Raw genomic sequence first — 144179 nt, 5'->3', positions numbered from 1 at the left:
TAACTGGTCGAGGATCATTTACATGTGATGGAAAAAATCTCCTGTTTGGATGAAAACTGCCTCCCACCCTCATAGAAGTTTTTCTTGTTGAGGCTCCAAAAATGTCAATATCACATTCTACAAAATCTCATAAGAAAACCTATAACGCCACGTAATGAGTCCAAGAGTGTGACGACGACTCATCCAGGAGGTCACCAAAGAACCCAGAAGGACGTCTGAAGATCTGCAGCTTCACTGGGCTCAGTCCAAGTCGATAACTATAAGATAGACACTGAGCAAAAATGACATCCACGGAGAGTTCTGAGGCTGCCGACAAACAAGAACGCAACATCTCGTCTCTAATTTGCCAAAAAAACATCTGGATGATTCCCAAGACTTTTAGACAACGGATCTGTGGACTAACGAGAACAAAGGTGAACTTTTGTGATGCGAGGTGGAGCATGGAGGTGTGACGGTCTGGGGCTTCGCTGCTTCGGGACCTGGACAACCTGCTGTCATTGATGGAATAATGAATTCTATCAGGAACGTCCGGCCATCAGTTCAAGCCAGGTCAAAGTCCGGACTTAAACCCATGTGAGATGCTGTGGTGTGACCTCAAAAGGGCAGTTCATGCACAAACCCTCCAACATGGCTGAGTTAGACTCATTCTGCAAAGAACAGTGGGCTAAACCCCCTCCTCAGTGGTGCGACAAACTCACCAGTTTGACTTGACTTGACTTGAGTTACTGCTGCAAAGGGCGGCCCAACCAGGAGGCATTTACTTTTTCACACAGGGCCAGAGAGGTTTGGATTTTAGATGCAAAAAAATCATTAGCAAACTGCATTTTGTTTGGGATGTAATATACAAATGTGTCTTGATGAAAATTAACATTTAAGTGTGATAAATATCAGGGGTGGGAGTAAGTCACAAAATACAAGTCTCGAGTCAAGTCCAAGTTGTGGTCCAAGTTGCTGTAGCCGGCCCTCAAATCACAAACGTCTACTTGTCAAAATGTGTTTAATCTTGAAAATTACAAGTGCTTTCTCAAGCTTCTCAAAAATGAAAATTTAGGCTAAAATCAAACTTTTTAAAATCTTATGGATTTGGATTTAAAGGATCTGTATCCTGCTATTTTAGCCATTCGAAAGTAAAGTATAGGCATTTATATGATATATTGTACCTCTACCACTATGGAGCACTATTTTTTGTGAGAAATATAAGTATTTTCTGGGGGTATTTTCCAAACGCAGAAGACAAGACGCTTCTATTCAGTTAACTCCGCCCCCTCTTTCCGAGCTAATCCGCCCATGCATTATTAGCTGTAAAATAAATAGAAATATCACAGCAATAAGTGAAGTTACTTCACGATGCAGTTATAAGAAGTTGACATCTACAACACAGCTTCATAAATGGCTCACACACATGCTAACACACACGCTAACACACACGCTAACACACAAGCTAACACACAAGCTAACACACAAGCTAACACACACGCTAACACACACGCTAACCCACACGCTAACACACAAGCTAACACACAAGCTAACACACAAGCTAACACACACGCTAACACACACGCTCACACACATGCTAACACACACGCTAACACACAAGCTAACACACAAGCTAACACACACGCTCACACACATGCTAACACACACGCTAACACACACATGCTAACACACATGCTAACACACACGCTAACACACACGCTCACACACAAGCTAACACACACGCTAACACACAAGCTAACATGTGTTTTGATGGCACCACCGCTCTGTCCTGGCCTCTCCATCACATTGGGGACTCGCGTTGGTTGTAAAAGTTAATCCACTTTGAGAAGATTCACCAAGTGTCCATCAAGAGACACTATTTTGGTGATAGTCACTGAATCCCGGAAAGAAATTCCAACTTCTGGCGAGTGTCCTCTTCTTTAGAAGGTTGAAAACGCGCTTTTCTCCGTGATATTATTGTTAGGTAAGAAAAAAGAACAGGCGTGTCCAGAATAGTTTAGAAAGAGCTCCATCTTCTCATCCTTCAGTGTAAACATGACACCTGTTCAGACGCTCAGGGGTGCGTTTGTTTTGTGTTTGTTTTCAGCCCTGACCTGGAAGCGCTTATATATATATAATATATATATATATATATATATATATATATATATAATATATATATATATATATATATATATATATTTTTTTTTTTTTTTTTTTTAAGCTGTTTTACAAATTAAAATCAGGCTTCAGGAGGATTGTAGAGAACTGTGTGAATGAAGAAGGAAATAGAATAACAACATGGCTAAAAGCTCCACAAAGAGCTTTTAGCCATGCCTGGATTGATTACAAGAAAGCCTACGACTCAATGCAAACTCGATGAGGTTGTGGAAAACCACCCTTGAAGCCAATGGCAAGCCACTTGCACAAGTCTCCATCAAATGTGGCATATTCCAAGGAGACGCCCTGACCCCACTGCTGTTCTGCATAGGTCTGAACCCCCTCAGCCAAATAATCAACAAGACTGGCTATGGACACCGACTCAGGAACGGGGCCACCATCAGTCACCTCCTCTACATGGATGACATCAAGCTGTACGCCAAGAATGAGCGAGACATCGACTCACTGATCCATACCACCCGGATATACAGTGCAGACATTGGGATGTCATTCGGACAAGAGAAGTGTGGTCGGATGGTGACTCAGAGAGGGAAGGTAGTCCACACAGAAGGGGTCTCACTCCCAGAAGGAACAATAGCAGACATTGAGGACAGTTACAAGTACCTCGGAATCCCACAAGCAAATGGCAACCTCAAAGAGGCGACAAGGAAAGCGGCTACGGCCAAATACCTCCAACGAGTAAGGCAGGTCCTAAGAAGCAGCTCAATGGCAAGAACAAGTCCCAGGCAATAAACAGCTACGCCCTGCCAGTAATCAGATACCCTGCAGGAATAATAAGCTGGCCAAAGGATGAGATACAGACCACAGATGTTAAGACGCGAAAGCTCCTAAACATGCACGGAGGGTTCCACCCCAAATCCAGCACCCTGAGACTGTACGCTAGCCGTAAGGAAGGAGGCCGAGGACTAGTGAGTGTTAGAGCCACTGTCCAGGATGAAACATCCAAGATCCATAAGTACATCAAGGACAAGGCTCCGACAGATGACGTGCTCAGTGAATGTCTCAGACAATGGGGAACAGAAGATGAGGTGCTGGAGGTCCCGTCATGGGAGGACAAGCCCCTACACGGCATGTACCAGCGAAACATAACGAAAGTGGCGGATATCAAGAAATCCTACCAATGGCTAGACAGAGCCGGACTAAAGGACAGCACAGAGGCTCATCATGGCTGCACAGGAGCAGGCCTTGAGCACCAGAGCAATAGAGGCCCAGATCTATCACACCAGACAAGACCCAGGTGTAGACTGTGCAAAGAGGCCAATGAGACAATCCAGCTTTACAGACCTGCAGGGTGTAAGATGCTGCAGGGAAAGCTTACATGGAGCGCCATAACCAAGTGGCTGGTATAGTGTACAGGAACATCTGTGCAGAGTCTGGGCTGGAAACCCCAAGGTCAAAGTGGGAAACACCTCCAAAGGTGGTCGAGAATGACCAAGCCAAGATCCTGTGGGACTTCCAGATACAGACGGACAGAATGGTAATGAACCAACCGGACATTGTGGTGGTGATAAAGAGCAGAGGAGCCGCTGTGGTCGACATAGCAATACCAAGACTTCAACATCAGGAAAAAGGAACACGAGAAACTAGAGAAATACCAGGGGCTCAGAGAAGAGCTGGAGAAAACCTGGAGGGTGAAGCATCAGTGGTGCCCGTGGTCGTTGGGGCACTCGGGGCAGTGACCCCCAAACTGGAGGAGTGGCTCCAGCAGATCCCAGGAAATACATCTGACATCTCGGTCCAGAAAAGTGCAGTTCTAGGAACAGCAAAGATACTGCGCAGAACCCTGAAGCTCCCAGGCCTCTGGTAGAGAACCCGAGCAGGAGGAAAAAAAAAAAGAGAGACCGCCCGCGGAGGGTGAGGAAGATATTTTTATATATATATATATATATATATATATATATATATATATATATATATATATATATATATATATAGTATATGGGTAATGTAATGTTTTCTGAAACAGCTGTTAGTGATGTCACTTCCCCTGTGTTTTCTGCCCTGGAAAAGACGGTCGAATTGGGCAAATGCTGCTGACGCTCTAGTTCACTAACTGCATAGTGAACAGAGCAAGGATCAGGAAATAGAAGCAAAGTATTTGAGCTTTCGGATGGAGCCCTTGTATCCAAGAGTCTGTGCCAGACACCGACGCACAGGAGGCTTTAAACATCAATCAGAGAGTGATTGTGAGTTACACTCTCTTCCTGTCTCAAATGGCCCGCTCTAATCATTCCTTCAATGTTTTGCGTGATGTGCGTTCTGTCTGCAAAAGCACGAGTGACATCCACGCGTCTTGTTTTGCGTCTTCCTTGCGCATGTACAATCTCAAAACAGAAGACGGATCGACCCGGACTCACCATGGCGTGCAGCGTAAAGCGTCGCTTCCAACAGCGGAGACTTTAGTACAAAAGGAGAGAGAAAGTAAGTACTGTATATCTGCGGGCATGAATCTGCAGCGGCTCCAGTCTGCAGGCTTAAACACTGACGTGGTGGGTCCAACTAGAAAACTTATCAAAGTTATCTTTAATATATTAAGTATAAACAGTTAACTATTGCCTAAATATTCCCTTAAGTCCTATAAGCAGTCAGCTGTAAGAAAAAAAAAATGAAAATAAAAAATCACGGCTCATCCCTACTGGCTGATCCTTCTTTTGCAGCAGTAACTTCTTTTCTGTAGTTACAGATCCGACGCTCACAACCATCAGGATGAATCTTGGATCATTCCTCTTTACAGTTCAGTGAGATTCAGGGGGTGTACTTACTTATTCCACACTCTCCTGTGAATGTTTACATGTTATGGCCAATAAAATGATGATAAAATTTAAATGTTTGGGTGGTGTTAGTTATTAGTTTAGGCAGACACCGTTTAATCATTCAATCAGACCACAGCAATGTGACAAATTCCAAACTTTTTTCTTTCCACTATACATGAAAATTGCAGGGAGGGGCAGAGCAGGGTTCACTACTGACAAAAACATTCAAAAAGACATTAACACCAAAAACACCATTAATAACTATAGGGACAACCAACCCCACTCCCCATGACAGTGGATTTTCCTGCCTTTGTCACTAACAACTATTAAATGTAATAGGATGTGAACAAGGGAAAGAGGCCGACTTTCAAATGAATGTATGTGGCTCTGTGTGATGTTGTGTCTCTCCAATATGTTCCTTTAAATATCTGACATTATTTTAAGGCAGGATTCAAAGGGCCCTCACCTGGTTGCTCTGCACTGACGGCCTCTGTGGGAGTTGTAGATCTCCTGAGTGCAGTTGTGGTCCTTTGTGGATGCTCGCTCGGCGTGTGGGCGGCGCCGGTGGATGGTTGTCTCTGTGTGCTGCCCTCTGCTGGTGGAGTGCGTGTGGTTAAAACCATCAGGACGTGTGTGGGTGAGGCAGTGGGACTCTTCGGGGACACTCGGGGGGCCAGAGAGGCCGGTCTGGATGCTGGCGCAGTAGCAGAGATGGGTTGGGGGAAGTGGTCTGCAGTATTGGTAGTACTGGAGTACTTGGCCGGTGTAGCTGGTATTGGAGTACCCGGGTGTGAGGTTATGGGGGGAATCGCTGCCCCACCTTCGCTGGACAGTTCAGCCAGGGACGAGGGAGAAGCTGTGGGCAGATGGAACTTTTCGTTGTTATTGTAAACTCTGTCTTCTTGTCCTACTTCCACAGCACACATCCCAGTCAAGTCCTGATTAGTGCCAGTGCAGCCTCCAGTCATTAAAGCTTTAACTTTAATGTTTATACACGGTTAAATAATGTTACTCCATATACTGTAAAAACATCATTTTAAAAATCTGCTTTAGGTTATGATTTACTGGTGTTGTCATCCTAAAGGAGACAGATTATGACACTTGTTTGTTCAGTCGGTGCTGCTGCTGTGGAGACGGGCCAGGACATTCTGAGGCGCACATACACGGCGTTAAGTGCTAGAATCAATGGCCGCCGCTTTATGACCGCGCCGCTAGGGGCCGACATTGCTCCATATGCACATTCTAAACAACTATAAAGCCTGGTGTCTAGTAAAACTTTCTACAGCCGGATATTCCTCCTGAGATGACGCTGGGTTAGTTACAATTCCAGGGACCAGGCAGGTTTTCATAAGAAACATTTTAGACATCTCGTATACTAATGAGGGCCGGGGTTTGATTGACAGGCTGCTAGCTCTAATGCTAACGACGCAGCCGCGGCTATGACTACAGTGACACTTATGTCCTTATTAGGAACATGCGTCTGTAAATGTCTATTAATTCTACAGTCTATGGTTAGAACTCTTGCCTCATCGGAAGACGGTCCCTCTAGGTTGCGTTCATCTTATAGAATACTATTTCATTTGGAGCAGGTGTCAAAACAACTCTATGGGAAAGTAAACAGTTGTTTAAATACATTTCAATAAAGGAAATGTCCAAATGTTTTCCCTGATCATTATCTGACAGTCATTGGATTCACAAACCTGACACATTGTTCTTTTTCTACTGACCAACATCACGCTCATGTTTTTGAATATTGTCACCACTTCTGGACGCCTTTCAGAGGGAATAATTAGACCATAGTTCATATTTTTTTTATTTTGTTTTATGTGAATTGGCTCAGGAATTTCAGAAATATTCACAATAAACTAAACTAGAAATCTGCAGTTACCATAGTTACCGCCATGGAAGTTTCAGCTGCCCTCCAGGTTCTTTTCAATGTTAGGATGTCACGTGACCGAAACCTATTCCCAGTCCATGTGGGCCTGCCTGTGAGGGGTTCTGTGTCTAAATCTGTTAGACTCGCTGGTTTCCGCCACAAACGTAAAACATGCACAGTAGGCTCACTTCAAGCTTCAGACCAAACCTGACTCAAGATCTTTAAGCCAGCTGGTTCCACTGGACTTACTTACCAGTCTCATACATTCCAGACGCACTTAATGGCTGGTTATGAGTTATTCAGATACTTTAAGGTGAGTTTGGCCATTTATACCTGGCAACCCTGGCCCTGGACGGCACCGAAGAATGGAACAAATGCAAAGAACAAACATCCATTTGGGCAGAAAAAAAAAAAAAAAGTTTTTAGAGAAACCACCTAATATGAGCTTTATCTTTGTAATGGACAGTGGTGCAGATGGTAGAACTCATGAGCTCATGATCGGAAGGTCGTGGGTTCGAATCCCGGCTTGTGCAGGTGCACATTGCCATTGTGTCCTTGGGCAAGACACTTCACTCTCCTTGCCTCCAGTGTCTGCATACATTGGTGTGTGAATGGCTGACTGGTTCATTGATGCCAAAGTGCTCTTTAGGTTGAGAACCTTAAGTTAGCGGGCTCTTGCGGACATGTGACTGCGATTGAGGTAGAAGTATTCTATGTGAGTATGTGGGTGGGCACTGACCGTGAGCGGTGGAGTGGACGCGGCTCACTGGAGGGGACATGATGAGACTGCGGTTGACTGATCCTGAGGTCCACTCTGTCGGTCACAAACACACACTGCTCTGTGTTAAAGACTACGGCACAAACAGCACGTGCCATGAGGAGCAGACACCTCACCTACAGCCACCGGAGCTCTGCTGGCAGACGTGTTCTTCCCTGGAGAGAGGAGAGAAGGGCTAAGAAAACATCACAGCAGCAGCATTAACAGGCCTGAGACTTTCTCCAGGCTTAAACCCACAGCCAGGGATTCAAAGTTGAAAACATTATCACCACCAGGGAGCAGGAAGCAGTTTAAAATTGAAACCAGTGCAACAGAGCAAGATGGACGTCAAAAACAAGAGCTCTTACTCAAGGAGGAGGGAACCACCTGATGACATCAGCAGGTGCACGAGAAGGAGGATTCTTAAAGGTACGTGCACGCCAAACGCGGTTCACACGGCAGAGGCGGTTGATTCCTGTGTATTGTCAGTGTAAGTGCACACGCGTGTGCGGGTGATGAGTGTGTGTCAGAGCGGTGTCAATCAGCGGCAACAGCCAGAAGTTCAGAGGCTTGAACACACGGGGAGGAGGCAGGAGGAGGTCAGTGTCTGGGTGATGTGAGTGAGGAGAGGTCAGTGTCCGGGTGGTGTGAGTGAGGAGAGGTCAGTGTCCGGGTGGTGTGAGTGAGGAGAGGTCAGTGTCCGGGTGGTGTTAGTGAGGTCAGTGTCCGGGTGATGTGAGTGAGGTCTGTGTCCGTGTTGTGTGAGTGAGGTTAGTGTCCGGGTGTTGTGTGTGTGTGTGTGTGTGTGTGTGTGTGTGTGTCCCTCCATTGTTGAGCTTTTCCTCTGCTTTTTTTTTGTGACGTTCTAATACACACACAGGGAAATAGATTTCCCGTGTGCGTGTGTTCATTCACGTGTTCGTGTTCATGTGTTCTTGTACTTTGACATTGTGAGGACCAGTTTGAGTGTTTAACTAACAGAGTGAGGACATTTTGGGTGGTCCTCACTTATTTGAAGGGCTCTTTGAGGGTCAAGATGTGGTTTGAGGGTTAGGGTTAGAATTGGGTTAAGACTAGGCGTTAAGGTTTGGGGTTAGGGTTTGGGTAATACATTATGTCTATGAGAGTCCTCACTAAGATAGCAGTACAAGATTGTGTGTGTGTGTTCTCACCAGTGTGCGGCCCCTCCACGATGGTCTGGTTGAACAAAGGGGTGATGGAGTCTACGGCCCATAGCTCCGGGCGCTCTCTGCCTGGAAACACACACGATCTTCACACGCCTGTGCTTGAGGCGGAGAGCCCTGGTTATGGGCCAAAGGGATCCTATTGTACATGTTTTCCCCATTGATTTTACTCCCACTTAAGGTGAGACATTGCAAGAGGAATCATCAATGTTTGATGCTGTTATTTATTGATTTTTGGCTCATTTTGTCACTTTACATTGTAAGTAAATTAGACCAAATCCATTTTATTATTTGCAAAATTACAGCTGTGGATTTGGTCCATTCACGAATTCGTGACTGGCCTGGCCACGCCCTCCTTCACAACGCTCTGAAATCCAAATATGGTTATTTCCTTTGTGGAAGACGCCAACCGTGAACATGTTGATTGATATTGATTATATGAGTTTGTGTGTGGGACAGAGTGGGTCTTGGTGATGGTTGTGCAACATCACGGTGAATTTCAGAAGTGGAGAATCCCTCCTCTAACAGAACTGCTGTGCATCTTCTGACAAAACAATAAAATAAATAATCCATCCATCCATCCATTTTCTTCCGCTTTATCCGGGGTCGGGTCGCGGGGGCAGCAGTCTCAGCAGAGATGCCCAAACTTCCCGATCCACACACACCTCCTCCAGCTGTTCTGGGGGGACCCCGAGGCGACACCAGGCCAGCTCGGAGACATAGTCCCACCACCGTGTCCTGGGCCTTCCATATATTTTAATATATCAATACAATCCTATACAATAAAACTAGGCTTTTACATAGAAACAACCAATCAATGAAAAATATAGCCTTCAATGTTGTAGTATTGGTCACGGGGGTGGATGTTTGGGGGCCAATCTTGCCTATGGCCCTAAATTGGCTTGGGCCAGCCCTGTATTGAACTTTATTTGGACGTTATATTCATGACAGATTTTTCAATGTCTAACTCCTCAATTACTGAGCATTGAGCCTTTGAATTTTCACCGGTTATTTCACATACAAAATAAATCATTAATGAAAGATATAATAGCATTACATTATTGTTAGGTATAGGCTGTTCTGTCTGACCCTGAGAGCATTCCTATAAAGTGAACTTATTTTTGGGGGTTGCCTGTCGCCTGGCCCGTGCACTCACCCAGCTGTCCGGCCATCACACAGATGTAGATGCAGTCCGAGTTGTTCCGCTGTGAAACTAGAATATAAAAACACACCCAATGTACAAGTTAGAAACAAAAACCTCGGACTCTGACCCACACAGCTAAACACTAAAGCTCCCAGTACAGGATGATTGGAATGGATGAAAAGTGTGAGCTGACCGGAGAGGATGGAGGCCGACTTGAAGAGCTCGTGGAGGTAACTGCTGGAGTTCCCCATGACGTCCAGCAGAATGGCTGTGAAGTCTGAAAACATACAGTGACTGTGAGTTATCACCCATAAACTAGTGCCGTCCTGTGCAGCCCTCTGGGAATGATGGAAACCAATACATTTTGATATGTGAAGAATGGAACCTGCCTCTGTGTTCAACATCACTGACCTGTTTGCTTTTGGGTGATTCATATAAATAGCTAAAGTTGCCTTTGTTAGAACCTCATTACTTTTCCATTTTGCAGCAAAAGCCTGTGTGACCTCCACCAAACACAGGCCTGATGGTGTGGATGTGCTCACCCGTGAGGTCGTTGGTCTGGTTGGTGACGCAGTAACAGAAGCGTCTCCTGAACATGCTGCTCTCGATGTTTTTGACACTGGAAACTGAAACACAGATAAAAGGCTGATCACGCTTCTCACCCGGGGGTCGCAGGACCATCACAGTCGATACATGTCAGCCTGGTTAATGTTATCTTGATGCACACATGAAGCAGAACTCTGTAAAGACACTGCATTTTGACTTAATGTTTTTATCTCAAGTTAAAAGGGATCTGGCCGTTAAAAAAAATCAATCAATCAATCAATCAATCCTTTCCGTAGTCCCTCTGGGGTTAATACTTTCATCTCCCCCTGGGGTCTCTGGCCAGAAAATCACAATTGCAACTTTCCCTGCACTGGGTCAGAGGTGCAATACACACTAATAGAATCACGAAGAAGCTAACGGGCAAAGCTAACTGTGGGCTAGTGCCACTTTAGCAGTGTTTACAGCCAAATTTGGGTGGAAAAAATGATCTGCGCACAGTATATAGTATGTATATATGTATATATGGTCTCTTTTTACTCCAAGCTCAGGTCCTCTCCTGTCGGCCTGGGAGCTTGAGTGTTCTGCAGTATCTTTGCTGTTGCTAGAACTGCACTTTTCTAGACTGAGATGTCGGATGTGTTTCCTGGGATCTGCTGTAACCTGTCCTCCAGTTTGGGGGTCACAGCCCCGAGTGACTAGTGTACAATAGATGTATTTTGTGTTTTGCTACTTAATTCTCCAAAATGATTCCTTTTTATGTTTTTATGGTATTTGATTTTCACATAATGTCATATTTTGTCTCTCACTACTGGATCATAAATCAGACTTTACGCTCAGTTACTCACACTACTCAAGCAGTTTTCTCTCCAAGTACTTTTTTACTCTTACTTGAGTAAATATTTGGCTACTCGTCTCACCTCTGTTTATAATATGATAAAACAGGGTTAGGCAAGTTTCCTTGGTCATGAGCCATGAGCAGCCAAAGCTTCTAAAATTCTGTTATTGAAAATCAATAGACGTGAATGTGGAAGAAAGGCACCATGTCACTGTTTTTCAGTGTTTTAACAAGTGGGTGTACTTATTGTTCTCAAGATCATCTTATGAAGATATATGCTTGAGCATAATATACTACAATATTAAGTGTGAGACTTGTGAGTGTATACAGTGGCAAGAAAAAGTGAGGACACCATCTGCACGAACTAACACCACCCACACATTTACATTTGATCATATTTTTATTGGCCATAACATGTAAACCTTCACAGGACAGGGAGGAATAAGTAAGTACACCCCCTGAATCTCACTGAACTGCAGTTTTGTAAAGAGGAACGATCCAAGATTCATCCTGATCGTTGTGAGCGTCTGATCTGCAACTACAGAAAAGCAGTTACTGCTGCAAAAGAAGGATCAGCAGATATTTAATACAGGGGTTCACTTACTTATTCACATGCTGTTGTGAATGTGAATCCACAGCACTACTGGAAAAATATTCAGTGGACTGTTGGACCCAATAAGTAAGTGAACCCCTGTATTAAATATCTGCTGATCCTTCTTTTGCAGCAGTAACTACTGCAACGATCAGGATGAATCTTGGATCATTCCTCTTTACAAAACTGCTGCAGTTCAGTGAGATTCAGGGGGTGTACTTACTTATTCCATGCTCTCCTGTGAATGTTTACATGTTATGGCCAATAAAAATATGATGAAATGTAAATGTTTGGGTGGTATTAGTTTAAGCAGGCAGTGTTTACTCAATCCTATTATTTTGATGAAGATCAGACCACATTTAGTGACCAGTTTAGGCAGAAATGTGAGAAATTCCAAACGGTGAACTTACTTTTTCTCGCCACTGTACATTAATATGAGGACATGCTAATCTTCCTGAGCTGCTTTTGATTTAAAGGACCACACCATAGATCCTCACGCTTTCATTTGATCAAACAGTTCATGTTTTTCTAATGTTTTGATGTTTGGTCTGGTCATTTTGACTGAAAACCAAAAAATAAATTACAGGAAAGTGTTGGTCTGTGAGTTTAAATGTCTTACAAATGTAAAAGTTTGACGTAATATTAAAGGTATAATGGTATTTGTTTTAAAAGTCCCTTTCCTGATCTCATGAACTAGTCTTTATATTAGTGTGGTTTGACCAGGATTAGTTGATATCTGCTTCCTCGCGCTCCTGTAGTGTGGAAAGCCTTTTGTGGAGACACTTTTAAACGTGGTCTTTGCGTCTGTTGAGAATGTGATTAATCCACGCGCAGTTCCTGATTCACAGCAGGAGATGGCGCTGTGGCACTGCGGTGTGGCGACTGGTGTCAGTGTGTAGTGTGGACAGTAGGGGGCGTACTGTTGTAGACCAGCAGCGTGAGCTTGTGCAGAGCCATGGAGCTGTAGGAGGTGACGCTGAGCAGAGAGAAGAGCTGAGGAGAACCTGAGGAGACACGCACACACACACACGCACACACACACACACACACACACACACACACATGAGCGGTCAGACGGGCCTGACTCTGGGCTTTCCGCTCATTACTTTAAGAAGAGGAACATGACTAGGAGCAGGTTTCTAAACAAGACAGCAGTTTCAATATACACATGTCCAGTAAAAAACAAACAAACACAAAACACACATTTAATATGCATCTGACACTATATAAAACACAATATTTGTATTTGCTGTATTATCAAGTATTAGGTATAGAGCTCAACAGTCCCGCCCTCTTTCGGTCACGTGCCAGAATCCTTGGCGTAAAATACACCGTCGATTGTTTGAAAAATTCGAATATTAAGAGTTTGAAAGAAAGACTCCAGCGAATCAGCTCGGTGCTAACTACAGACCATTGCACGGATATTTCAAAAGAAAGAAAACAATTCTTGAAATGGGAAAATGATTTAGTAACTTCAGTTTATAACGTTTTGGACAAATCGTCAATTTAACCTTGTGTTGTTGTTTCCACGAGTTAGCACAGAGTAGCTGGCGTCGTGCTTTTAAACTCTTAACATTTATATTTTTTGAAGAATCAAGGCTAAACATAAATGGGATATTTTACGTCCGGACACTGACACGTGACCTGAATCAATTCTCTTTTATTTAAATTGTGCTACAGTCAGTCGTTTCCTCAGAGCTGCTCAGCCTCCACCTCTAAATTCTTCAAAAAGTCTATGAGGAAAACAAATAGGTGGGCAATGAGCTGACTACTCTGAGACCTGTTGTTTCCCTAATTGACAGATACTGCAGATTCATTAGGGAAACACTAAGTAAACATGGTTTGTGTGAGGGTGAACAGAGCTGACAGGGTTAGAACTGCAGCCTCACAGTCCGGCCTCAGGGAGACAGCTGCAGCCCGGTCCAGTACTCACTTACATTTACTCTAGTGCATGTACTCAAGTCACTTTTGGAAGAAACTGTACTTTTATCTTTTGCATACAGTACTTTTTATTTCTACTTGAGTAATATTATAATCAAGTATCCATACTCTTAAGATAGTAACTCGGGCCTCCGTGAGTAGATCTTTCAGTGACAAACATATGTTTATGGTATTTTCACATTATTTTATGTTTTTCAATGAAGATTGAAATCATCCAGGTCGATACAACACTTAAAGTGAATCATTTCCTCTGGACAGTATTCATGTATAGCTGCCTGACATCCAGGTTAGGCCTGGTGACCATGCAGTCTACAACACCTGTGCACTTGGAGTATGTTGTATTGACCTTTATTTAACCAGGATAGTCCCACTGAGATTAAGAATCTCTTTTTCAAGGGAGTTCTGGCCCCAGAGGGGAACCTATTGTATGTGTTTTTAGTGTTAGGGGAAACCGGAGTACGTGGCGGAAACCTACGCAGACGCGGGGAGAACATGCAAACTCCACCTGGGACCTTCCACCCAATCTACCATCGGATGAGACTTTACATGTTTGGTCCTTTGAAGAAGAGAATTATGTGCACAAGAATGTCCAGTTGAAATGATTTAACTTTTAAGTATGTTTTGTTTTTCATAATTTATGTCGCGACTGAAACATGAATCAGACTTTAATGCTCAAACTGTTACTCCATTACTCACTCTCTCAGTACTTTAAGTACAACTTTCTCCAAATAGTTTTTTTTTACTGTTACTTGAGTAAATATCTGGGCCTCTACTTTTTACTTCTACTTCAGTAAAATTATCTTAGCGTAACGTTACTCTTTTACAAGCCATAAAGTTCTTGAAGCATATTTCTTTTTTCGAGGAACAGTTTGCGGTAAAAGTGGGTCCTTTGATTTGAAAGGTTTGTAGACAGATAATTTAGTAGACCTGACTTGTGTCTTTGAGCAGCAGACTGTACCTTCTGACCTGCCCTCCAGCTCAGTTTGAAGCTGTAGGCTGAGCGTGTAGCACGTCTATGTCATCACGAGAACACGGACCGTAGAAAATACAAATGTTGATGGAGGTTAGCACCTGATTGGCTGGAGTTGATGAGAGTATTGACAAGTGAAGTCAGGTCGATGGCTGCAGGGTCAAAGTGCTCCCCCGGGAATTCTGGGAAACACAGTGCAGAGCTAGCTTCAATCTTCCACACATTCACAATGATGAGGTGATTGTGATAACAAGAACTGCGAGACATGCAGCTCAGGAGGAGGAGCTGAGACTGAACCAGGACTAAACCAGGACTGAAAGAGGTCTAAACCAGGGAGTAACAGGACTTAAAGAGGTCTAAACCAAGGTGGAACAGGACTTAAAGAGGTCTAAACCAAGGAGTAACAGGACTTAAGAGGTCTAAACCAAGGTGGAACAGGACTTAAGAGGTCTAAACCAAGGAGTAACAGGACTTAAGAGGTCTAAACCAAGGAGTAACAGGACTTAAGAGGTCTAAACCAAGGAGTAACAGGACTTAAAGAGGTCTAAACCAAGGAGTAACAGGACTTAAAGAGGTCTAAACCAAGGAGTAACAGAACTTAAAGAGGTCTAAACCAAGGAGTAACAGGACTGAAAGAGGTCTAAACCAAGGAGTAACAGAACTTAAGATGTCTAAACCAAGGAGTAACAGAACTTAAGAGGTCTAAACCAAGGAGTAACAGGACTTAAAGAGGTCTAAACCGAGGTGTAACAGGACTTAAGAGGTCTAAACCAAGGAGTAACAGGACTTAAAGAGGTCTAAACCAAGGAGTAACAGGACTGAAAGAGGTCTAAATCAAGGAGTAACAGGACTTAAAGAGGTCTAAACCAAGGAGTAACAGAACTTAAAGAGGTCTAAACCAAGGAGTAACAGGACTGAAAGAGGTCTAAACCAAGGAGTAACAGAACTTAAGATGTCTAAACCAAGGAGTAACAGAACTTAAGAGGTCTAAACCAAGGAGTAACAGGACTTAAAGAGGTCTAAACCGAGGTGTAACAGGACTTAAGAGGTCTAAACCAAGGAGTAACAGGACTTAAAGAGGTCTAAACCAAGGAGTAACAGGACTGAAAGAGGTCTAAATCAAGGAGTAACAGGACTTAAAGAGGTCTGAATTAGGACCAAACCATGAACCGTTTCTCTCTAAACACAGTAAATGGTCTCCAGGAGGGTGGGTTATGGGTCCCTGCAGAGGAAACTCATATTGGGCCAATATCATCTCCGTGATCAATAATGTAAAGCTGTCTGTTCAGGTTTATTAGGACACTCGCTCCCAGGAGGGGTTTAAACGGCGGTTCATGAGTCCAGAGAGAGGACGTGGTTAACGCACTGCACTGTGATTAAAACATTGTGAAAAATTCAGTGCTACATCCAGGACTAAAGCAGAACTAAATCATGAGTGGACCAGAACTAAAAGGCGGCTGAACCAGGACTGAAGCAGCATTAGACCAAACATTATTGTGAACTGTCTTAAGGCCAAATCAAACCCCAACAGTCATGTCTCTTGCAGTGGTGCACACTGGTCAGTACAGCAGACCTCCTTCTGTTGTCCACACTCGTCAGCACTGCAGACCTCCTGCAGTGGTGCACACTGGTCAGTGCGGCAGACCTCCTATTGTAGACCACACTGGTCACTGGTCAGTACTATGGACCTCCTATAGTAATACATATTGGTCATTTCTTTGGACCTCCTGCAGTGGTGCTCACTGATCAGTTTAGTGGACTTCCTGTAGTTATCCACACTGGTCACTGGTCAGTACTATGGACCTCCTACATTAGCCCATACTGGTCATTTCTGTGGACCTCCTGCAGTGGGGCACACTGGTCATTTCTGTGGCCCTCCTGCAGTGGGGCACACTGGTCAGTACCTGCGGACTCCTGCTCCTCGGTCGGTCTCTGAAGCTCCTCGCTCCTCAGTCCTGCTCAAAACAAAACATTGCAATTACCACGCTTAATTATGGTTCCCTGAGTGAAGAAACTGTTTCTAATTTCTTATTCTATATTTTTGTGGTCTACAATTCTCTTGTTGTTAACCTTGTGAGCCACAAGAAAAAATAGAAAAAGGAAAAACGCACAGAGCTTTTTATACAGTTCTGTGATACTTTCGTAACTAACAATGCTTTTAGCTTTTTTTTTATGCACCTAGTATGTTTTCAGATTGTGTCATTTCCATAACTCGATCATTTGGTCACATTTATGGATCAAGCTTCTGTAGAAAGGAATGCTTCGTGACTGTAGGAGCTCCCAAGCTGCAGTTTGGAGACGCCTGTTCGATTTGTATGGATGGACCAACGGGACCCACCTGTGAGTAGCTGATAAGACTGTGCAGGCTGTCAATCTGATGTTATCACAATGATCAGGAGTGAAAGGCACACAGGCCCATGACAGGTGGTGAGTCAAAGAATGATCTGTTGGTCTGCATTTTGGAACATTCAAGACCAGAATCTTGTATCAAATAATCATAGCTGGACTTCCTTCAGGGGGGAAACTGTATCTGGCTAAGATGTAGGAAAAATATGCCGACATCCTACAGGAAGGGCATTCAGCTCATATTCAGACAAGTTAAGAACACATGTGTCTACGTCAGCTCTCTGTACCTGCTGTGTGCTCCTGTTCGTCCCGCCGCTGCCTCCACAACTGCACAGGTCCTGGTCCTAGGGAGCAGCAGAGGATGGGAGGATGAGACCATGCAGGAGACAGACCCATATTCAGGTGATCGGTGTGAAAGCCCCAGCACTGGCTGAGGTGTTAGCCTTTGCATACTTCTTTACTGCGGAGCTGATTTGAAAGTAACTGTGTTTGTGGCAATTTCACAACAATGCAGGGTGAATAATTAACATCTGTGAAATATAAGGCAATGTGGATACATCTGGTATTGCATCAGGCCCCGCCCTCAGCCTCTGACCCACCAGAGGAGAACCACTGCATTTGAGTGACTTCATGGTTTTGTGCCAACACGCTCTCTCTCTCTCTTACATTTATTTTGAATGTACTGTGTGTAAACTGCGGAAATTGTCATTTTTAAAGTGAGAGTGAGAGTGAAATTTGAAAGTAAACATTCAAGTTCTTCTCCTCCTGATTGGACCAGAATGCCACTCTTTGTTTGCAAAATAAATATAGTCAAGCTCCTCCCCCTTGTCTCCTGATTGGACCTGACAGGCCAGTTCACAGGAACACTTGTCTCATTGGTCAAAGTGACAGCCTGGTGATTCTGATTAGTTTCTGAAATCAGCAAAGGGAGGGACTTTCGAAAAACATATTATCATTTAATATGACTTATGTTCTTATGTAATAAATGTATAAAACAGTGAAACTTACAGATTAACCTTTAGGTACATCTCCAGACACAGTTTCACATGTTATGTTTCTTAACTATTACATTCCCTTCAACCGCAAGTGACCAGTGGGAGTAAGTTCACTGATAATCAATGGCCCTGTTCGTCACGTTCACTTTCCCTGTTTTCATGCTTTCATCTCAGCACCTACAGTATGTGACCCCCTGACCAGGGTCACAGTGTTAAAGTTCACTTTTGTTTCGTACCGTATGTGGAAGTGGACGTACCTGTTGGCGACCACAGCAGCAGGAACCCGGCTGATCCACAGAGCAGTAAACAGAGAGGGAGAGACTTCTGACAGCGAGCCATCCTCCTTCAGAGCCTGCCACACACACCCACACACACACTAGTACTTTATAGATAAACTGGGTTCAAACCTGTACCAAAACTAAGTAGTGGTGAAAGACATTTTGGGCCTGATTTGCTAAGCGTTTTGGACTGAAGTGGTGGAAAAAGCAGGTGTAGACAGCTCGAAGGGAATCTTGTTTCATTTTTGAAGAAGCTAGTTATTAGAGGAACCACTCAGATTGTGCTGGGCCACCCCAAGGGCCAGGGCTGCATGAGGAGGTGTGTTTGTGGCAGTGTTTCCTGCCCCACCATCGGCACATTTGTCAGAATTTGTGAGTGTACACGCGTGGGAAAAACTCTATCTGTCTACTCTATCTCTATTTGATTGCCCAAATACTATATTTGTAATGCCACAAACACAAAGACTACATTTTTATTTATTTATTAGCAAACATTCCATCAAAACAGGGGAATGAGGGAAATTTCAGCATTCAAAAGCAACAGACAATTTCTATTATTATCTATTATCTAATCTTATTATTTTGCAAGAAATTTATATTTAATGCCAGTTGGAATTCAATTTAATCCTTTTTAATGACATTCAAGGCCTTCATTTAGGCACAATCGATTGAATGACTTTTAATGCCCCACGGAAACCCTGTAATAATAAGAAATCAATTACCTGCGTCCTGTTTCCATGAAATTGCCATTTTATTGGACTACTACTACTACTACTACTACTACTACTACTACTACTACTACTACTACTACTTTCACTTCAAATACACAGAGAATAACAAATAATCCTCCAGTGTTTCCCAGTTTGATGAGTTCTTAAAGGAGTCTCTGAAAAGCCTTGAAGTTGTTTCCAGTCGGCATTAAATCTACATTTCTTTATTTTTAATGCCATGAATTCATAAAAAAACACCAAAAGTCTGGTCAGATTCAGCATGTTTTGATGCTGCATGTTCCTCGGCTACAAAAATGCATTAAATGTACAATCATACTGTACAATCATACTTTTCGGATTAGAATTTTTGTGACCCTTTGATGTTCTGATGTTGGGCCGAAACAGCAAAGGAAACGCTCCAGTGCAGATCTTGACTTTTTATTTCTTATGTCAGGGGCGGAGCAGAGAAACTCCACCAACTCCAACTAATAAAGTGTTATTTCGAAAACAAGGAAAACTCAGTTCATTTAATACCATTTTTTTGGTGTAGTTTTTGAGAGTGTGTTTAATGTTAATGAGCCATCCTCCCCATATTTTTTTTTTTAAAAGATGGCCCTGGTCTCACATGCATGCAGAGATTTTCTCACATCTGTCTTACTGCGTCACATCTCGGTCACAAACCTCCCCTTCCACACTGGAGCCGGCAGTTAAAGCTTATGAGATGGCTTCATGCACTTCATCCTTTGAAAACAGTCATGTGTCGCCTCTGTTTTCCACTCGCATCGTTAGACGCCAGGGCTCCCTCAGACCCTCCACCAGAGCCTCGCTCAGTGACGACTGTTCTCCCAAAATGTACTAAATCCAGTTTCTCTTTGAACGGATCCAGACAGTGGAACTCTGCCCACGGACCTCAGACTTTCAGACTGTCATGAACAGCTTTAAAGGAACAGGCCACCATTTTCCATACTGAGATATGTTCTTACCTGAGCTTAGACGAGGTCATTTGTACCTGTCTGGTCTTTGTGTGTGCCCCCAGTCACGCAAAACGACCAAAGATGTTGTTAACATTTGGCCTCTCCCAGTGTATTCCTATAGCTCCAAACAGGGGTGAAGTTAGAAGTGACCGAGCTCTTCCACGGACACAAAGACCAGACAGGTACGGATCAACTCGTCTAAGCTCAGGTAAGAACATATCTCAGTGTGGAGAAACGGTGGCCTGTTCCTTTAAAAGAGGTTTGACTCAGAGCTGTGTTGCAAAAATACTGCTACTACTACCATTACTACTTCTATTGATCATTTGGAACATTGTTGACTCAAGTCCTGACATCACAACATTCTAAAGAGCCTATAGTTTAAAGTTGAGGCGGTGGCCAACTGAAAATTCCATGGTGGTAACTATGGTAACTGTCGAACTGCGAACGTTTTTGTCTTGCTTTTTGGCTCGTATCTCTGCTGTTTCTGGGAGAATCTACATGAAACAAAAACTGTCTCAAAGTCCAACGTCTTCTCGGTCAGCACATATAAACTAAGGTCCAATTGTTTTTTTCTGAAAGTTGTCCAGAAGTGGTAACAATATTCAAAAACACGAGTGTGAAGTTGGTCAGTAGAAAGGACTCTCTGCTATGAAGAACAATACAGCGGGTTTGTGACCATATTTGTCAACTTCCTTCTTAGAGATTTCTTGCTAAAACTGTCGTTCTTCCATAGGGTTGTATTGGCCCCTGCCCTCCACCTGACATCATGACATCATCGCCTTCTAGAACGTAAACGTGACCTATTGCTGTCAGACTAAAGCTCTAATGCTGTCAAACTATTGGAATAGCTTGACCGTTCCCCCGGCCTCAGACCGAGCAGAGTGGACTCACCTGGTGTTGAGTTCGTGGCTGTTGCTGGACGCGCTCTGAGAGGCTGTAATCCTGTCGATCTGCCTGTCAGGGGGGGATTGTCCACCCCAGCCCCTGCTCGGCGCGCTGTGTGCCAGGCCCCTCGCTGTGCCAGGAGGGTCCCCGAGAGGCCGTGAGCGAGGGGGGACTCCGGTTACCGCTCCTCCTCCTCCACAGCCCGACCTCGCCCGCCTTTCATTCACTCCACACTCAGGGCAGCAGATTAACATCGCTTTCTGGGCCAAGCTGGACACTTTGTGAGGCAACATTTCAGAGACTAAAGTTGGCGTAAACGTTGCCTGCAGGACTTTCAGAAAAGACCCACCAAAGAGTCTAGTACTTTGTAGAACTTTTACAAACATACAGTATCGGTCAAAAGTTTGGAAACACCTTTTTTTTTCATTGAAGACACCACGCTCTGAAACACCGTGGCTCAGGACTAACACCTGAACGTTGTAGCGTGTCTGGCCCTTCTAACCCAGTGCAATCAAAGTGTAATCAAATGGAAACACTTCTGATTCCCTTGATACCGGTTTGATCTACTTTTAGTTATTTCATGACTCTTTGTGACTGACCTTCTGTCATAGAATTTTTTTGTGTGCAGTTTTTCAAATGTTATTCCAGTTTTATAGGAGGCACAGACTTTTGAAGTGTTTGACAGAGGAAAATCCATGACCAACAGTGATACAGTGAATACTAACCCTGGGAATGAATGGAGAAAACAAAGCTAATACAGCTCAACCAAACAACGTTTCAAAGAAATGAGCTGATCCTGACTGAGGTTCGAGACTTAGAGTGTGAAACAATGAGTGTGTCTCACATTCAGCTGTTGGATCAATGGAAATGTTGCTCCTGGTTTGCCATTGGTTGCTATAGGGGTCATGTGCTCTGATAACAATGATCCTCCTTCCAATTAAAGATGGTTCTTTTTGTGAGACAGAAGGTTTGTTTACCTGCTTTACTACTTTTGATCACTTCCTGTGATCTTCCTGGTAATGAAAGTGATGTGTGGAAGGCTGCTTACAAGTCACGCTTAGTTTTTTACATGACAGTCAGTGGAAAAAGAGACAATATTAAAATTGAGAAGCTAAAAAGCTAAATGCATAGTGTTGGTTTCAAATCAGTGTTGAAAGGTCAAAGGTTATCTAATTTCGGAAACTCGGGGATCAAAACAATGGCCGCTGGCTGCTCTGCTTTGTGACGACGACACTGGGGGCCGCCATTGCTGTAGTACCTCCATATAGCCGCTAGTCCCCCATTGGAATGGTTGCACTTTAGACACATTAAAAACAACTTTAAAGCCTGGTTTCTAATTGTCTTACTTCTACAGCTAGATATTCCTCCGGTGATAACGCTGGGTTAGATACAATTAAAGCAGTACTAAGTAACTTATTTACCTTAATAAATCCTTTCCGTAGTCCGTGTGGGGGTAATACAAGTGTTTATGGGATGATTGGAGGGTCTTTCATCTCCCCCTGGTGTCTCTGGCCAGAAAACCATGTTTGCAACTTGACTGCCACCGGTGCGGAGAAAGCAATACACACTAATGAATCACGAAGAAGAAGCTAACATGCTAACGGGCAATGCTAACTGCGGGCTAACGTCACTTTAAACAGTATTTACAGCCAAGTTTGAGTGAAAAAAAATATTTCTATTGTATAATTGGTTGCACAGTAACCCTCTCTCCCTTCGCCTTTCCTGTCAGCCTCGTATTTAGTCTCCAAGACAATTAATAAGTTATAAAATCGTAACTTGCTACTACACCTGCAGTTGCGCTTATGGCCTCTAGGGGGAAGAGTTGCTTAGTACTGCTTTAAAGAAACCAGGCTGTTTTTTGTAAATAAATAAAAAAGTAGAAATCTCGTACTAATTGGTTGGACTGTTCGTATTGGAGCTGCGTGAGCTACACGTCACACAAGGGTGGCCCCTACAGTGAAGATCCCGCCCTTATGCCCTTTTTAGGAGCATGCTTCATCAGAGCTGGGGAGGAGGAGTCTGTAAATCCACCATGATTTCCCCCTCGAGCGTAGTCATTTAGGCAAACGTCAATGAGTCATTGAGGAGGAGACGTCTATTATTTTTTAGGCTCACAATGATCTCCCAGTTTCCCAGAGGAAAATCCGCAATGAGGTGGAACTCTTGTGCAATTTTCTACTCGGCAAGTGGTATTTACGATAATGGCCTGAGTTTTTTTCATGCTGTTTTATCAGCTCTGAGCAGACAGAGCAGACCAGAGGAAACCTGAGCAGACAAATAGTCGCCCGGCCCCCAAACAGCGACAGTGGATCGGGTTGGTGTGAGTCCGGCTTTTGTAGGAGCTACTTCAGTGGGGATTCTTGTCGCTGCGTGAGAAAAATGCATTTAAAGTTACAATTTCCCATCTGAGACAAGGGAGAAACATTGTAGTCGTGCAACATTTCAACAGCTCTCTGTGACGATTCATTTGTTTCCCTTCCAGGTTTCAGGCAGTAACGGAGCAGACACAGAGTCAACCGTTCCGTACTTTATTATAACAGGTGCAATTGAAAAGATGTCAAATTATAAAATCAAGTAGGAATACATTTGCATATCAAATCATCCAAACAAATGTGACCCGGTGTGAGGAGTATAGAAACGCGTTGGATGAGATGACCACAGCTCAGAAGGCCACTAGTGTAAGGTTCTCCATGATCGACAAGCTGCCTGTGAGCACATACTACGCTTTAGTCCCAATGTGGGCGACGGGTCCCATACTAAACGTCTTAATGTGCCTGCTCCAGCGCTCTGTTCTGGGGTTTATTTCACATCACGGTCTTACATCTTATTGGACTGATAACCCTGTGTTGATTTCTTTTGGCCTTAATTTGGTTGACTATGCTCTGCACCATCTTTAAGACCCTCCTCCTCTGAAGCCTGTCCAGCTCCACAGATGAAGCCACTGTCGAAGGTCTCACAGGTCCAGGAAGATCGTTCCTGTCACTTCCATGGGGCTCCTTGAAGAGTTGCTACAGACTTTTTACCATGTTGCAATGTTGCTGCTGTTGTTGTTGTTGTCGAGTCTACTTGAGTATGTCTGAGTAATTGAATCTTGAAGGAACTATGGAGTTCAAAGCTATGTCCAGGTCCAAACTGTTGACAGATCCATAGACTAACACAGAAACAGCAACTTGATCTCAATCTCCTGCTGAAGTATCAACAAATACATAAAAGTCCAAAAACTGAATAATACATGGTATTATTTCCCAGACAAAATTAAATGACTTATATAGTTGAAATAATGATTGTGTATGAATAGAATCCAGAGTGAATGTATTATTTCTGTGGGATCTGAGGCTGAAGGTAAAAATCAGAGCAATCCCATTAAAGTGAACATGCTGTGTTCCATTTCCTGTATGTTGGAGGTCTGTGCTGTGTTCCAGTTACTGTATGTTGGAAGTCAGACACCAGGATCGAATGTTTTGTAGTGGAACAGACGTCCAGGTCGGAAACATCAGAGATGCTCATGTTTGAGCGCAGAAATCCGTTTTTCGTGATGTTTCATGAAGCTTATCTGTTTCGTAATGACATTTAACTTAACTTGAGACAACAACTACCAAATAATGTGATTTAATGACTTTTTTTTTGTTTTATTTACCTAGCCATCTTTAAAGGTGCACTCTGTAACTTTTTTGTGTGAAAAAAACCCACATGTTTGTGCATATTTGACCTTAGACTCAGTGCCATTTTGGGTGCAGCATGGCACCTTTGCTTTCCCTCACAGTGGCCTCTATGATGCTCCAGAAACAATTGTTTTTGGATTTCTGGCCAGTTTCTGGTACGAACCCAAAAAACAATTGATCCTGTAGCATCATAAAGGGAAAGCAAAGACGCCATGTTGCACCCATAACGCCACTGAGTCACTAAAAGGTCAAATATGCACAAATGTCAAGTTTTTGTTTTTTTTCCACATAAAAAGTTGCATAGTGCACCTTTAAATGATGATTCTGTCTCTGAGTTTCCGAGATGGAATTACGGGCTTGGTGCACATTCCAGTTGAAGTTTCCTGGTCGGAGCTCGGAAATTCTGACCTCTGAGATCAAGTGAAACACAGCAATAGTTCACTTGGACCCGGAAGTAGGGTGATGACATCGCACATTGTCCAGAACAGTTTTTACGTATTTATGGGCTGTTGAACCACTTTGCTCCTCGCCAAGTCTCCGTACTTTTATTTGGTAGAAAAATATATATATAATTCAGCCTTTATTAAAGTGCTTTTGGAGTAATGGGATAGTTATTTCCTCTCTGTTTCCCCCTCTGACTGCTTCGAAACATGCATGTGTGATTCCAGAAATGTAGTGAGTTCTATTGTCCTAAACAGAACCTTTCCACATCACGTACTGAGTTCAGGTCTTTTGTTAACATTGCCACTCCTCACCCCTCCTCCACAGAGCGTGAGAGGCAAAAACATCTGCAGAAGCTTCGCTGCTACAAAACAAGTCGACGCAGCGCCCCCCGACAGCGGCGATGTCCGACAGTTGCTACATCCGCAGAGCGATGACGAGGAGCGAGGGGAGGCGGGTCTTAAAGGCCATTTTGCAGCACAAGTCGCACCGGAAGACGGGACATGGGACTCTTCGGGATAACAGCTCTTTGTTTTGTGTAATACAGTATGGGACCTCTGGGGGGAGCCTCCGATTCACACTATGTCTTTTCTATTCTGTCAGACAATATGAAACAGTCACAAAAGACACAAACAACAGCGACATCCGTGTGAACTGACGACACGAGCACGACATGGCAAACTCAACAGGTACAGAAAGCATTGGTGTAAAAGGCCAAGGCACAAAGAATGATCCAAAGCCAGGCCATGTCTCTGACCGTCAGGCGATCCTGCGAGAGAGTCCTTTCTATAGCAACGCAACGACATCCGCGACACCAACATCAGAAGGATCATCATGTCAGCGTGGCTTTAACAGAGGGTATTGCACTTTGATTCCCCTGAATAGGTGTTTAGGACCGTCTGTTAAAGTCAGTCAAGATGGAAAAAAACCAACCTGTTATTAAAGAGGACGTATTGTACATCATTGAAAGCTGCTTTAGGGCGCCTTTCTGTTCATATGTTTTACATTTGATTCACTTAAAGTAATGCATGGATAGAAAAGATACTTCAAGCATGTGCTCGCCCTCTGCCGGATAGAGGGGGGAATGATCCATGTTAAGGAAACAGCTTTTATTTGTAGCTAATGGCGCCTGTCGTTATCCGATCTGGAAGGACACTCAATTTGAATACATTTTCAAACTGCACATGCCCAGAACATGGGGATTAATCTGTGAGTTACATTTGACGGACTTAGTAAGATCATCATCATACAGTCTTTCTATTGGGCTTTACAACTGGGATTATTATTACTCCCTTTAGGTTCATTTGTGTCATTTTCATTTATGTAGATGCCATTTTGACATTGTACTTGGAACAGAATGTGCATACAATCTTATTTCTTATGGTGTACCTTGTGTTGAAATGTAAAAGTTTATTGTATTGACTACAGGGTAGGGCGGACATAAACTTTCTTCATCTGTAAGTGTATAAAGTGACATGTATCAATAGAAGAACGTGTAAACTTAACACTGCTTCTGTGTGAGGACTACAGAGGGAAATGCAACACATTAATCTAAAGTGAAATATTGTTCTTTTTTATTGTTGTCTTTTAATAGTAATGGTCTGAAATTAATTTATGTCTTTGTTTTTGTAAAATCATCCCAGAGTGGCATAATTACATTCAAATGTCTGACTACTTGAGGTTACAGCGGACAAAGAGTTTGAAATTTGATCCAAATCAGGCAGTTTTCAGGGGCCGTGCTCAGAATGGGTTGAGTGGTCTATGGACGTGTTTATCTGGTATGTAAAGCTAAATATCAGACAGAGCTGCTGCTGTGGAAGAAACCACCGGTTTGAAGATGACAAAAGTTTAATGTAAGTACAAACAAGTACAACAGATGATAACACTAAGCTCTTGTCAGTGCATTTTGGAGAAAACGGTCACTGACGTTACTCACGAGGGACTGGGATATCCTTACATCACTATTTTGTTTTCGAAAAGTAAAACACCCTAGTTTTATCGTCATTATTCTAAATGGACATTGGTCCCAGGAGTTTTGGCAGCTGATTTTCTCCAATGTAACCATGTGTCTTGGAAGACAGTTGTGGTAGAGATAGAAGATAACCATGTGGATAAAACCAGGTCCCATATCACGCTTTACTCAGACTTTTCAAATGGCTTTTATGGCCCTTTTCAAATGGCCCTTATCCTTGATGTGTTTGGAACTTCAAATGATGATAATGTCTCAAAAATACATGATAATACAGATGTTGTAAAAAAACAAAATGTCAGCAGAGGGTGCACTAACTCCTACTGTAATAATATTAATGATGGAAGGAAGAGAGGTGGACCTTGGACAGATCAGTCTGGATCAGTGTTTCTCAACTGGTGGGTCAGGACCTAAATTAAAGCTGCATTTTCAGTATCACGGGCCTTTGAAAGTGGCCTGATGTGACTGTGAAGACTCCCTCCACTCATTCTACACATTAGGACATGGCTGGAACATGTAGGAGGAGGAAAAGACATCATTGAAACATTTTTAAACTCCTTATAGTCCCTGTAAATCTAAATTTAAAAGTTCATTGAAAATGCAGCTGCAGTTTTGGCTGAAATTGCAAAAAAGTTGCCCTGAAACTGCTTTTATTTTGAAAATGAAATGACAGCTTTGTATCTGTATTTGGATCCTATATCACTGGTCTAAACGTTAAAAGTCATAGAAGCGTCATGGATTCCTCTGCATGATGTTAACCGGAGTGTGGGCTGGTGTTCCAATTGTTAAAGCAATGTTATCGCTGACTAAAATTAGACTGTATTACTTTTTGCCCAAACTTAGTAAAACGTCAAAGCAGGGAATAAGAACATGTGATGTGAAGTGTTTGACTAAATCTAAAAGAACATTATTAGAGATGGAAAAAAAAAATATGCAAAAGAATGCCACTTCAGGTCAGAGCTACAAAAAAAAAGTCGCTTTTGCGTGATATAGGCCCTTCGAAGGACAGAAGAACAAAAAGGCTTGTGCAGTCACTCCATGTGTTGTATAAACAGTCAAACACAGGGGTGTCTGTGAGCGCTGAGTGAGACGGTCATCCCTCCTCGTGCAGCAGATCGATGCAGGGACAGAAGACAATATAAGCCTGCAGTAGATAATACTTCGGAATAATAGACTCATGAACAGAGTAAAGAGAATATAGGAGGTTAAATAGCTCCGGGGGTGCACCGTCTGAGGAGGCCTCGGCACGGGCCTTGTGACCAGCTGCTGAGGTCACCAACGCAAGGTTGTCATTAGTTACACATTGAGGTAATGAGTGTAAAATTGTTTTGATTTTCTGTTAAGTTTTGGACCTGTTTAGCAAGGACACAATGTGCTTCAGGGCTCCATTGTTAGAGTTTCGTATAAAAAAGATGCAGTGAAGTGGTTCTCAAACTGTGGTCCATGCCCCATTAGCGGCACGTGAGCTACTTCAAACATTCAGGCTGTATTCATTTTAATGAGAGATAGGTTCAATGATGCATTTAAGTCAGGGGTGTCAAACATACGGCCCCTGCCCTGTAGAGCATAAACTCCAGAGTATGTAGGGAAAAAAGTAAGTCTCTAGCCCATTCCTGTAAGAACTTATGTTTTTTTTTAAAGAATAACCAGAATGCTCCTTCTAGCCACTAGGGGGCATTAAATAAAAAAAGAAAAAAAAAGAAAGAGTTCCACACATGTCCAGCAGAGGGCACTGACATAATAAGAGCTCAGGATATGAACAATGCATTATATAGCCACATGGTAAATGGTCAGTCTGCCCCAGGGCAGCTGTGGCTTCAATAAGAGCATACCACCACCGAGTGTGGAGTGAATGAATAATGACTACTATGTAGTACTTTGAGGAACTTGTGACACAGGCTTGTAAAGTGCAATACAAGTGTGAGGCGTTGTTTTTAATGGAGCTACAGTTAAGTTGGGGCTTTGACCAAATCACAGATTATTATTCATTTATAATAATATTTATATTTTTCATTTATATGAAAAAAAATCTCTATTATATGCGGCCCGTGACCCGCCCTTGGAGCTGAATTTTGTCCCGCGACCCAAAATGAGTTTGACACCCCTGATTTAAGTGTTACGCTAGACATCATATATTGATTTCAGGTCCATCTTAAACCCCTGTTAGGCCCTGTTTAGACCTTATTTGATCTCATACAGTGTGTGCGTTCCACCCCCAACACGTTCTGTGGCACAATGGAGTTTGGTCACAGGGCAGCAGTGTTTGGGCGGTTCCTTGAACAGTGGGTGATTTCAGCAGCTCGTCCTAAAGCCGGCGAGGCTCCTGCGGCGCTCATGCTTGAATATAAATAAGATCATATATCAAATAGGTCAGGTGTAACTAAAGCCGCGGCAGAGAAGCTCGGTGTTGTGCATGACCCCCTTTGGACCTGACAGGGGGGCCTTAAAGCCACACTGCGGAACATTTCCCCCAACAAGTTCGGTTTAAATACATTAGGTCCTCGTCGAAACACTGTAATTTCTTTGTTTCAGGATCAGGTTTGGAATTGTTCGACAGTTTTACGAAAGTTTAGCTGCTCCTGTGACGTCACAACAAACGATGACCTGGAGTGTTCCGCAGCGTGGCTTTAAATAACCGGAGATAGTGCGGTGTGCTGAGTCTACGTAGAAATATAACGCCTACAGTACGTACATAAATAGTGGTTACAGGTAGTAATATTAATCATAAAAAATACTTGAAGCTAACTTTTGCCAAACTAAAACATTTATCCCTGAATTCATGTGGCCCAGGACACACTTTAGGCTGTAAATCCAGCTGCAGTTCATGGTTGGCGAAAAGTGCAAGACAGAGGCCAGGTCTCAAGGGAAGAATCTGCGAAAACATCTCGGTGTAGCCACGGCAACGCAACGACAAACTAACTGTGAAAGTACATACGTCCCAGAGCACGTTTAAACCAAGGTTTGGGGGTTTGTAAATGCAAATAGTCAACTTTGTAAGTCCATGGTGTCTGTGAGATCTCGTTGGATAGAAACCGTAAACAGTGGCCGCTTTGATTTGTAGTCCCGCCCCCCAAAACACGGATAACAGGCAGATAAAGACACATGGACACGTGGACATACAGATGGGGACATGATAGGACGACACGCAGAGACAAACAGTAGACTTTTGGTTCCAGTGCGCCCCTCGGCTCCTCTGTGAGCTCCTACAGCGGCGCGCGTCATGCAGACCATGCAAAGAAAACGATGGAAGTCGATTTATATAAAAAGAAAATTAAGAGTTACAAAATGGCATAGCAGGTTTAAGTGTGTGTCTGTCGAGTCTCTCTTTTGTTCCTGAATCCTGAACTTTGCAGTGTCTACACTAAAAATCGCATGCGTCACATGCAGTGCGTTGGCTTTGCAGCAATAAAGCTTTAAGGTGAATATAGTTATGTGAATAAGCACGTTTTCTCCCACATAGTAATGGTCAAACTCAACCACCCAGGACAGCCCAGAAGGTCCGTTTGAAAAGCGTCCAGGTGCCTCTGGAACTGGAAGTCATTTTGAGACACATTTCACAAAGGCCTGCTACAGTGGGGCTGTAACAAAAAGGTTAATTTGGCTTTTTACACTTTACTTTCTTGTTAACAGACCAGTCACGTGTCATTTAAAGCTGCATCCCCCCTCAGAGCAGTAGTGGTCTGGCAGATGTTGGGCTTCATATGCGGTGGTCTTCCACATTTCCTCTGCAGGAAACCCAAGATGGCTGTCTATTGATTCCGACAGTTGTGCGCTTTGGTGCGTGAAAAAAGACAACTGGGCAGACGCACTGAGGCCATCATGATAGATAGAGAGATAATCGCCACAGACATTCCTCATGATCAGCTCAAACCAAACAGTGCAGCAGGGCAAGGCTACAAAAAATATTTTTAGGGTGATATTAAAATGTTTTAGGGGATCCATGTTGTCAAAACAGGTAACGATTGCCACAAAATCCAACCTTTTAAAAGCTGTAGGTGCCCTGTCAGTCAAACAATTGCAGCTGGTTCTCATTCTGCTTCACATAAAAAAAAAAATCCTTTCTAATCAAATTGGCATTAGGTCTAAAAATGCCCACAGCTGTAAAAATCTTCTGCCAACACACATCACTGTGATCATTCTACTGGGGAAGGACACAAGCTTTTCTAACAGGGTACAAATAGAAAAAAGAAGACTTATATTTCATTGGTATTTTTGGTCCAGAAGCACTGATTGAACTAATCTTTGCTCATAAATGTACTCTCCTCTCTAAAGGACTGTGCAGTGGTGTTGAGTTTCCGCAGTACCATGTGGGAGAAAGCGCTTGTAGTGTCCTGGAGAAAAATGCGCTGTACAAAGTTCAACTTTACAAACAGACTCCCTTGTTCAGGGCTGAACTCCACACCTTAGGTCTGGGGGAGGAAGGCATCACTGCTCAGCCTGCACCCACTAACGCTGTGCCCTGGTGTGGCTGTGGACCCACTGTGACACGTGGGTTTAGAGGCAGGGTATTCCGTAGTCGGCTATAGGCTCATTTCAGGGTGGCGTGCTCCAAACGGCCTCGCCAAAGCCCTCTCCGGTGGATGACATCGGTAAAGGCCCACCGCTCGGAGTGAACGGGTCAGTGTCAGTATCTGTTTCACCTTCTGCTATATAACTCGGTCTAGGTCTGGTCCAACTCAGGCCCGGCTCCGCAGGCACCTCCCCGGCCCGCTCCTCCCCGCTCTCCCGCTCGGCCGAAATGCTAAACCCACTCGGTGATCGCTCCAACTCATCATGGTTCACCGAAAGCAACGACAGAGGAGAGTCATTCCCCTGCTGCTCCCCTGAGGTCCTCCCTGGTAGCGCTGACACATCCTGAAGTGAACTAATAGGCAGCACCGTGGGCCGCTCCGTGTAGGTGGGGATAGGAGCCAGCAGCTGGCGCGAGGCCGGGCCGCCATGATCCCGGCTCCGCTTGCGGTCTTTGCTGCAGCCGTGGCCGACCTTGCTGAGCGGTTCCTGATAGGCCAAGTGCGGGTAAGACTCTGAGTAGTTAAAAAAGAGGCGCTGGATATCCCCGCCTCCCTCCAGTGTCATGTGGGCAGTACCAGCAGAGTCCACCTGGAGCTGCTCCGAGTGCTGGATGTGCATGTCCACCAGGAAGTCCAGCTTCTTCTCCATGTCCTCCACCTGAAAGATCACAGCACAGACACCGTTCAAACACTGTTCATACATGCTTTCTATCAACCACATGACCTCACCTGTCTCTCCACTCTGACAAATCTTCCCATCATGCTTTGGTCTTCAGAATCCGGCATGGAGGCAGCTTTAGCAAGGTATGACTCATGCCTAAAACACGTCGACAAATATGACATGTCACCAAAACATGACCATTACTGACATTTCACGAATAGCATTTAATACACTGACACTTGTTCTTCGAACTTTGGAGCTCTTTTTCACGCTTTATTTTTACACTTTTCGGAGCAAAACCCTGCCCAGACTTCCCCTACACGCAAACTTCCTCCAAATCAACTACCTAACTAAATAACTAACTAACTAACTTGACCAGCCAAGAGGCATGATCTCTCAAACATGTCTTAGGTCTTCCCTTAGGCCTCCTCCCAGTGTGACATGTTCGAAACACTTACCCAGGAAGGCATCTGAAACAGGCCGACATTGTGAGTAAGAATCTGTCCTTAAATGATAAAATAAAGGATGGATAAAAGATGCTTGAGTCACCCTATAAGGGCATACCCGCAGCAACCCTACAGAGGGAAGTCATTTAGACCACCGGTGTTTGAAATCTTGTCCTTTTGGTCCATCGATTACCTGATTGGATGGGTATGACCTTACCTGGGGGACTGGTTGGATGGGTATGAGGACATTACCCGGGAGACTGGTTGGATGGGTATGAGGACATTACCTGGGGGACTGGTTGGATGGGTATGAGGACATTACCTGGGGGACTGGTTGGATGGGCATGAGGACATTACCTGGGGGACTGGTTGGATGGGTATGAGGACATTACCTGGAGGACTGGTTGGATGGCATGAGGACATTACCTGGGGGCTGGTTGGATGGGTATGAGGACATTACCTGGGGGACTGGTTGGATGGTATGAGGACATTACCTGGGGGCTGGTTGGATGGGTATGAGGACATTACCTGGGGGTCTGGTTGGATGGGCATGAGGACATTACCTGGGGACTGGTTGGATGGGTATGAGGACATTACCTGAGGGACTGGTTGGATAGGTATGAGGACATTACCTGGGGGCTGGTTGGATGGGTATGAGGACATTACCTGGGGGACTGGTTGGATGGGTATGAGGACATTACCTGGGGGACTGGTTGGATGGTATGAGGACATTACCTGGGGGCTGGTTGGATGGGTATGAGGACATTACCTGAGGGACTGGTTGGATGGTATGAGGACATTACCTGGGGGCTGGTTGGATGGGCATGAGGACATTACCTGGGGGACTGGTTGGATGGTATGAGGACATTACCTGGGGGCTGGTTGGATGGGTATGAGGACATTACCTGGGGGACTGGTTGGATGGTATGAGGACATTACCTGGGGGCTGGTTGGATGGGTATGAGGACATTACCTGAGGGACTGGTTGGATGGTATGAGGACATTACCTGGGGGCTGGTTGGATGGGCATGAGGACATTACCTGGGGGCTGGTTGGATGGGTATGAGGACATTACCTGGGGGACTGGTTGGATGGTATGAGGACATTACCTGGGGGCTGGTTGGATGGGCATGAGGACATTACCTGGGGGCTGGTTGGATGGGTATGACATTACCTGGGGGCTGGTTGGATGGGTATGAGGACATTACCTGGGGGACTGGTTGGATGGGTATGAGGACATTACCTGGGGGACTGGTTGGATGGGCATGAGGACATTACCTGGGGGACTGGTTGGATGGGTATGAGGACATTACCTGGGGGTTGGTTGGATGGGTATGAGGACATTACCTGAGGAACTGGTTGGATGGTATGAGGACATTACCTGGGGGACTGGTTGGATGGGTATGAGGACATTACCTGGGGGCTGGTTGGATGGGTATGAGGACATTACCTGAGGAACTGGTTGGATGGGTGTGAGGACATTACCTGGGGGACTGGTTGGATGGGCATGAGGACATTACCTGGGGGACTGGTTGGATGGGTATGAGGACATTACCTGGGGGACTGGTTGGATGGGTATGAGGACATTACCTGGGGGACTGGTTGGATGGGTATGAGGACATTACCTGGGGGACTGGTTGGCTGGGTATGTGAAAGGCGTTTTCTGGGGTTTCTTGCTCTTAGGGGTGGAGGGGGGTCCAGGAGCCAGAATCATGTCGATCCTACATGGAACACACAGCAAGTTTAAGACCTCATTTGTCACTGCAAATAATATCTGCACAAAGCTACAGCCAGAATTAAATATTAAACCTGTGAGCCAAGCTGAATTGTATCGTTATTATTTTGCCAAACGAATAGCTGAGTGTATATGTTCTGTTCAGCAGTTTTGGTCTCCACGATGTTCTAAATCAATGGTTCCCAACTTTTTTTCCTTGAAGCCACCCCGAAACCTTAAACAGACAGGTCGAGCCCCCCAGTCCTATACCGCGGCCCCGACAAATGTAGTAAAACATACAATTATTTGGCAATTAGCATTTATTTCAAATGAAATTGGAGTGTTTTCTGCCATTCTCAGTCATATCTTGGTTCCCTCCCGGGCTGGAAACCGCAGGTTCTGATATTTCTCACTCTTTCCATTGCTCTTATTTTTCAAACTCCAGTGTTGAATGCAGTTGGTGTGAAGGGCTGTCTTTACATTCAAACAACAAAACGTTTCCAAAGTGCTGCACACTGATTTAAAAAACAATAAAATAAAATGAGAACAATAAAATAAATAAAAAGACACGGAGACCACACAACTTACTTGGTGTTAAATGCCAGAGAATAAAAGTGGGTCTGAAGCCGAGATTTAAAACACTCCACGGTGGGGGCTGTTCGTGTATGGAGGGGCAGAGCGTTCAACAGCTCTGGTTTTACAGTTTGTCTTAAGAACCTCAAGTTGGAGCTGGCCCTCAGGGCTCAGAGCACGGGGGGGCCCCGGGGTCACGATTATTACTCTTACTGTTCATTCAATAAAGGGAGTATTTCATTGTCTCTCATGTTTTAGTGGGATATTTTAAGATGACATACTTTTAAAACAAAGCTTTGCAGTCATGTTTAAGCTTTAGAGTTAGGTTCTATGGGGTCTTCAATAATATAGTTTAATTGTATTTTTATAATATAGCTTTATACTATTTACATAATGGCCCTGATGAAGACACAGGTCGGAGTTGTCAAAACCCGTTGGCCTGTGTAATCTTGTCCAGGAAACTATAATACGTTCCTTACTATTCTAAGCTAACAACTTTCTTCAACAGGTCTGACCTGGTCTGAAGGTACTTGATCCTGCACAGCATGTCCAGGTGTCCTGCCGAGTACTGCTCGATCACGTCTTTGACATCATAAGGCCGCAGCGTTTCTTTAAAACGCTTCTTATTCAGAAGAAACTGCATGATCCTGAAAAAGAAAACACAAATTCTGCTTTATAAATACACTTTTTAAATATGCTCTAGATTGTGTGTATGTGTATGAAGAAACAAGACTGAATGAATGAAAACAGGCCAGACAGGAAGTCCGGCGATTGTGGAATATCTTCCACAATAAAATCAAAGCTCCTGCAAAATGCACACTGTCGTTGTGTCCTTGGGCAAGACACATCACCCTCCTTGCCTCCAGTGTCTGCGTACACTGGTGCATGAATGAGAGAGTGAATGGCTGACTGGTTCCTTACTGTAAAGCGCTTTGGGCCTGATAAAGGTAGTAAAACGCTATATAAGAGTCCATTTACCATTTACCATTTACAAAGCCTGTCTACACTCTCTCATTGCCGTCACTGTGTATAACGCCCACTACAGTCTCTGTCACTGGGTCTTATGGACATTATCAGGTGAAAGCACATGTTCTCATACACAGACCAATCTGCAAAAGAGTTGAACTTCTTTCTTCCGGCTGTGGTCCGCACTCAGGTGAAAAGGCTGATGAATCGTCCTACTCCAGAGAGAGACTATAGGCAGGCTTAGTCATGTCCTGAGGGCTCACACTGAGTTACACCACCACATTGTACACATTGTGTATTTTCAAACGGTGAAATCCTGTGTCTGCCTTCAACTTCTGCAAAACAAACTGATGGCAGTTCTGCCTGTGTCAGCACACAGGGCCTGACCGCTGTGTGAAAACCATCTGTAACCTACACTGTGGTCATGTTAGATGACCTGTGAAGAAGATGTTAAACCTTGCATGCAGGTCTGTAGCCACAGTGAGTATAATAGGGTTGTGGAGGTCTTTTGCACGCAGGGTGGAATATAACTATTTTAAGTACACTCAAATAAAACATAAATGGTAGAACAGCTGTCTGTCATTTTGTTGAGCTTTGGGCAACAGAGACACTCTCATCCGTCGAAATGAGAAGATTGTTTGATCTCATACAGATTTGAAATGTGACAGTTTGTGGGAGTTACAGATGCCGATAGCGAGCCTGACCTGACGGCTCTGATGACCAGCTTCAGTGCAGGGATCATCTCTTCCAGCAGGATGTCTGGAGGAAAGCCCCTCTCCTCCAGGTTGGGCTCTGGCAGTGCCCCTGTATCTGAAACAGCACAGAGGAACGTCATGTAATAAAACAACATACACTTCTCATTATCCCACACATGATTGTTGAACCGAGATCTGACCATCCGAGCTCTGTCGCAGCGTGTAGGCCTTCATTCGGAAGGCTGTGCGGAACCTCTCCCTGTTACTGAAGCCTCTGGGCTCTTTGGAGGGACTGTCCACCGTGTCCTCTGTCCCCGTCCTCCTGCTTGGCCCCACCGGACGAGTGTTTGGCAGACGCACTCGCTCCAGCAGACTCAGCTTCTGACTGTGGGAGAGCGAGCAGGTTTGAGAGAAGCTTGAGGTTTGGCACAGTCATGTGAGGAAACTACTGACAAAAAAGGAAAAAAACAACTTCATAAAATGTCTGCTTAAAGGGACCGTTCCTGAATTCCTTGGCACAGGGAGTCAGCTAAATTTAACTTGGTCATTGTGGTCAACACACATTGGTAACTTTCCTACTTTACAAACTAACTCAGACAAAACTGAAATAATTTAATCAAGTGTTATCAGTTACTTCCAGTCTCTTTCTTTAAAACCAAAGAATTGGTTTTAACCCTGACTCTAACCCAGAAATCTTGGAGTAACCATGGACCTGAACCTTAAAGGAACAGGCCATCGTTTTTCTATACTGAGATATGTTCTTACCTGAGTTTAGACGAGTTGATGCGTACCTGTCTGGTCTTTGTGCGTGCCCTCAGTCACGCAAAACGACCAAACATGTTGTTAGCATTTAGCCTCTCCCAGCATATTCCTATGGCTCCAAACGGGAACGCTCTTCCACGGGCACAAAGACTAGACAGGTACGGATCAACTCGTCTAAGCTCAGGTAAGAACATATCTCAGTGTGGAAAAACGGTGACCTGTTCCTTTCAGCCACTTAAGCCACATCAAAGCAATGACATCATCAGCTTCTAACCATATGAAAAACATTGCTAAGATCGGGTCAAAAGGTCAAAGCCAGACTTAGAGAGACTTATCAATGCATTTGGACTACTGTAGCGGCTGCTCACAGTTAGACAGCTGCAGTACATCCAGAACCAGGAAATACGACCATATTAGTCCAGTGCTCCGGTCTCTGCATTGGCTTCATTCGATCAGAGAATAGAATTAAAGTAAACCATCTCAGGAACTTCAGCAAGGGGTCTCCTGGTGGTTCTCTGAGTCAATAATAACAGGGTTTTCGCATTCTCTAAATAAACTGTGCCAAGGCCTTAAATGTCATTAAAAAGCATGAAATTGGATTAAAACTGGCCTTTAATCTAAATTTCATGGACAATTATCATTATTATTATAATTTACATTGCTCAACAGTTTTTTTTTTACTGTAAGTTTATAAAAAATACTAAAATGATGGTTTTAAGGTAACGGTAAAGGTGCTTTATTATAAATCAACTGCCCAACAAAATGTGTCCTCTGCATTTGTTAATTGTTTATTAATGGATCCCATTAGTCTTTACCATACAATAGTAAAGACCATTCTTCCTAGGGTCCATGAAAATGCTACATTTAAAATATTACAAAACATCATTACATGTACAAATACATCATTAAAAATCCCGTTCCTGAACACCACAAGAACATGCTAATACAATATTGCAATACACCTGATCTGGGAGATTATTGTTCTCTACCTTATATCCCATGATTTAGGACGTGTTTTTTTAGCATTCTTTTAAAACAGCTTTTGAACACTAAGGCTGTTAAAGAATGAGGGAGCTTGTTCCACAGAACCATCGCTCTGCACAGAACTGTTCTCTTCACTGTCTGTGGAGGTGTAAAATGACACCGTGAAGCCTGACGAGTATTTAAAATGTGCCTTTCACTGGTCGGCCGTAGTTGGGAGAACAGACCTAAGGGTTTTTGAAGAGTGTAAACATTTTGCAGAACAATACAAGACTGCAGGCCACTCTTTCCTCTACTTTAAACCAGGATAGCCTGTCGTGCAGGGCACTGACACTGGTCCTGAATGGGCATCGCAGAGCTACACGAACTGCTCTGTTCTGGAGTCATTGTAATTTTACAAGGTCATTTTTAGAAGCACTAGACCAGATAATGGAGCAGTAGAACTGAAGAACCAACTTGGTAACTGGAATAGTTACCAAGTTACCATAGCATCTTCTTATATTAGAGATGGCTTTACTCATTTTTACAACAGTGTTTTTAATATGTGGAGACCAAGATAAGGTTGAATCAATAGCGACTCCCAATAATTGGGCTTCAGTGACCTGCCATGGACAGACTTACAGTAAGTTGTGCACTTGTCTGATCGATCTCATTGAGCCTATCACCATACATTTAGTTTTTAAAGCTTGATTTTTAACCTATTTTCAGAAGCCCAGTTTGAAATTAAATTAATTTCTTGCTGAAGAAGACAATTTAACTGACTCCTTGTATTAGCAGATACATAGAGAGTTACGTCATCAGCATAGGAAATGAACTGTGCTTTTTCTAGCGCATAAGAAATTTCATTTACAAATATACTATAAATAAGGGGCTCAAGGCAACTTCCTTGAGGAATGCCACATGGCAGCAGTTTCACATCAGAAAGAGAGCCATCAAAGTGCACACATTGTTGCCTCCCGGTTAAATAACTCTTCATTAAAGTTACTCCAAAGCCATAAGCACTCAATTTACTGAGCAATAGCTTGTCAATCACATCAAAAGCAGCACTAGAATCAATAAATACCACAAAACTAGACTTTTTTTTCCATCTGTTGGAGCCACTCATCAGAGAGAGATGTTAGTGCAGTAACAGTGGAACACCCAGGCTTGTAAGCATGTTGGAGATCCGAGTTAAGGCCGTTGCTGGTGAAATAGTCCCGTACTTGCTTGAACATGATCTTCTCTATCAATTTGCTTAAAAAAGGCAGGATGCTGATGGGCCTACTGTTTAGGCTGCTAAGTGGATCCTTGGAGTTTTTTTTTTTTACCAGTGGCACTACTTTAGCGCATATTTGGAAAAGTCTGATTTTCCACAGATTGAATATATGACATAAAGGCCTTGCAAAACACTTCGCTTGAAAGTAGGAGAAGCCTTGAGTCCAAATCTAATCCATCTAATCCAACAGAGGCGTCATATTTAACAGGAGGAGGAGCTCCTCCATTTCCTTCACTGTTATAGGCTTAAACTCAAACCAGCAGTTCTTGATGATGAAAATAGATAGATCAATCTTAGTTAAAGGCATTTGTTTTCTTATATTCTCTATTTTTTTCAATGTAAAAATTGTTAAAATGATTAGCAATGTTCTGGGGCTTAGTCAAGAATTTTCCATCTACTTCGATGAATGCAGGAGCTGAAACTTTTCTAACCCAGAACTTCATTAATAGTTCTCCTCAATCTTTTGCTGTCCTATTGATACGATTTATACATGATCATACTATTGGTGTGATAATACCGCTTTTTCTTTTGTCCTTTAAATGTGGTCACTATATTTCTTAATGACTTGTAGGCTTGCCAATCTCTTGGGTTCCCCGAAACAATGGCAGTTTTTTTCAGCTCATCCCTCTGCTTCATGTGATTTCAAAGTTCCTTGTCTATCCAAGGAGCTTTTGAAGCTCTCACAGAGATCTTACGAACAGGAGCATGCTTGTCACATACAGAAGTAAACAGATTCATAAAAGTGTCCAAAGCTTTCTCCATATGAGCTTCTTTAAAAATGTCTCTCCAGTTTATATTACCCAAGTCTAATGTAAAGTTATTTTCACAAAATGATTGATACATCCTTTTTAATATGATTGTTTCCCCTTGTTTGGGATTATTTCTTTTCAAGGCCACTGCAGTAATATTGTGGTCACTGAATCCCACCGGAACAGAAACCACTTGAGTGCATTTCTCAACACAATTGGTATAAAGGTGGTCAGTACATGTAGATGTGACAGATCCATCAGGGTTCACTCGGACTCTTGTTGGAACATTAACTCCCTGCTTTAGGTTACATTCAGCGGCAGAGTCACTCAGTTTGGTTTTCATATAGTTTCAGTTTAGGCCACAACTCCCTCCTTTTTTGCCGAATCCTCCTGAATAAACACTCCAGGTGCAGTTTTTCTGAGCTCCTTTCGATTTCTCCAAACCAGCTCTCTATCCTTGTATTTAGAGAACTTGATGAGGAATGATGGGACTCCTGCCTTCCCCATCATTCATCTTTTCAAACGACGAGCGCGTTCAATGTTGATAGATCCAGCATCCAGTTTTAGTTTGTCTGATATATGTTTTTTGATTTGAATCTCTGTGTCCTCCCATTTCTCAGGAGTAGTTTCACAAATCCCATCAAAAATGAGATTGTTTCTTCTTGACTGATTCTCCAGATCCTCAGCTTTAGATTCCAGAGAGACGAGGCCATCACAGATTGTTCGCATCCCAGTCTCCAAGGAGCTAAGATCAGCAGAGGTCTTTGAGGTATTGGATCTAATTTCATCCACCTCTCGTTGGGTGTATTGGATACTGTCCTTTAGTTCCTGAGTATGTCTGTTCAAACTGTCCAAACGCTCATTAGTAGACTCCATAAACATCTTGACAATCTTGGTGAAATGATCTGATTGTTTGTCCATCATCTCATTGTAGTAGGCTTTTCGTTGACATAATGCCTCTTTTATCATATCTTTAACTACATTGAGGGAAACAAAGTCAATGACTTCATCTATCTTGTCAGGATGAGTAGTTAAATCTCCCTCATGCCTGATGGCTAGTCCAGAAGACTTGTTCTTATTTTTAGCCATTTTCCGTGTGATTATACACAGATATTTAGAAACACAGGCCTGAGGCCTGTCCACTCAAGCAGGACAGGACCACAGGATAAAGGAATCCCTTCAGTATCAGCACAAGCGCAAGCACAAGCACAAGCAATCCATCTGCAATTATTACTTGTCTAAGCCAGATGAGAGTAGCCAATACTTTACTAAAAATATTAAAGCAATTGTTAGATAAAATAGGGTAAAAACAGGACTTATACAGAGAGTGCAGAGAGTCTTATACAGAGAGCACAAAATCCTGCATTTGACCCGTCCCTCGATGCCACTGGACTGAAACATATTCAGTTGCAGTTTCGGCTGCATTTATTTGTTCAAAAGTGATCCTTTTTGGCCAGTTTGCTTTCATAAGGCCTTGCCCAGGCACGAAACGTGTTGCATAACACACAGCAGATGCCACGCACCAGTCTCTATATGGGGAAATGGATTTCAGTTTTAATTGAAAAGTGTTTTGGATGATCATGAGTCTGTTTGGAGGTTTTCAGAGCACACTTGCAGAGCTTGGTTGCGCCCTGTGAGCCTCTGTACCTGTGGCCCAGTCAGTAAAATAAGACTGTTGGTCTTGAAGGGAGAAACCGGAGCCGCTGAGACAGACTGCGTTCTCAGCCACTTTTCTCCCACACTGACACAATATGAGCCTGTCTGTGCGGCCCGGGGCCCTGCTGAAAGACGCCCTGAGACTCCTGTGTCGCACAATCACCGGCAAAATGACACAGGATTATCCCACTGCTGCGAGGGACGCAACAAAGCGCAGACTCAAAAAGATGATGCGCTTATCTCCCACCCATGGGCAGTCTGGACTGTCAGGATTATGTAACGACTGTCTTCAGAATGGTCATCATTCAGGTACTCAGCCTCGACAAATGATGCAATCGGTTATGTAACATGTTCAAAATGACCAAAATTACAATAGTTAATTGTCTGCCATTTTATCATAAGGTCATACAAGTATCCAAGGACTAAGGAGTTTGACTTTATTCTGCTCCAGTGGATGTATTTTCTTTTTCTAATATGCTGCAGGGGGTCTGCGGATGGAAATGAGTCCAGACTGATATTTGCTGTATTTAAATTTGGTTTAATGTTCATGAATATGCATCATTATTCTATCCTTTTCTTCCTAAATAATATATAAAAAGCGCTAAGGCCTTGGACTCGCTGCCTGATGGGCAATTATGCAAATATCTGCCACAGGAGAAATGTAAATGAGAGTGAAGCGCAGCAGCTAACAATAAAACACTAACTCAAACTAGACAATTAGGGCCACAAAAGTCAGGAAACGGCAACAACGTGTGATTGTACAAATGTAGCCAGTTTGCACATTGTGGCAGCAGCACCCAGTCTAACACGCAAGAACAAAATATAGCCACAAAGCGGCGATTATCGGCCCTCACCGACCACCCTCCCCAAAGCCAGGGGGCGCTGCGCCCCCTTTTGTCTCCCTCCATCTAAAATGACAGTGTTGCTACTGCCTTTATGTTTGTTTGTTTTTTAAGTTTTTTTCCCCTAGGGTCTTAGTTTTAGGATTTTTGCGCTAACGTGAACTCTCGGTATCTAACAAAGTTTTAGTCAGAAAAAAAAAAAAAGTTTCTTGACAATACTGAGAACTCTGCTCTTAATTTTGGACATTATACACAGAAAAATGTGTACACAGCGTTCCAAATTATTATGCAAATGACATTTTCTCTGATTTCCTAAACTGTCAACTCAAATGAGAGTCAGCATCATTTTCAAGTCTTTATATTTATTTTTTTCAAAAACAAATATAGTAAAAAGACTCAAAATCTACTGTTCCAAATTATTATGCAACGTATGCAACACTCAACACATTTTAAAGCTTGTAATTAACTGAAAGTGTCATTTGTTGAATTTGCAGCATTAGGAGGTCATATTTACTGAAATCAAAAACTATTTCAATCAAAAAATCTTAACAGGTGAAGTTATATTTTACCATAGGACCTTCTTTGAGCAGCTTCAAAATTCTTAAATCCATTAAACTTGTAAGTTTTTGGACAGTTTCTGCTTGGATTTCTTTGCAGGATGTCAGAATAGCCTCCCAGAGCTGCTGTTTGGATGAAAACTGCCTCCCACCCTCATAGATGAGGGTGGGAGACATCACAGATGTCAATTATATAGAATTTAATAATTAGAAACAACATTAGATTGGTATTGGAGCCAGAAAGAACTACAGTGTAAACCTGTAATTACTTGTATATTTTGTCCTATCAAGTGTTCTGTGTCTTTTGGTTAATTCTACAAATGTACCAATACCACAACAAGCTGCCGTATTAAGGATTTAAAAGCTCTTCATGGCAAATTTTGCTCAGTCTGAAGCTTAAAACTGATGATTTGTTAAAAATGTGTATCTGTTCAGCTCAGGAAGGACCTGCTTGTATCAAAAGTCAATGTAATCTAGACCCTGTAATCTATTATGTTATGTAAATGTATAATGGGGTAGGCACTTATAACCTTACTGCTTCAGCCTACTCTATTTTTGAGCATCCGCACTGTATGCATTTTGGAAGATAAAATGACTGTAAAATAGTTCAAAATAAAGTAAACTAAACATGCACTAGTATGTATGATGAAGCAAATACAGAGCGTGAGGAAGAGGAGACGGCTCCACTCCGCCTCTCACTCCGACACTAGATAATGTTAATCTGTCAGGAGTTTGACTGATCTTCAAAGTGCGCTGGATGTAAAGGCTTTGGGTGAGTGCTGGAGCGGGACACCTGATCTGAGAGCCTGTTGCTGCGCCTCGCTGGACCGTGGCAGAGGAGAGTGTATCCTGAGGAACACGGTGAGGAGGCGTCGGAGCGAGGCCCGGGCTGAGGTCAGAGCGCCTCATGGGCACTGCATGTGCGAGCCATGGTGGCACACTGCAGGCAACCAGTTACCATGTGAGCCTGAACAAAACTTGCAACTTAAAAGGCCATTTTTTCCCCATACATTTTTCTCATACTCTGGAGACAGCGTCGATTTAATCCAGTAGAAACAATAAAAGTAATTCTAATTCTAATTCTTTCACTTTTCCCAGTAATAACTAGTTTGTATCTGTCTTTGTATCTACTGTGTTGATGGACTTGCAAAGAAGGAGGAGAAGGAAAATAGATCTGGCAATTAAAATAATGACTTAAGACATAATGACAAGTTCATTGCTTTCCCCCACATTTATATATTTTCTGTCAAAGTGGACATATCCTGCATAATGGTGGCTTTTCTGAATGTATATTTTAAAGGGACTATACAGAGTAAAACAAAGTATTTTCCTCCCCGTACATGTTCCAGCCATGTCCTAATGTGTAGAATGAGCTCAGACCTGTTCACCACAACTGCCTCTAAAATCCTGCACTGTCACTCAGAAAGGTGTTAATTCGGGTCGGTTAATATAGAGACCGCAGTTACGCATAAGACCAGAGGTGGCAGTAGTGAGTATAAAATGACTAACTTGCATCTAGCCCCTTTAATCTTTACAATTCCAACGATCCGCAGTGAGGCCCTAATGCTCACTTTAGTTTGGTTTCTGACGTCATGGACTGTGGTCTGAAGGGCCCTCTGTGGCTCTGTGTCCGGTCACTAAGTGTCCGACAGCAGCGACACAGAACTAATGCCGGCGCTAAGTGCTTCTAAAAATACCTCTAAGATCTGCTGCGGGAATCAGTGCAATTAAAAGTGACTTCTTCATCAGCGAGGCATATTTACTTTGCACATTAGTGCAGAGATTTATGTCCCACAGGACCAGGGGACAGGGAGACGGGACGTACCTGGCCATGGCCTCCAGTTGATCCTTCCTGTGGACAGAGCAGAGGACATAGTTGGACTTAAAGCTCGTAGCTGCTCCTGTGGCCTGGGTTCAGAGGTCAGTTGTTTCATGGTTGATGAAAGCGTAGGACTGTGGGGCTGACCTGAAACACGGGAGTGAGATGATGGTTTCGTAGAACCTCCACGTGGCGATGAGGTCCTCCCTGATTGGATTGGTGGAGTAGTATCTCCAGGCAGACTGCAGAGGGACAGGACATGTTACACAGGGTACAGGTTACTGTGTGTTTTTTTCTGACCCAACTCCATGGAAATCAAACCTGACCCTAAAAACATGACTTCATCTCTCCGTACTCATCATCACAGCACGTCATCCCCGTTTATGTCTGTCCAACTGTAGCAGCAGCAGCAGTAGTTTGTCAAAGAAGAGCCAGGGTTTCTGTGGGGCTTTACAAAGCATTCAAAGTAGGGATGCACCAATACCACTTTTTCTAAAACCGATACGAGTACTTTGATTTAAGTACTTGCCGATACCGAATACCAATACAAGTACAAGGCATTTTCTTCAACAGACTTTTTGAAGTGAATAGACGGTTTCACAGCAGATTGGGTAGTAATTAGTTCATTAACTCATTTACATTCCTTAAGTAAAGTAGGCGACACTTTTAAGAGAAGTTGTATCAGAATTGAACAGATGCCATTTTATTTATTTTTCATTCAATGTTATTTAAACTTGCTCTGTCCATCACAGACAGAACAGCTCATGTCCTAAAGCCCCTCAATGCTTGTGCTTTATTCATTTATGTATTTTTATTTAACAATAGTATTGAGATGTTACTTATTACTGCAGATAAATGCTCTCTTTTCTCCTTTACTTCAGCTCTGTGTGTTTTTTCTCGTGTGTTTATAGAAACTTATCCAGTAGCTTCAGCGTTTTGATTGTTTTGCTGCAGCTCATTTTGGCTCAATATAAACATGCTGTATCTCTTTATTTTGGATTTTCTGACGACTTTTTAGTCGCTGGGCTAGTTTTTCAAATGAAAAGCCACTGGACATAAAACGACGTAAGAATCGCCAGAACTGTTAGCCACAAGTTAGCGGCTAGTTAGCAGCATAAGCATCATTAGCAACATTAGCCTGTATGTTGTAAACACTGCAGACTCCACGCTGCAGCGCTAACAACATGTAGCTCTGGTTACACCTCCCGCCCCCATCAGACCCATCCTGCCATCAGACTCATGACAGAAAGCACCCAATAACTCATGAACGTAAAAACCTGTTCTAGCCATTCGCACTGTTGTTGTGCTCTGTGGTATGTCCACACTCAGCTGACACTGAATGTGCCTGTACATAAATACATTCACGCTTTTCTCTGTTAAATTGCCTTTTCTATCATATTTTATCTTAGTCTATTTTTATGCATGCCCTTATACTTTCATAGTCTTAAAGTTTGCATAGTTTCTCTAGCACAAGTTTTACATTTAATGTTGCATGTTTGCACAGGTGAGTTTTCCAGGAAGATGGGTGTGTTTGTCCCCCAACATCCTGACGACATGCTGACCTGAATGAGTCCAGCGGCCGGGTGTCTGCGCTTCTCAAAGTGCTTCTGTCTGTGCTGCTCCTGCACCTTCAGAGCCAGGCCGGAGCCCAGGATGCCCTGCACACAAACACATCAGCACATCAGCACATGGCTCTGTGCTTTTAGGTCTGACTTTATCACAACAGATGGCTCAAAGTCAATTGTCCTTTGTCTGCGTAACAAACACAGACAAACACACAGCACCTCCACCGCAGAGTTAAAGTGAACGTATCATTGATGACATTCTTTGGAAACATAAAGAGAAAATTGTAAGCGCATCATGAACCTTTTGAGTGCTTGATGGGTTTTTAATTAACAATTTTAAAAAAATCACACTAAAAAAAACGTTTCGGCTCCTTTGGCGAGAGGTAAAAGGAGCCGAAAGGGAGACACCAGTTCATAATAACTTACAAAAATGACAAAAACAAGCCCTAAAAGTATGACACCACAGACAGTCACAACATGTATTGAATGATATGTAGGCTACTGTTTGGATTTGTCTGTCTCTCTGCTTATGTCTTCTCAAATAGCTTCTGAGCCAGCCTCTGGGGGGGGGGACAGGTCGCTGAGGACTGAGCAGGAGATAGACGGCCTTGAACTGGAAACACGGGACGCGGCCCATCAACTCTGCAGTCGGTGTTTTTATGTATGCAAAAGAAAATCCTTTATAAAAAATAAAAAAAAGTTTTAAAAGAAGGCAGTGTGGCCTCAAGTGTTAAAAAAGTCAATGTTTGATATGGGCTACATGTCCCCACGTGAGCTCTTCCTGGTCAATACAATCTGTGCTGTACTCCCTGTCCTGTATCTTTAACATTCAAAATGAACAGGGTCCCAAACAAATGAAGCGACATGATGGACAGTCACTGCAGCGTGTTAAAAACATCACGTTCACTGTGAATCCTGCCCCAAAGGAAACTCCAGTGCTAGTCAGGGCGGAGCTTTGATTTTGGAGCTAAAGGCTAGTTTTAATGATAATGATAATATAAAATGTAAATTCAATAACATTTTTAATTTTAGCCTCAAGACAAAAACACCCACCGTTATGAACACGGGGGTTTTCCTCCAGTGAAGTCGTCACGTCTCACGTAATGTTTTTTAACCTTAACTTTTACTCGCTGTCCTTTACCAAATCTTGAGCTGTCTCTTCCTTTGTGTGGGACAATGCTCATTTTGAATGTAAAAGATACGGGACAGGGAGAACCGTGCCGATGCTACTGTCCAGGCGGAAACCATGTGGGGTCACTGTGCATATAGCCATACAGCCCATTGCGCGGGTTCTATGGCAGGACCCGAACTTTAAGGGCGGGCGTGTGAACCCATCATCGGTGAACTCACCGCGGGCAGAGCGAAGAAGGAGACTCCGATGAGTGCAAAGGTACCGGCCAGCAGCCTCCCAGCCCACGTCTTCGGGGTCTTATCTCCGTACCCGATGGTGGTCAGTGTGATCTGAGGCACAAAGCAGCAGTACTGAGTCACAAGACACATGTGAGGTCTTTTTTTTCAGATATTTGATATTATTCTCAAACACATCTTGGCCACTATCGCACATATATAAGAAAATGCAACACTTATCTCAATAAATATGCTGTGCTACAAAGACGGACTTATGTTATACGTTATAGATTTTGGTATTAAAAGAGGAACATTGTATGAGCACAAAGAACAAGTCGCAGCGGAATATTCAAAGATTGCTCAAACATGTGCGAATGGCTCAAAACACAACTATAGGAATGTCTCTGATGAGGGAACAGGATTGCAAAGTGGTAAAAAGCTCTAAAAAGTCAACAATGCTTACTACCCGCCCTTTAACACGTGCTTAAAGTGCAACTAAACGGGCGTGGCAGAGCCTTTCCCCACCCACAAACGGAAGTCAAAAATTGCTGAGAAAGGGGTGGTCTCGGAGGCTTTGGGGGAGACGAGGGGGGCGAGTGTGTAGGCGGGGTCTGCTCTGTTGACAGTCTCAGACCAAGCCCCTCGATCTGACAGGACTGACAGACGGCTGTTACCGCTGTCACCACTGTGCGCAAGGTTGATTTTTTCGTAGGAGAGTTGGTGCACTCTCATGACTTGTGATTGTTTGATGTAGCAACTAGTGATGCGCGGGTCAGGGTTTTTTTCAACCCGCGGGTCCCGCATTTGGAGCACCCGCAACCATTAAATATTACGCGTTACAAATATGATCCGTTTGAACAGCACCGGCGTGTCATCGCTCTCTCTCTCTCTCTCCCTCCGAAGAGCGCTGGGCAAGAGGGAGAGAGGGAGAGAGCACAGGTCAGCCTAACGCGAAGTCACACAGTCGCACATACGGTGGAAAACAGGAGACATGAGCTCCACAAAAGCGTTCTCTGGATCACAAGCTGCAAAACGCTGCTTGTTTTATGAAAATCCGACGTATATTTACGCCAAAAACCTGCTGTAAAGACGACGGTGGAACCCGCAACCCGCGCATCACTAGTAGCAACTATCCTACGAAAAAAAAAGAAAAGATGGCCGCTGGTAGACGACTCGCTCGCTGTCAGTGACTGCGAACAGAGAGAGAGCATCGCACAGTAGCTTTTCTAAGGGATTTATTCCTCTACACCACCTCAGCCGAAGTGTGAGCATCGCAGGGGCGCCATCTACTGGTTTGACTCATGAGCTCAGGCGGTGTGTGCGCGACGCGTGTCCTGGTTGCTACGTGACGGAGGCGGAGGCTTGAGTGGGCGGGGCCACAGAGGCACAGAGGCAGAACCACGGGCAGAACTGATGACGTTTTGTGGACGCCGTGGACACACTCTCCTCCAACCACAAAATATCAAATGTAGTTGCTGCGTGAAACCAGTAGGGGCGCTAACCCTGCGGTTTTAGACACAAAAGTGAGATTTGGAACAAGTTTGCACCAAATGTCAAAATATTGACTGGGACATGTAGCTAACTCTATTCAACAACCATTCAGACAATTTATCAGCAAAAAAAAGTGGATTTGGTGTTTAGTTACTCTTTAAACACATTTTGTGTTTTGTCTATTGACTGATAGTGATGAGCCACTTTAAATCAATACAATATCAATACTTTCGGGGTCCTTTTTTCCGCTATCCACGTTGTTTACGTGATTTAGCTTATGGTATCTGCAGCTTTAGATTATCCTGTACTTTTCATCTTCCACATTTTTCACGTAACCATATTTAAATAGGGAAAACGTGGAAGAGCTTGGTAGCTTCTATCTTGACCTGTTTTGGAGCTATAGTGGAGAGAGGGAGAGGCTAAATGCTAACGCCGCCTGCGCTGTGTTTACGTGACTGAAGGCACGGGTGAAGATCAGACAGGTCCTAAAGAACTCGTCAAAGCTAAGGTAAGAACATATCTCAGTATGTAAAAACGGTGGCCTGTTCCTTTAACTGTCATACTAAAGCAGCACAGTAATATAATGGGTTACTATTCCAGAGGAAAAACAAAGGAAACTCCACTAGTTCCTTGAATAAGGTGCACTGAAATCAGCCATATTTATGTAGAAATGTTGGGAGTGTGCTCTTACCAGCCCCCACCAGAGGGCGTCGGCGTAGGTGTCGAAGTCCTGTGGGCGGGGCTGCACTGTGGGCGTGTCATCGTCGGACATCTCCATGGAGACGTCGTCCTTCTCCACTAGGTAAACCAGGAAGGAGGCCAGGATCAGGGACAGGAAGCCGATGTACCAGGCCGTGATCAGCTCCTGTCCACACGCCGGAGGTCACGTCAGGTGGAGATTGGTAAAGCTCACATACATGTACAAAATGGGCTCTATGCACATATTTATGTTAAAGATTTTGCTAATGAGAAATGAGTGTCAGGCGTTTTTGTGTTTTTTACTCTTCTTTGGTCACTTTCACTTGCACGCGGTCTCTGTAAACACTATGGGAAACCAGCAAATACCAGTGGATTATACGGGTATTCTTGTTTTCTGACGACTTTTCGCTGGAGACACAAGGAAGCTGAGGAAGCTGCCGTGTGTTTATGGAGTTTTAATGAGGCTAAATACACATCAGGACGTGAGGGTCCTCAATGCTACCGGTGAGTCCATGTCCACACCACGGTTCACATCGTTGTTAACTCTACATAAACCTTTATGCTCTCATATTGTGCTGAGGGTAAATGTATTATTAAGTAACAGTCTGCTGTTTAAATGATGTTGTGTACAGTAGCTGTTTGCCATTTATACAGTAAATGTTTAAAAGGTTTAAGTACATCGGATAGTTGTTGTTTTTTTAGCCACACCTAAGGTTTACATCACCAGCCACACTGGGATTTATCCAATAGAACCATTATGTTTGTGAATCTATCAATTAGATTATCTTTACACTCTGAACCGGTTACACATTCAATCTTTTTTTGTTTAAACCATTGTAAATAAAAATCAATTTTAGCTGAAATGACATGAATTGTTATGATTTTGTATCTTTATGAATATAAACACCCTTACACCTTTGTTATTGATTTGATCCTTTATGTCTTATTGCTCCTTTGATTGTATTTGTTTGAGGTATATTTCTGGTTAATGTACTTGAATGTGCTTATTCAGCAAAAATGAAAAAATAAAAAAGAAGTGAGTCAAAATGTTATGGAACTGATATCTATCTATGACATTAACTTAAAAATGGAAAAAAATAACTGTTCTTCACAACTTTTCTTCGTTACAATGCTGCTTCACTGAAATACAACTATGATTATTCACTACAACAGAAGTTATTCTTCTAACTTGGTCATGACTACAAAAGGATTAAAAGCTGTCACTTTAAAAGGTGACTAGACCCATCCTCCCGACAGCACTCACTCCGACACACGTCCTCTTCTCCAGGTCATTTAACAGAGAATGTGCCCCGTGTGTGACCTCATGTTCATATCCCCATGAAACAAGTGATGAATGATCAATATTCTGTGTTGAGCTCAATGAGGAGAAAAGAAACTCCTCATGAAGCTGAAATTCTCCCAACTTCAAAGATTTTACCGAGAAACATAATTAAGATGAACGTTCCCTTTGAATTATTATGCTTGTTTTTTAGCTTTTTAGCTTGGCTGGAGGAGTAACCCATTGTGCATGTTTGGTCACCTTGCTGTGAGCGTAGATGGCCGAGCCCAGCAGTTTCCAGGTCCCTCCCCGCCGGTCCATTCGGAGCATGCGCAGGATCTGGAGGAACCGTAGGCTCCGGAGGGACGTGGCCAGGACATTGCCCTGGTTCCGGACCGCCACCACCGGCACGGACGCAATCAGCACGAAGATGTCTGAGGGAGTGAGGGGACAGCGGGTGAGTCCTGGCTCAGTCCTGGACCACACAACTTAACACTTATAGTCCTTAGTCTGCAGTCTTGCTTTAGTTTCCGGTCTTTCCACCATGGATCAAACCACAGTGCAGAAGGTTAGTCCTGTAGTCTGGTTCAGTCCTGATTTAATCCTGCTTTAGTCCCAGTCTAGTCCCAGAGTTACCCAGTATGCAGAGTGGTTTCCTGGCGAACTTGAGTCTTCCTCTCCATCCTTTGTAGCGGCAGCAGCAGCCCGCGGCCCAGATCCTCAGCGCAAACTCCGCCCCGAAAATGAAGATGGCAAACGTTTCCTGGAACATGAGGAAAAACAGAAACCTTGAGGTGAGCAGCAGGAGCATCGATCTACGCACAGGCCACTGTGAGTACGAACTACTGCCCTCGGGGAGGAGGCAGAGTAAATCACACACAGCTGGTCTGGCATCTCCAGACACCAGGCCAACATTTGAAAGAAAATATGCAATTTGCTTGTTCACAAGGCCAGGTAAACGGTAAAATGGAATAAAAACTACACTTTTTATGTACTGGTTTTTCCTTCATTTCAAGACTTACACTGTAGATCCTCACTGAAGACATTCATTTATGAACTGACACATGGTCATGATAATGTTTTATACAGTGTTTTTTTGGACGCTCAAAAGACGCTTTACATTGCATTATTCATTCACTCCATATTTGGTGGTTGTGAACTACTATTGTAGCCAGAGCTGCCCTAGGGTAGATTGGCGAAAGCGAGGCAACCAGTCTGCGTCATTGGCCCCTCTGACAACCACCAACCACTCACTCACTATTCCCCAGGCTTTCCTCACGGTCTCATCCAAGCACTGACCAGGCCCTTCCTTCCCTGGAACAACAGTTGTCTGCGGAGTCACTGCTGGTAGAAACATCTGCACCTGTGGTGTCCACGTGTTTAATGTGAACAACAACTCCAGTGTTTTCACTTTTAAAATCCCCATTAGTTTACAATTGCTGCTAATCCCATAATGCTTAGTGATATGACATCACATTCCCGAACTCTACATCGTGCTAATGCTAACACTATCTAGCGCTAGCTATGACTGACGTTTTTCTCTGCTGTGAATAAACATCCATATGGAGCCCATTTAGACTTGTTTTCATGTCTATGTTTATATTTCGCCAGAAAATGGCTAAAAAGAGTGAACTCCCTCGGCGAGGCCACGCCCCCTCCTATGACCAGATGCCGTCTGGATCTATACCAGTAACAATACCAGTATGGTATCAGAAAAAAGTTCAGGTACTAAAATAAAAGTATCGAAAGCAGGTACCGAAAAAAATATAGATCTTTAGAGACCTGGTTTCGATGCCTCACCCAGGAACATGTGTATAATCCAGATTATATCATAAATAATGCTTTCACCTGGTCTATTTATTGGCCTAAATAAATCCCCAGGTAGCCCCTTCCTTGCTAACTTGTCGCGTCTCACATGCCTTTTCCTACGACATGGCCCAGAGTGTAAAGCAGACCAATGGCACAGTTTAGCAGCCTACCAAGGGCAGCTGTGGCTGTAGCAGAAAGGCATCATCATATAGTTTCGATCATTATCCTCTTATTATTGAACCAAACTGTGTTTTAGTCGGCGGTGGAAAAAGACTCAGACTCAGAAGCAGGAACTTACTGTTAGTCCCATCGGCCGCTCACTCTCACACGCACCACATTCATACAGAGGCGAGGGGTGAAGTGCCTTGCCCAAGGACACAGCGACCTCATGGACATGTGGGAGCATGGATTGGAACCGGCAACCTTTACTTTAAGTTATTATCAGTGAAAAAAAGATGGTGATAAAAGCAGTAAAATACAAAAGCTGATGAAGAACCAGCACATTACAGCACATACATTACTGACTGAGTTTATTACATGTGTGAAAAATGTAATAACATGGGCCGGTAAATCCTTATTGTCATGATCTGTTTTCTGTTTTGGTGTGTTTCCTTGTCTCTGGCCTTATCCTGTGTTTTATTTTGACGTGTTCTGTCCTTGCTGTACTTGTGTTGTGATGTGTTTCCTTGTGTATTTAGACTCCTGTGTTTCCCTTGTCCTCTGTCAGTTCATTGTCAGTGTCAGCCTCGTTTCCTTGGAGTTTTGTTTCACCATTTTGTCTCTGGATTTTGTTATTTTGGATTCCTTCAGTTATTAAACATCACCAGTTTTTGTTGCGGTCCTGCATTTTGGGTTTATTTTCCTCGTTCCACCACTCCAACCATGACAATTATTACATTATTGGCACAACAGTGTTATTACGTTATCGGCTTATCACATTTAGAAACTGGCCACATTCATTCCATCACCAGCCCCTACAGGACCGACGGAAGGCGCTTGGGGACTGACAGGGAAAGGCTTTGGTGCGATTTAAGGCTTTACTTTGGTTAAAAGATAGAAACTCCTTTCATGGCACGTCTGTAAAAGCTGATTGTAAACGTTTCCATGGTGTTTCTCTGTGCCTGAGTGTGTGCTGTAATCTCACCACGACCACGAGCATGTGCGCAGACGTCCTCTCATGTTCTTTAAAGGTGGTGAGGACGGCCAGGATGAGGCAGCCCAGGACAATCAGGAATCTGTGGGACAGATCGGGCAGATCGTTACAGATCCGATGCTTTTAAAACAGAATGTTCAGTTCAAAGTGCCGGTCCAGGAGCAGTAACATTTGAGAAAAGACTTCAACATGAGCCACATTGGTAAAAGCCTGGGCCCTCGACCCCATGGAGACGCCTGACATTTACCTCTCCAAATGTCCCCAAATGTCTCTCTAAATTTAGAACAGGCCCAAATATATGTAGTGATTTGCTGATTGTGCCCGTTCATATGCCCTAACACAGGGGTCCTCAAACTACGGCCCGCGGGCCAAATCCGGCCCGCGAGATGATTTAATCCGGCCCCCGACTTGTAGAGCACAAATCCCTGAGTATGTCAAAAAAAAAAGTAAGTCTCTAGCCCATTCCTGTGCGGAGTTAAACTAAATAACCAGTTTACTCATTCCAGCCACTAGGGGGCAATTTGAATAAATAAAAAATAGTTCCACAGGTGCCCAGCAGAGGGCACTTACATAAGAGATCAGAATATAAACACATTATAGCCCCGTGGTAAATAAAGATTACCACCACTGAGTGTGGAGAGAATTAATAATGACAACAGCACTTTGAGAAACTTGTGACACAGGCTTGTAAAGCACAATACAAGTGTGAGAAGTTATTACTTTGGTCACATTACATAATGATTTTTTATTTGAAACTATAAATAAATGGAAATTAAAATAGTGTGAAGACTTGATTACTATTTTTGCAAACCACTGAAACAAACATGAGCCTGAATCAAGTGTTGCTCTTGTGGATATAGTAGTGGGGACGACTGTGCAGGCGAGTCATCTCTACTTCACAAAGAGGCATTTTGCTCTGGGTCATACAATTCTATGTAATAGCCAACCCGGTCCGGCCCCCCATCACAGTCAGGAACAACAATGTGGCCCCCAGAGAAAAAAGTCTGAAGACCCCTGCCCTAACATGTTAGTTATGAGGTTGTTTGAATGAAGACATGTTACGCTGATTTTCAGATGGTTCTTGAAATAAGATCATCAACAAAGCAAGTGTTATTTCGGACATAATAAGATAAATTAACTTGTACATTAACATAAGGCACATAATACATGAAATCATTGTTCCATTGGCAGTAAGACAGCACAAACCGACTCAACATCTGCACAAATCCAAACATTTCAGCCACTTTTAAGACATTTGGATCTTAGACAAGATGCCATGTTTTCCCAGTGCGGATCCTCAACTATAAACTCTAAATCAATGCAATGTCTATATCTGATCACTAGAGGGAGCACCAGATCCACTTTCAATGTTTACACCGCTGCAGACTCTCAGCTACTCTCAGAACACTGAATATTAACTTCAATCAAGAATGAAATATATCGAAAACTCTGGTTCTCAACGGGGGAACATTTCTTTCCATATTTATCAAGTGAAAAAGAAAGAAAACCTGAGTCTGTGATGGTCAATTCAGTGACCATGATTCCAGCTTCATTGATTATTTAATGATCAATTCAACAGGAATCTGTGGGAAAAACCCTGTTTCACATGATGTAGAACACACACACACACACACACACACACACACACACACACACACACACACACACACACACACACACACTTGTTAAGTTGAAAACGAGATGATATTAACTTTAGGCTTCAAAACAATCTGTTAAAAGGCGTAAAAAAAATATATTGTCGCTGTTCTCCATCATGCTCAGGGGTCAAAGGTTATCTCGTCTCAGGAGCTTGGGCATCAAAACGATTTCCCAGTATCCCGGTGGAACATGCAATTTTCCACTCGGCAAGTGGTAATGACCATAATTACCAGAGCACATGAAGGCAGCATTTGTTCAGAACCACTTACAGCAGCTACTTCCGAAGTGCAGAGCATCGTGGCCCCCCCCCCACCCATCCCAAGATTTTACGAGGGCCCCCCCTCCCCTCATTTTGACCTTTAGGCCCTCAGGTAAGTTGAGTAATAGAGTCTGATCGAGTCTATTTCACTGTAGATTTATATTTGTATTAAAGCATTAGTCCGACTCAAAGGCTGCTGTTTATCCATTTGAAAAGAAAAGAAAACAAACTACGATGTTACAGAACATAGAGAAACAAAGCACTCCCTGATAAAGCTCAAATGCCTTTATTTTTCTGTTTGTTTGTTTACTCATATCCCCATGAGCCGTTGCCGTGACCCTGGCGAGTCTTCCCAGGGACCACGACCTGGGGCTGTTGTGGCAACGCGAGACCAAGGCTGCATGTAAAAAGAGTAGATAAGCTGAGGAAGCTCCGTCTCCTCATCGCTGACCTGGACGTGCGTCATCGTCAGCCGTGACCAGGAGCATCTGTGTCAGTGCAGTTAGGAGGGGGTGAGGAAAGGAGCTGATGTACCTCATAGGAGCTAATCCCACGCACTGCCACCCGAGGGTGCCCACACCAGTGTGAGATGATTGACAGTCTTGCTACATGACATTGCAGTCAATAAAGCTATGAGCGATGTCCTGTACAACAGAATGAAGCAGGTAATGCAGCGCTAGAGCCACAGCAGCATCTGAGAGTCGTATATAGGAAATCTGAACTTACCGCAACATGACGCACTTTTGATACATTTTAGGAGGACATGACTGAAGCCACATTTGCAAAACCACCCGAGCAGCGGTCTGAACTAAAGGTTGGGATTTGGTTGAATATTTGTTATTTCTGTGCCTGAGCTTGAGCAGCATGTTTGAAACTTTCAGAGTCAGTTATAAGTGAACAGTGCCGTTTATAAAGTTGTTTATTTCGCACATTCTGGTTCTGATTGGGCTGCAAAGTCAAGACAAACCCATACTAGACAATGCCAGCACAAAGACCTTCAGAGCCTCCTCCTCCCCACCTTCTCTTTGATGGATAACATTGCCCGTAAATCCACTGAAATCTCCCTTAGGCCCCAGCAGGGTCCTGGGCCCCCCCTGCTGCTCGGCCCCCAGGAGGCCAATAACACCCCCGTCCCGGAGCCAACTCTCAGACTGCTAACACTGCACCATCTACTGCATCTAAGGACGGCACAAGGACACGGGTGTGCGGCGCACATCCAGGACTGAAGTCGGACTGAAGCGGGCCTGAGTGTGGACTCAGGAGGAGCGTCGCCATAGTAATGTCATAGATCCAGAGGAAATGTGCCCCCGTGAGCAACTATTGATTTTCAGCACATTCCAATACCACAAATCGCGAGTACAAAGCAGAGCTGTACGGAAAACGATTACAGGTTAGGAGTTTGCAATAATCCTACATGAAAATCTGGGAAATGCTTCAAAGGCTCTTCTGTTACACATCCTATAACACAGTGTTTCCCAACCAGGGGTACTGAGCACTTAGCAGGGGCTACTTGGAATTATTTCAGATTAAAGGAGAAAGTGAAACTGAGTACCATACCACACCATACCATACCATACCATACCATACCAACTTTATTTATAAAGCACTTTAAGAACTGTACAGTTGGCCAAAGTGCCGCACACAGAAACAGATACAAATATTTACAGTAAAATATGAGGAAAAAAGTACAACAACAACAGCAGCAACATCAATTTGCGTTAAACGCCAGAGAAAAAAGGTGCGTTTGTAGTAGAGATTTAAAAACAGGGACTGGGCCTGTCTGATCTCTAATGGAGCTGGTTCCACAGCCGCGGGCCAGCAACAGAGAAGGCCCCATCTCCCCGAAAGTTTGCGCTTGGTTTTTGGGACACAGTTGCAGCTGATCCGCTGACCTGAGAGCACGAGAGGGGGCGTAAGGCTGAATCAGATCAAACAGATAGGAGGGGACGAGGCCATTCAGACTTTTAAAAGTAAAGAGAAGAATTTTGAAAGAGATATGGTCATGTTTCCGAGTCCCTGTTAAAAGCCGAGCTGCAGCGTTCTGAACGAGCTGCAGTCGAGAGAGAGCGCCCCCTGGCTCACACCAGCATAAAGGCTGTTACAGTAATCCAACCTGGTCGTTACAAAGGCATGTATTACAGTCTCAAAATGCTGCCTTGATAAAATGGACTTCAATATCAACAGTTTTCTTAAGTGGAAAAAACTGGACTTAACGACTGCGTTGATTTGTTTCTCAAATTTGAGTTCAGGATCGACTCTTACACCCACATTGGAAACAACCGGCTTGATAAAATCCAACAAAAAGCCAAGGTCAGGAGGGTCAAAAACCATGACTTCAGTTTTGTCCTGATTTAGGCATAAAAAGTGAAGGGCCATCCATGCTTTGATATCGCTGATGCAGTCGAAAAGGGGCCTAACAGCATGTGGATCACCCTTCTTGACTGTCATCGGCATAACAGTGAAAAGTTATGCCATGTTTTCTCAGAATGGAGCCAAGTGGGAGCATGTACAAGGAAAACAATAAAGGGCCAAGTATTGATCCTTGTGGTACCCCACTTGACAAAGGGGCTTGAGAGGAAACGCATGCACCGAAATTGACACGGAAGCATCTGTCAGTCAAATACGAGTAGAATTTCAATGTATTTCAGTAAAATGTTTTTAAATGATTTTCTGAAATGATTTTAAGAGATGACTATTAAAGTTTTCACACAGGCTCTAGTTAGGTTGACCTATAGGGGCCTGAGAGCGGCACTTTTGGGGCTCAGTCTTGGACGTAGTCTGGTACGTAGTCTGGGGCATAGTCTGGTGCGTAGTCTGGGGCATAGTCTGGGGCGCAGTGTGGGGCATAGTCTGGTGCGTAGTCTGGGGCGCAGTCTGGGGCGCAGTCTGGGGCGCAGTCTGGGACGTAGTCTGGGGCGCAGTCTGGGACGCAGTCTGGGACGTAGTCTGGGGCGCAGTCTGGGGCGCAGTCTGGGACGTAGTCTGGGGCGTAGTCTTGGGTGCAGTCTGGGACGCAGTCTGGGGAGTAGTCTGGGGTGCAGTCTGGGGTGCAGTCTGGGGCGTAGTCTGGGGTGCAGTCTGGGATGTAGTCTGGGGTACAGTCTGGGGCGCAGTCTGGGGAGTAGTCTGGGGTGCAGTCTGGGGTGCAGTCTGGGACGTAGTCTGGGGCGCAGTCTGGGGCGTTGCAGGTGCGGTGTGAAGACGGACTGAACTACTCTGAAGTAAATGCAGATGGGACTAGGGCAGGCTCAGGTCGAGCCATAAGACGCTCTGACATGTGTGAAAACACCCTCAGTTTAGTCGGTAACGTTGTAATAATATTATAATAAAAAAGCCTTACACTTCACAAGCCTGTCTTACTGAGATTCTCACTGTTCTCATTATTCAGTCGCACCATACTCGGTGGTGGTGCAATTATCCCTGCACTGGGCCGGAGGTGCAATACACACTAATGGAATCACGAAGAAGAAGCTAACAGGCTAACGGGCATAGCTAGCTGTGGGGTAGCGCAACCTTAGCAGTAATTACAGCCAAAAAGTATCTCCATTGTGTAATTGAGTAACGGCACAATGTACATTATCATTCTCTCCTTTTGTCTTTTCTGTCAGCGTAGTATTTACTCTCACGGACAATTAATGAGGAAATTAAAAAAAACAATATGCAGTGACGCTTATGGCCTGCAGGGGCATTACCAAAGCCTTTTGGATGGGAAATGTGATGCACTTCAGAGTACATTAGATGACTCAAGAACTCGTGTATGACTGAGAGCCTACACAGACGGCACATTAGTGAACCAATCCCAAACAAATAATGATCAGGCCTATGGACTCCACATCAACCTCTAGGACCTGAGTGAACATTTAAAGGCACATTGTGGATCATTCCCAGGTCATTATTTATGTCACAAGAGCAACTGTTGTCATAAAATTCCAAACATACACCAACATATCTCAATTTCGATATTTTTTTTGCAAAGTCGTTCATATTACTCTTAAATGCGACCTGCATGTGATCTCCGTCTGAACGGGATGTGGCCTGATTGTATTGCACAGTTGAGGGCACAGCGCTGACAATGTTAACGTAGTGGGAAGCTAACGGAGACAACACATCAATAACTGAAAGGAAGAGAGACACTTTTTGGACTATGGACTTTTGTGGAACAAATACAGCGATGTCTTTCACGACAAACATGGTGCTGTGGGCTTCAGCCATGGAGAGGGAGGTGAGCTGTGTTACTCATGCTAACTTAATACAAGTGCATGTTGTCTTCCCTTCTGCTCACGTCTATGTTCCAGGCATATCCTATTGAGAGGAGGCCTCGTGGAAGGCCCAGGACACGCTGGGTGTGCGGCGCGCGGATGAGAAAGTCTGGGCATCTCTGCTGAGACGGCTGCCCCCGCGACCCGGCCCCGGATAAAGCCAAAGAAAATGGATGGATGGGTCGTGTCAGCCTGCAGTCTGACTCATTGGTAACAACTAATGAGTTGGTAAATAAAAACTCTAAAACAATCAATCGACCCAGGTTTAAATGTATGGTTTCATTCTGTTGACATATTAGTCACACAAAATAAAACTGAGGAGAATGTTCTTGTTTATTTTGTGGACATACATACATGGTATACGGACCAGCTTCTGTTGGGAAAACCACCTGTAAACTGAAACAAACAGAAAAGCGCAATAGGGCGGGACAAGGGCTCGCCCGTTGGTATCCACTTACATTAATTGGGACGCGATGTTTCATCCCTGCATTTCTACAGATCGAACAGTTGCCGCCCCGAGGAGGAGACACAAACATCGAGAAGCGTTTGCGATTTTTAACTCATAGTCTTTGGGATCCGTTCCTTTAAAAGAGCCATTCACAAGACTTTTGAATATAAAAGCTTAATAACACCAGCCAGATAAGTCACATTATCTAAGATGCCATTGTTAAAAGCCACTTTTTTACGCTTTGAATAACGTGCTTGTGAATAAAATCCTGCGTCACAACTAACAAAAAGAGGCTGCAGCTGTGACAAATCATTTTAGTGCATTTAGCTTTGGAGAGCTTTCACTTGTGAGGCCTGCTCGGTTGTCGGGCTGATTCTGTAGTAGTTCTTTCAGAGGAGTTCTGGGTCATATTGACTGAAAAAAATATTGACCATATAAATAATGAATGTTTCCCTTGTATTTTATTCTTTGTTTGGGGTGAAAAGCTCCGCAGTGGGGCTTTAATCAGTGCGTGTTGCATTTTGTTTGAAATAGCAGCACATTATTCCCAAAACCGTCCAATCCCTGCGCTCCTAAACAACGGACCGGCTCACCCCTGTTGCCACGGAAACACATGCATCCCGGCAGCACCAGGCGGGCACCGGTCGCCATGGTGACGGCCAGACGGCAGAGTGAGCAGCAGTTTCCATGGCGACGCACAAAGCATGTCAGACATGGCTCGTGTGGGAAACAAACACGAGGAGGATGATGCAGCAGCTCTGCTCACGTGACCCGAGCCTGATCTGCTTCTCCTCTGCATCCATCATCCACAACACGTACAAACAGACGACTCACTTCAACTTTTCATATGACCATGAGACATCTGGGGCCTCATTTACTGAGCCAGGTGCTGCAGCAATGGAACCGCAGTGGTCCACAGAGCCAGGTTCAAAAGCAGCAGCTGTGTGTGAACAAGTGAATGGTCCTCTTTTGTAACAAGTGATGTTTCTTAATGTGTGCGATCAATAATTATATCAGTTATATCATATTTGTTATTGCTGTAGGTGAAGCAGTCAGGATGTCTGTCCCAGCCTTGATTAGTTGATGCTAAACTTCAAAGTATTATGAATTACAAGACTGGAAAAGTAGTGTCTGTAGGTGCTTCGAGATGTGCAATGTGTTGTGTGTGATGTGTCGTGTGTAAGGTGTAAGGTGCAATGTGTAGTGTGTAATGTATAATGTGTAGTGTGTAGTTTGTTGTGTGTCGCGTGTAATGTGTAGTGTGTAGTGTGTAATGTGTAGTGTGTAATGTGTAATGTGTAGTGTGTAATGTGTAGTGTGTAATGTGTAGTGTGTAGTGTGTAGTGTGTCGTGTGTCATGTGTAGTGTGTCGTGTATCGTGTGTTGAGTGTTGTGTGTAATGTGTAATGTGTAATGTGTAGTGTGTAGTGTGTAGTATGTCATGTGTCATGTGTAGTGTGTCGTGTATCATGTGTTGGGTGTGGTGTGTGGTGTGTGGTGTGTAATGTGTAGTGTGTAATGTGTAATGTATAATGTGTAGTGTGTCGCGTGTAATGTGTAGTGTGTAATGTGTAGTGTGTAATGTGTAGTGTGTAATGTGTAGTGTGTCGCGTGTAATGTGTAGTGTGTAGTGTGTAGTGTGTAATGTGTAGTGTGTCGTGTGTCATGTGTAGTGTGTCGTGTATCGTGTGTTGTGTGTCGTGTGTAGTGTGTCGTGTGTAGTGTGAAATGTGACGTGCGTCGTGTGTCATGTGTCGTGTGTCATGTGTCATGTGTAGTGTGTCGTGTATCGTGTGTTGTGTGTAGTGTGTCGTGTGTCGTGTGTAGTGTGAAATGTGTCGTGTGTAATGTGTAATGTGTAGTGTGTCGTGTGTCATGTGTAGTGTGTCGTGTATCGTGTGTTGTGTGTCGTGTGTAGTGTGTCGTGTGTAGTGTGTCATGTGTCATGTGTAGTGTGTCGTGTATCATGTGTTGGGTGTGGTGTGTGGTGTGTGGTGTGTAATGTGTAGTGTGTAATGTGTAATGTATAATGTGTAGTGTGTCGCGTGTAATGTGTAGTGTGTAATGTGTAGTGTGTAATGTGTAGTGTGTAATGTGTAGTGTGTCGCGTGTAATGTGTAGTGTGTAGTGTGTAGTGTGTAATGTGTAGTGTGTCGTGAGTCATGTGTAGTGTGTCGTGTATCGTGTGTTGTGTGTCGTGTGTAGTGTGTCGTGTGTAGTGTGTCGTGTGTAGTGTGAAATGTGACGTGCGTCGTGTGTCATGTGTCGTGTGTCATGTGTCATGTGTAGTGTGTCGTGTATCGTGTGTTGTGTGTAGTGTGTCGTGTGTCGTGTGTAGTGTGAAATGTGTCGTGTGTAATGTGTAATGTGTAGTGTGTCGTGTGTCATGTGTAGTGTGTCGTGTATCGTGTGTTGTGTGTCGTGTGTAGTGTGTCGTGTGTAGTGTGTCATGTGTCATGTGTAGTGTGTCGTGTATCGTGTGTTGTGTGTCGTGTGTAGTGTGAAATGTGCCATGTGTATTGTGTAATGTGTAGTGTGTCATGTGTCGTGTGTAATGTGTAGTGTGTCGTGTGTAGTGTGAAATGTGACGTGCGTCGTGTGTATTGTGTAATGTGTAGTGTGTAGTGTGTCATGTGTCTCATGTCATGTGTAGTGTGTCGTGTATCGTGTGTTGTGTGTTGTGTGTTGTGTGTAATGTGTAATGTGTAATGTGTAATGTGTAGTGTGTAGTATGTCATGTGTCATGTGTAGTGTGTCGTGTATCGTGTGTTGTGTGTCGTGTGTAATCTGTAGTGTGTAATGTGTAGTGTGCCGTGTGTAGTGTGTTGTGTTATACATGAAGGATCTGCAGGACATTTATTTTGCCCGAGCTCTAGATAAAGCAGGTCAAATATTATTGGATTCAAAACATCCTCTGTTTGGAGAGTTATAGCAGTATATAGTACAGTTATAGCAGTATATAGTACAGTTATAGCAGTATATAGTACAGCTCAGTATATAGTACAGTTATAGCAGTATATAGTACAGTTATAGCAGTATATAGTACAGTTATAGCAGTATATAGTACAGCCCCCCTCAGGTGCCCCGCCCTGTCTGAAAACAGGACCAGGCAGTCACTGGTGCCACAAGTCATTTTACGTTAAACAAAGAAGGATGATGTAAAGATGATGAAGTATAACTAACATAATTCAAACTTTGAGGTGGATGGGCGTGGTCTGAGCTCAGGCCTGTTCTTTACATGTTGTCAGTGTTTGGATCTGGTTGTTGTGGTCATTGTTGTCTGTGTATTTTTTTACTCACTGCAAATGAATTTCCCCACAGGGACAATACGTTTCTCCTACTTATACTATCTAATACAGATCGAAGTACTTCTGCTGCTCGCACCAGCAGCAGGTATACGCCCCATCTTAAAATACACCAGGTCAGGAATCAAATGTAGTTTGAAAAGAGGCAGGAATAAGTCAAGTGTTTGTTGACTTATTCAACAAACAGCCACCCCATTGATGTCATGTGATGTCCCACATCTGCTCCAGAAGCTACAGAGGCTCACTCTCAGTAAGTGCTTTTTTGACAGGACAAAGAATTATAACAACTTTACAGCTAAACAAGGAGCCAAAGGGCTCCGAGACGACGATGATGATCATGATGATAATGATGATTATTTTATTTTTTTAACAAACTTTGAATGAGTTAGAAACCCCCTACTTTGTTATGGTGAATGTTACTATTTGTATATAATTTGCATCTGCATCTAAACAGAAAGACTGCCTTACGATTTAGCAAAACTTGCGTACCCCACTATAAACATTCCACATTGTAAAATGTGTTGCCACCCCAGAAATTTCTTTTTCTAGATCCGGCCCTGATTAAAATGTCTTTTAGACATTAAATAGACATCCGGCCCTGATTAAAATGTCTTTTAGAACTACAACATATGTCGATATTGAGCAAGTTGAGGGTCGCTTTTTAGAACCAATTACAAAGTGCATTTTCAGCCTCGAAAGACTAATGTAATGTGTAATGTGTAGTGTGTCGTGTGTCATGTGTAGTGTGTCGTGTATCGTGTGTTGTGTGTCGTGTGTAGTGTGTCGTGTGTAGTGTGTCATGTGTCATGTGTAGTGTGTCGTGTATCATGTGTTGGGTGTGGTGTGTGGTGTGTGGTGTGTAATGTGTAGTGTGTAATGTGTAATGTATAATGTGTAGTGTGTCGCGTGTAATGTGTAGTGTGTAATGTGTAGTGTGTAATGTGTAGTGTGTAATGTGTAGTGTGTCGCGTGTAATGTGTAGTGTGTAGTGTGTAGTGTGTAATGTGTAGTGTGTCGTGTGTCATGTGTAGTGTGTCGTGTATCGTGTGTTGTGTGTCGTGTGTAGTGTGTCGTGTGTAGTGTGTCGTGTGTAGTGTGAAATGTGACGTGCGTCGTGTGTCATGTGTCGTGTGTCATGTGTCATGTGTAGTGTGTCGTGTATCGTGTGTTGTGTGTAGTGTGTCGTGTGTCGTGTGTAGTGTGAAATGTGTCGTGTGTAATGTGTAATGTGTAGTGTGTCGTGTGTCATGTGTAGTGTGTCGTGTATCGTGTGTTGTGTGTCGTGTGTAGTGTGTCGTGTGTAGTGTGTCATGTGTCATGTGTAGTGTGTCGTGTATCGTGTGTTGTGTGTCGTGTGTAGTGTGAAATGTGCCATGTGTATTGTGTAATGTGTAGTGTGTCATGTGTCGTGTGTAATGTGTAGTGTGTCGTGTGTAGTGTGAAATGTGACGTGCGTCGTGTGTATTGTGTAATGTGTAGTGTGTAGTGTGTCATGTGTCTCATGTCATGTGTAGTGTGTCGTGTATCGTGTGTTGTGTGTTGTGTGTTGTGTGTAATGTGTAATGTGTAATGTGTAATGTGTAGTGTGTAGTATGTCATGTGTCATGTGTAGTGTGTCGTGTATCGTGTGTTGTGTGTCGTGTGTAATCTGTAGTGTGTAATGTGTAGTGTGCCGTGTGTAGTGTGTTGTGTTATACATGAAGGATCTGCAGGACATTTATTTTGCCCGAGCTCTAGATAAAGCAGGTCAAATATTATTGGATTCAAAACATCCTCTGTTTGGAGAGTTATAGCAGTATATAGTACAGTTATAGCAGTATATAGTACAGTTATAGCAGTATATAGTACAGCTCAGTATATAGTACAGTTATAGCAGTATATAGTACAGTTATAGCAGTATATAGTACAGTTATAGCAGTATATAGTACAGCCCCCCTCAGGTGCCCCGCCCTGTCTGAAAACAGGACCAGGCAGTCACTGGTGCCACAAGTCATTTTACGTTAAACAAAGAAGGATGATGTAAAGATGATGAAGTATAACTAACATAATTCAAACTTTGAGGTGGATGGGCGTGGTCTGAGCTCAGGCCTGTTCTTTACATGTTGTCAGTGTTTGGATCTGGTTGTTGTGGTCATTGTTGTCTGTGTATTTTTTTACTCACTGCAAATGAATTTCCCCACAGGGACAATACGTTTCTCCTACTTATACTATCTAATACAGATCGAAGTACTTCTGCTGCTCGCACCAGCAGCAGGTATACGCCCCATCTTAAAATACACCAGGTCAGGAATCAAATGTAGTTTGAAAAGAGGCAGGAATAAGTCAAGTGTTTGTTGACTTATTCAACAAACAGCCACCCCATTGATGTCATGTGATGTCCCACATCTGCTCCAGAAGCTACAGAGGCTCACTCTCAGTAAGTGCTTTTTTGACAGGACAAAGAATTATAACAACTTTACAGCTAAACAAGGAGCCAAAGGGCTCCGAGACGACGATGATGATCATGATGATAATGATGATTATTTTATTTTTTTAACAAACTTTGAATGAGTTAGAAACCCCCTACTTTGTTATGGTGAATGTTACTATTTGTATATAATTTGCATCTGCATCTAAACAGAAAGACTGCCTTACGATTTAGCAAAACTTGCGTACCCCACTATAAACATTCCACATTGTAAAATGTGTTGCCACCCCAGAAATTTCTTTTTCTAGATCCGGCCCTGATTAAAATGTCTTTTAGACATTAAATAGACATCCGGCCCTGATTAAAATGTCTTTTAGAACTACAACATATGTCGATATTGAGCAAGTTGAGGGTCGCTTTTTAGAACCAATTACAAAGTGCATTTTCAGCCTCGAAAGACTGGATGTACTGAAACATCCTCATCCTCAAACAGCCCGGTACAGACGATGCACTGAAACATCCTCTAACAGCCCGGTACAGACGATGCACTGAAACATCCTCAAACAGCCCGGTACAGACGATGCACTGAAACATCCTCTAACAGCCCAGTACAGACGATGCACTGAAACATCCTCATCCTCTAACAGCCCGGTACAGACGATGCACTGAAACATGGTTCAAAGAGGTCCCCGCGGGTTCCTCCATGTGGTACGTCCCGGTACTGCATTGGCCTGGCCTGTTTGTCCCTGTCCCATGTCCGCACACTCTGCACATCCAAACCTCAGGAGGGACGGGGCAGGTTCATCCTGATTTACGATCCTGAGCCAAGGCCCTGCTGTGGGGGGCGGGAAACCCCTGTCTGACCTCCATCGCGGCGGGATGGATGAGCCGTCTGTGTGTGATGAGGAACATTCATATCAATAACACTCTGAGGTTCTGCCAAGGACCGGAGCACCGGCGAGGGTAAACAAAGGGGAAGGCGTGCTGCCTGTGCGAGTCACATACAAAAAAACATGTGTGCACGTGTAACAGTTCTGTGACGAGAAGTGGGCGGAGTCAGTGTTCACGTGTGTGCTACGCCCTCTGGTCTTTTAGAGCACATTAGGGATGCCTCTTCTTCCTCAAACGTCTCTTCTTTTTTTACCTATGCAGTTTCAATTTGAGGCTAATTTTAGGAGACATTTTGAATCATGACTTGTCAAAAGGGGCCATTCTACTCTCCCTTCACAAAACAACAACTATAATCAAGAAAGAAATGAAACAGAGGATTATGGTGGTCTGTGTTATTGTTTGTTGTCTTCAGATGTTAAAGACGGCTTTAGGAAGTGGTGGAGCCATTTATCACAGCAGCGCACACTCTTTTATTGCTAATTAATTATTATTATTTTTTTCAAAATTTACAATTACATCCTGTGTTAGTGTTTCCCTGTGGGGCCCCCTGGTCCCTCTGCTGTGAGCTGTCACTCAACAACTAAAGACTTGATCCAGGCTCCTGTTCTTCTGCTTTTGTTGCTTTTATAATGAGCTGATACAGAGGAAATACTGGCTCTTTATTGAATGGACATTCAATAAAGGACTTTTCATTTGTACCTTTTTTCTACCTACACGTTTTCTTTTTGATCCTGAAGAGCACCTGACCTTCTTCACAATCCATTCCACCCACTGAAGCCATCACTGTTTTTCCTCTAAACACATTGAGGCCGCTCTGTTTTTGGGATTTAGCTGTATAGTGCCACCAATCCAGACCATTTTTCATGATGTTTGTAACACCACAGCATATTCTGTGTTACAGCTATGGACACATGCTACGGCTCGTTTGAAAGGTGAGACTCTAAGCTGTCCGTAGATGAAAACGGTTTAATTCTACGTGCCTCGGTTCCTGTAAAATCTAAGCTAAACAGAGGCTAGTTTAATCAAAACCCCTTTTTTTCTAGATTCGGAGATAATGCGTGTTTTATGAAACACTCTCCTTTCTGATTAACTCCTCCTGTCTCCTCTCTCCACCTCCCTCCTCCTGTCTCCTCCTCCCTCCTCCTCTCTCCACCTCCCTCCTCCTGTGTCCTCCTCCCTCCTCCTCCCTCCTCCTCTCTCCTCCTCTCTCCTCCGCTCTCCTCCTCTCTCCTCTTCTATCCTGCTCCCTCCTCTCTAGACAGACACTAGCGTTATGGGAAGAGACAAATGCCTAAATATCTCTGTTTCAAGTCAATTTTCACAACATTGTTGACATGTTTTGAAACACTGTGTGTTATCGATCTATTTTTTTGGCGTGTGCATTTAAAGGATCTATATCATGCTATTTTAGCCATTCCAAAGTTAAGTATAGGCATTTATATGATATATTGTACCTCTACCACTATGGAGCACTCATTTTAGTGATAAATATAAGTGTTTTCTGGAGGTATTTTTCAAACCCGGAAGACACAACGCTTCGATTCAGTTAACTCCGCCCCCTCTCTCCGCAATACTTTACCGTAATATAAATAAACAGCAATAAGTGAAGTCACTTCACGATGCAGTTATACGGAGTTGACATCTGCAAAACAGCTTCATAAATGGCTAACACACATGCTAATATGCTAACACACAAGCTAGCACGCGTTTGGATTGACTCACCCTCTGGTCCATCGCTGTTTACATTATGGGACTCTCGTTGGTTATAAAAGTTAATCCACTTTGATTCTGGCGAAGGTTCACCAAACATCCATCAAAGACAGTCACAGAAAAACAATATTTTGGTGATAGTCGCTGAATCCCGGAGAAAAAAAACAGACGAGTGGCCTCTCCTTGAAAAAGGTTGAATAAAATCCCGTCCTCGTAGCCAAACGCGCTTCTTTTTCTCCGTGACATTATCGTTAGGTAAAATAAAGAACATGTGTGTCCAGAGTAGGTTATAACGAGCTCCATCTTCAGCTGCAGCGCAAACATGACTGATCTGTTCAGACGCTCAGGGATGTTTGTTTTGGCCTCAGCTGACCTGAAAGCACCTCGGGCACATCCTTTTTTATTTTTATTTATTTATTTTTTTCCCCCTTTTTTCTCTTTGCTTCTCTCTTACGACAGAAATAAAGCAAAAGCTGTTTTACAAATTAAAATCAGGCTGTAAGACATTGCATTACAGACGTTGAGCACTTCCGTTCCGCTGTGACGACACAACTGAACACTCAGTCGTTCACCAGCAGAGGGCGGTGCAGCTGCTCAGAGAGCAGGATTCAGGAGGATTACTGAGAGCTGCGTGAATGACAAACCACTCTGGGGGTGTTTTTGATAAGGAAATAGCAAAACAACATGGCTAAGAGTTCTAAAAAGTCGATTTTGCAGGATATAGGACCTTTAAACTGCCTGGTTCTCAGATTGAAGACTTTAACAGGATGTTTCTCAGCCTCCATGGATCAATTTTGACCATTTAAAAACTCAGAGAAACGTTAGAATCTCAATTGTTTCAATCTGTCCATGTGAAGCCGCTCTGCTTTGTCAAACACGCTCCAGAGAGTGAGAGAGAAGTGTCGGATTACCGCTGTTCACGACACAACACCACGCCCCCTCTGAATAAAAAAAAAAAAGAAACCATAATATCTATATAGAAAATATCCAGATCGTGACACTTCACAAGTTTTTGATCATTTATTTCACTTCTGTTCATCACAGAGTTGCCAAAATCACACATAAGGTGTATTAGAGTTTCAAGTTTCAAAAAAAAAAAAAAAAAAGCAAAAGCAAGTTTTTAGTATTCTTTGGCCCTCAATGTGCTAAAATGCATGTATGGGTTAGTTTATGTTTTGTTCCCTGTGCACTCCTTTAGTGAGTGTATCTGAGTTTTGTCCATGAAAATCCCCCTGGTTTGTCACTCCCGTATAGTTCGCCTTTGACACTCCGTGCACTGTGATATTACTAACTGGCAGATGATGGATTGTCTCTCTCAGTCGTCCTTCACTGAACAGGGGCTCACACTGTCACAGGGCGCCGGGGTCTGTTCAATACTTTCTGTCAAATACTGTACAAGGCAGAGCCCAGAAAACAAGGTTCACACCAGCAAACCGGCCTCGATCTCTGCTCTGACTTTCATTAGTCACTTTGGTCACAATAGTATGATCACACGCAGGTCTTATTTAAAGGAACAGGCCACCGTTTTTACATACTGAGATATGTTCTTCTTACCTGAGCTTAGACGAGTTGATGTGTCTGGTCGTTGTGCGTCCCCTCACTCACACACAACCAAAGATGTTGTTAGCATTTGGCCTCTCCCGGTGTATTCCTATAGCTCCAAACGGGGGTGAAGTTGGAAGCTGCCAAGCTCTTCCACGGGCACAAAGACCAGACAGGTACGGATCAACTCGTCTAAGCTCAGGTAAGAACATATCTCAGTATGGCGCTGCACAAAGTTATGGACTCTTATTTGTATAGCGCTTACACATGACAGGTCTGCCAAAGGGCTTCACACAAGAGGAGTGAGCCAGTGGTGTAGAGCGGTGCATGTCAGGGGAGGAAAAAAACAATGAAGGTGAGACGCTGCAGGAAAACTGCCAAAAAAATGTATATGTGATATCAATTTGAAACAGTTGCTGAACATTACTCAAATAAATATGAGGGAAAAAATGTATAGCAAGTTTTCTGTAATTTTATGTTTCCGTATAAAATTTCATTTCATGCATAAAAATACTACTTCTGGGATATCTCCGCCTCCCTCGCTAACGACAAAGCGTCATAGAAAAAAAAGCATTGTGCAAACTGATGATGTTAAAGGAGAAGAGTAGCAAAAAACATTGACCACTGCGTGAAAAATCCATGTTTTCCCCTGCCCTGTCTCGCCGTACTGTAGAAAACAATCTGAATACACACTGAGTAAAAACAGAATCTTTTTCTGATGGTGATGATTTCCCATGATTTGCATCAGTTGTGTGGTTAAGATGGTAAAGACATCGATATTGCATGAAGAGGGCGGAGCTGAGCTCATTCAGGACTCTCTCCCAGTCTGTGCCCCATAAATAAAATACACTTGCAAATGTTTTTGTTGTTGTTGAAAGCCATGGTTTTCCTTCAGCCCGATAAAGAATCAGGCTCATGCACGACACATTTAACCTGTTAATGTGTCTTTAAACCGCCTTCTGAAGCGAAGGGAGCGCTGTGTCTAAAACCAGTCTGTGATATCCCTCTGCACGGTTTAGGAGAGGCATTTTTAATGTAAATGGGTGATTAAAAGTGAAAACTTTATGGACTAGACCAGCTTTTAAAGGATGAAATGCCACAGACAGATGTCCACAGTCATGCATAGGTTCGAGGCCTGGCAGTGCATGTCGTGTTGTCTTTTAAATTGCATTTTGCAATATAGTGAGAATACATTGTAAGTCTATACAACATGTGCCTCACCAGCTACAAACCTCAGTGCACGTCAGTGTCACAGTTTCCCCTGAGGCGACTGACAGAAGTGACCACATCTGTAGGTGCTAACCACGCCCTGCCCTGCTTCGACGTCCAAGAACTGGCGGGATCAGGTATTCAAATACTGGAATCAATATGAGATTGAAGAGGACATTGAAGCAAGCCATAGATGTGCACCTCCTTTAATGACTAGGCCATTATAGGTCATTTACAATGTTCATTCTGACTACACTGTATAGGACACCCCAAGTATTTACTTTTCTTTATAATAAAGTGGTTACTGAGCCGTCTGTGACTGCACCAGTGTCCGGTGAAGCAGAAGTGAGTTTTGTCAAAGTTATGTAAGAGTGCCACTCCCTGTCGAGCTCTACCCCACTCGACAGCTCCGCTCCTGCAAAGAGGAGAGGGATCTGTGGAGGCGGCTGGGGATTGGTAATGCACAAGCCATGTTCACAAGAGTGAGAGGGGAGAGAGACTGAAGGAGGAGAGGAGGCGGGATGGAGAGAGGAGAGAGAGACACTGAAGAGAGAGACACTGAAGGAGGAGGAGTCAGGACGAAGGAGGAGAGAGAGAGAGATGCTGAAGGAGGAGAGGAGTCAGGATGGAGGAGGAGAGAGAGAAACTGAAGAGAGAGACACTGAAGGAGGAGGAGTCAGGAGGAAGGAGGAGAGAGAGATGCTGAAGGAGGAGAGGAGTCGGGATGGAGGAGGAGAGAGTGAAACTGAAGAGAGAGACACTGAAGGAGGAGGAGTCGGAAGGAAGGAGGAGAGAGAGATGCTGAAGGAGGAGAGGAGTCGGGATGGAGAGAGGAGAGAGAGACACTGAAGAGAGAGACACTGAAGGAGGAGGAGTCAGGAGGAAGGAGGAGAGAGAGAGATGCTGAAGGAGGAGAGGAGTCGGGATGGAGGAGGAGAGGGAGACACTGAAGAGAGAGACACTGAAGGAGGAGTCAGGAGGAGAGAGAGAGACACTGAAGGAGGAGAGGAGTCAGGATGGAGGAGGAGAGAGAGAAACTGAAGAGAGAGACACTGAAGGAGGAGTCAGGAGGAGAGGGAGAGACACTGAAGGAGGAGAGGAGTCAGGATGGAGGAGGAGAGAGAGAGTTGCTGAAGGAGGAGAGGAGTCGGGATGGAGGAGGAGAGGGAGAGACACTGAAGGAGGAGAGGAGTCAGGATGGAGGAGGAGGAGAGAGAGTTGCTGAAGGAGGAGAGGAGTCGGGATGGAGAGAGGAAAGAGAGACACTGAAGAGAGAGACACTGAAGGAGGAGGAGTCAGGAGGAAGGAGGAGGGAGAGAGATGCTGAAGGAGGAGAGGAGTCGGGATGGAGGAGGAGAGGGAGAGACACTGAAGGAGGAGGAGTCGGGAGGAAGGAGGAGAGAGAGAGATGCTGAAGGAGGAGAGGAGTCGGGATGGAGGAGGAGAGAGTGAGACACTGGGAGGCGCTCACAAAGCAAAGCAGTGTCTGAACAGAGTGGGAGAGTCACAGTGAAGGGAGAGCACAGACAGAGCTGTATCTGGGAGGGTTACCCAGACTCTGAGACCAATCAACAGCCAATCAGGAGCTTATCTTGACAGTGCGCTGGCACCAGCAGCAGGAGCCGACGACCGGAAGGTGACAAGTGAGAATAAGCGGAGAGTGGCACCATACAGAGCGGTGTCTACGACTGAAATGAATTCAACTCTAACAAAACCCAAACAGAACAAACTTTTGCAGACATCTCTGCGTAATTGGCTCTCAGACTTCGCCTGTGTCTCAAACCCCACCTCCACAAACTAGAGCAGGCTGAGCCGTGGGAAGGAAAGCAAACTTTTGGCTTTAGGTCTGAGTGCGCTCTGAGCACGATCAGATTCAAATAAACAAAAACACAAGTTTCAGTGGTTAAACCTCAGGATCTCATCTCTGCTGTTTGCAGATGTTCTTGGCTTCATCAAATCAGGACTTTCTGCTGGACTGGCACGGTCTGCACCCCAGAGTGAAGCAGCTGGGATGAAGATCAGATTCTCCAACAGCTATGGTTTCCCAATGGACAAAGGTGGCGCCCTCTTCTGGCCGGAGTTCAAGTATCGTGGGGTCTTGTTCATGAGTGAGGGACGAATGGAGCGTGAGATCGACAGACGGATCAGTGCAGTTGGTCAATCTACGTTCCTACCCTCACCTGTGGTCATTCAAGATTCAAGATATTTTATTTGTCTAACCATGGTTTGAAATTATGTCTCTCTCATCCTTGATTGTGGAGCGGGGGGAGGGGGAAGAGGGTTGGGACTTCAGCTTCCCGATGGCCCCGTGTACGAAACTGTTCCTCAGTCGACTGGAACTGACCCGTAGATTCCGCAGTCTCCTCCGCGAAGGCATAACCTTGAAGAGACTGTGATGGGTGCGAAGGGTTCCTGGGGACATCCGGGTAATGACTGAAAGGACAAGGTTGCGGATACAGGTGGCCCAAAGGAGTTTCATTCGCAGGGTGGCTGGGGCTGGGGAGCTCAGTAACCCGGGAGGAGCTCGGAGTAGAGCCGCTGCTCCTTTAGATCGAGAGGAGCCATCCGAGGTGGCTTGGGCATCTGTTTCAGATTCTCGTCGCCTCGGGGAAGACCCAGGACACGCTAGAGGGACCAGGTCTCTGAGCTGGCGTCACCTCGGGATCGCCCCAGAACAGCTGGAGGAGGCGTGTGTGCATACCGACCTCGAGGCATCTCTGCTCAGACCCAGCACCAAGACAAAGCGAAAGAAAGTGGACGGATGGATGAGTTACATACACGATGACTCCATGCAGACCTGGCTAACGGAGCCATAGAGAGAGAAAGAGTCAGAGAGAGGGAGGTAAAGGGGGAGAGGACGAGATGCAGAAAGGGAGAGTATACAGAGATAGAGAACAGAGGGAATGAGAGAATAAAGCAAAAGGGAGAGGACACAGCTAAACATAGAGACGAAGAGGAGGGAGGGAAGGAGAGAGAAGGTAGCTGGGGAGAAGAGAGGGCGATGCACAGCCTTCAGCACATCTTCTACAGACAGGTGTCGGAGAAAACCCCCTCGCAGAGCAGTTTTCAGGCCGAGTCAGCAAAGATCTTACCCAGGCTTGAAAAACTCAAACTGAAGCTTTACATGTTCCTATAAATAACCAGTCCATAATCCCATCCAGTCAACAACAGACCCGGGAAACACCTCAGCAATTCTCTTTTATGTTTTGGTTAAAAGATCACACTTTTCCATAATACTGTACGTCGCCTTTAAAAACTGTTGGCAAAGCACCAACCACCACTCACACACTCCCATCACCCAGGCCCAGGTTTGACCCCCCGAGTCTGTGCATCTGTTCATTTCAAAGAGCCGTTCAAAAGACTGGCTCATTTTGACATCGATCCTTCTATGACACTAACCAGACAGCTGCTATTATCACTGACAGGCTCATGCTTCTATTAAAATGATCAAAAGTTATGATGGGACATTTTACAAAGTCATGTTTAGTGCAGTAAACTTTCACTGCTGCTGCTGATTCTTGAGTTAGTTCAGTGTTAATCTGTGTCAAATTTGAAAGAAAACTTTTCACAATCAAGATCCAGTTCAATTGGAAGATTGGCCTAGGGCTGTCACAGTATGAAAATGTTACCTCACGGTTATTGTGACAAAATTATCCCGGTTTTCGGTATTATCGCGGTATTTTTTTAATGTGTGTTAATGTGTTCAGAAAGCACTGATAGTCCTACACAAACTGAAATCGTTTCAAAAAAGTTTAACAGTGCTTATTATATAAAAACAATTCAGACAAAGCCTTATCAAAAGTGCAACTTTTCACAAAGTAAAGGAACTATAACGTTGTGTTGTTGATGTTTCGAGGGTATTACATGTACTATTTATAGCGCCAGAAACGATAATAGACCGTCTATATCAGGAATATTGTTCTCAGTTCTCCAGTGAGCTTTCCATTTGCAGATTTGGGAAATTGCCATCAGACAGTGATCATTGTTAAATTCATAACACTGTGGCGGGAGTGAATCTATTGCAATCTGCCACCGGGAGCCCCGTAATGCACTGGGCCATTGTGCGGAGGTATCCGGACACGGCTTATGCTGGCGGTGGCGCTGCAGCCGCACTATGGGGTGACTCGTTACATTCTCCCACATCAGCATTTCAGCTCAAACTCTAACGTTAGCTTACTTGCTATAGAGTTGTGGGAGACGGTCACGCAGGTGAGTCAGAGGTTCGAAGTGTTGCTGCTTTAGAGACACTTTTTCCTGCACGCTCCGCAAACAGGAAAACTATCTTCTATCAACTGTCCTTCAGCTTTCTTAAAATACACAAAATATGTCCAGACTTCAGGCTTGGTCCTCTTTGAAGGCTGATAGATCCTGAGCGCTGTCTTCTCAGACATGATTCCAGCTTCTAGCTTTGGTTGTAGTTACAGAGTGCGCCTGCGCGGCAACTTCAGCAGATGAGACGGCGGCTCATGAGGCTCACTTTGCCAACACCACGGGCGCCGTAATCCACCAAGATAATGTATTTTTTCAAAAACAAGACGGCAATTATTATTGTCAACATTTTTACCAGGGTTTACCGGTACACCGGGAACCGTGACATCCCTACTTTGGCCTTAATCAAAGTGTTTTACTTTAAACTTAAAATGTTCCACCACCCAAATACTAGTGTAAATGTCCATCTTACAATTATCCATCAAACACAAAACTTCCAAGCTCAGTGATGTTTTTCATTTTATTTATTTCATTCAAAGAAGACAAAAAACAACAACAAAACTGTCAAGTCAATACAGTCTGAATGATATCTGCCCCTTTAATCAAAACCAAACGATACAAATCCATGTCCCGTCACTGTCAACTTTCCTGACAGCTCCCTTTCCCCAAAGGCTCATGCCCTGGTAGGTATATGGTAACTGTGGCTATAGCAACACTCATCTGTCTGTGAAGCCATCTGGAAGTTATGAAAATATACAGTGGTATGCACAGGTTTGGGCCCCCCTTTAACTTTTCGACATTTTGCTACATATATACATGGACCATAAACATAAATATATTTAATTGAAATGCTATGTGAAAGACACACACTAAGTGACACACAATCGTGACGTGAAATGAAATGTATACACGTTTTAGATTTTTTTTTTTATAAATAAAAAACTGAAAAGTGGCATGTGTAGTAAGTAAGTATAGGCACCTTTTCCTTTAAGTGAAACCATTGCCTTCAGACGTTTCCTGATAATTTCAGAAGGATCACATGTTGACCCAATGACTTAACAGAGTCTACCTGTGTGTGATCTAATGTGAGTTCAAATACAGCTGCTCTGTGATGGTCTCAGGTCTGTTAGAGACTATTGTGGAGCAGAAGCATCATGAAGTCCAAGAACACACCAGACAGGTCCAGGATAAAGTTACTGAGAAGGATAAAGCTGGTTTAGGTTATAAAAAGATTTCCAAAGCTTTGAACATCTCTCAAAGTACAGTTAATAAACCATCCAGGAATGGAAAGAGTCTGACATCACTGCAAACCTACCAAGACCTGGCCGTCCTCCTAAACTTACTGACCGAACAAGGACAGCACTGACCACAGCTGTTACCAAGAAGCCTATGATGACCCTGGATGAACTGCAGAGAGCTACAGCTGAGGTGGGGGAAACTGTCCACGGAACAACTACTAGTTGTACACTGCACAAATCTGGCCTTTATGGAAGAGTGGCTTGAACAAGAACCATTTTTAAAAGAAAACCATAAGAAGTCCTGTTTTCTGTTTTCCAGAAGCCACATGGAGGCCACACGGTGAGGTGACTTGTGGCAAACAGAAAACGGGATTTCTTATGTTTTCTGTTAAAAATGCCACTCTGTCACTTAGTGTTTGTCTTTCACATAAAATTTCAATAAAATATATTTATGTTTATGGTCCATATTATGGCATAATGTCTAAAAGTTAATGTGGTGCCCAAACTTTTGCATACCACTGTACATACACAGACACTGCTGGCTGAGCTTCTGGAGGCTGGATTCCCAAACACCGCTGCATCACTGCATGTCCCGCTGTGGTGATGATGAGCCATGTGATCACCTGAGCTGTAGTCTGGTTAAAGAGACGTTCTCCTTCTGCCACGTGGCCTCCTTTAGTGCACACACTGACACATGCACTGAAGTCCAGTCACAAGTGGAAAACCATGTACGACTGACCAGCTCCCACGGCCCTGGAGCTGGAGGTGATCCAACTGGAGCTGAGCCAGAGAGTGAGGCGTGTGAGACATGAGAGTGCTCAGGAGGAGAGATTAATGCCTTACTAACACAACAGCACTAATGCACATGCTAATGTGCAATTACACTGCGCAAGCATGTCCTTTTGTCAGAGAGCTGTAGACCAGTCATGGACTAAACCAGGTCTAAACCAGGTCTAAACCTAAATTATCGGTAATCATTACACGCCAAGTGACGTATGCCAAACCTATATTTGTAATCATTTTGACATTTCAACATTGAACTTGTCATTCCACAGGATTGACCAGTGCTATAGCAGACCTGACCTTTTCTAATCGTTCTGTTCCTCCATCTGAGAAGACAAACTACTACATGTTCTCCCCTTGTCTGTGTAGGTTTCCTCCGGGTACTCCGGTTTCCCCTACCACTAAAAACATGTACAAGAGGCCAGGATGAATGATGTGTGTGAGTGAATGCATGGTGGTGTCAGAGGGACTGTTGGTGCAGATGTGTGCAGTCGCCCCCAGGGGAAACTGAAGCTACAAACGTAGTTACCACCACTGAGTATGGAGAGAATGTACAACTGTCTCATGTAAAGCGCTTTGTGACCATGTCTGTGAAAGGCACTATACAAATAAAGATCTTCTTCTTCTACACATTGACTTTCCTGACGGACTGATATGGTGAGTGGCATTATGGGTAAGAGAAAAGGCTCTGACTGTGAACAGGTGCTCGCCACTCCATGACTTTGCACGTCACTCAGTGATGGAAAAATGTGATGAATCATCATCTCCTGCGTCCATACAGCTGAGTCAGCAGAAAAAAAGCTGCTCAGATCCAGTCTGATGCTGCTTATTAAAGCGAGCACACAGAGGATCAGGTGGACACACAGTGTCTCCTGCAGAGGGAAGAATGAAAGAGCTGGCAGAACTGACTCTCAGGGGTAAACATGATGTACTGGAGACATTAGCAATCAAACTGTGAACTATACTTCATCATGTCTTATATCAAGACAAGAGTATTTTTGGAGGGAAAATGACACCAAAACTACATGAAAAGTAAACAATGAGCACTAAATCCAGACAATTCTTTACCGTGATGAAGTGTCTGGACTTTCCAGCTTTGGGGAGAAAGTAGGTTTCCTAAGGCTGCTCTGGCTCCCCCAAAACTCATCAACCGTTCTGACTAAACAAATACAGAAATAAACCCATGAACTGCTGAATGCTCACAGTTCCCCCTCCCGTGTTTCGACACAAAGCAGCATAGATTTACTCTGAGGATAGTTAAGTTCATGTAACTGGATACATATGACAAGACAGGAATAAAATGTGATTTATCGAGCATTTGTAGAGGAAGGGGAGCGACTTTCAAAAGGCTGTGTACTCAGTGGAGCCACATGAGCTGAAGAAGCCTCTTGGAAGAGAGACAAGATGTGCTTAATGCTAAACAAGCTGCTCCAGATGTGTTCCGAACATTTGGGAAGATGGAAAACCGAGATGCCCGGGAGCTCCACCTCGAGCAAACATTTAGCCACAGGTGATGAATGTCCCGTTTCTGAGTGCGGTGAAATATGTCTCATCCGTGTGTGTGTGGTGAATATTTGGCGTGTGTGAGTGATGGCGTGGCTGATTGGAACGGCGCTGTCACCTGTCAGACCTACGCGAGATGGTTGAGAGGTCAAACTGCGGCTGTAAATCCTGCCCCACTGCCCCATCCGCTGAGTCAGGGACGAGCCAAGGCCGGCCGCTTCATCACATCCTCATCACAACTCATCACATCCCGCAGAGTGGTTAGCCCCCTCACCTCAGAGAGAGGAACGCGGACCGTGGCTGTGGATGGGCCGTCCTGCTCTGTCTTTATCTGCACCCAATTCAACTTGGGCCAAAACATTCACAATAAAGCAGTGTAATACCACTAAATGGGGATTTTCACAATACAAGCAGCATAATACCGCTAAATGTGGATTTTCACAATAAAAGCTGTATAATACAACTAAATGGGCATTTTCACAATAAAAGCAGTGTAATACAACTAAATGGGGATTTTCACAATAAAAGCACTATTATGCAACTAATTGTCTGGTTTTCAAACAAGCTCCCCTCCTCTCGCTGTGCTCCAGAGCCAGATGTTGCTGCAGGCCAGCATGTAGTTTCTGTTTTCACCTTTGGCCAGGTGAGACCGGCTGTCCTGTTTTCACTATTCTTTTGAGCACATGGTGGTGTGGGTTGAACTTTCTCTTTCTATAAATAAAAACTAAAATCAAATTAAACAAAATATCAAAAAACAACAAAGAAGAAACCAATAGATTCATGTTTGAATCTTTACCCTTTATCCATGTCCTAAATGATGTGTATTTGAATATGTTGTGTCCTTGTTGGGTCATCACAGTATCACACTGGTATGGTTATCAGCTCTGGGCTCTGTTTGCCAGGATTATCATTGGCGTATTGCCACAGAAACCAAAATGCCAGAACACACATGGTATTTAGCTTTCATCCTGACCATGTTTGAAGTTTAAAGCGTTGCCCTTTCCAAAGAGCTGATGTAGACAATACCAAAGAGTACAATCCACATTTGAGATCAATTCTCCTGAATTGGTTTTTCAGGGCTTCGTGGCCAGTGTGATGTTGGATGCTGTAGTGTCGTAGCAAGACGGCACCAGGTTTGATCAGCAAAATATCTTGCATGGACATGACAGTATCTTGATATAAGCTGATAAGGATCTTGATAAAATGTGATATCAGCTGAAATTCTACTTTCACGCTTGATAATTTTACATTGCGCACTTCTGTATTTTTTGTTGATGTCCGTAGATGTTGGATCTGCAGCAGAGTCCGTAATGTATTTCATGTGGGAAACACATGATTAAATATTTTCTTCAATGTGCTCTTGTCCCTCAAATTACAATCTCTAATACTCGTCCATTGCTTCATATCACATATTTGCATCGATTTATGGCTTATGTGATTTCCCAGGGGCATTCCACACGTTGTGTCCAGTCAGCACCGTCACACCATCAGATAGATGTCTGGGTGTAACTCTTTAGCACAGCGGGTGCTCTGGCCCATAGATTTACGGTTAAGAAGAGTTGCTGACACTTTACGTTTGGATTGGATTGTGTAGTGATCGCAGATGCGCCGGAGGAGTGGGGTTCAAGGGAACAGGGATTTGTGAATGAAATTTTGTCAATATGCTGTGACTTTGGGAGTAGCCCACTGCTGCACTTAATCAACTGCAGAGTGAGCACTTGTGGAGAGCAGAGAGGAAAACAGAAGCTGACTGTGCGCTTGGGTCAGTTCAGGGCAGGTCATAAACAGTACAGCAGACTGCCCTTACCCCAGACACTTCCCTCTGTGCTACATGCGGAATTCTGAGTATAGAATAGAAATTTATCAGTTCCAATGTGTGTTGTGTCCTTAGGTATTGTCATTAGCCTGAAGTGGATCATGATGGACTTCAACAGTCCTGCCCGCTTTTCGAACTTCAAAACTTTTTGTTTTTGTTCATTTTATTGTTTTAATATCTCTAATTTTTCTGTTGCAATTAAATTATTTTATGTGATTTAGCTATGTGCCCTCGTTGTCATGTTGCCATGTGTCGTTGCTGTGGTGTTGCCTTGTGCATTGGCTGTGATGTTGCCATGTGCCTTGGTTATGATGTTGCCATGTGCAGTAGCTGTGGTGTTGCCATGTGCAGTGGCTGTGATGTTGCCATGTGCAGTGGCTGTGGTGTTGCCATGTGCAGTGGCTGTGGTGTTGCCATATCGATGACGTACAGGTCAGGTGAGACTGAAGTCAAGTTGGATGTGGAGCAGATGTCAGAGCTCATATGAAAGTGGCCATGTGGAGAGAAACACATGGAAAAATATCCAATCCTGAATGTAGCCAATCTGTCATTCAGGGCAACACCAGCGAGTGTAGAGTGAATGAAAAATGCATGAAGTAACTTCGAGTGTCTAGAAAGGCATTGTACACACTAATGCATTATTGTTAAGATAAGATAAGATAAGATAAACCTTTATTAATCTCACAAAGGAGAAATTCACTTGTTACAGTCGGCGTTACTTTATGAAAACCCTTTTCACTCAATCCATTTGACTGGAATTTCCTGCTCTTATAATAGGCATTCTTAGCCCTGATAAATAGCCCGGTGTTGCCATGTACCGTGGTTGTGATGTTGCCATGTGCCGTTGCTGTGATGTTGCCATGTGCTGTGATGTTGCCATGTGCCGTGGCTGTGGTGTTGCCATGTACCGTGGTTGTGATGTTGCCATGTGCCGTGGCTGTGATGTTGCCATGTGCCGTGGCTGTGATGTTGCCATGTGCCGTGGCTGTGGTGTTGCCATGTGCCGTGGCTGTGATGTTGCCATGTGCCGTGGCTGTGGTGTTGCCATGTGCCGTGGCTGTGATGTTGCCATGTGCCGTGGCTGTGGTGTTGCCATGTGCCGTGGCTGTGGTGTTGCCATGTGCCGTGGCTGTGATGTTGCCATGTGCAGTGGCTGTGATGTTGCCATGTGCCGTGGCTGTGATGTTGCCATGTGCCGTTGCTGTGATGTTGCCATGTGCCGTGGCTGTGATGTTGCCATGTGCCGTGGCTGTGGTGTTGCCATGTGCCGTGGCTGTGATGTTGCCATGTGCAGTGGCTGTGATGTTGCCATGTGCCGTGGCTGTGATGTTGCCATGTGCCGTTGCTGTGATGTTGCCATGTGCTGTGATGTTGCCATGTGCCGTGGCTGTGGTGTTGCCATGTACCGTGGTTGTGATGTTGCCATGTGCCGTGGCTGTGATGTTGCCATGTGCCGTGGCTGTGGTGTTGCCATGTGCCGTGGCTGTGATGTTGCCATGTGCCGTGGCTGTGGTGTTGCCATGTGCCGTGGCTGTGATGTTGCCATGTGCCGTGGCTGTGGTGTTGCCATGTGCCGTGGCTGTGGTGTTGCCATGTGCCGTGGCTGTGATGTTGCCATGTGCAGTGGCTGTGGTGTTGCCATGTGCAGTGGCTGTGGTGTTGCCATGTGCCGTGGCTGTGATGTTGCCATGTGCCGTGGCTGTGATGTTGCCATGTGCCGTGGCTGTGATGTTGCCATGTGCCGTGGCTGTGGTGTTGCCATGTGCTGTGATGTTGCCATGTGCCGTGGCTGTGATGTTGCCATGTGCCGTGGCTGTGATGTTGCCATGTGCCGTGGCTGTGGTGTTGCCATGTGCCGTGGTGTTGCCATGTGCCGTTGCTGTGATGTTGCCATGTGCTGTGATGTTGCCATGTGCCGTGGCTGTGATGTTGCCATGTGCCGTTGCTGTGATGTTGCCATGTGCTGTGATGTTGCCATGTGCCGTGGCTGTGGTGTTGCCATGTGCCGTGGCTGTGGTGTTGCCATGTGCAGTGGCTGTGATGTTGCCATGTGCAGTGGCTGTGGTGTTGCCATGTGCCGTGGCTGTGGTGTTGCCATGTGCCGCGGCTGTGGTGTTGCCATGTGCAGTGGCTGTGGTGTTGCCATGTGCAGTGGCTGTGGTGTTGCCATGTGCCGTGGCTGTGATGTTGCCATGTGCCGTGGCTGTGGTGTTGCCATGTGCATTAGCTGTGGTGTTGCCATGTGCAGTGGCTGTGGTGTTGCCATGTGCATTAGCTCTGGTGTTGCCATGTGCAGTGGCTGTGATGTTGCCATGTGCCGTGGCTGTGGTGTTGCCATGTGCCGTGGCTGTGGTGTTGCCATGTGCAGTGGCTGTGGTGTTGCCATGTGCCGTGGCTGTGGTGTTGCCATGTGCAGTGGCTGTGATGTTGCCATGTGCCGCGGCTGTGGTGTTGCCATGTGCAGTGGCTGTGGTGTTGCCATGTGCCGTGGCTGTGGTGTTGCCATGTGCAGTGGCTGTGATGTTGCCATGTGCAGTGGCTGTGGTGTTGCCATGTGCCGTGGCTGTGATGTTGCCATGTGCAGTGGCTGTGATGTTGCCATGTGCAGTGGCTGTGATGTTGCCATGTGCCGTGGCTGTGGTGTTGCCATGTTGCCATGTGCTGTGGCTGTGGTGTCGCCATGTGCCGTGGCTGTGGTGTTGCCATGTGCCGTGGCTGTGATGTTGCCATGTGCAGTGGCTGTGGTGTTGCCATGTGCCGTGGCTGTGGTGTTGCCATGTGCCGTGGCTGTGATGTTGCCATGTGCAGTGGCTGTGGTGTTGCCATGTGCAGTGGCTGTGATGTTGCCATGTGCTGTGGCTGTGGTGTCGCCATGTGCCGTGGCTGTGGTGTTGCCATGTGCAGTGGCTGTGATGTTGCCATGTGCCGTGGCTGTGATGTTGCCATGTGCCGTGGCTGTGATGTTGCACACTCATTAAGTATTTTCTGTGTATTTCTGCTGTATAGGCAGATCTGAGCAGATGCAGGGGTGTTTTGATCTTTTGCAGCAGAGTGTCAGAATCTCCTCATATAAAACTTTCCCTCTGGATCAGCACAAAGCGCCGTGTCCATGAGCTCCATCATTAACACAAGGTCGATCCACTTCACCTCTAAGTGAGGCCTGCCCCCGAGGCCTGGCCTGGACCAGGATCAGACCTACACCAGACCAGGACAAGTGCTTCTCTGCCATCATTCCAACATTCTGAAGAACAGTAACAGCAGGATGAAGGTCACCCTCCCTCAGCCCTGAACTACTCATTTAATAAGAGCACAAACTGTGACAAAGCTGACTGGGGGTAAAAGTACAGTGCTCCTGAAGGGACATGGTGAAAGAAACGAAATGGAGAGCCATTCATCAGGATGTTGCATGTTGCAGTCATTTACCAGTTGAAATCGCCTGCATTACATTATTAGAGCCCAAATTGTAAATGAGAGAATGCTGCGTCAGTCATAAATTTGTAAATGACTCTGCTGAACAAACAGTTCTGTTTTATTGTCTGTTTTTCTTGGTGCTGCTGTTTGTATTTTATGTAGTAATTATTAGTGACCATTTCATGACTATAATCATTATGATAAATATGAGTCATCATTTAAGTATACCTGGACTGACTGTAAAAAAGTAACTCTCAAAACACTGTAAAATCTAATTGTATACATTACTTGGGATAACAAGTGATTCCTACAGGCTTTGATCCATTTACAAGGTTTTGGGAGTATCGAGTACATTTAGGCTGAAAAAAGTGACTCACTTTTTTATCCAGTAATTTTGAGTTACTTGAATGTTTCATCATGTTTCTTATTTATCAGGGCTAAGAATGCCTGTTATAAGAGCAGGAAATTCCAGTCAAATGGATTGAGTGAAAAGGGTTTTCATAACAATAATGCATTAGTGTGTACAATGCCTTTCTAGACACTCGAAGTTACTTCATGCATTTTTCATTCACTCTACACTCGCTGGTGTTGCCCTGAATGACAGAATGGCTACATTCAGGATCGGATATTTTTCCATGTGTTTCTCTCCACATGGCCACTTTCATATGAGCTCCGACATCTGCTCCACATCCAACTTGACTTCAGTCTCACCTGACCTGTACGTCATCGATACACTATGGATGTCCTTCTGTGTTAGAGCAGACGGAGCGAGAAGGAAACAGTGCGTTCATTTGTTATGAATGAGGTCTGAGTGAAGCTTTTCTCACTCTCCACCACAGCGGCACCTTCTACAGACGACTGACACATAAGGGCTGAGAGCTGTCATAGGTCCCTCGGTTTTTATAGAAAAAGAGGCCTGTGACACACATGTTAATTGTATTGATTAGATATTATTGAAAGGATATTATTAGGCAACAGCTCTAATAAAAAACACTATCTTCAAGACTAAACATTGATGTAGGTATCACTTCCGATGGCCAAAAACAGCCCTCCATCATAGAACCTCTGGCTCTGGAATATTATTATACAAATCAGAGATCAAATATCCATTAAAGTACTCGAGAAATGTGAAAAATACTGTCAATTCCTTTCAAACGTCTCAGCAGAACACCAATTTAGGCCATATATGATGGATCACACTCGCATTTGTAGAAAGTGATGCTTTATTTTTAAGGCCCTGGGTCTTTTGACAATGAAGGAAACTGACCACCAGTAAGCAAACCTGCTTACCCCTGGTGTGGGTGCTAAAACCAAGACAAAGCCAAACCAAACCAGACACCGTATGAGTTCCCTCTCAGTTCAGAATTCGATGTCATCATCATAATAAAATCAGGTATTGGCTTATAAACAATATAACCACCTCTTCACACTGATGGCTCGGAGCAGGGGACACGGCAATGGAAGAAAACTGCACTGAACACAGGTGCTTAGTGGGAGGTCCTCTCACGTATAGGCCCATGGACTTTTCAGCTCCTGTCAGCCCATTGGTTAAGGTAGCCCTGTATGCTGTTACTGTCCCACAAAAAGGTTATGGTCCAAAAACTGACTCTTGCTTCTTAAAGCTATTGCTAACACAAAAGTAAAATCGAAAGGCCATTTCGATACTACAGCCAACCCTCCTTCACACTGATTTTGAGACCACAGCCATAAAATGAATAAATCTTAAAAAGATTTGACACATAGGTGTGGTTGTTGAACGCTAATCTTTTATCATCTCCACAGTGGTTTATTTGAATTCTCCATGTACTTTTATATCATTATGAAGGCTCTAATGTTCCCTTTTATTTAACGCAGAACTAAGTAACTTGTTTACCTTAATAAATCCTTTTCGTAGTCCCTCTGGGAGTAATACAAGTGTTAATGGGATGATTGGGGGTCTTTCATCTCCCCCTGAGCGCCTCATGAGCCTCCGAGAGGTTCTCACGGCCTCTAGTAGCATGAGTTAGTTACTTAGTACTGCTTTATTTAAATGTTATTAAATGATCTAACATTCTAATGGCAGTAGCAACGACAGTCTGTGCCTGCCATTGTGCTCTGGTCAAATGGTGCCACTTTGCTATCGCTCAGATCTGCTCATTGAGATCCCATCCCCTAGCATTCTCGCTCCACCTCGTTTTCTTCAGATATTGTCACAAGAATAGCATTAGTTTTCCTTTTCTCCCCCGTGCTGCTGTTGCCTTAGTGGTTTTCTCTGTCTCTGATGGATGGTCTGCCGCTTTAACGGATCAATGTGAACCTGATTATCTGCTGCTGCCGTCCGTCTAAGAGAGGAATACCTCGCCACGCCTTCACTCAGCCAGAGTCTACGGCTGAAACCAGAGCACCACCGACCTGAGGCGGACACGAGTGTGTGGGCTCTTAGTCGTCCAATGCTTATCAAAATGATTTCCAACAAAGTGATTTACCGGAAGATGCTTCCATCCACATTTCCCCCACTTTTTGTTGAAAAAAATGTCTGTTTGAAAAGGTAAAAATGGTCCATGTACCAAGTATAATTCTTCATTCTTCATTTCCACGTTTCAGAATGAAAGTGTTCATGTATACTTTGTTTTATCGATTTTAAGTTTTCTACATGATGCTTAAATCAGATAATGACATTTTAAATCACCGTCTCAGCCCGGTTTAGTTTAGTTTTAATGTTTTATTTGACTGGGGGCACCCAGAAGCTGGCTGTACTCAGTGTAATGTTCCCATCTTGAAACACACTGTTTTAAACAGCTGTAGCTACGTAAAGATATTCTCCACGTTCCTGGACTTGAATGTGCAGCGCTGCTCTCGTGTGCTTTGTAGATGCAGACATTTTGTCTATAATTCTGCGAGTGGTGATGAATAGTTCATTTTATGCACAAAGGTCTGTGTCCGTGTCGCTTTTACTCAGAAGCACTATTTCCCCGTTGTCCCCTTGTCACTTGCTCTGTGACCACATCTCCATCAGCAGGTTGAGCCAGTGGCCACTGTGTGGCCCGCACTGGGGCGCTGTGCCATTCCCCCATTTACCTTCCCCACTTTTGTTGTGTACGCTATGGTGTGCACTGGAAGGACAAAAGAAGGCACTTGGACCCAGAGTCGGCCCAGAGACACAGGCCACTGCCCCGGGTGTGGCGGATGGAAGGTGAAGGTGGACACTGGGTGCTGGACAGGACAGCTGGGCCACTGGAGTGAGCGCGTTGCAACGGACATGGAGAAAATTAAGCCAGGACCGGACGACCAGGGGTGTGACTGATGTGACCCCACGGAGACCAAAGAGAGAGGAGCACCCACTTCATGACGGGAGAGTTCATGGTTTGGAGGACATGGTTTCTACTCTGTTCTACTACTGCTTTGTGCCGTTTGAACACGTCTCACGGTCATTGCAGCCACTGCTTTAGTCCGTTGAAGTTTGGGGCACATGACACTGTAGACTATAAAGGTATAACCAAATTATTTGCCGTACCCCACGTCAACACGCAGTCGCGCACTGATGATTGGTATCACCCCTCTGTCCGCAATGGCCCAGAAAATCGTAAGAGCTGGGAAAGACTACTCGATTTTTAAAGCCTTAAACAGGGGGTATTTTTAATCACATAGCACCAGTCTATAGCACACTACAATAATGATGCAGTAAATTACAATAACTGCCTTGAATAAATTTGCTCTCGCAAAGAGGCTGTAGCGAACGTCTTGAAATAGGCCTCTGTCTCTTTAAGAAGCCCCGACCCTCTCTGACACGCCTCCACACGCTGTCTGTGGCATCACAACACTACTGCACCTTCGCATCTCCTATCATCTTCTCCACACGTATTGAAACAAAGTTTGATTTTCGGTGCATTTTAATTTTATTGTTGGAAAGGAGCTACGTTATCACGTTATCACTTTGTGAACAATGGCCACACAGGATATGATCTGTTCCAGTGTCTGACCCGGAAAGTGACTTTGGAGATGAACCTTTGAGAGTTCAGGGGCTCTGTGTCCACACTGAGGAGGCTCTTGCCTGAAAAATAACTGCTGTTTGGAGGCTCTTGTCTAGTCCCTCTTTGCTACTGCCATGCCCTATGGATCTTTTTATACTTTATTGTTCCCGTACGGAACTTTTTCCTCTGCATGTAACCCATCCTTCGATGGGGCAACCCGTAAGGAGCAGTGGTCGACGGCAGTGCCACGCCCGGGGACCCATCTCCATGATGTGAAGCCTGGCTGATGGTCAGAATCACCTGGCTGGAGGAGTCACCTATTGTACATGTCTTTAGTGGTAGGGGAAACCGGAGTACCCGGAGGAAACCTACGCAGACACGGGGAGAACATGCAAACTCCACACAGAAAGGCCCCGTCCTGGTGGGAATCGAACCCGGGAACTTCTAGCTGTGAAGCGGAGGCGCTAACCGCTGCGCTACCGTCTCGCACGGTAACTATACCCCCATGGACGACACCAGGATCTCCCCAGGGACATTACCTGTGCAGGTGGACAAGGTTACCACCGTTAGCTTGTTATAATCGACTACAGCTCATTGTTGATGAAACATAAACCACAAACGTGTAAAGCCGGGCTCAGTGTGTTCATCATAAAGGCTGCTTCATGTAGGTGTTTGCTTTATTGACGTTATTAGTGCATAATATGCTGCTTGTTTTCTCAGAATCGTTCCAAGTTAGCTGTTAGCTCCTCGCAGCTAGCTTGTTCTCCGGGAGAAAACCACTCGGCTACGATCCATTGTAGATAAAATGTGAGCAATAAAGTTTAAAATCAATAAGCCCGGCTCAGTGTGTGATCATTGTTAAACGGTTCTTTATGTAGATGGTGGTTTTATTGACTTTAGTCGTTTTCATGTGATGACCAGGGATTTAGCTTGTAGCATTAGCTTTCTCCGGAGGGAATACTATCAGGGCATCATCCTCTGGTGACTGACAACTAATTATTGTCTGAGATTGATGTCAGTGATTCAAAGAGCACTGAGACACAACACCATCCCTGAGTTTCATTGTTGAACATTACCATTATGACACTGACATCATTTACTTAATACTTTGAAACATACTTTGGAGCCGTCAGTGACGTGTGGGCTTGAGTGGGCACCGGGAGGAGACAGCTGACAGTGTGGGGCAGTTCACAGGTCACTGGAAACTCCACCCTCGGCAGGCTGGGAGCGCACTGAGGCCTGCTGCTCAGAGGGATCCGCTCTGGCATGGAGGGGACTGTGGTGGAGGAAGTGCTCCAGAAACAAACATTCTAGCAAGAGCGCACATATTTCTTTAAAGGTGCTTAGCAAATCACACAAGCTGCGATTATCACACCACAGTACTGCATCTGTGGGCTCGGAAAAGCTTCCCACACCGTGGCTTAGAGCTCCACAAACCTGTTCGGTAATCACTACTGCATCAGGTATTGCATGATTGGGTATGTTTAATATAATGCGGCTCTTTGCATAAGAATTGGTACATATTTCCCATAAACTTTAAGAAGTTCTGGCAAAAATTCAAGCCTCTTATAAATAAATCAAATGCTGTGCCAGCCAGAGCAGAACAGTTTATTTAAAACCAACAATTCTAGTACAATTAATTAAAATAAAAGGGTCAGACATAAAGTTATAGTTTTAATATTGATATTGATATTTAATCACAATAAACAACCACCCCTACCTGACGAGTAATCCACCCTGACCTAATGTTACAAATCATTTCGAGAGCACAGAAAGTGCTTGATGTCCAGTGCAGGAGCTGAGGGACAGACAGCAGGGGGCAGTAGAGGACAACGAAGGAGTTAAAGGAATAGTTCACCGTTTTTCCATACTGAGATATCTTCTTACCTGACCATAGACGAGTTGATGTGTCTGGTCTTTGAGCGTGCGCTCAGTCACGCAAAAAGACCACAGATGTTGTTAGCATTTGGCCTCCCCCAGCACAAAGACCAGACAGGTAAACATCAACTCGTCTAAGCTCAGGTAAGAACATATCAGTATGGATAAACGGGGAACGATTCCTTTAAGAACACAAGAAAAGTAAAAATACTGTAGCTGGGTGTTTTTATTTACTGCTAACACTGTGCGTCGCCATGTTGTTTTCCGCAACTCTGTGTTTGTGAGGACGGTCTGACTATCCAAAAGGAAATCCGGCATCGTGGGGTGTTCCAGTTTAACTCCTAATTTTCCACTGGGAGGTCCGAGGTTTCTGAGTACAACTGGAACGCATCAATACACATTACAAAGCTTTAGTTCTGCAACAACAACTCCACCTTATCATCTGCAGACACTCAATTCGGGCGTTCTGCTCTCCCAAAATTTCATCCACTGAGCGGCGCTGTGATAAAAAATGACACCGTTCATGTCCGAGCGCACTTCCTGTTGCTATTATACTGCATTCAGACTGAAGGTGATGGAGACTTTTCTGTTCTGTTTTATTACCTTAATGGTTTGTGCAGCCCTGTGAGGAAACTCCTGTTGTGATATTGGGCTAAACAAAACCACTGATTGATTTAGACGTCAGGGGCGAGTGAGTTTGAATGTGTTCTGAAGTGTAGGAAGGAGCTCTGGACTGAAAAAAAACTGCTGTTTTGGTTCTAACTTGTCCCTCTTTGTTACTGCCATGTCCTATGGATCTTCAACTATAGCTATACACACGATCTGCACAAGGATCTCCCTAGTATTTAAGTTCATATCCAGCCCATACGTCCGAATAAAGGACTATTATTTGTGCCAGTGGACGATGGTTATTCCAGGTTAGCCCCGTTAGCTTGTTACAATCGCCTACAGCTCATTGTTGATGAAAAGTCCACAATAAACCACAAATGCATCAAGCCCAGCTCAGTGTGTGATCGTCTCAAAGGCTGCTTTATATAGTTACCGGCTGTATTGACGTTAAGGAGCTAGTTAGCTCCGGGCGAGCGGTTAGCAGCTCGGCTACAGACTTATTTTTTTGACATGGCTGATGTTCTCCCGGTGAAAACACAGACACAATAAAGTTGTTTTGGGCAGAGAGATAATCAGAGGCTGTCAGTGCTTTTTACTATGGTCTCCCAGGGACAGCTCACAGACCCCAGGGGCAACGCTTAGCTATCCTGCCCGGCCTTCGAGGCTCCGAGCCGGGAGACCGTACAGCGGGGCAGTGCGTGGCTAAAAGTGTCCGCTGAAGGCAGGAGGGGGGGCGGGAGGTACAAGCCCCAAATGTAGGGAGTCGGAACAGTCGAAGTCTGCATCATAAAATATCAGCCAAAGAATTGTATTCCTCTCTTAGCAGAAGATGAAGCAAGCAGAAGACTTGCAAAGACTATTGTTACCCATAATGCACCGCATTATTCAGTCGCTCCCCCGCCCATCGGATGAAATTTTGGGAGAGCAGAACGCCCTAATTGTGCTTGTCCTTATTATTGAGGTTTGTATTTCTTTCATATTTATTTAATATTGTCGAGAATCATTAATTGAACAAGGTACATTTTTTCATTATCTACAATCCCCTTGGAACAAAACTTCGTAACTATAAGTTTAGACCTGGCTCTATCCATTATTCAGATTTTATTGCTAATACAGGTCATTTAGCCATTTTTACAAATAGAATGCTTCATTCTATATGAAAACGTAAAATGACAGAAAACGTGCATTGTACATCAAAAGTTTCAAATGGTTGTGTATGTTCCCACTTCACCTGCTGTGCCTCGCCTCCAGGCTGCTCCACGTTTTAAAGGTACACTGCAAAATGAACCCGGGACAGCACCACGGTGAACTCCCTGTCCAGCCCGTGCAGCTGCTCTGGTCTGGTTTGGAGGGTTGAGGAGTGCGTGTGTGAGAGCTGCCCGTCTCCCGCTGTGTCCTTCAAAAACAGGCCGTGGACCCTCATCGATGTCCGAGATTTAGCTCTGAGCCCCCCCCCCCTCCCCTGCAGCTGGATGAGGAGCTCATTACACTGCAGCGGTCACAACAAGGGACAAGGCTTTGGAACAACTATCCACCCTATTGCAGCTGAACCCATCTGGGCACAGTGGCTTTTTATTTTCTACGGTTTCCAAAATGTGCAGGACTTAAATCTGCTGAAACACACATTTTTATAACAACACACTGACCTACAGAAACTGACTTAGAAACACATGATCTGTTTAAAACTGAATGTTTAATAATTGCTTCAGTGCTTTGTTGTTTGGCTTTGTTCGGAGACTTGGCTGTGATTGGCTAAAAGAAGATTTGCGTGATCCAATCAGCAGCCAGTATCCCAACACAAGTCTGTTCTCTTCCCAAACAATCTACACCGGAGCCTTTCCACACGGATTTACCGTGACCACGTTATCCGAGCTGGACTATCAAGGCCTGCGAGAGCTGGAAACACAGACTTGACTCCAGTGCCTCCGACTTTCAGGGTTTAAGAACTGAACCGGTGTTAGAGGTCGGAACAGGATCAGTACAATGGAGAAAGCTCTCAGAAACACTCAGGGTGTGCAGAAACACAGGAAATGTGCAAACAATCAAATAGTAAATAGAGGTGTCTTATGCACAATGGGTAAAAAAGCTTAAAGGGGCAAAACGCATAAAAAATAAAAAATAGAATGTAAAAGGTAAAAGGTAAATGATTATTAACTATATATTTGCTTGTCTCTTTTGTCGTCTGCTCTGTATTATGTACAATGTAGTAAACACTATATATTTACTTGGTTTTATCATGTTCTTGAAAAACGGTTGTAATAAAAGGTTTAATTTGTGCTCTCTGATTAAATTTTTGCATTTTCAGGAGCAACATTCATAATCAAACAGAGACGGTTTGGCTGCGTAGTGTGGATCCTTTCAATACAACATAAGCGTGAACTGTACTCGGCTATAACATACAATATAAACTATTTACAGACTGGATTTGGCCCATGACCTTCAGGTTCAACTCCGTCTGTTTTGTTTTAGTTTAGGAGCAAAACAGTGTATTAACTAAAAAATTTAAAGGGACTGTACGGAGTTTACAAATGTTAAAAGTGAATATTTTCCTCCCCTCACATGTTCCAGCCATGTCCTAATGTGTAGAATGAGCTCAGACCTGTTCACCACCAGTGATGCCAGAAACTAAGTACTTAGTAATGGATTACTGTAATTGGACTACTTTTTTTCAGTAATCTAACGCGTTACTATTTCCAAACAAGTAATCAGATTAAAGTTACTTTTCCAAAACGCTGTGAGTTACTATTTTGTCATTATCCTTTGGGAAAAAATGACATTTCCTTTTGTGTCTGGACGAGTGACGTAACATAATGTGACGTGTCATGTTTCCAGCCTGAGACGCTCACACTGGTCGGAGAGAGACTGAAACAATCACTTTACTGAGTCTGCGTCAGCTCTGTTCATGTTACTGTTAGAATGCACTTCCAGTAAACTGAGTGTTGGTAAAAGTGTGTCGAGGTGGTGGAGATGTTGTGGGCCGCACTTGAATGCAACAAATAAAGTAACTTGTAATTCACTTAGTTACTTTTGGCAACACTATTCACCACAACTGCCTCTAAAATCCTGCACTGTCACTCAAAAAGGTGTTACTTTGGGTCTGAAGTGCACAACCACCAAGCTGATGCTGCTCAAATATAAGTTCTTTTAAATACAAAATGGTTAAACTGACTATCGACACATTTATATGGTTAGTCTGGTGTTATAAGTGATTTGCCTCAGGTGCTCTGTGGACTGTTTTTAATGCAGGCTAGCTGATATCGTAGAAATGCGCTAGCCTTGCATTAGCCTAGCGCCATGAAACTCTTCAAACATAAGAACAGCTTGAATTACAAAAAAAAAATCTCCAGAAATCAGCAACACTCTGGATAACTAGGAAATGTATCCAAATATATCCATGAGTTAAGTACAAGCAGAGAACATGTTACTGTGCATGTTGTGTTTTGAGAAACATGACTTCATAGCCAGTGCTAACTGAAGCAGCTATGCTAAGCTACGCATAACCAACGCCTGTTCCTCTCAACATGCCCCGGCAGCAGGAATCAGATCATTCATTTTGATAAGTTTACATTACGTTAGTTAGTATTGAGTCAAAGTTTTGGGACACTGTGCCCTGGGAGCGACTGCTCTGTGCTACAAAGACAGAAATCCTCCGTACCTGCTCAAATGAATATTTAGCCTCGATACTACTTTTAGCATCAACTTAGCATTGAATAATTGATTTCTTGGCAACCCTACACAAGACACAACCCGGCCGACTCGCTGGAACATTTAGTTGTTTGCAGGGGACAAATATAAATTTCTTTTATTCACTGTAAATGGATCTTGGAAATCAACACAAAGGGTCTCTCTCCTACTTCCACAAAGCCAGCACATGCCCCCAGCCGGACCCTCATCAGTGCCCCGCCTCCTGCGGTCCGAGTCTGGACTGGCTGAGTGTGTGTGTTGCTGCGCTGGTCGGGAGGGTGCAGGAAGTGTTTTGGTGGCTCTGTTACGAGCTGAGCTGAGGTCCAGAGTATAAGCATGAATAAATGATGAGGAGGAGACCGGGCTAGTGCACCGTCAGCCGCAATCTGACGCTTCCAACACCCCCCCCCACACACACCACCACCACCACCACCACCACCACCACGCTGTAAGAACATGTGAAAATAATGCAATATTTGACTAAACATCTCAAACCAGTGCATCCCATTATTTATTTAAAGCTGTGAGCAAGTTTGTTTCCAGCAAAAAGTGTGATCAGGACCAAAACAAGGCTAAAGTGCGAGTCAATTAGGAAACGAGTGAGTTCGTTTATGCTCATTACAGACTGGTTTTAGCTGTAGAATCAGGGCCCATTCTGTTTATGATGGATCAACGTCCTGTGAACCAGATCATGTAAACATTAAATAAACATGGATCCCAAGACGGCAGTTTGAAAAACAAATATAGTTAAGAGCAACTTTTGGCTCTGTGTTTTAAAAACACAACTGAATACGCTGTGCTTCATTCTGAAGCTCAGAACCTGGAGAATCCAACAGCTGAGTTAGTTCCAACTTCCACAACATGTTAATGCAAGCTAATGCAAGCTAATGCGTAGAAAAGTCCATTAGTTTATGAAGCTACAGCCTATAAATGATAACTGATGTGTTTACAAGAAAAGATACCGTTGTATTGATCTCAAAAAGGGGAAATGAGACCATTCACTTTTCCTCTCAGAGAAAGTCCACTGGTATTGGTTCAAATCAGATATCTGCAGATTCTCCAACCCCCAGTTTCAAATGGGAAGCCAAAAAGCTGGATCAGCGCCTCTCTATGTTTTAGTTTATACATACATTTAAAGATAGAAATATATTCAACACAACAGCCCAGTCCTGCTGACGATTTGAGAACCTTTGTCTACAGTGGAGACCTCGTGTGCGACTGTGAGCTCACTCAGACATATACTCCTTTATCGTGGACGTCGGCAGTTTTTCATGACAGATCCAAGGTGACCCCGGTTTTACAAGCCAACCCTGATGCCAGTAAACGGGCTGAATCAAAGCAGGATCAGGTGTCTCAGCGGAGCATTATTTATGTATTTATGATCAAATTTACAACTGCAGCTTTTAATGAGCGACACCAACACGCTCTGAGCTCCGGACAACAGAAACCCGGACAAGAAGCTTTAGGATGACACATGAAGGCAGTTTGTCGACAGAAGATGCACTGATGAAGTTTGTAATAACACACTCCCAACACAGGAACACCCTCACTGGATGGGCCTTTCTACACAATTTACAATACAATAAATGAATACAAATGTTATAAAAAGCACAACACAGTCACCAACATATTCTTTCACACAGACACAGACGTCCACAGCGTAAAGGCACTGACCAAAGGAAGTCCTGCAGAGTGGGATGGGACAGTAGTGATGGAGCCTCTGGTGACTCTGTGGTTGTTTTGTCTCTGCATACATGTAATGAACTGAAGGGCTCAGGTGCTACATTAGCGACACATTTGAATATTAGTTTGAGAAGGCACAACTTCAAAGTTTCAAAGCTTAGCAGTTAAGAATAATGCAGTGATGGTATCGGCTTTTTGTCCATAATCTTTATTCCCTGATAGTACAATGACCCAGTACATTGTGTGGCTCATGTACTGATGCTATGTACGAGAATACCACAGCGTGCATGTGCAGGAAGGCGGTCTGCAGCATCTAATCAATAGTGATGTGACGTTCATGACCGACCGGCTCTTTAGAACGGCTCTACAAGGTGAACATTCCAACCGGATCTCAATTGTGAAAAGAGCTGGATATTTTTTTCAGTCAATTTTACCCAGATCTCCCCCGAAACAAACACGAGAATCAACAACGGAGCAGGTCGCACAGTGAAGCTTTTTGCTCTGAAGTCAAAGCTTTAAGGGACACTGCGTAACATTTTGGACTATACTGTTGCCATCAGTATAAAACATACTCCTATGACCAGCTCAACACACAAAATGCTATTACTGCAGTGGGTAATCAAAGAATGGATCTGGATGAGGACCTAGCCGCTCTAAATCTTCAATTCTGCTGACTTTAGCCAACATCTCCATGGCAACGAGCTGGAGACGTACCCACTGCTAGGAAAGTTACAGTCATGTCTTTGGAGAGGTAAGTCGCTCACAGCAAAAACACGTGTTTGTTATATTATATATTTTAATTATGAAAATGTCTGTCATGAAATAAATGTGTGAATTTCAATGTTATTTATTGGGTAAAATTCTACGCGGCGTGGCTTTAACTAAAGATGATTTGTCAGACAGTTACAGCCTCTTTTTATTAGTTGTTTCGCAAGATTTAAATCCAAGGTATTTAAATTCTTTATTTTGCAAATGGATTTGGATTTGGGTTTGAGCATCCGAATGATCCTGGAGCTCTGGTGACAAAGAGCGGTTCAGAAACCCCCTATGAGACACCAACAGGCCCGGCTAGAACCATGAGGCCGCCTGCAGGAGGAGCCATAGGGGCTGGTGCAATGTGATCTGGGCAGCTCCAACTGCTTCCCCAAAGACCCGGAAATGGAAAAGTGGAAGAAAATGGATGGATGGATAGATGGATGGATGGATGGATGGATGGACGGATGGACGGATGGATGGATAGAAAAGCACTATTTAAGTTAGATTTAGCTCCACCTGACTGTCTCAGCCTCACATGCAGACTGAATCTCCACTGCTGCTCCGGTGACTTGGTGACAGTGGAAGAAAGAAATGAATTACGTTACTTGTCTCTCTCCTCCACTGTCCCCACTGTCACACACTCACACCAAGTGACCCTACGCTGCCTGGCGACCAGAAAGAAGCCACCGGAAACACACAGTAGAGCAGCGTGATCGGGCGGCCGGAGCGGCGACGGCATTTGCGTAGCGTTGAAATCAATCCGATGCTTTGCAAATACAGAGCCATTTCCGGAGGCGACCACCAACCACAGAACAAGATCTGACAGACACCTGTGCTGTGTCTCAAACCCCGCCTCCACGAGCTCCTGCACACGGCGGGCTGGCCAAGGAAGTAGAACAAGCTGAGCGAGGCTGACATTGGCTCCTCAGCCGCATGTCCCGCCTCCTCTACTCGCTCTTTGGCTGCGCTCATGTTTGTTTTTACCACAGAGATACAGACCAAACATTAGCATCTGAATAAAGCTTACAACAAAACGCTTTCACCTCATTCATACAGATACATTTCAGCAGGTCCTGGAAAGACAAAGACAGAAGGACGACAGTGGACACTTGCCTCCAGCTCAGTGTAGATCTGCTTCAGAAGGAGAGCCTTTGTTGTCATTATCTTCACAAAGGAAGAGCGTTTTAACTGATTCAGTGCCGACTGTCCACATCTTCCTAAAAAGAACATTTAAAACAGTGTGGACAAGGGCCTCTGCTAACACTTTTTTGACTTTGTGGTTGAGAAGTAGATAATAGACATAGGTCTATCATTCACACAGTGCCCCAGGGCTCACTTTTACTGGATGATATTTGATGATGTATTTTTTTTTTTGTGCAAAGATAATTCTTGTTAGACATAAAAGATTCAGACCAGTTCACTGTGAAGAGTGAAGTCACCGATCAGGCTATTATAAGGATATAACTGGATTCAAGCAATGTTATTCTTTTGTTTGTGTAAAAGACTGATCGAAGATGTGACAAAAATCGCCTTGAAAAGTAACTACTTAATGACATTTTTTGTCACATAAGGTTGTACACTGCAAAAAATATTTAACTAGATCAGTATAAACATCTCAATTTGAGCATAATAATCCATATTTTAGTTGTTTTGACTAGTTAAGAAGTTCTTGGGCATTTGTCCTAGATTATTTCACTTGTTCTGAGATGTTTCTGACTCGTTTCGATACATTTCGTCCTTATTTCAGGTCATTTTCTTTGCCCATGGGGTGAGAAAATTGGTCTTATCTCATTGGCAATTTTACTTTCTTATTTCAAGCGAGATTTACCCTGTAACTGGTCTGAAATGTCCTCAAACAAGCAAAGGAAACTTGGTCCGATTAGGAAAAGTGTCTAAATGAGTGAAAACCGCTCAAAACAAGAAACATTTCCTCAATTCAAGTCATTTAAGCCAATGCTTGATATTTACTTTTTGGAGTGTACTTGTATTTGAGTAAAATTTTAACCTGTAATTGTACTTATACTTGAGTAAAAGTACAATTTTCTGTTCTCCACAACTGCTCGGTGGTGACATAAACAACTATCATCCGTAAGATGTTGGGAACTGGCACCGGAGCAGGTAAAAGCTAAGTCATTTATAAAGAGACAAAAGAGTACAGAGCCCAGTACGGAGCCCTGCGGGATGCCTATTTTGATGTTTAAAGTGAGGATTTACCCTGGCTGACCACTTCCAAAGCCGTTTTAAGACCTTCAAATACCACTCCTAAAACCTGACTCCTATCCAGGGACTGTGTTCTGATTGGCTGACTGGTCAACCATTGTGCAGCTGCTACTTTCTCTATCTGGTTTTATGGTCAATACTTTTTTTTTTTCATTCATTCAATCCACACAGGCAAGGTGAGTGAAGTGTCTTGCCCATGGACACTATGACCAGGGGCCAGTCATGAGACTCCTCTCAAGCATCTGAGCCACTGTCGCCCACACTCAGATGATCCAAACAAACTAACTTGGACACGCTCAACAATCGCTACTCGGCTAATAGTAATAGTAATCGGAGTACTTTAACCTGTTGCAGACACAGACGCCCTGGGGCAGACTGACAGAAATATGGCAGAAACAGGAGTCAGTGAAAAGATGAGGCAGCTACTACTTTTCAACACTCCATCCGAATCTCCCGAGAGCTTGCACTTCAGTGTCCAGGAAGGCGGACCACGAGTGCAGCTAAATGTGCGCCGCCCCACGCAGCCCTGAGTCACCGCTCGGCATTTTGGGAAGTGTAGTGTGTGTGAGTCGGAGGGAGGAGCCATCCTGTTGTATCCCTGGATCTCGTATGTGTGAGGACAGGACGTACCACAGATAGAACCACCGTGTCCCCTGCACGGACAGGCCAGGGGGGTCATGGTGACTACACCCAGATCAGATGTCAAGTCTAACCAGGGTCACCGTTTTTATTACGTAAAATGAAAATGAAATGTAGAGATATCAATATGAAACATCTGCTGAACATTAGGGAAATACAAGTGCATAATGCATAATGTTAAGACCCAGATTTAGAGTTCTGATTTGATTTTGGGATGTAGTAGAAACAAAGAGTCTTATGGACCTGGATTAGTTTTTGAATAAGCCATTTATGAGTAAATAAATCTGTATCAAAATCAAATGTTGCCTTGCTTTATGGGGTTCAAAACAAAATCAGAATAAATCAGATTGGGAATTAGATTTAAAAAATCCCAGTGAAGTCCAGTGAGTCCAGTGTGGAGAAAATGCCATTGTTGTCTTATAGCATCAACTGCAGACCTGAGTGAAGCCGGCCCCCCTTTAGACACAAATGTATATAAAACAACATATTCATTGTTTGTGGTGTTGCGGTTTTTGAGATATTGACGATTCTTTTTTGCATGTAGTGTGTGCTGACATAAGCACACGCCTCCGAGGAGCACATGCGTGGACGCCTCAAGGCTTTAAAGATAGTAATATTTGAAAAACGAATCCAGTTGATACCATTCTTAGCTGTAGCTTCAGAACAGGCAGGGTGATCTGAGCAAGAAAACATCATTAACATCTCAAACTGACATATTCGTTATATAAATGTGAGCAGGATGAGGGCCAGGGTCAGTGTTTGTGAATGAATAAAGCTAAGATAAGTTACTCCATCTCCCTCGCAGACAAATCGTCCTACACAAGCATCGTACAGTTTTGTCTTTTTTTCATCCTCTGACATTAAAACTAAGATGTTAAGGGAGAAAGCCTCCAAATCTCCACATTGACCACTGCCTGAAAAATCAATGTTTTCACCTGCAGCGTCTCGCCTTAAAGCTCAAGAGGGCCTGGATCAATGCTGTATAATGTGTCTGCTTCAAAGAGCGAGGGTTATGCCTTTTGCAGATACATTTGGTAAAACATTCTTGATCACTATCGCACGACGAGGGAACTGCATTGTAAACATGATAAAAAGCCATGAGAAGTCGATTTCCCATAATGCATCTTTTGCCCCTGTGCCCTCCCGCTGCGTGTCTTTATGTTCGGGTGCTGAAGCTGTCGTGAGGAAAAGTGCGGAGCGGCCCGGTGTTTTACGGCGCCGGCTGTAGGTCCAGTATTATCCCAGTTTTTAACGGTGTTTTTTTTACGACGAGGCAGCTGCTCTGATTACCGCAGTCATTAACGGCGCTGAGGCATGCTGGGAAATGCGGTTCGTGACCCGCTGTTCTGGCCTCGCTCCAACACAAAGTCAATTACAGCCAGGTATGAAAATCTTCTCACGCGGGTTTAAAGTTACTCCACGGGGGAACGCTGTTGTGGAGGAGCCAAAAGCGTCATCAGAAGATTAAAGCCACACTGCGGAACATTTCACCCATTAAAGAGGATGAGAGAGGAGACAGAAAATAATAATGCTGGGCCCTTCCAATGGTTATTTTGACCAGTTGATGAGTCGGTGCTGAAATCACGCTGCATGATAGTGTTAGGCAGGATTTAAGGTAAAAGTACGTCCATAAACACGGCCTGTGTGTGCGGATCTGAAGTGGAATCTAACTGTGACTAACTGCGACCTGAAGCCCACCTTGTTTCAGGGATGTTTTTGACAAAACAAGTTTAAGCGTCTTCTTTTGGATGAGTTGAGTGTTAGTCACATTTTTGTCATTTCTAAATGATTATTATTAATGATTATTTATTCTACTTTAGTCTACTTTTCAAAGGCAAAAAGGTTTTAGGCAGTAAGTGCTATATTTGTCATCACATGAAGTTACGCAGATCAGGTGTTGCAGATCATGTTTCTGGAGGTCGAGGAAACCCGGCGGGCTGCCTTCAGTGATCCTCTGAAACGGTGCAGCCCCTACTGGGTTGTCTCTGTTTCAGAGCATGGTGTCCTGCACTGGTCAGCTCCTCCACCTCCTCCTTCCTCTTCCTCCTGCGCAGCTCCCTCCGCCCCCTTCTCTCGGGATGGGTAACACTTTGAAGCTTTCCTGGCAAAAAAGTGTTGTAGCTTCGAAGTCTCTGAGCTGTTTCATTCTGTTTGAACACTGACCTCTTGTGGAAAAACATTATTACCGCGACTTCTCATAAACGCGACTGAAGCACCAACACCATCATGTGGAAGAGAAGTTTCAAACAGTCGTGTGGCAGTTTTATTATTTGCAGCCTGATATTGATGTTTGAATGATCAAATCAATCATAGGCCGATAAATAACAGTCATTGTCTTTGTAACGTGGTCTGTGCTTCACGGAGCTCCAGTGGGCGGGGCCTCAGTCACCTGCGGCTCTGCTGCTCAAAAGCATAACATATAAAATGTGTTCTGGCTCACAGCCACTTTCTCCACAAATGGGGAAAACACATAGCACGTTTATGTATCTATGACTAATGATTTACATCACTATATGGACGAGGAAACCTCCGCTGTTTATCGCCTCGCTGCTAAAGGCAGCTCAGTGAGACGCTCTGAGCCGATGACACGATACACGACGCACAGAATGAAGCAGTTTTGGAGATAGTCACGTGCCAGGCGTTACTGAAAGAGGCTCTGACGCAGTGTTTCGAAGCATCTGTTTCAGGAACAGCGATACAAGCTCCGGAGCGCCGGGTTTTTACCCCCACAGCCCGCACATAGAGCGCACGATGTCTGATCTTTGCGCTGTGTTTCTCTCCCTCTGCTTCCGCCGTAAACATGTCTCAGAAGCGCACGGGAAACTACGCCCTCCTTCCTCGTCTTATAAAGAAAGACTCCATGTGATTTTGTCTTCATTCATATTACCAGTGCCCAAAACTAAACTAAAAGATTTTCAGGGCAAGTCTCACGAAACGGCCCACACGGCGGTCACGGCTCGAACCTCTGGATACAATGCAGGTGAAAACAGGTTGTGGCTCTATAGTTCTATAGTTCTATAGTTCTATAGTTATATAGTTCTATAGTTCTATAGTTATATAGTTCTATAGTTCTATAGTTCTATAGTTATATAGTTTTACAGCACCAAGTTTTCATTTAGGCTCAGTCCTCACAGGAACAGCCCCAACGAATAACATACAAATATGAAACGTTATCCTTCCAATCTGAAAGTTATTTCTAATGTTTATTACACATTTGGTTCATATATTTGTATTTTAGATGCCATATTATTATGGCAATATATTATATTATTATATTTATATGTGCTAAACCTACTTTGAAATAAATCCGGTTCAAAGCAGTACAAAGTGTATTTTTCCTTTAAAGCATGATTAGTGTACCGTTAAAGGAGTATCCATAAGAGTAGTAGAATCGATAAACTTAATCCTAAATGATATCCATCTCTACTCCTCTCGCCCCTTCTCAGTTTTAGTCAGACCATGTTGTCCAGTAAATTGGACAATATTTAATTAGAGCGGCTTGTTGTTAGGATGAGGTATGTCTATTGAGAAAGCAAACAGGCGTCCTAGCCATGGCTCCCAGTGCTAGCCCTGTGACGGTGCTGCAGCTTCAGGGACTGTCTTGGCTCAGACAGTCAGGTGTGAAAGTGCCTCACAGACAAGCGCGTGTATAAAGGATTTCAATAATCATGACACTGGTGAAATGGTAAGTTCCTTCTCACAGCGGCTGTCATTTATCCGCCCACACGTCCGCTGCTGTTGTCCCCATTACTGCTAATGCGCTGATGAATAGTCTTAATGGCGGCCCCCTGGGAGCCTGTGTTTGTTTGTGAAGCCGCTGAAAGGCCGGGCAGTGAGTTAGCCACGTTAGCGGCTAATGGACTCTGTGGTCACGCTCATTTAGTGGAATAACATTCATCCGTTTGACTGTTTCACCAGAGGGACGGCATTAAAGCCACACCAACACTGGACCACAGCCTGACCACGAACCATCTGAGCACAGCCATCAGTAAATCACCACGGAACCAAAATAGGTTAAGAAATAAAACCAGAAAAGTCATCTTCCTCCTGCACACTGTCATCATAAGCATTTCTTTGTGAGTTTTCCATGATAGGGGTGTGTGTGTGACGCTCACAATTACTGATCAAAACACAATCTAGTGTCTTCCTCGGCGCGTTATCTCTTCCACCTGTCTGTCTCGCGGCTTATAGTCCAGAAAGAGTCCGGAAATGTCCATACTGTGTTGTTCTCTCATTACAAATATGCATGGAGTCGTGATTTGGAGCCCTTCTGGGCCGCCAAGGGCTCCCACTCAAAGGAACCCAGATGGAGGTTAGCATCATTAGCAGCACAGTGCTAGGCTCGACTGAAGGAGCAGCGACAGGTTTGTTTATTTACTTCTTATGCGGCCCCTCCATTGTCACTTTTGTTCGAAATTCCATCTGACTTTCCAAGTTGAAAGGGTGTTGAGATGTGCAGGTCGGAACTCAGAAAAACAGATTTCTGAGGACAACTGTTAAGTAGGGCTGGGTACCGTTTGTTTTTTTTCAATACCACTACTTTAACGATACCTGCTTTTTGGCACCGGTGCCTTAACAGTACTTTTTTTGATACCTATGATATTTTAATTGAGTTAAAATAATGTGTATAAAAAGTATTGTCAGGAAAACAAACAGCACAGCGGCACAAACACGGCACATCAGAAAACAGGAGCAGCAGCGTCACCTGGAACTTCATGTTTGGGGCAGAATTCCCACTAAAGCCGTGATAAAAAGAGAGAACGGACATTATTACCTCCTGAGCTGCAGGAACAGACCAGATCCACATCAGGACCGTTTACTGAAGATAAACTTTTCTAAACTCACTGCGCTGTTCGACAGTGAAAGCTCCTCACATGTCACAGATCTGTTACATAGTGAGAGCGCTCACTCTGTCACTGACAAAGCACCATAACTGTTCCAAACATGGCTAATGCAGAGTGAGCCTCACCTTTTCCAGAAACAATCTTTGATCCCAAACGCTCCAGTGCAGCTGGAGCTTAAACAACAGCAGTAACTTCAGGCTCTGCGGCTAAAGCTAAAGCTAAAGCTAAAGCCCATGTGTTTCCCGTTGTCACGGCCGTGTTGTCACTGCTTTTCTCTTTGTCTAAGAGCTCTAGTCTCTTATTCAGTCCTGGTTTTTAACCAGTTTACTGTAAGTCCTGGTTTAGTCCTGGCTCAGACCGCGGCTCTGCCATCTCTGATAATGACTGAAGTGTGAGTAAGTTACAGCTTTGCTTCTGCTTTTGCGCTGAAGCTGCTCATGAGTTCAGGCTTTTTTAGACTCACTGTGGATCATTTAGTGACGTTTGGAGAGAAAAAGTACCGAAAATTAGCACCGAAAAATAAAAGTTTTTCTATACCGCCCCCTACCGGAGCTTTTCGGTCGGTACCAATAGGTTCCATTTAACGGTACCCAGCCCTACTGTTAAGACCCTTTCACACTAACACGATAATCTCCAGTCGGAAGCTCCTGGTGGAGCAGGTTTTGGCCGACGTCAGGAATGTCAGTCTTTGGAGGTCAGTGACTGCGTCTGTTGAATCGCCGTCTCTCTGTCGCCGCACTAGGAGCAGCTGGCAGCAAATCACCTGGACACTGAAGGAGAGCTTTTCTACTGCGTTTTTGAGTTATTGGACACACTAAATTTGGCTCCCGTGCGCTATTCTTGCCATATGTTTTATCAGCTTTATCAACCGAATAAAAGTACAAACTTCTTTGTGACTTAAACAGAAATAAACAGCTGCATAGTGCGCACACGGGCTATGCAGCTGTCGGGCTTGGTCTGGGGTTCAGGTCACTTCAGTGTAGATGTTTATCTGAGCAGGTGAGACGGAGCAGATGAGAGGAAACCTGAGCAGACTATAAATCGCCCTGCCCCACCCTAACAGTGACAGTGCGTCATAGCATAATCCTTCAGCTAGGTACTCCTGACCATGATCCGAGCGCTAGATCGAGAGAAGGCCCCCTATGGCCTCTGGAAACGGGACTGAAATCACTTCTTCATCTGTGCAGGTGTTTCTCACTCTCTGGACAATAAGAAAATCATTCCTTTGTTTCAGCATCAGCACCATGGACAGCGCCTGCCTGTGGAGAAACCATACGGCTTCTTACATTGTGGTTCTGGAGGCTCCTGTCTTCAGTCATTGTTTCAAACGCTTTCCTGTCCTTAACAAATGTCTATGAATCTTCACCATCACTGTAGAAAACTTTAAATTCATCCAAAGAAAAACACATTTCCACCTGCCTGTTCGTGCAGTATTGATTAGACGAAGCTGAAAAAGCATGTGGCTAATTACCATATGTAAACATAGATGCGCCGCTTTTACGCAATAAATCCTGATCTTTCAACAGTTTCACTCAGATAAATAATAACTATAAAGTCACAGCGAGTCATTGAGAGTCATTGGCCTCAAGCCCAAATTAAGTCTCAAGTCACAAACAGCAAGTCCCAAGTCAAGTCAAGTCTTTTTGGAGCTTTGGTCAAGTAAGTCTCAAGTCCTGAAAATTGCGACTCGAGTCTGACTCGATTCAAGTTATGTGACTCGAGTCTCCCCTCGTCTCTGTTTCCCGTCTTTCCCTTCCAGCTGCAGTAAAACGTTCCTCTTCATGAGTGGATTAAAGAGCATTTCTCCTCTCTTGCGTACGTCAGCCTCACTGTGACCACGAGGGAGACTTCCCTGAGTAACATCGGGGGAAGTGCACGTACGCGCTCTGATGGTGACATGATGGTGCAGCCTCGTGTGAACACGGACTGAATGAACTTTAAGTAAATACAGTTGAAACTCGGGCAGTCTCAGCTCGATCCACAAGGCTCCAACATGTGTGAAAACGGACTCAGACCAAAGTGAGATCATTGTTTTTGGCCACAGACACAAAGAGAACGTGTCATCAGTCACCTCGAGGCTCTCTCTCTAAAACCCACAAGTCAGGCTTTTTACCATCTGAAAAACAGATCAGAGATATAGTGTTGAAACCAGACTTCGAGAGTCTTACTAATGCATTTGACTCCAGTCGGTTAGACAACTGTAACAGCTGCACATCCAGAACCAGGACATACGACCATATTAGTCCAGTGTCGCTCGGGGAAGCACCAAAGCACATCTTTGACATGTCTGAACCATCTCTGCCCCTGAGAGCTCCAGGGAGGGGTCTCCTGGTGGTTCCCAGAGTCAGGACTAAACACAGTGAGAGCTTCAGGGAGGGGTCTCCTGGTGGTTCCCAGAGTCAGGACTAAACACAGTGAGAGCTCCAGGGAGGGGTCTCCTGGTGGTTCCCAGAGTCAGGACTAAACACAGTGAGAGCTCCAGGGAGGGGTCTCCTGGTGGTTCCCAGAGTCAGGACTAAACACAGTGAGAGCTCCAGGGAGGGGTCTCCTGGTGGTTCCCAGAGTCAGGACTAAACACAGTGAGAGCTTCAGGGAGGGGTCTCCTGGTGGTTCCCAGAGTCAGGACTAAACACAGTGAGAACTTCAGGGAGGGGTCTCCTGGTGGTTCCCAGAGTCAGGACTAAACACAGTGAGAGCTTCAGGGAGGGGTCTCCTGGTGGTTCCCAGAGTCAGGACTAAACACAGTGAGAGATTCAGGGAGGGGTCTCCTGGTGGTTCCCAGAGTCAGGACTAAACACAGTGAGAGCTTCAGGGAGGGGTCTCCTGGTGGTTCCCAGAGTCAGGACTAAACACAGTGAGAACTTCAGGGAGGGGTCTCCTGGTGGTTCCCAGAGTCAGGACTAAACACAGTGAGAACTTCAGGGAGGGGTCTCCTGGTGGTCAATAATAAACACGGTGATGCTGCGTTTCAGTTTCCTGCAGCTAAAATCTGGAACAGTCTTCACGAGGATGTGAGACAGGTATTTTATATGTACTAATGCTTTTTACTGTGATTAATTACTTTTTGTGTTGATGTCTGTTTTCTTGTAATTTGATGCAACTGTGAAGCACTTTGAATTATACTATATACTAATTATACTAATCATGTGTTTTGTTTTATTTGCTGGCCAAATGTACAATAGAGTTTTTGTATTCTACTCTATAATGACAGCTTTGCTAGTTGCGACCTTTCAGATGGCGTTTGGGTCCAGAGCATGTGTGAGTCCCCCCCGTCAGAGCTCAGACGGGCTGATGAACAAAGCAGCAGTTCGTGTGGCATGCTAAGTGCGGCGTGCTCACAGAAGGGTCCACTGACCTTAGTGACCAACGTGACCCTTAGTGTGACCCCTGTGTGACCCCGAGACCTCTGAGACAAACAACCACAGCACCTGAGACATCACCACCGTCTTCCCGCATTAGTTTTATCCCGTAAATTTCCTGTATTATTACGAAATATCAAAAACAAATACAGGGTTAAGTTCTCTTTACGTAGCAGGACCCGGGGACGCAGCGTTGTTTGCAGGAGACATGGTCGAACTGCAGTCTTTTGGGGAGATAATTGGAATTGTGGAGCCCTGTCGTGCAGCTGCTGTACCGCACATGCTCCCGCGCTGACACCGGCCCATATGGAGGGGCCAGATTGCGGTGCGTTCACTGACATGGTGTGTTCACGTGCAGCGGCGCGTTCACTGCTGTGGTGTAATGGCATTTCGAAAGGTTAAAAAGCCTGACTGCAAAAACTGCAAAAGCTCATGAAACTGTGGTGAAGACCCAGTGGGAAAAAGGGTGTGTTCAGCCCTATGAGGACGGGATCCAGAATGGCCCAGGGACCTCAGGTAACTAAGTTTCTATGCCTGTGCGGATCTGCCCTGTCGGTGATTTGGAAGGCTTTTCCCGCGAAAGTAAAGCTCATAAACAAACCTGACAGTCAGCGGTCGAAACACAAATGAATAAAAGGATTCTTCAAAATTGCTGATCCCGAGCGAATGCCCCCAAAATTGACTGAGGTCCTGGGGTTATTTCAGTCCATATGCCTCCATTTGGAAACTCTGGGGTTTTGTGTGACACAAAATGATAGCTGTATTACCTCTAGATTTCTTCAGTTACGTTCACATAGTACTTTATTTAAGCTACTACAAAGCAGTGGTTCTCGACTCGTCTGCCCCGATACCCTTATTTACAGGAGGTTGCGAAAGTTTCACGCCCTGGATCAAAATTTCGAAGAAAATGTTTAATGAAACTCCAAAAGCCTCCAAATATGACAAGTGTCACTGCTTTAAAGGGCCTATATTATGCAAAATCGACTTTTTGGAGCTTTAAGCCATGTTGTTATGCTATTTCCTTATCAGTAATCGTCCTGAATCCTGCTCTCTGAGCAGCTGCGCCGCCCTCTCCTGGTGAACGACTGACCTGCTCAGTTGTGTCGTCAGAGCGGAACAGAAGTGCTCGCCGTCTGTAATGCAATGTCTTAATTCTATGCTTACGGCCTGATTTTAATTTGTAAAACAGCTTTCTCTGTTGTAAGAAAGAAATAAAGACAGAAAACAAACACACCCTCTGAGCGTCTGAACAGATGTCATGTTTGCACTGGAAGCTGTGAAGAAGGAGCTCGTTCTAACCTACTCTGGACACGCCTGTTCTTTTTTCTTACCTAACGATAATGTCACCGAGCGGACGGGACTCTTCCGAAAGAAGAGGCCACTCGCCAGAAGTTGGAATTTCTCTCCGGGATTCGGCGACTCACCAAAATAGTGTTTTTCTGTGACTGTTTCTGATGGATGTTTGGTGAACCTTCACCAGAATCAAAGTGGATTCACTTTTACAACACAAGTCCCCTCACGTAAACAGCGATGGACCAGAGAGGTGAGTCAATCAAAACGCGCGTTAGCGTGTGTGTTAGCGTGTGTGTTAGCATGTGTGTTAGCCTGTGTGTTAGCGTGTTTGTTAGCGTGTGTGTTAGCATGTGTGTTAGCGTGTGTGTTAGCGTGTGCGTTAGCGTGTGTGTTAGCGTGTGTGTTAGCGTGTATGTTGGCGTGTGTGTTAGCTTGTGTGTGTTAGAGGATAACATTAAATCGCTATTTATCATACTGGGTCAGGCTGTACAGTCGTACTATCTCTGTCATAGCCTTGACTGTGGTGCTCAGGCGACCACTCTCTGCCACTGAATGCTTGCGTATCAGTATGACGCTCTGAGAGGGTATTTATCCCTCTTCTGTGGAAGCATAGACAGACTTGAATGGTAGGACTAGCGCAATGTCTCGAGTTCATGTCTCCGGGTCCCGCACCGATGGTAAATAAACTTCTCCTGCATAAGACATCCAGACTGCTGCCTGTCATTCATCTATCCTCTCGAACACCATTGTTATTTCTCTAACAGTGTGTTACCGTGTTTGTTAGCGTGTGTGTTAGCATGTGTGTTAGCGTGTGTGTTAGCTTGTGTGTTACCGTGTTTGTTAGCGTGTGTGTTAGCATGTGTGTTAGCGTGTGTGTTACCGTGTTTGTTAGCGTGTGTGTTAGCATGTGTGTTAGCGTGTGTGTTAGCTTGTGTGTTACCGTGTTTGTTAGCGTGTGTGTTAGCATGTGTGTTAGCGTGTGTGTTAGCGTGTGTGTTAGCGTGTGTGTTAGCGTGTGTTTTAGCTTGTGTTTCAGCCATTTATGAAGCTGTGTTGCAGATGTCAACTCCTAATAACTGCATCGTAACTGCAGCTGTGTATTTTCTACTATGGTAAAGTTGTATGTGCGGAGAGAGGGGGCGGAGTTAACTGAATCGAAGCACTGTGTCTTCCGGGTTTGAAAAATATATCAGAAAATACTTAGATTTATCACAAAAATGAGTGCTCCATAGTGGTAGAGGTACAATCTATTATAGAAAACGCTATCTCAATGGCCGCCGCCTGGGCGCCGCCATGTTTATTTCCCATACCGACTTTGAAGCTAAGCAGGAAAGTGCCTGGTTAGAACTGGGATGGGAGACTGTTCCTCGGAAGCTAAGCAGGGAAGGGCCTGGTTAGGACTGGGATGGGAGACCGTTTGGGAACACCAGGAAGCCTGGCGACAGTACTGAGTGTGTGCGTGGTTGGTGTTATTACATCCGCGGCCGGCCCCCACGTGACGAGTCCCACCGGCCGCGTGCATTGGCCACGGGTCCATATGGACCGCGGTGCTGCTGTCCGAGGACAACCCGCTGTCACAAAAACGCGAGTGCATGAGATCTGACTGCCGTGCGTGTGCGCGCATCCAAACAGGGCGATGTGTGTGTGCGCGCGTGTGTGTGTGTTCGTGCGTGTGTGTATGTATGTGTGCGCGTGCGCATCCAAACAGGGCGATGTGTGCGTTCGTGTGTATGTGTGCGCGTGTGTTCGTGCGTGTGTGTGTGTATGTATGTGTGCGCGTGCGCATCCAAACAGGGCAATGTGTGCGTGTGTGTGCGTGTGTGTATGTGTGTGCGTGTGTGTATGTGTGTGCGTGTGCGTGCGTGCCCAAAACCTGCTCAAACACGAGCCTCTAATCAAACGCGCTGCTCCGACTGATTTATCCTCCGTGTGAGTAAAAGCGAAAATGAAACTACCACTTAACGAGCGCATGGCCCGCACTGCGTAGTTTTTGTTCTTTTTATCTTTTTTTTTACTTTGCTGCTGTACCATTTGTTTTCTATTTTGCTTTCACGTATTGAGCCCAGAGGTACATTTTATTCTAAAGCAGCTTGGAAAGCATTGCCAATTTTATTGTAAGGTTATAAATACTGTCTAACAACGATAATTAGGCTATTTCATTTCAAAACCTACTCATTATTTTTTGGATTGTACACTACCTTGATGCACCAAACCACGGGTCCTGCACCGTGACCCAAAGCGTTAGAAATGAACCCCTAATATTTATCCATAATTATTCCACTGTCTCTTGAATCCTGTTCCCCGAGTTTAGCGAAAATATTGTCGTTGTTGTTTATAAGAAAGGAGTACGGGTGCATCAAACACTCCAATTGCAGTTTGTTTGAATTTTTTTTTGCATTCATTCTTTTACACATTTGTAGTGGCCATAGTTTTTGGAATGGGTTGGGAACCACTGGTCTACAGCTGAACTGTGTGACGGGTTGGACATTTCTTTGTAATCACTCCTAATCTCAGAATATCAAATGTGGAGACTAGGGAGGCCCGGCCGAAGGCCGGGTCTCAGCTAGTATATCATATAAATGCCTATACTTTACTTTGGGATGGCTAAAATAGCAGGATACAGATCCTTTAAAGACTTTTCTAGGAGCTGATTGTCTTTCAGCTCTAGTTTGAGGGAGTTTAGCCCTGTCTTCTGCTAGAGCATTAACAATGGTGTTGGAGAAGATAGATGAAGAATATGCAGCAGTCTGGATGTCTTATACAGGAGAAGTTTATTTACCATGGGTGCGGGACCTGGAGACATGAACTCGAGACATTGCCCTCGTCCTACCATTCAAGTCTGTCTGTGCTTCCACAGAAGAGGGATAAATCCCCTCTCAGAGCGTCAGTGGATTCCCCTGTATTGTCACATGTGACATGTGCACATGTACGAAAGGTGGTGTGAATGCAGCGTGTGGAGGCAGGAGGCCAAACACACACATTCAAGAAAAATGTATAGATCATCTGAATTTGGAGCAACATGTCCTCCTCTACTACATCATAAAGACACAAGTGAAACGCAGATAAGAGGGAATAGGAAATCTTCATGACAAGCAGCAGCTGTGGTTCGAAATGCCTTTCCCGAGCCCAGGCATTCGGATCAGAGGAAAACATGCACTTGAGCGCAATAAAGAATGCACTGGATTACAAACAACAGGGGACTTTATCAGGACATGACCACTGGACAGTCCGGTACTGCACTCTCCGAACCCACATATGTTGAAATATTTTCCGGGAGAGACAGGAGAGAGGAAAGAGGCGAGACTTGCCTCAGGGGTCAGAGAAATGTAGGCTGGTAAAGCTATTCCCCCGTCACCAAAGCACAAGCAAAGAATCAGGAAACTGTTTTCATTCGATCTCAATGTTAAGCACAGTTTCTTTTCTTTCTTTAACAGTTTTCTTTTTTTTTTTCATGAAATTCTGGGCACCTTCCTCTCCAAACTGACCTTTGCTCATTTCGACTAAAAAGCCTCTGTTTTCTGTTTTCTAAAGTTTTGCAGTCCACTGTAAAACATTTTGGCCTGAATGAGCAAAGGTCAGTTTAGAGAAGAAGGCACATTATTCACATGGTTAGAAATTGGAGTGACTAAACTTTCACAACCCACTGGACCTACAAAGAGAGGCTGCGAGCAAATGTAGACTCTACTTAGTTCAAAGCAAGAAGCCTCAAAACCGGCAGGAATCAATATACAAAAAAATCACAATGTGAATGGTCAGGAAATCAGGTAAAGTAGTAATTGTCTGCACAGTTTAAAGCTGCTGACCTGTAGTTTAGAGAACAATAGCCGATCTGTTTGCCGTCACCGTCTTTGTTAGATTGGACTTTGGATCAGTGAGCAAATAATGACACATTGTCGAGTCCCAGCCAACTCTGTTCCCTGTGAGGTTTTCCCGCTCCTCTGGAAAAGGTCAGCGCTGGTGTTGTTGTTAGAAAGACGAGCGCTTCTTTGTTTTCTTTTGTTGTTTTTTTCACTCTGGCAGCGCAGACAAGTGTGAACATCCGAGCTTCTGCACAAGCGTCCAAGCACAGCAACAGCGGGACTATTAGGTGTCCACAACAGACAGGACAGCAGATGGAGACTGACCGCACACCTGCCAGTCACAGGCCAGGATCCAAAACGAGGTACGGAACCGGCCAATCACAGGCCAGGATCCAAAACAAGGTACGGAACCGGCCAATCACAGGCCAGGATCCAAAACAAGGTACGGAACCGGCCAATTACAGGCCAGGATCCAAAACAAGGTACGGAACCGGCCAATTATAAGCTGGGATCCAAAACGAGGTACGGAACCGGCCAATCACATGCCAGGATCCAAAACGAGGTACGGAACCGGCCAATCACAGGCCAGGATCCAAAACAAGGTACGGAACCGGCCAATTATAAGCTGGGATCCAAAACGAGGTACGGAACCGGCCAATCACATGCCAGGATCCAAAACGAGGTACGGAACCGGCCAATCACAGGCCAGGATCCAAAACGAGGTACGGAACCGGCCAATCACAGGCCAGGATCCAAAACAAGGTACGGAGCCGGCCAATCACAGGCCAGGATCCAGAATGGCCCAGGGACATTGTGGATCCTGGGTTAGGGTTACACTAACTATATAGTGGGGAACTATATTGTAAGGCGTAATAATACCAGGAGTAGTTCGAAATCCGTGCAGTAATCTTCACTTTACTGCGCAGTAATCTTCACTTTACTGCGCAGTAATCTTCACTTTACTGCGCGGATGCCAAATTACTCCTAGTATTATTACGCCTTACAATATAGTCCCCCTTTTATCCGCTTAGAAAATCCACATTGTTTAATTTTGTGTAATATACTTTGTAGTGGAACACTTCACGTAACCATATTTAAATAGGGAAAACGTGGAAGAGCTTGGTAGCTTCTATCTTGACCTGTTTTGGAGCTATAGAGGAGAGGGGGAGAGGCTAAATGCTAACGCCGTCTGTGCTGTGTCTACGCGACTGAAGGCACGGGGGAAGATCAGACAGGTCCTAAAGAACTCGTCAAAGCTAAGGTAAGAACATATCTCAGTATGTAAAAACGGTGGCCTATTCCTTTAAGGTTAAGGTGGTTAGAGTTAAGGTGGTTAAGGTTAAGGTGGTTAAGGTTAAGGTGGTTAAGGTTAAGGTGGTTAAGGTTAAGGTGGTTAGGGTTAAGGTGGTTAGGGTTAAGGTGGTTAAGGTTAAGGTGGTTAAGGTTAAGGTGGTTAAGGTTAAGGTGGTTAGGGTTAAGGTGGTTAAGGTTAAGGTGGTTAAGGTTAAGGTGGTTAGGGTTAAGGTGGTTAAGGTTAAGGTGGTTAAGGTTAAGGTGGTTATGGTTAAGGTTAAGGTGGTTAAGGTTAAGGTGGTTAGGGTTAAGGTGGTTAAGGTTAAGGTGGTTAGGGTTAAGGTGGTTAGGGTTAAGGTGGTTAAGGTTAAGGTGGTTAAGGTTAAGGCTGCTAAGGCGGTCTGTAGTATTAGGTACATCTGAGACAGAATGCAATTTGTACAGTTTTTAAAAATTGCATTCGATGTGTACTTTGACTTCATTCATTTGTTACAGTCACACAGTTGGCCCAGTGTGAGCCATGTGACATGTGATGGAACATCACGTGTCGTCTGTGGCAGAGCCAGCTGGAGAGCCCCAGCACCACCATGGCATCATGTCACAGTGGGGAGTGTGAGATCACGCCGTCACAACACTCATGTAAACACAAGGCATATGCCTGCTACATACAGTACATGATCACACGTGTATGGGAACCACTGCATCTGCTCATTCTGCCTGTCACTCCCCAATCTGCACAGGCTCTGGTTTCCTCGTGCCCTCACACTCCAGGCAGTAATCTGCTGAAGATGACTGACATGAATAAGAACAAAAAGGTGGCTGTCTGTTCCGCCCACTGTCTGCGGCCGAGCTGAGGACGGGGGGATGTGCACGGCGCAGTTTTACAGGTGACACAATTATTTCAAAACTACTCCCATTTTAAGCTTTTTTCCCCCAGAGCCGCGTTGGTAAACGGCTGTAAAATGCTTTTCAGTCAAAGGTTACCTCCATCCTTAATACAGTGCACTAATAACACATCTAACTTAAACCTATTTCTAATCCCTTTGTTTACATATTTCTTTTGTTTCTGAATCGCTTTTGTGTCACTAGACTTTCTGTTATGACAAGCACAAACCCCAACAGCGCCACATGTCCTAATTTAAACCACAAACACAAACGTTAACAGTTTTACAGTGAAACTCATGTTTAGTATGCTAATCAGCAACTATTAGCAAATCTCCAAGAATCCCTGACGACGTCCTCGCTCAACCATTTACACCTGGAGGAAATGCAGAGAATGAAGTCACTGTCTCTGAACTCACACACAACCTGTCAGGACAAACATGAATCCTCTGTCCCAGAACCACTGCCTCCTCAGCCTCTCCATCTCCTCCTCTAAAGAAGTCGAGCTATTTGATGTGAGGAGCTAAATGAGTCACATGGCTCATTAGCAGAAACAAAACAAAGTTGGTAAAGTTCTGCAGCTTGTGAGACAGCAGCAGGGCCCCCACAGGCCGTGTGGGGGGGCAATAGCTTACCCACACTTTCCCTCTACCCTTAGTGGTGAATGAAATAACAATTCCAAGCAGGTGTTCCTCAGAGGTACTCACACAAAGGCGTGGTAGAGCAGGGCCCACCCGCGGGGCCGCTCCAGCGCGTCATAGACCAGGTTCTGGATTTTCCTCCTCCGGATGTTGTTCCTTTTGTGGGGCCGGTCGTAGTTGAGAGGGGTCTTGGCCAGGAGCCCGAAGCCCACGGGCCGCTTGGGGTCGTCCCGTCCGGGGGCCAGCAGCAGTGCCCCATCGCGCTCCTGCACCGGCTCTGACACTGCTCCACCTGCAGAGGGCGTCTGCTGAGACCGCTGGTCCCCTCCAGCATTAGTCCTGGAGCGCAGCCCCATCATGAAAGATGCAGCCCCCCTGACAGCTCCAGCCCATGTCCCCTGTCAGCGCAGAGCTGCGGAGCACCTCTGGAGGTCAGCAGCAGCACACCTGCAGAGGAGACACAACCGTGAACACGGGGCAACACCAAAACCGCTTTAAAGAAGGGGTTTTAATCAAGTTGGGAAATGACCAAAGGTAGGGCTGGTTAAATTTTTTTTTTCAACTTACTTTCACAATACTTTAACAATACTTGGTTTACAATACTGATACCTGAAGGATACTTTTTTTTATACCTACATAAAAGCTGATATCTCCTGGACCATAAATGATTTGCTAGACTTGCTAGTCCTCAGAGGAACAGAGAAACATCACAATGAAAATAAGTTAGCTACAACTTTTTTAAACATACCAGCTAAACCTTGTGGATGTTGCATGTCATTTTGAAACAGTATGCTAATGCTAACGGCAGCTAATCAAGGCTGGACAGATATCACCTAAAGTAATCAAATCAAATTGGTGTTGTTGGGATTATTGATATTGGTCTCATATTGGTCGACCTCTAATTTTCTTCCTTTATTTTGACAATTATCCCTATAATAAATGTGACTAAATCCTCATATGGAGCAGGTGGTTGTATCTGTGCCTTTTTAAACCAAAATGAATGACCTTTATCTGCTGGAGGCTGAACAAGGACAGGGGAGCTGGGATTGTGGAAGTAGGAGAGCATCGCTTTATGTTCATTTCTAAACTGGTTTTAACCTTTAGGACCCGGCAGCCCTAAGTGTAGAGCTGCCTCTGCGTTCTGATTACATCTCAAGAACGAAAAAAGTGAAAACATAAAGACAGCAGCCTTTACATCATGTGAAGCGTTTTCGTGAGTGTGAGTACATGCTTTACATCCCGCTGATTGTGCTGCATTATCGGCTCTCACAGGTCGAGCTGAAAACTGGATTAACTCCATGTGAGCTAAACAATGTCCGTGTCTCCAGAGACAGAGAACCTTTGCCGGTACCACTGTGGCGCGGATCGGCACTCGCTCAGCCGTAATAGTGACCAAAACAAAAGCACATGTTCACCCCCACTCCCCCCACCACCCTCTCCCCTTCCCGGCCGTGGAGTCTGGTTGGACGAAAAAGGCAGTTGTACATAACACATTGGCCATGTGTGTTTCTCCAGCCCACGTACTTTCTAGAAGCTGTAAGATCTCAAAGTGCGCATCGAGAAAACGCAAAATGTTACACAATAGTCTGCATTTGGAAACACAAGCAGTTTCTCTCCTACTCCAGCCACTCCTTTTCTTCTAGACTTGGTTTCCCGTCTGTCTTGTCTCTTGAGCCGTCTGCACTTTATTAAAGGACCATCTCAGCTCTTCTTCTTCTTCTGCTGGTTTATGAATGCCGCTTTATTCCTATTTGTGAGGGTTCTTTACTGCGCGCATCGGTTTGTGACATTCGTGATGTTTGTGGAGGATGTTTTTGAATACCGAAATATTTCACAAATGTCACGACTCAGCCTCCTTCACCTGAAACTCGTGGAGGTCACAACAGAGCAGCCCTTTGAGGAGGATTAGTGTTCGATTCAGCGTGACGGGATTCTGACAGCATCTGTAGTGTAGGAATCACTGCTTTCTCTCACGCTCAAAACTGATACAATCCCTGTGCCAACAGGCGCAGGAGGAGCGCAGAATGATGTGAGGTGCAGTGTGAGGCGCAGTGCGATGCATGAGGCGCAGTGTGAGGCGCAGTTCGATGCATGAGGCGCAGTGTGAGGCGCAGTGCGATGCATGAGGCGCAGTACCATGCATGAGGCGCAGTGTGAGGCGCAGTACAATGCATGAGGCGCAGTACCATGCATGAGGCGCAGTGCGAGGCGCAGTGCGATGTATGAGGCGCAGTGTGAGATGCAGTGTGAGGCGCAGTGCGATGTATGAGGCGCAGTGTGAGATGCAGTAGGATGCATGAGGCGCAGTGTTAGGCGCAGTGCGATGCATGAGGCGCAGTGCGATGCATGAGGCGCAGTGTGAGGCGCAGTGCGATGCATGAGGCGCAGTGCGATGTATGAGGCGCAGTTCGATGCATGAGGCGCAGTTCGATGCATGAGGCGCAGTTCGATGCATGAGGCGCAGTGCGATGTATGAGGCGCAGTACGCCGTGTGAGGCGCTGTGTGGCATGTGTGAGGCTCAGTATAATGTGTGAGGCGCAGTACGGCATGTGAGGCCCAGTACGGCATGTGAGGCGCAGTAAGGTGTGTGAGGCTCAGTACGGCATGTGAGGCGCAGTACGGCGTGTGAGGCTCAGTACGGCATGTGAGGCGCAGTACGGCATGTGAGGCGCAGTACGGCGTGTGAGGCGCAGGACGGCGTGTGAGGCGCAGTACGGCGTGTGAGGCGCAGTACGGCGTGTGTGAGGCTCAGTACGGTGTGTGAGGCTCAGTACGGTGTGTGAGGCTCAGTACGGCATGTGAGGCGCAGTACGGCGTGTGAGGCGCAGGACGGCGTGTGAGGCGCAGTACGGCGTGTGAGGCGCAGTACGGCGTGTGTGAGGCGCAGTATAGCGTGTGTGAGGTGCAGTATGGCATATGTGAGGCGCAGTATAGCGTGTGTGAGGTGCAGTATGGCATATGTGAGGCGCAGTATAGCGTGTGTGAGGTGCAGTATGGCATATGTGAGGCGCAGTATAGCGTGTGTAAGGTGCAGTATGGCATATGTGAGGCGCAGTATAGCGTGTGTGAGGCGCAGTGCGATGTGTGAGGCGCAGTAAGGTGTGTGAGGCTCAGTACGGCATGTGAGGCGCAGTACGGCGTGTGTGAGGCGCAGTACAGCGTGTGTGAGGTGCAGTATGGCATATGTGAGGCGCAGTATAGCGTGTGTGAGGTGCAGTATGGCATATGTGAGGCGCAGTACAGCGTGTGTGAGGTGCAGTATGGCATATGTGAGGCGCAGTACAGCGTGTGTGAGGTGCAGTATGGCATATGTGAGGCGCAGTACAGCATGTGTGAGGTGCAGTATGGCATATGTGAGGCGCAGTATAGCGTGTGTGAGGTGCAGTATGGCATATGTGAGGCGCAGTACAGCGTGTGTGAGGTGCAGTATGGCATATGTGAGGCGTAGTACAGCGTGTGTGAGGTGCAGTATGGCATATGTGAGGCGCAGTATAGCGTGTGTGAGGTGCAGTATGGCATATGTGAGGCGCAGTATAGCGTGTGTGAGGTGCAGTATGGCATATGTGAGGCGCAGTATAGCGTGTGTAAGGTGCAGTATGGCATATGTGAGGCGCAGTATAGCGTGTGTGAGGCGCAGTGCGATGTGTGAGGCGCAGTAAGGTGTGTGAGGCTCAGTACGGCGTGTGAGGCGCAGGGCGGCGTGTGAGGCGCAGTACGGCATGTGAGGCGCAGTACGGCGTGTGTGAGGCGCAGTACAGCGTGTGTGAGGTGCAGTATGGCATATGTGAGGCGCAGTATAGCGTGTGTGAGGTGCAGTATGGCATATGTGAGGCGCAGTACAGCGTGTGTGAGGTGCAGTATGGCATATGTGAGGCGCAGTACAGCGTGTGTGAGGTGCAGTATGGCATATGTGAGGCGCAGTACAGCATGTGTGAGGTGCAGTATGGCATATGTGAGGCGCAGTATAGCGTGTGTGAGGTGCAGTATGGCATATGTGAGGCGCAGTACAGCGTGTGTGAGGTGCAGTATGGCATATGTGAGGCGTAGTACAGCGTGTGTGAGGTGCAGTATGGCATATGTGAGGCGCAGTATAGCGTGTGTGAGGTGCAGTATGGCATATGTGAGGCGCAGTATAGCGTGTGTGAGGTGCAGTATGGCATATGTGAGGCGCAGTACAGCGTGTGTGAGGTGCAGTATGGCATATGTGAGGCGCAGTATAGCGTGTGTGAGGTGCAGTATGGCATATGTGAGGCGCAGTATAGCGTGTGTGAGGTGCAGTATGGCATATGTGAGGCGCAGTATAGCGTGTGTGAGGTGCAGTATGGCATATGTGAGGCGCAGTATAGCGTGTGTGAGGTGCAGTATAGCGTGTGTGAGGCGCAGTGCGATGTGTGAGGCGCAGTAAGGTGTGTGAGGCTCAGTACGGCGTGTGAGGCGCAGGACGGCGTGTGAGGCGCAGTACGGCGTGTGAGGCGCAGTACGGCGTGTGAGGCGCAGTACGGCGTGTGTGAGGCGCAGTATAGCGTGTGTGAGGTGCAGTATGGCATTTGTGAGGCGCAGAATAGCGTGTGTGAGGTGCAGTATAGCGTGTGTGAGGTGCAGTATGGCATGTGTGAGGTGCAGTATGGCATGTGTGAGGCGCAGTATGGCATGTGTGAGGCGCAGTATAGCGTGTGTGAGGTGCAGTATAGCGTGTGTGAGGTGCAGTATGGCATGTGTGTGGTGCAGTATGGCATGTGTGAGGCGCAGTATGGCGTGTGTGAGGCGCAGTATGGCGTGTGTGAGACGCGGTATGGCGTGTGTGAGGCGCAGTGAGGCGCAGTACAGCATGTGAGCCGCAGTACAGCATGTGAGGCGCAGTACAGCATGTGAGGCGCAGTACAGCATGTGAGGTGAAGTACGCCGTGTGAGGCGCAGTACAGCATGTGAGGCGCAGTACGGCATGTGCAATAGTATTTATTTTAGTTATTGCAACAATAGTATCTATGATAGTTATTGTAACAATAGTATTTGTTATAGTTATTGTAACAATAGTATTTATTATAGTTATTGCAACAATAGTATTTATTATAGTTATTGCAACAATAGTATTTATTGTAGTTATTGTAACAATAGTATCTATGATAGTTATTGTAACAATAGTATTTATTATAGTTATTGCAACAATAGTATTTGTTATAGTTATTGTAACAATAGTATTTATTATAGTTATTGTAACAATAGTATTTATTATAGTTATTGTAACAATAGTATTTATTATAGTTATTGCAACAATAGTATTTGTTATAGTTATTGCAACAATAGTATTTATTATAGTTATTGTAACAATAGTATTTATTATAGTTATTGCAACAATAGTATTTGTTATAGTTATTGTAACAATAGTATTTGTTATAGTTATTGTAACAATAGTATTTATTATAGTTATTGTAACAATAGTATTTATTATAGTTATTGCAACAATAGTATTTGTTATAGTTATTGTAACAATAGTATTTATTATAGTTATTGTAACAATAGTATTTGTTATAGTTATTGTAACAATAGTATTTATTATAGTTATTGTAACAATAGTATTTATTATAGTTATTGTAACAATATTATTTATTATAGTTATTGCAACAATAGTATTTGTTATAGTTATTGTAACAGTAGTATTTATTATAGTTATTGTAACAATAGTATTTATTATAGTTATTGTAACAATAGTATTTATTATAGTTATTGCAACAATAGTATTTATTATAGTTATTGCAACAATAGTATTTATTGTAGTTATTGTAACAATAGTATTTGTTATAGTTATTGTAACAATAGTATTTATTATAGTTATTGTAACAATAGTATTTATTATAGTTATTGTAACAATAGTATTTATTATAGTTATTGCAACAATAGTATTTGTTATAGTTATTGTAACAATAGTATTTAGTATAGTTATTGAAACAATAGTATTTATTATAGTTATTGCAACAATAGTATTTATTGTAGTTATTGTAACAATAGTGTTTATTATAGTTACTGTAACAATTGTATTTATTATAGTTATTGTAACAATAGTATTTGTTATAGTTATTGTAACAATAGTATTTATTATAGTTATTGCAACAATAGTATTTGTTATAGTTATTGTAACAATAGTATTTATTATAGTTATTGTAACAATAGTATTTGTTATAGTTATTGTAACAATGGTATTTGTTATAGTTATTGTAACAATAGTATTTGTTATAGTTATTGTAACAATAGTATTTATTATAGTTATTGTAACAATATTATTTATTATAGTTATTGCAACAATAGTATTTGTTATAGTTATTGTAACAATAGTATTTGTTATAGTTATTGTAACAACAGTATTTATTATAGTTATTGTAACAATAGTATTTATTATAGTTATTGTAACAATAGTATTTATTATAGTTATTGTAACAATAGTATTTATTATAGTTATTGCAACAATAGTATTTATTATAGTTATTGCAACAATAGTATTTATTGTAGTTATTGTAACAATAGTATCTATGATAGTTATTGTAACAATAGTATTTGTTATAGTTATTGTAACAATAGTATTTATTATAGTTATTGTAACAATAGTATTTATTATAGTTATTGTAACAATAGTATTTATTATAGTTATTGCAACAATAGTATTTGTTATAGTTATTGTAACAATAGTATTTAGTATAGTTATTGAAACAATAGTATTTATTATAGTTATTGCAACAATAGTATTTATTGTAGTTATTGTAACAATAGTATTTATTATAGTTACTGTAACAATTGTATTTATTATAGTTATTGTAACAATAGTATTTGTTATAGTTATTGTAACAATAGTATTTATTATAGTTATTGCAACAATAGTATTTGTTATAGTTATTGTAACAATAGTATTTATTATAGTTATTGTAACAATAGTATTTGTTATAGTTATTGTAACAATGGTATTTATTATAGTTATTGTAACAATAGTATTTGTTATAGTTATTGTAACAATAGTATTTATTATAGTTATTGTAACAATAGTATTTATTATAGTTATTGTAACAATAGTATTTATTATAGTTATTGTAACAATAGTATTTATTATAGTTATTGTAACAATGGTATTTATTATAGTTATTGTAACAATAGTATTTGTTATAGTTATTGTAACAATAGTATTTATTATAGTTATTGTAACAATAGTATTTGTTATAGTTATTGTAACAATAGTATTTATTATAGTTATTGTAACAATAGTATTTATTATAGTTATTGTAACAATAGTATGTATTATAGTTATTGTAACAATGGTATTTATTATAGTTATTGCAACAACAGTATTTGTTATAGTTATTGCAACAACAGTATTTGTTATAGTTATTGTGTGAGTGTAAACCAGGCTTTCGTCCCAGTGGTAGTGAAATCACATGACCTTTGAATGAATGGAAATGAGATCTTTAAATATCACAATCCAAATCATTCAGATGATGTTGGCTCTGATGTTCTCTTGTACAATCAACCAAAACACATAAAAAAGAAAATAACATTATTTGGAAAATGCTGTTCTGACCAAGTCCGTGATATCTTTACATTTATAATGTGTATCTTGAAGCAGCTGTTCCTTTGCTCTCAGGTCCATATATATTATACACTCCTTAACCCAGTCGTCTGAGGAAGCAGTTCACTTTCCACTGCTTTAAATCATGTTTCACTGAAAGATTCATCAGAAAGTGCAGATTTCACTTCTTCTATTCCTCAACAAACATCTACAATTCTCTAACCACACAATAGATGTCCCACACCCGTGCCAACACAGGTCTGAAAATTCAGAATTCATTTTTTTAAGTCGATATGGTGTGAAATAAAATCTATGTAAAATTTTAAACTGTATAATTTTATACCTTACACATTTTGAAACATAATTTAATATTTTTTGAGAGCCCCATTGATCTGTCGTCTCTTTCCCATTAGTCTAGATACAGGCCTACAGATAGATGGCATTATATGTTGACTTTCGATACTGTCTTCCTGCTATTAATTATTCTTTTCAATGGAGAATCAAGAGGTTCATCCAAACCATCGAACGAACGACTAGATGAAAATGATTTTAATTGCAAATATTTTAATATACACCACTGGCCTAAATGAAACTGTGTTTGTAAATCCTTTAATGGTTTTAACTCTCCATCTTTCACATCTTGGCCGTGCATAATCATCTGTGCCGTTAATCCTAACACATGGTAACAGTTTCTGCCGCACTTAAATCCACAGTGGTGATCCTCGGTCACACATGTGGATTGTTGCATTCGTGACTCGTCGTTATGAGTGAAAACCTTCCATCATATGCAATTTCTCCATGTGTGAGATCAATAAAGTACCATCTTATCTTATCTTATCTTATCTTATCAGACTCTCCCTCTGCCGCTGGACATTCTGACCCATCACATTCTGACCACAAGAGCGAAGGAGAAGCTTCTATGAACAGAAGTGAAACGTCCTCATCTCAACCCAGCCCAGTCAACACCTTCACTACGCCTTCTAACCCTGTAGTTTAGAGCTCTACAAACATGCATCAGGTGTTAGTGCTCCTGAAACGGTTTCAGATGTGCTCCTTCAACTGGATTGTGAATTCCATCATAAAACATCTTAAAAAGAAAAAGAAAAACTTGTCAGAGAAATGGCCGTTGCATATCGATCCAAAAAGGAGCAGCCCTGATCTGTCCTGGATTCCTTCGCCGTGTGGTGTGTTCCCCGTGAGTGTGTGTCCCGGGACATGATGGATGATGAATAAGTCATCAGTGTAGGTAGATGCCCAGAGCCCTCTCTGCAGTGGAAACACGAGCCTCCTCTGGGGAACGTGACCCAAACCAGACCCGACCAGACTGAGCCATCACAGCAGAGCCACTCAACTGTGGACACAGCCCTTTCCACCGTGTACTGCCATCCACGGTGTACTTCAGTCCAATGTGTACTTCAGTCCAATGTGTACTTCAGTCCAATGTGTACTTCAGTCCAATGTGTACTTCAGTCCAATGTGCACTGCCGTCCACCGTGCACTGCCGTCCACCGTGCACTGCCGTCCAATGTGCACTTCAGTCCAATGTGCACTTCAGTCCAATGTGCACTTCAGTCCAATGTGCACTTCAGTCCAATGTGTACTGCCGTCCACCGTGCACTGCCGTCCACCGTGTACTTCAGTCCAATGTGTACTTCAGTCCAATGTGTACTTCAGTCCAATGTGTACTTCAGTCCAATGTGTACTTCAGTCCAATGTGTACTTCAGTCCAATGTGTACTGCCGTCCACCGTGCACTGCCGTCCACCGTGTACTTCAGTCCAATGTGTACTTCAGTCCAATGTGTACTGCCGTCCACCGTGCACTGCCGTCCACCGTGTACTTCAGTCCAATGTGTACTGCCGTCCACCGTGCGCTGCCGTCCACCGTGCGCTGCCGTCCACCGTGTACTTCAGTCCAATGTGTACTTCAGTCCAATGTGTACTTCAGTCCAATGTGCACTGCCGTCCATCGTGCACTGCCGTCCACCGTGTACTTCAGTCCAATGGGCACTGCCGTCCACGGTGCACTGCCGTCCACGGTGTACTTCAGTCCAATGTGTACTTCAGTCCAATGTGTACTTCAGTCCAATGTGTACTTCAGTCCAATGTGTACTTCAGTCCAATGTGTACTGCCGTTTACCGTGCACTGCCGTCCACCGTGTACTGCCGTCCACCGTGTACTTCAGTCCAATGTGTACTGCCGTCCACGGTGTACTTCAGTCCACGGTGTACTGCTGTCCACCGGGCTGCCAGTACAGTGGCAGTACTATACTTTAATGCCTTGAATGTTACTGTGATATTCTACTAAACCATGGTGGGGGGATCTGTTAGTCCTGGTTTAGACGTGGATCCCACCCAGTTCAGACAGACCTTATCCCAATTTAGGATCATTTTGACCCAGTTTGGCACTGATTTGATCTTGATCGAGGCTTTGTGGCGCTTAGTGTACATGTTTTGTGAGGTGGTGCTTGGTGGGAAATGTTTGACATTTTAAAGTAGACAAACCCTACATGTGGGAATGAAAAACAGGCTTGAATTCATTATTTTTGGTCAATTAGAATGAAACAATGAAATAAGGCGCTATAGCCAGGGGAGGCTGCCTGGAGCTCCCCCTGCTGACCGCTGTAGGAATTACTGAGTAAAAAAGTAACTTTGAGTTCACAGTTACTGCTCTCGAGATAATGTTGGATTACGGGCTTTAAGTGGTGGGTTTTAACACTGAGGCTTTGTATCCAGGAAGTCCAGAACAAAGCGCTGACACTGCAGAAGAAGAAACAGCCTTGCCTGGTCTGTTTCTGACCAGGGAACATTAGAACAGGGTCAAAGGTCAAACTGAAGTCACTTTAGTCCTTGATGTGTTTCCTGTTTAATATGTCATAATCATTAAAAAAAAAAACTAATAATCTTTGTAAAGTGAGAGATACCAAGGTCTAAATGGAGCCATCCATCCTCCCCCGGACGGCTATTTACAACTACCTCAGCACAGAGGCAACATGTGACCACAAGTGCCTACTGGCCTGGACTAAACCAGGACTAAACCAGGACTAAACCAGGACTAAACCTGGACTAAACAAGGGATGAACCTGGACTAAACCAGGGCTAAACCAGGACTAAACTTGGCCTAAACCAAAACTGAATCGGGACTAAACTGGGGTTAAACCATGACTAAACTAAGGCTATACAAGGACTACACTAGGGCTAAACTACGCCTAAACCAGGACTAAACTAGGACTAAACAAGGGCTAAACATGGACTAAACAAGGGTTAAACCAGGGCTAAACTAGGACTAAAACCAAGGTTAAACCAGGACTGAAACAAGTCTAAAGCAGGACTAAACCAGGGCTAAACCAGGACTAAACAAATGCTAAACTAGGACTAAACCAAGGCTAAACCAGGACTGAAACAGGTCTAAACCTGGACTCAACAAGGGCAAAACCAGGATTAAATCAGGACTAAACTAGGGATAAACTTGGACTAAACTGGAGCTAAACCAGGACTAAACTAGGGATAAACCTGGACTAAACTAGGCCTAAATCAGGACTATACCTGGACTAAACTGGGGTTAAACCATGACTAAACTAAGGCAATACAAGGATTATACTAGGGCTAAACTACGCCTAAACCTGGACTAAACTAGGACTATACAAGGGCTAAACAAGGACTAAACAAGGGTTAAACCAGGGCTAAACTAGGACTAAAACCAAGGTTAAACCAGGACTGAAACAAGTCTAAAGCAGGACTAAACCAGGACTAAACAAGGACTAAACCTAGGCTAAACCAGGACTGAAACAGGTCTAAACCTGGACTCAACAAGGGCTAAACCAGGATTAAATCAGGACTAAACCAGAACTAAACTAGGACTAAAACCAAGGTTAAACCAGGACTGAAACAGGTCTGAACCGGGACTAAGCCAGTACTAAATCGGGACCAAACCAGGACTAAATTACTAAACTAGGTCTAAACCAGGACTAATCTAGGGCTAAACCAGGACAAAACCGGGACCAAACCAGGACTAAATCAGGACTAAACTACTAAACCAGGACTATGCTAGGGCTAAACCAGGACTAAACTAGGGCTAACACAAAACTAAACAAGGACTAAACCAGGGCTAAACCGGGAACAAATAGACTTACACCATGGAAAAGGTCCACCGGGGCTATAACCTGGGCTAAAAGCAGGACTAACTATGGTCTCATCCAGAACTAAACAGGGCTAAACTAGGACTAAACCAGACCGTATCAAAAGTCTAGACCAGGACAAAACCAAATATTCAGTCTAAAACAGATCCACACAGAACTATAACATCTGGGACAGCTGTGGCTGGGACTATACCAGGACTAAAAAACAACCAGGACTAAAAAACAAGCAGAACTAAAACGGAACTAAGCCAGGGCCAAACTAGGTCAAAACGCGACTAAAACCACGACTAAAACTGGACGTCACAGGACTAAATCAAAACCCTGACTAAACCAGGTCTAAACCCAGGATTAAAGCAGGACTGAACCAGACCGGAGCAAGCCTCGAATAAACTAAGGGCTCTGCCTTGTGAACCATAGAAGAGTCCACTTTAGTCAGCTTTAGCCCGATCTGGTCTAAACCGTGGTAAGACTCAAACAGAACCAGGACATATGAGTAACATAGACCTTGATATTTCCGTAACAAAACCAGACAAACCCGGTTCAAAAAAGACCAACTCAGGACTGAACCAGGTCTACACCAGGACTAAAACATCAGGATGTAGACTTTTAACCATGCCAGTCCACCTTTGTGGAAAATTGATGTAGCCTACAGATTTAAGGCCTTGTTTTTTGCATAATTCGTTCAAATACTTCCAGTGTTTGTTTTTATTAAAGCCCCCTGGAAAAACCCTGGATAAAGACTGAATCAGGTCTTCCCAGGATTACGACTAAAACAGGAGTTTACTGGGAATAAACCCGGTATTTCACTACTTCGTTCAGAACCAGACCACCTACCAACTCCCCCCAAACCCGAACTCAAAGCACGACTTTCGGGTGAACAGCTTGAACACTGCACACAGGCGGAGAGTGTCATTACGCAGTGTGGTGTGGTCCCAGCCCTTTCTGCGCTTTACGAGCCAGAATCGTGATCGTATTTCAGCATCCAAAGAAAACACCTATCCAAGCGCCACCTCAGAAATCCTGCCCGAGCTGAAATCACGTCGCCCCAGCCCGCCCGCGTTCCCCCAGGCGCGTAAAAGTGCAGAGACCAGACAAAGGATGCGAGCGAAGCGGAGCGCCGCCACCACCTTACCAGCAGCGTCCTCGTCTCCCGGGCATCGTGCGCATCTCCTGGGCTCCCGACGGCAGCCATCCACGCCCTGCGCTCGGAGGAACCGGAGGAAACGGGGGATGCGAGGACACGCGCAGGGGCGGAGGGGAAGACTCGCCTGCGCTAAGACGAAGAGGAGGACGAGCGGTGGATGAGAGTGAGGCGAGAATAGTGAGGAAGCGGAGACGCGCGGGCGACGTATAGGGGTCCACGGCGCGCGTGCACAGACAGGTTGCGTGCGTGCGTGTGTGTGTGTGTGTGTGTTTAGGGGAGGGGAGGGGTGCGTGTGCGTGTGAGCAACCCCAGGCTTCAATATGCACTGTCATGCGTTCGCGCGCGTTGGAGGAGACGAGTGCGGGAGAGTTCATCATCGCGGCGGTAATCACTCTGCGCTGGTCACGGGCGCAGCGGGGCTTAAAACGAGCTTATTTTTACATCTTACAGTTCGGGAGAGGCCAAATAGATGAGAACAAGGTATAGTCGACTTTTCTAAGCGCCAATATAGAGTTAATTACAAGCATATATGAAGCAAAACTCTCAAACTGAGGTCTTAAACAGACATGGACCTGATTATCATTTTTCTCTACGTCTTCTTTATAACTAATTTAGGGCACTATTCATTTATTGGGACACACTGCTGGATAAACTATTTTCTTTCTTTTCAGGTTTTGGGCCTGTTTAATTTAAAGTTGAAGATAAATAAAATAATCTTCACATTAAGGTGTTAAAGCTTCATCCTGACTTAATCCATGACTTTGCATAGATGTAAAAAAACAAAAACATATTGACAACCCACATCAGACTTCATTTATGTGAGTCACCTGCAGAGGTGAGTCGCATAAATATTAGAACCAAATGCATTGCACATTTTCTTTCATTTAAGGGGAGACACTACAGGCAAAACTCAATTTTTTCAGTTTTCAGATTTTGGGCCAAATTGGTCTCTGAACATATAAGCTTTCACCCGGAAACAGAAAATATGACTAATCTTCACAATAACATGTTTAAATATTGCTCTGATTCAATGTTCCCCCATAGACTTATATGGGACAATGCAATTTCAAGGGCCTTTTTCTCAAAACACATTTTTCTGTCATTGTAGCGACACTATGTCCACGTCAGTCGGACCTAAAGACTTCACATTTTCCAGCCTTGGACTGAACAATATTTGGAAGATTTTTTCAGAGGGATTTTTATTATTTAGTCCCTTAAGCCCCATTTATTGAGTTTTGAATGTCAAAAAATAAGACGAAAATTACATTTTTACAAATTTTTCCACTAAAAAACAGCTTGTTTTAAAACTAAACAAGAAATCCTAAATCCCCTCTGAAAAAGTCTTGGTAACTCATTCATCAATAAAATGAAACCATAAATTTGAATGTAGCTCTGTCCATTATTCAGATTTTGTCGCCGAAAAGATGGGAAATTTGGGGCATTTTTAGACATAAAACACCTTGTTCTTATATGAAAAGATAAAATGACAGAAAACTTGCCATGTATATTTTTCTCACATTTATGCCAGTGATATCTGTAAATATACATTTTTTCCCTATTCGCCTTAATGTTTTGTGAAAATGAATGCGCCATTATAGGTTTAAATAATAATAATAAGAAGAAGAAGAATAATGAGTTATACTGTTGAAATCTCTGTAGAGATATTAGTTCTCTGCATTTGACCCATCCTCAGTGTCACAAGGGGCGACCTGTAGGAGCAGTGAGCTGCCAGCATGGGCCGGCGCTCGGGGACCCATCTCCATGATGTGGAGCCAGGCTGGTGGTCAGAAACACCTGGCTGGAGGATTCACCTATTGCACATGTTTTTTATAACCTACCACTGACCTATGCACACACGGGAGAACATGTAAACTCCAGAAAGGCCCCGTCCAGGTGGGAATCGAACCCGGGACCTTCGAGCTGTGAGGCACGAGCACTATCCGCTGCGCCATCGTGCCTAATAATGATATAAAATAATAATGGCCTTCATTTGTGCCAGTGTTTTGAAAGACAGCCAATCGGATCCTTCCACTAAGTGCTGGGGATATTAGTTTGGGTCTTACTTTTTTGTTCCATAACCTTCAGGATCTTTAAGACATTCAAAATGACTGTCTTACCGCGTCATACTCAACAATTCGAGCTCGTTCAAAAACTACACTGATTCCACGTCATAAGATTCGACAGAACAAATAAGACTATTACAGTACATTTCAAATTATTATGCAAATATTTTTTTCTCAGATTTTCTAAATTGTCAATTCAAATCACAGTCAGCAAAATGTTCAAGTCTTTTGAATGTGATTGAAGCTTTCGGGGTAAATTATAACAAAAATAATTATAACAAACAACTTAAAATGTACTATTCCAAATAATTACGCAAAACAGCGTTTCAGTGAGGAGGGGGCGTCTCCGCCCCCTCCTCACTGATGCCACAGCCTTGTTGGGACATGGTGGCCATTCACCAACTATCCACTACTCCATCCATCTGATCATCCAGGGTTACACGGCCTCATCAGTGAACAAGACTGTTTGAAAATGAGTCTTCATGTTTTTCTGAGCCACTGCAGCCGTTTCTATTCATCAGCTTCAATGAACAGTTTAGGGGAGGCCTGGATAGAAGGTTTATGCACAACTGCAGCCTCTGGAGGGGCCTACACCGTGATGTTCGGGAGACTCCAGCTGCAGCTTCAAATACCTGTCTGCTGCTTTGTAGCAGCTGTTCTCTTAATCTGATGTATTTGTCTGGCAGAAACCGTCCTCATTGTGCCTTTATCTGCACAAACCTGTGTGTGCTCTGAATCATCCACAAATTTCTTAACAGTACGATGATTAGGCTTAATCTTTCATGAAATATTGACAGATTAAGCCTGGCGTTGAACTATGATGATCTGCTTAATAATGGTGAACGTCCTTCTTCAGTAGTTTTTCCCTTAACTGGGCTTAACCTGAAAACGAATGATCTGAGACTGATTTCAAATCCAAAGAGCTCTGAGACACAATACTATCTATAAGTTTAATTGAAATTTAATTTAATTGAAAATTGAAATACACTGAAATACAATTTGCATAATAATTTGGAACGTACTGTACTTGGAATCTTGATAAGGTCCAACCATGCAAAATTGAATTTTTTACAATTTTTCAAGTGGGCTTCAAGTTTTGATCAGGACTGTACGTCAGCACTTTAACGTAATAATTTGACTGCGCGACTTTGACTTGTATTGAGTTGTATCTGTACTTTTACTCCAGAAACACAATCATGAACACATGGATGCACTAAAACACCACAAAAAACATCCTAAAAAAATATACAAAACAGCCAATTCACAAAAAAAGCTCAGACAGTCATGTTTCACTTTGGGAGAGAGAGGCCTCGGCGCCATGTTTCTCTTTGGCAGGAAAATGAAGTTAACACAAGGAAAGTGCAGACTCTTCAATGATTGCATTATCAGCACAGGGCCAGTGGTTAGAGCTCTGACCCCACAGCAAGAAGACCATGCGGAGCTTTCCAGTGGAGTTTGCCCACTCTCCCACCACGCACACATGTATGTGACCCAAAAATGTAATAATGGACGGTAACGTAATAACATCTTAAAGCACAATCATGATAATGTAATAATGCCTGATAACGTAATAGCCATTAAGGAAATAACGGCCGATAACGTAAGAACGGCTGATGATGTAATAATGCTAATGTAATAACAGAAAATAATATCAGAGCGATAACATTATAATGCTAATGAAATAACGTATGTATCATAACACAATAACAATTATGTAATAATAACATAACATAATAATAACATAAGATAATAACAGGCAATAACATAATAACGATAATGTGATAACGGCAAATAATGTCAAAATGATGCCATAATGATGGCCGATAACATAACGGCCAATAACGTTGGCTGACAACGCAATAATTATTCATAACACAATAGCAATAATGTAATAATGGCAAATAATGTAATAACAGCCAATAATGTAATAACAGCCAATAATGTAATAACAGCCAATAGTGTAGTAACGGCTGACAATACAATAATTATAACGGCCGATAGCGTAATAACGGATAATAATAACAGGTGATAACATGGCAGATAATGTACTAGCGGCTGATAACGTAATAATGATTTGCCACTGATGTAAAAAGTTATCATGTCATTGGCTGGTTTTTACATTATTTGCCTGACGAGATGCAAATCATTCACAAATGTAACAAATGCAGCCAATAATGTATGTTACTAAATGTATGATTGACAATGTCTTTATAATTACAGCAAAGTTAAATCACAGGCTCTTGTACTTTGTACTTTGTAATATGTTTCTTTGTACTATTGTGAAATGATAATTTTATATTGTAATGATTTCGGGGCTGGGCGCTCGTTAGCTTTTGCTTCGGTCCACTCCTTTTGAGCAGAATTTTAACTGCTCAAATAGAAAAATAAACTAAACGTGACGTTGTGTGTTAATCCCAAACTATAAACTTTGGTTTGCGAAAGAGCTCTTGGATGCTCCACAGCACTAATGGACAAATATGCAGTGGACTGATTAACCCAAAGGTTAATTTTTTGGAAGGAACACACAACAGCATGTGTGGAGGAAAAATGGAAAAGCACATCAACATCAGAACCATCATGGTGTGGCTGTTTTGTTTCCTCAGGGCCTGGACAACGTGATATCATCAACGTATTCACAAACAGATATTCTGCAGAAAGACCAGAGACATTCACAACAGCATGTGAATAAGTAAGTGAACCCCTGTATTAAATATCTGCTGATCCTTCTTTTGCAGCAGTAACTGCTTTTCTTTTCAGACGCTCACAACGATCAGGATGAATCTTGGATCATTCCTTTACAAAACTGCTGCAGTTCAGTGAGATTCAGGGGGTGTACTTACTTATTCCACACTCTCCTGTGAATGTTTACATGTTGTGGCCAATAAAAATAACAATCAAATGTAAATGTTTGGGTGGTGTTGGTTTAAGCAGACGCTGTTTAATCATTCCTGTGATTTTGATAAAGATCAGACCACATTTAGGGACCAATTTAAGCAGAAATGTGAGAAATTCCAAAGGTGTACTCACTTTTTCTTCCGTTTTCCTATGATGGTTAAAACGGGTCGTCTTCTGACCAAAATGATGGATGGATGGATGGATGGATGAAAACACACAGCAGTATTTTACAGACAAAACAGGCAAGGACAACAACTACACAATACACAAAGTGCATTTCTTCCATACACCAGTCCCCTCGCTCACGCTCACACACCTGTACCTGCAAATAAATAAACATATGTTCCGGTCTAATGCCTCTTAATGGTTACACCTTTGTTGGCAAAGAAGCCATTCTTTCAGTTGTCTCTGAAATGAGACGTCGGTGCTGCTTTCTCTACAGTCACAGGTAGAGTGTTTCAACTAGAACAAGCCTTAATGGAATTTTGAGAAAACGTGTGCCTCCGAAACTGTACTTCACAGTCCCCCCTGACTGTCGATCGAGTGCTGGTCTATGTTGGAATCTGAAAACAGTCAGATCTGGCCTCTGCACAGGCTGAAAAGTGAGTGTAAACAATGGCCTGTCTGGTGTGGTGAGTGCAGCTCTGAGCGGTGGCTGTGCGGAGCATTACCTGAGCTGAACCGCTGCAGTGTGGGAGAATCAGGTCATGAGCGGACAGCTGTTTACCACACTCACACCAACAACGCCCCTCAGCACCACGGGGCGCTCACCGGGGCTAAATGCTACCCGTCCCTTTAGGGCAGGTCCCATTTTTACTCATGTCGAGAGATGGAAATCTGAAAAAGAGATTGATTTGTTCCTGCATAATTCTGGCTCATAAGTCGGCTTTAGGGCATGCCAGCGTTGAGATTGGTTGGCAGGAGGGAAATGCTTTCTCACTCTCTGTGGCACTTTCCTGGGTAAATACAGATAAAATGCACACTCATGAACAGATGTCAAAGTTATTGTTTCTCTTTTGGGCAGAGCCTTCTTGTGGTAATTATTTCTCTATCTGTCTTTTAAATAATGTGGCATCCCTCCAATCTAAACAATAATGTCAAATGTGATTGCACATATTTGGGTTCACCACATTATCATCGACTTTTCTCATTTAGACCAGCTCTCTTACTGTACACTTAAACAGGTCATATGTATCTACTTTTTACACATAATTTTCTTCTGGTTTCAATAACTTGATTATCTTTTGATAGATCTTACATGACGAACAACATGTGTGTATCCGCTCATGTCTCAAAGAGCAGCCCAGGCTCCTGCTACAGCCCAATAAAAGCCTTTAGGCCTATAATAGCACAACTGCAAGAGTCAGTTATTAATTCATATTTCTTCGGCTGGCCCAAAACTGCCACGGCCCACCGGGAAACATCTCCACTATATTACCCAGCACACCACTGATGTGTTTCGCCATAAAGCCTTCCTTAGAGCTATTGAAATGTGTACAACATATACACAGCTCACATATAGCAATGTCGTCCATATAAACATGGTGGTTCATAAGAAAGATTATAAATGATATTCACACATGTTCCTGCCCACTGTATCTTAAAATGATACGATTTGACTGAATTCAACAACGCAAGAGAACAAACTGTCCCATAATCTGAAAAGGAGGAAAGAAAGCAAAGTGTCATTTGAATGAAAAAGGTGTGAGTGTGTCTCAGAGAGATGATGAGCCGATGATGAGGTGATGGAGAACACCACTGGTGCACTCTCCACGCTCTGCCCCCACCCCATGCATACGCACAGATTTACTGTTTATGGATCAGCAGTCGATCCCACAGCTCACTCTGACAATACAAACAGGTCCTTACCGTCATGCAGCGGATTGCTGCCGATTAAGAACCCATAAACAATATATAGGGTCATAACTGAACACTGAGTTCTCCTATGACATGCTCAAAACACTCCCACCACACTTCCAATCGCTGATGTCATCAGGTGTTTCTCCACTTTTAAAGTGAACCTATCCTGCTTAAATAAGGCTTAAAACATTATCATTATTTATTCATAATGATGGATTATTACCAGTGATGCCAGAAACCAGTTACTGTGAACTTTTTCAGTAATGTAACGCGTTACTATTTCCATAATCAGATTAAAGTTACTTTTCCAAATCACTGTGAGTTACAATTTTGTCATTTTCCTCTCGATGAGTGATGTAACATAATGTGGCAAGTCACGTTTCCAGCCTGAGACGCTCACACTGGTAGAGGAGAGACTTTTCTGAGTCTGATGTTGATGTTACTGTTAAAATGTACTTCACATAAACTGAGTGTTGGTAAAAGGGTTTGTCATGTGTGTGTTGAGACGGTGGAGATGTTGTTGGCAGAGCAGAATGTAACTAAGTAGCTTGTAATCTAACTTAGTTACTAGAGAGAGAATATCATGAAAAAGTGTGTTCATTTCTGTGATTCAACTTAAACTGTAAAACCAATATATGAGATATGTGGCCTTTATTTGTTTTCATGTTGATTATTATGGCTCTGCTTGTAAAAACATAAAATAAAAAATCTCATAAAATTAGAATATTTGAAAATGGACTGTAAGCCATAATCATCAATCATTATAACAAATAAAGGCTTGACATATGTCACCTTGCATGTCATGGGTCTAAATCATATATTAGTGTCACATTGTAAGTTGAATTACAGAAGTAAATGCACTTTTCATGATATTCTCATGATATGACGAGCACCTTATGGTAAAATGGCAAAGATCTGGCACGTTTACACAAAGTAATTGTACTGAGTGTTCATCAATGTGCAATATCGAACTTATGTCCAAAAGTAGTTTAGATCATAGTGAGTCTGATTATGTTGAAACATGGAACAATTATGGAAATATATTCAAACCATTTAATAAAGTTGTGGTTTTCATTCAATGACCACAGCGGACATAAAAATGATGTTACAACGCACAGAGGAATCGCTAAGAAACTTCACGCGCGGATTGCTCAGACAAACAGTAAATCTGTTTTAGTAATCTTAGTTTGAGTCTTAGTTTTCAGATCCTGACACACTTTAATGTGATGTGGTGTTCTGGAGAGCTGGTGCTCACAGCGGCTCGTGAGGAAGGAAAGAGGGGAAGCACAGAGGGAAGGCCCGTCTGAGCTGAAGTGCACTGTCGTATCAGCGTATCAGCTGACATACCCGCTATAAACCTTCGAGCTGAACTGTTAAACACAGTCTGAAGCATCATGTTGGATCTGTACATAAACTTTTTTTATTTATCGGTAGACAAACTACAAGCTTCCGCATATCGAATAGCTCGTCATTGTCTTGCCGTCCCTCCTCGTTCTGTGACTGGTCCCAAATCCATCCGAAAATTCTGGTGTTAGCCAGGCTACTGCAGCTGCAGGGGCGGAGCAGAGAGACTCAGGGTCTGGTGCTGGTGTTTTGAAGGTAGTTCAGTCTATTATGGGAGCAGTAGTGAAAACAAAACAGGCCATGTGTTCAAAAATTCAAACCAAGTTGATAACAGTGTGTTTTTCCAATGGCCAGTCATTGAAAGTTGAGTGAAAGTGTTGTAGGCCATAGCACTGGCACACGACACATACTGCTGAGTTATGTTTTTTTCCTATCATTGCACAATGGCAGCGTTTAACAACAAAAAATGAGGATTGTGTGGTGCATTATCAAAAACAGACAAACCATGAGCACGATTATTTCGTCAACGTGTCGTGTCCGTAACGCTGTTCAGACGTCATATTCTTAGAATGACACATTTTTGCACGGCTCCATACTTTCTGTAAACAGCACAAACATTGAGGACAAATATAACTATAAAAGTATCAAATCTAAATAGACAGAGGGTTGATTTTTCATGGATGGGCACTTGTGATTGAGGCCTCCCCGTGTGTAAATGAATGAATGACTGTGGAATCTGCTGCAGAAGGATGTTTGGGGGTTCTGTGTTTTTTCTATATTACATTTAAATAAAAAAGAGTGGTCAGGAGTGTGGCCGAGGCCAGGCCTGTTTGCGGTGCCTCGGTGTGTGAATTATTGAAAGCGTTACAGGCGCGTTATCTGATGGCCACTGCACACATGTTTTATTCATGTCGTCTTCCTCTCTTCATCACCGCGGCACCAGCCACAGCTGCAGCCGGGCCACTGCCAAACAACACAACAGAGCTCCAAGTGACACACTGCTGCATGATCCGCTGCCTCCGCTGGTGATCTGAGTCATGATGAGCGTGATGCTCCAAAGAACAGCATTTACCATGGGGGGTTTCTTTGAATAAGCAAAAAACCTTAAAACCAAAAAGTGAAAAAGTGACCTTCTCTCTCCACATATCATTACTTTTTGCTCTTATTTGACTCCAATTACTGTTTATGTGAATATAGGTAGGAACATGTGATTTATTTTATTTATTTAGGGTTTATTTGGTAGGGACAGTGCAAGTTAATGAACAAACCACACCGGATTGTAGCCTTAGGCTAATTTTCATCCGTCGTCCCCCATGCGCACTCTCAAACACACTCTCAAACATCCTGGCCTATTGTACATGTTTTTAGTGGTAGGGGAAACCGGAGTACCCGGAGGAAACCTATGCAGACACGGGGAGAACATGCAAACTCCACACAGAAAGGCCCCGTCCTTGGTGGGAATCGAACCCGGACCTTCTAGCTGTGAAGCACAAGTACTAACCACTGTGCTACCGTGCCGCCATTAAGTAAGCTCTTCGCTCAACATGAACTGTGTATCTCAAACAAATCCCTTAAAGAGGGGGTGTTCTGCTTTTTTCAGTCCCATAGCACCAGTCTATATCACACTACAATGATGACAAACCTTCTGTTGGTCTGTAAATGCAGTAAATTAGAATAACTGCCTTGTATAAAATGGCTGTAGTGAATGTCTTGAAATAGGCCTCTGTCTCTTTAAGAACCTCTGAGCCTTTCCGACACACAGTCTGTGGCATCAGTGGGGAGGGGGTTCTGCTGAGGGGCAGTGGTTGGTTACTCGGCTGGTGACGAAAGCTCGGAGGCGTCTCCAGGAGGTGGGGGCATTCCTAGGAGGACTCAGGCAAACCTATCCCTAAAATGGCCGCCATCAGAGTTTTTACAGATTACTCAAAAATATGTGAATGTGCCAAGGCAACACTTCAGCCATGTTTTTAATGAGGGAGTGACATAATAACATGATGGAAAGCTTGAAAAAGTCTATTTAGCATAATACCCCCCTTTAATAAGTGAGAGAACATTTACATTGTGGGTTCTAAAGAATCCAGTGGAAGTGAATGTAAATCATTCTGGTTTGATATTCTTACAGTCAGAGAAACATTAACATTAAAACCACAGTTTGTGATTTCTGAGGCTGCTTTGTATTTATGTATTTTGCCGCTAGACTCAAATCTGTGAAGCTGACGCAGGTCGGGCTGGGTCGGTAATCTTGCCTGAAAGCTGAATTCTCGCAGACACAAGAGAATCCATCTTGTGCTTGTTTATTTGGTCGGGACAGTGTGTGTTGATGAACAGACATGGGACACATGCATGTAAACAAGCCACGCTGCATTGTAGCCACCCGTCGTCCCCCACTCACACTTTCAAACACACTCCCACTTATTCTGGCCTATTGTGCATGTTTTAGTGGTTGTACCCAGAGGTAGAATATAACATTTGCCACTGAGCTAGCTCTTTGATTGGACAGGAGAACTGGAGGGGCTGCTACAGACTTGCAAACACAACAAAACAAATATTTCAGGCAGCCAGTTTGTTGTGGCTGTGATTGGCTAAAATGTGGTGCAAAAGGTTCAGTTCACGTTCCAGAATGTGATGTCATAATCTCAGAGACAGGGCAGGGGCCAATACAGCTCTGTGGGAGACAGACATGGATCATTATTCACAAACCTGCCACATTATTCGCATGGCTGAACGTCCCTTTATCTGAGCAACATCATGCAAATGTTTTTGAATGTTGTCATCACTTTTGGACGCATTTATGAGAACATAATGGAACCTTATGTAACAGGGAGCACTTTGCACCACAAGGCGGCGCCAGCGTACAAGCACATAACATCTCCGTAACTTCCCCTTGCACGTCCTCTGACTTCTGCCTATGGTGTTGTGGCGTTTGTGCCGTGGCGCCCCATCCTCTGCGATGCCCGTACTGTTGTGAGCTCCCGCCGAGCAGCGTATGGCGTGCGTCCATGGCGTGCGTCCCTGTCAGTGGTGTGATGGCCGGTGTTGAGGGCCGCTGGTGGAGCACGGCGGCGTACTTTGAAAACGGATCTCTTGGTCAGTCTGCATCCTGCTGTCTTGTCTTGCCCTGTATTGCCTTGTCTGGAACGGTTTATTATTTTTCCAAAGCAACATTGTGGTTAAATGGACTTCAAACGATGGACTATGATGGACATAATGTTATGTTTTAAGTTTTAATTGTGAAAATCATGAAACAATGGTGAATCAAACAAACTAAGCTAAATCATGATCAACAAAATAAATACTGTTAACTTAAATATCATTTCTGCCTCAATCAACGACCCTGTGAGCTTTTGGTCCTAAGTTAAAGTTAGGCGGCGTTGTCTGGCTTTAATTTTAATTAGATGTCATTTATCAGACCCTCAATGCCCCACTCTGCTCCACTTAGTTCACACACGCTGACAGATTTGAAACGATCAGCTCTTTAGAATGTGGTGATGTCACGGGAACGCGACCTCACCAAACAGCAAAAGTTCATCCTCTACCCAAACGATTTTAGCCTGGAGTGGTTGGTTGGCGGGGGTCCTTTGGCACAGGTGTGTGCAGCAGGTGTCTGTCAGTCTACCCCAGGGCAGCTGTGGCTACAAAGTTTACCTGCACACCGCATAGTGAGTTGGAGAGAATGAATAAGTGTCCCTTTTGAAGCACACTAGAGATTCTGACCTCTGTAATGTCAACTGATCAAAATTCAGGCCTTCAGCAAACGAAAATGACCAGCTATTGGACATATAATGTCAATGAGCATGAATAATATCCCTGTGTAATAAACAAGCTTCATTTACAGGTGAGACATTAAGATCTGGGAACAGACGCAGTTATGACAGAAATATCTTAGCTGTAAATGTTTAAAGAAGGCTGTTGAATGTGAATTGGGGAACTGTATGTCCCCCCATCTATTTCCTGAATCACTGCGCTTTCGAATGTGCATCAATAGGAGCCAGACTTCCTGGAGCCACACGGTCAAACTTCATCAACCAGCACTAATTCCGGTGCTGTTCCACTGCCTGTGCTGCCCCATTGATCCTTTAATAATGACTCTGCGTTTGGTGGGCTTTTCTGATTCAGACATTGGTTCTAACCGGTTTAGACGACATTTAGTCAAATTTCAGTCAATGTTACACCTGTTTACTGTGGTCATGTGGCCTCAAAAGCAGAGAGTCTGGGGTCTGCTGGCAGCCAATCATTCTCCTTTATGGTTTCATTTGTGATGCAGAACAGACTGAAGACTCTCAAACAGGCATCATTAACCCGTTACACTTCTCTCCCCTGTAGTTCAGTAGTTCTGTTGCTGATTTAGCAGCAGACGGTCATTTCCTGTGAGATATTTCTGCTGTTGCTAAGCCGTTCTGTTGGACGGACTATGTGTTTCTCTGATCCGTCAATCACGCCTTTCAGAAGTCACCGAGATAAGGCCGACCACCAGACCTAGCGTCTGTGAAGGATCAGGCTCATCCTCACCTTGTGGCACTTGGGAGGTCAAATATTATATGAGGCGGTGCAGTGGAGGCGTCACAAGAGGAGCAACAGTGAACAAAAAAGGGACAAATGAGGAGATGGTGAAAGACTGTTGTGGAGCGGAAGGTGCTGCGCAGGAGGAAGAGGGAGGAGCTGACCAGTGCAGGACACCACGCTCTGAAACAGATATATGTTTGCAAAGCGGAGGATGAAGCTGATGGCGCTTCGGCTGACGTGTTCTGGTCAACACGGTATGCACTTTATTGATCTAAAGGGGCCTGACTTCAGTTAGGAGCTGCAGGAGATTCAGAGATCACGCAAACATTTAACCCCAGATGTGTTTTGGAAGGTTTGAAGATGTGTTTTGTTGATTTTCCATAACATGCAGACCTCAGTACTAATCTCTGGCCTCTTTAATGTTGCCTCATACAGCATCTTTCAAGATCCCCACAATCTACATTATTCATCCAGTCCCCATACTCCTGGCGTAAGCTCCTTCTGCAGTCATCACAGTCACACATGGCATTGGGGTAAAGTGTGTGTGCACGGCCACAGCAGTGGAGAAAAGTGAATGTAGTGGAGGGAATTTGAGCATTCACTTTTACGCAGTTCCTCAGTTACTCAAGTCTTTTTCTTTCCTTTTACTTGAACTATCTAAATGTACAGTAACTTGAGTCAACATTTGGGGCGACCCGAGGTGTTTAGGATGAGGGAAAAGTGTTTAGATCGCTGTCCCCGTGACCCGGCCCCAGATAAGAAACAGGATGGATGATGTATGGTATGGTATGGTATGGTTTTTATTTAAACAGGGACAGTGCACAATTTAACATTGACCAAAAGGAAAGATGCATTGTGCCAGGTTATAGCAAAGATGCTAAATTCCACCTGTAGTCCCTGGGCAGGTTGATGTTACAGCACAAAAACTGATTTCAAATGTAGATGAATACTTGACCATGGATTTATACATTTTGACATCATTAAAAACATACATTTAATTTAAACAAGATTGAAACATTAGAGCATTTTCAACCGGTCCTTTTTCTAGGTGAAACGGTCGCTCCCACATGGCGTTACAGATTATGAGTGCAAGTTTGTTTTTCTAGTAGCCATTTCTTAGTCAAGTGCGCAAAACTTTTGATTGTCGTACTTGCAATAATCTCTGTTGGCAGTGAGTTCCACTGACCCGATCACAGAGAAGCAGATTTAGCGAAGGCAGTTTTACATTTTGGGACGCTGCATTCTCCTAGAAGTGGATTGAGTAGCTCGAGTCATTTTATCAGTGCATAAAGTTATACATTTTCTCAGAGGGGGTGCAGTGACTCCATGGATAATTTTAAAAAGCAAGCAAACATTAGAGTAGAATATTAGGTTTGTAAAATTCAGAATTCCATACTTATTTAGTATTTGACAATGGTGATAACACCTGGGTTTCTTATCATGGATCTTGAGTGCATATTTATACAATGACTCAAGAGGCCCCAGAACCGTTTTACAGCCCTGTGACCAACTCGATATACAATACATAAAATGTGACAGGATCATCGAGTTCAGGTACAAATGGGACGCCTCTGTGGTAAGAGACCCCCGTATGTATCTAAAGTTGGACAAGTTAAATTTTAAAGAATTTCGAAGTTTTTTTACATGATTTTTGAAAGTTGTACATAGCTTTTTGAATGTTGTACATATCTTGGCCTCCAGCAGAACTTCCCCCTTCATTCTTAATGGGACAGACCGATAACGCGAGATTACTCACATGCATGAACAGGGCGAGTACAGTTCATTTTTTGTTCGATACCAGTACATAAATATTTATTATAGAAGCATAAAAACACAACAATAAAGTGAGGAAGGTCTGTACTTTTACATATCAGGCTCATCTCCAATGTCAAGAAATGTGGGGAAAATGGATCATTTGGGGAAAAATGCAGGAAAATGGCAAAAAAAAAAGGCCTTTT

General features: G+C 43.9%; 2 protein-coding genes across 3 annotated transcripts in view; both read right to left on the bottom strand.

Moving 5' to 3' along the window:
* Positions 1 to 18435, bottom strand: part of hhla1 (HHLA1 neighbor of OC90) — a gene marked incomplete at its 5' end in the record, with an annotated part of 22313 nt that extends 3878 nt beyond the window's left edge. The window contains 12 exons of the mRNA XM_079568810.1: positions 5377 to 5766; positions 7526 to 7600; positions 7681 to 7719; positions 8716 to 8796; positions 9884 to 9940; positions 10065 to 10148; positions 10414 to 10497; positions 12765 to 12848; positions 14857 to 14937; positions 16660 to 16710; positions 17389 to 17445; positions 18354 to 18435. Coding sequence (XP_079424936.1) covers positions 5377 to 5766; positions 7526 to 7600; positions 7681 to 7719; positions 8716 to 8796; positions 9884 to 9940; positions 10065 to 10148; positions 10414 to 10497; positions 12765 to 12848; positions 14857 to 14937; positions 16660 to 16710; positions 17389 to 17445; positions 18354 to 18435 — 1165 coding nt within the window. The remainder of the gene's footprint in view (positions 1 to 5376; positions 5767 to 7525; positions 7601 to 7680; positions 7720 to 8715; positions 8797 to 9883; positions 9941 to 10064; positions 10149 to 10413; positions 10498 to 12764; positions 12849 to 14856; positions 14938 to 16659; positions 16711 to 17388; positions 17446 to 18353) is intronic.
* Positions 18436 to 31064: 12629 nt separating this feature from the next.
* kcnq3 (potassium voltage-gated channel, KQT-like subfamily, member 3) lies at positions 31065 to 129704 on the bottom strand. Of its 2 annotated transcripts, none has more exons than XM_079570123.1 (16): positions 129545 to 129704; positions 116792 to 117172; positions 54537 to 54627; positions 52220 to 52346; positions 51845 to 52017; positions 50297 to 50470; positions 48118 to 48228; positions 46765 to 46860; positions 45350 to 45444; positions 45209 to 45235; positions 36782 to 36966; positions 36591 to 36696; positions 35436 to 35567; positions 34259 to 34354; positions 32256 to 32343; positions 31065 to 32184 (listed from the first exon to the last, which is right to left on the bottom strand). In XM_079570123.1, the coding sequence occupies exons 2-16, from the start codon at positions 117082 to 117084 to the stop codon at positions 31549 to 31551; spliced, it is 2430 nt and encodes an 809-aa protein (XP_079426249.1). In that variant the 5' UTR covers positions 117085 to 117172; positions 129545 to 129704; the 3' UTR covers positions 31065 to 31548. The 2 variants fall into 2 exon arrangements, with proteins under 2 accessions (XP_079426249.1, XP_079426250.1); XM_079570124.1 differs by having other exon boundaries at positions 36591 to 36690.
* Between the last annotated feature and the right edge of the window lie 14475 nt (positions 129705 to 144179).

Source organism: Gobius niger (assembly GCF_951799975.1).
Source record: "Gobius niger genome assembly, chromosome: 13".
Classification (NCBI taxonomy): Eukaryota; Metazoa; Chordata; class Actinopteri; order Gobiiformes; family Gobiidae; genus Gobius; species Gobius niger.
The sequence above is the reverse complement of the archived record's forward strand: the minus strand, read 5'-3'. Positions and strand labels throughout refer to the sequence as shown.

Excerpts from the sequence above, each read along its gene's own strand:
- kcnq3 (XM_079570123.1), bottom strand. The coding sequence starts at position 117,084 with ATGATGGGGCTGCGCTCCAGGACTAATGCTGGAGGGGACCAGCGGTCT. Across the intron at positions 52,347-54,536 it reads CGCACATGCTCGTGGTCGTG|GAAACGTTTGCCATCTTCAT; the intron begins GTGAGATTACAG and ends CTCATGTTCCAG. Across the intron at positions 35,568-36,590 it reads CTGGTCATCAGAGCCGTCAG|GATCATGCAGTTTCTTCTGA; the intron begins GTCAGGCTCGCT and ends TTTCTTTTTCAG.